We start from the raw sequence: 144,179 nt of genomic DNA on the forward strand, positions 1-144,179 counted from the left end.
CCCTGTGGTCCCAAAGGATCTCAGTCTTTCTGCTTGTCTGCAAGGCTTCCCAAATCAGCAGATATGACCTCAGATCGCCACCTTGGGCAGCAGCAGCCTAAGGAAACTAGTGAAAGACTTTTTTTCCACCAAAGACCACAGTTTCTGAAACCACTTCCTCTCCTCTTTCTCCTCCTTGACCTCTCTTCAGCCTTAGGTCCTATTAACCACTGGGTGTTAAGAGCCAAGACTTTGGCACCCACAGACCTGAATTTGAATGGCCGTCTCACACTTTCTAATTGCAAGACATGGGGGAAGTTGTCTAAAACCTCTGAGCCTCTGTTCCCACGTGGCTACAAGAATGAGTGCCCCTGCTTCCTAAGCGTTGCGATGAAGACCAAATCCGATGCTCATAAAGCGAAAGGGCCACATTTCCATGAGATGACAGTAGGCTGAACCTCCCAACTTCACAGCGTTGCCTCCTTTGATGGCTCCTGAAAATTAATTCTGCTCACGCTGTCTCAGCCCTCACCTGCCTCCTCCACTCTCTCTACGATTTGCAAACTCTCCCCCACCTCGCTTCCTCACGCCACCTGGGGGCCAGCAGACTAGGCTCCCTCCCTGTTGTCCACTCACAAAATGACCCTGGAAGAAATGACTTCACCTCGAGTCTTGAGTTGCATGTCTGTCGAGGAAGATGCTGGGTGGGCGAAAGGTCAGGCAAGGTTCCTAATTCTCCTCCCTAAATAAGTGAGGTCACTTCCCCTGCCTCTTCCCCAGCCCTTCCCAGGTCCCCTCCTCCTTCTTGCCTTCCTCCCCACCCTCATTTCTGAAGCGTGGAATAGAATTTGGATGGTCGACCCGATGGCGATAGTCTAGGTTGGAAAATGTTCATATAAGATTCTGTCTCGGAGTTCCTGTTGTGGCACAGCAGAAACGAATCCAACTAGGAACCATGAGGTTGTGGGTTCGATCCCTGGCCTCACTCAGTGGGTGAAGGATCTGGCGTTGCCGTGAGCTGTGGTGTGGGTTGCAGACGTGGCTCCGATCTGGCGTTGCTGTGGCTGTGGCGTAGGCAGTCACCTGAAACTCCGATTCGACCCCTAGCCTGGGAACCTCCACATGCTGCAAGTACGGCCCTAAAAAGACAAAAGACAAAAAAAGAGAGAAAGAGAGAGATTCTGTCTCTCACTTCCCATTTCCTAGCACAGCTGTGGCTTTGGAGATGTAGACTCACTTGGATGCTTCTGATAGAAACGGTTCTGAGAACTTTAAGATATTTCGTTGATGGAGTTCCCTGGTGGCTCAGCAGGTTAAGGATCCAGCATTGTCACTGTTATGGCTCTGGTTACTGCTGTGGCACGGGTTCAGTCCCTGGCCTGGGAACATCTGCATGCCATGGGCATGGCCAGAAACAAAAAACGAAAAACCATTTAGTTCAGCTTGGTGAAGGGCATAAAATTCCTGAGGATATTGAAGTACTTCTTCCTTCATTAAGCTGAGCTCCATATGTTAATAAATTATTCTCCTGTGAGAGAGCTTTGTGCAGCCATTCTGGAGTGCAGTTTGGCACCACTTAAGCAAACTGTCTGCTTAATTACACTCTACTACCCAGCATGTCCCCAGTGGGTACAAGAGTCCTAAGGGAAGCTACATAAGAATGGTCACCACAGGAAGTTCCCATTGTGGCTCAGTGGTAATGAGCCTGACTGGTATCCGTGAGGACACAGGTTTGATCCCTGGCCTCGCTCAGTGGGTTAAGGATCTGGCATTGCTGTGAGCTGTGATATAAGTTTCAGACGTGGCTCAGATCCCACGTGGCTGTGACTGTGGTGTAGGCCAGCAGCTACAGCTCCGATTTAACCCCTAGCCTGGGGAATTTCCATATGGCACAAATGCAGCCCTAAAAAGCAAAAAAGAAAAAAAAAGTCACCACGGAAATTTGGAAGCAGTCTTGGTGTCCACTGGGTGGACAGATAGATGAAATATCTGACTCATACACTTCAATAATCAACAAGCAGAAGCTAAGAACTAAGTGTACCTACTAATATATACACATACTGATACATCAACTTGGCAAATAAAAAGAAAGAATCAAGCATTTATTCTGGCTTCCCTCCATGAATTTTCCCATGGATAACTAGATAGTATATCAGGGGAAGTGTCTCATGATAGAAGTGCTCCAGGAGTTCCCGCTGTAACTCAGTGGGTTAGGAACCCAACACAGTATCCATGAGGACTCAGGTTTAATCCCTGGCCTCCTCAGTGGGTTAAGGATCTGGCATTGCTGCAAGCTGCAGTGTAGGCTGCAGATGTGGCTCAGATCCGATGTTGCTGTGGCAGTGGCGTAGGATGGCAGCTGCAGCTGTGATTCGACTCCTAGCCCAGGAACTTCCATGTGCCGCAGGCACAGCCACAGCAACTCGAAATCCGAGCTGCATCCATGAACTACACCACAGCTCAGGGCAACGCAGATCTCTGACCCACTGAGCGAGGCCAGGAATCCACGCCGAATCCTCATAGATACTAGCCAGATTCACTTCTGCTGAGCCACAATGGGAACTCCAACTTGCTTGCTCTCTTGAGATTTGAAATAGCACAGGTAAACTAACTAGTAATGCCAGGCTCTGAACAGACCCTCCACCCTTCCCTCTGTCCTCTGTCCTGTGGAGGAGGAAGGGTTAGGGACTCACTTAGGCTGTGAATCCGTGCGGCTCCCTGTCTCTGCGAAACGCCCCCCCCAAAGTTGACGTCAGAATAAGGGCTATGGGTATACAATCCTGTGTCCCTTGTCCCCATACTTAGATGTTCCCTGCTTCAATGACCTTAGATTAATTCTTCAATCTATTCCTGGCATTTGCCCAACCCTCTGTGCCCACCTTCGGCCAGGCCTCCTGAGCAAAATGCTTCCCTTTCCAGTCCGTGGATGGAAAATCTACAAACATCATTTACAAGAGAGAGAGAAGGGAAAACTGGGGCGGGGGGTCCACAAGGGAAGCTTTTGGGGGGAGTCTCATCATGTTCTATTTCTTCACCTGGGTGGTGATTAGCCCCTGTGTTCCCTCTGTCATCATTCATCCAGCAGAACCTTTGTAGTTGGTGCCCCTTCCTATATGCATGCTGTACTGCAGTTATTTTAACGTGAATCCTTGAGGCAGCATCGACTCGACCTGTACCTGCTGACTATGATGGGGTCCTGGGCATCAAGCCTGAAACAGCCTCTCCCACCCCCTGAAACATTTCCTGGGGTGCTGGACTTGGAAAACCCTCCCTTCCTCTCAGCTCACCCTTCAGCAAGGCAAACTCCTGTTGATACACACCTGCAACCTACTCTGCAGCTTGCGGGAACACCAGATCCTTAACCCACTGAGCAAGGCTAGGGATTGAACCCACATCCTCTGGACATGATGTTAGGTTCTGAACCTGCGGAGCCACAACACAAACCCCTCTTTGTCTTCATTTATTCTTGGGCTTCTCAGCCTCAACATTATAGACAATTGGGACTGGATAATTATTTGTTGGGGGGGCTATTCTGTACCTCGTGGATATTGAGCGGCATCCATTGACTCAACCCACTTGATACCAGTATCGCCAACTCCCTCCTCCCCCACATTGTGACAAATGAAAATGTCTCCAGACATTATCCAACGACCCCTAGGATTCAAGACACTCTTGGTTTAGAACTGCTGATCCAGGAGTTCCCAGCATGGCTCAGCAGAAGCGAATCTGACTAGGATCCATGAGGACGCAGGTTCGATCCCTGGCCTTATTCACAGGGTTAAGGATCCAGCATTGCCGTGAGCTGTGGTGTAGGTCACAGACTCAGCTCTGATCCCATGCTGCTGTGGCTGTCATGTAGGCCGGCGGCTACAGCTCTGATTTGACCACTAGCCTGGGAATGTCCATATGCTGTGGGTACAGTCCTAAAGAGATCAAAAAAAAAAAAAGGAACCGCTGATCCATCGTGATGCTATCTTTTTCTCCACTTCCTGATTATTTTGTTCAAGTTTACAAATCTGGGGATTCCTTAAAGAAATGTGCTATGATAGCTATAGCTTGGGCCACTACTGTGGCATGGGTTCGATCCCTGACCTGTGAACTTCCGCAGGCTGTGGGCATGACCAAAAAAATAAAGGAAATTGGCAAGTTAAAAAAAAAGGGAGTTCCTGTCATGGCTCAGTGGTTAACGAATCCGACTAGGAACCATGAGGTTGTGGGTTCGATCCCTGGCCTCGCTCAGTGGGTGAAGGACCCAGCGTTGCTGTGAGCTATGGTGTAGGTCACAGAGGAGGCTCGGATCCTGGATCCTGCGCTGCTGTGGCTCTGGCGTAAGCCAGCAGCTACAACTCTGATTGAACCCCTAGCCTGGGAAACTCCATATGCTGTGGGTGCTGCCCTAGAAAAGACGGGGAAAAAAAAAGAAAAAAAAAAAAAAAAAAAAGAAATGTGCTTTGAATTCTGAGCATCAGAAGGGTAGCAGGAAATAAATCCAGATTTATTGGTGGAAGGGCAGCGAGTGCACCTCATAACATGATCTGGTAGAGATATTTTGTGAAATCTGTAAGAAGAATCATCGCTGCAGTAAGACAGGACCAAGGGAAAGGCTAAAAATGTCAGGCAGTGGTTTCTGCTGAGTCAGAAGCCCAGGCCCGTCTTCCCAAGACTTCACCTCCTGGTCGCTGGTCACTCGCTAGGATCAACATAGACGTGGAGTTTTTTCTATCTCCAGTAGGATTGACTATTTTAAATGAATTTGCGGTTCCGAGCCATTTCTTAGTGGACAAATCCCCACATCACAAAAACCACCAGGGGAATTGCCACTAATTAGCATGCTCGTTAACGACCTTAGGAAAGAAGGCGGCCCCTGGAAGAGCCAGGGCCCCAGAACTGTGGTCTTTCCTCCAAAGCTGGCCTGGCACCCTGGGGCTGAGGCTGGATGTGTGCAGACAGCACAGCCTCTCCTAAACCACCTCCTTCGGGGAGAACAATCTCGGGATTTCAGGATTATCGTCTGGACTTCATCAGCCAGAGCCAAAGACGCTCGCAGGTGTAAAATAAAACGATGGCAAGGAAGGTAATGGGGTCAGTCTTACCTGCTGAGAATCGGAAGGGAGGATGGGCTATGCTTAGTGGCCAAAAGCTGCCATCGAGTCAGATTGGTTCCAGCACCTCTATCGCCTGAGATCACGCAGTTTTCAAAGGCAGAAGGTGAAGGCTGAAACGAAGGCAGGCTACAGAGGGCTTCTCATACCAAAGAAGGACTTTGGATTATTTCTAAATTCACAACCTTTTTTTTTTTTTTTTTGTCTTTTTGGGCCATATTGGCGGCATATGGAGGTTCCCAGGCTAGGCGATCAAATCAGAACTGTAGCTGCCAGCCTACACCATGGCCACAGCAATGCCTGATCTGAGGGCATCTGCAACCTACATCACCGCTCACGGCAACACCAGATCCTTAACCCCCTGAGTAAGGCCCGGGATTGAACCCTCATCCTCATGGATCTTAATCCAGTTTGTTAACCATTGAGCCACGAAGAGAACTCCTGGATTCACCAACTTCTGATATTAAGAAGTCATTTTCTCTGGAGAAGCCATGAATACTATCGAAGATGCTTTCTTTTTCCAAACAAATGTGTAATTTGTTCTGTATCCACATGTTCGTGAGAAGTTAGAGCACAGGAAAATCCCTGTAATCCTGGTACTGTAAGAATTCCCAGCCATGCATATATTTAAATAACTATAACACGGAGTTCCCTGGTAGTCTAGCCGTTAGGACTCAGTGCTTTCACCGCTGTGGCCCAGGTTCAATCCCTGGCCTGGGAGCTGAGATCCCACCTCAAGCTGCTGCACGCTGCTGCCAAAAATAAGTAAATAGGAGTTCCTGTCTTGGTTCAGTGGTTAACGAACCCGACTAGTATCCATGAGGACATGGGTTCGATCCCTGGCCTCGCTCAGTGGGTTAAAGATCTGGCATTGCCTGAGTTGGGGTGTAGGTTGCAGACACGGCTTGTGGCATTGCTATGGCTATGATGTAGGCCTGCAGCTACAGCTCAGATTTGATTCCTAGCCTGGGAACCTCCATATGCCTTGGGTGCGGCCCTAAAAAGACAATCAGTCAATCAATCAATAAAGTTATAAATAAATGTAACAGAGACAATGAAATGGGCTGAGGAGAAAAGAGAAGCACGATACTCTCCATGTTTCTCTAGAAGCCCTTTTTTGCTGCAGAGCCCAACAGCAGATAGAGCAAGACTTTCCATTTCCACTTTCTGAATGACTCATGGCCCTGTTTGCCAATCCCAGATGTACCAAGGGTATCAGTGAGACCAAATCGTACCCACCCTGGGTCTGAACAGGAAGTCTGGTGTGTATTCTTACTGTGGCCCGTCACACCTGCTCCCTTTCTCTCAGCTCTCCCCTGGGTGACAGACGTACAACGCCTCCCGATTTGACTAAAGGGCACCCACCCATCTGGAGCTGCAGGGAATACCCACAGGCCACAGACTAAATATGTCCAGGGGAGTTTCACAGGGGTCCCCACAGCTTCCCTATTTCCTTTCAGCGAAGCAGCCCGATGCACGGGGTTCTGGCCTAGCCCAGGGTTCTCACAAGGTGCACACTGGGGCCTTGATCAATGCAAGGGGATTCGTTCATCTCTTTAGAAAAGGGTGGGGTTAGCTGCTATCAACACGAAGGCTCAACACACACCACCCCTTCGTCACGTGATCACTGGGGGCTTTGTCCTCTGCACTCTGTTTCCTGGCATGTTGAATTCCCCCTGGAGTTATTTCCCTGTTGTCCTCTTATCGAGCCAAAGAAGTCAATAAAAGAAGCCAATAAGGGCCCCTTGGCTTAGAACTTACTCGAACGGCCTGACCACTTTTGCACGAGGTTACAATACTTATAGCCCAGTCATTTTAATTGTTAACATACAACAGAAAAAATAAAAGGAACCCAAACTCTTTGAGATGCTGAGGACACATAATAACCTGAAAGTGCCTATAACGGGAAGGTGAGCTTTGTCCACCATCTAGATAAAGAGTGTTCGAGAACCCATTTTTCTCTCCCTTCTAAATACCCTGTGGGAGTTCCTGTTGTGGCGCAGTGGTTAATGGATCTGATTACGAACCATGGGGTTGTGGGTTCCATCCCTGGCCTTGCTCAGTGGGTTAAGGATCCGGTGTGGCCATGAGTTGTGGTGTAAGTTGCAGACATGGCTCAGATCTGGCGTGGCTGTGGTGTAGGCTGGCAGCTGTAGCTCTGATTGGACCCCTACCCTGGGAACCTCCATATGCTGCGAGGGCAGCCCTATAAAATAATAAAATAAAATAAAATAAAATAAAATAAAATAAAATAAAATAAAATAAAATAAAATAAAACAAAATACACTGTGTCTCACAAGCCCTTCAGCCAATGGGAAAATAGCAAGTGTGTAAAATTTAGAACATCTCTCATCATTAGGGTATAGCCTAAGTTGCCGTAACACAACTACCCCCAAACCCAGTGCCTCCAGCAGAAGGGAAGTATATTTCCCTTTAACAGATGAGTGCAGGAATTGTGGGCAGGTCAGGACTGAAAACTGACTCTGTTCCATGAGATGCTCCAGGACCCCGGGATCATCTTCTCCTCCTCCTCCTTCTGCTTCTTCCCCTCTTCTTCCTCTTGTTCTTCTCCTGCTTCTTCTTCTGTTTTTAAAATTAAGGTCCAATTTACATAAAATCCAATTTACTCTTTCAGCGTCCCCTTCTAACTTGTGGCTCCACTCTTCCCAGGATGTCCCATTCATTGCACCTTTCCCCATTCCACCGCATCATCAGCTTCTTTTAAAAGACAGCTCACATCCCATCGCCCAGAATGTCATCATATACCCAGCTTCAGGGGAGCCTTTGGAAATAGGCTCTGGGTCTGTGTACTCAACCAGAACTTGGGAAATTCTATTACTAAAAGAATGAAATGAAAAAATGAATACAATAAGGGGATCATGCCCCCGCATCCAGATCTTAACCAAACTTAAGACCTGGGTTATTTTCCAACATCTTTTAATAAACGAGGATAGAAGACTCGGACACAATTTGTAAACAATCAACATAGCAAAGATTTCATGCCGCAATCTCTCTCTGGCATCTGTTTGTTTTTATTCCTTCGTTCTGTTTTCTTTTCCAAAGATCTGAATCAAAAGGATGAAAATCTGTGTCAGACACAAGACGCTATTGCTACACAGTGTCTTTGCTTTCCTCCTGTAGCACGATCTGGAATTTACTTTCAATGACGCTGGCGATCATAAAAGCAAGAAATCTGTGGCGTAAGAACCCTTTCAGCCCATAGAAGTTCTGCAGAGTCTACAGTTCAGAGTTATCTGGCGACAGCGAGAAAGCAATCCTGGGCTGTCTTCTGAATCATGCATTTCCTCTGCTATAGGCTACGACTCTGATTGGATCTTCATTTCCCATGACAATTATGAAAATGCAAGAAGGATGAAGTCCTATAGCACATTAGTATTCATTTAGGTAGTTGTTGCTTTGATGAAACATGACTAATGGTTGGTAGAGAAAACTTCTGATTGAGCGAAGGGAAATAAAAGATGCTATCAGTGTGTTAATGAAGAGATTTTTATGGTGCGCCTGAAAAACAAATACACGATAATGTTGATTCCAAATTATCAAAACAGCAGTGGATATGATGTTTTCGCTGTTTAGAAAATATTAGTGCCTAAGAGCAGCATTGCGCTATAATCCATTGTCATGATGTGTTTTTCTGAATGGCACAGTGGAGGTAGGTATTCTTCCAGCCTCAATAACTATAAGAATAGTACAACAACATAGTAGCTATAATTCCTCAAGTTCTGCTAATTATTGGCCACTATGCTAAGTACCATTTATGTCATCTTTCTCACCTTTTTCATGGTGCTATTGCAAGGTAAATATAATGGGTATTATTCTCATTTTAGACTCAGAGAATAATGGCCGAAGCTCTTGCTGTGGTTGTGATGGTGGAGATACAAACTAACACACCTTGAGTGCTTTCTCCATGCCAGACCATGTCCTAAACACAGTGAAGCTGAATTCGAACCCATACCATGCGTTGCAGCATGGCACCTCACAAAATGAGACAGACACATTAACAGAGACAGAAGCCAGATTTGTCGCAAGCCGCAGGCTGCCTCCTGCTATATGCAGCCTCCCAAGTTGATTCTGAAATTGTAGGTTCTGAGCACCCTAACAAGTCTAGCAGTGATAAATTTGCTGGGAGTCTGGGGTTAATAGACGCAAACTATTGCATTCGAAGTGAATAAGCACGAGATTCTGCTATTTAGCACAAGGAGCAATATCTAGTCACTTGCGATGGAACATGATGGAGGATAATGTGAGAAAAAGAATATATATATATGTGTGTGTGTGTGTATATATATTTTTTTAACATGTGTATATGTGTGTGTGTGACTGGGTCACTTTACTGTACAATAAAAAATTGACAGGCGTTCCCATCGTGGCGCAGCAGAAACGAATCCGACTAGGAACCATGAGGTTTCGGGTTCAATCCCTGGCCTCGATCAGTGGGTTAAGGATCTGGCATTGCCATGAGCTGTGGTGTAGGTCACAGACATGGCTCAGATCTGGTGTTGCTGTGGCTATGGCGTAGGCTGGCAGCTGTAGCTCCAATTCGACCCCTAGCCTGGGAATCTCCATATGCCACAAGTGCGACCCTAAAAAGCAAAAAGCAAAAAAAAAAAAAAAATTTGACAGAACACTCTAAACCAACTATCATGGAAAGAATTAAAATTATTAAAAAATAAAAACACTAAAAACAAAATAAAATAAATCTGAGGAGTTTCCTGGTGGCCTAGAGCTTAAGATGTGGCATTGTCACTGCTTTGGTGGCGATTCAGTCCCTGGCCCAGAAACTTCCACATGCCACTGGCACAACAAAACAGAAGATAGGGTAAGATAAGATAAATCTGAACCATAGAGCATCTACCTTCTCCTGCAATAGATTACACACGTGGCTGAAGAGGGCAATGAAGACCGTAGCTGCATAAATGCTGGGATGGAATTGTGGCTATCAGCAGTTGTGTTTTCATTCAAACCCCACAAATTTGTCTGAAGCTAATAAATAAAATGTTGATCAGAACCACATACCCCACCTCCTCAAAATACTTGAAAATGAAACAACAAATATGAAGCAATATGAAAGGAATGAATGAATATGAATATGAAATAAGGAAGCAAATATGAACCCAGTGCCATGAGGAGAGACCCCTTGTTCTTTAATTCCTGTACTTAATATGGTACCTTTCCCACTGTTTATACTCAATAATTCTCAATAAATTGTCATGATTGGCTTCTGAAGGGGGAAAACCGCATGGACTAAGCAGGTTACTTAAGAGTCTTCTTGGATTTTACTTTACTTATTCATTTCTTTCTCAGCTGTGCCCCTGGTGTGCAGAAGTTCCTAGGCCAAGGATGGAACCTAGGCCACAGCAGTGACCATGCTGAAGCCTTAACAGCTAGGCCATCAGGGAACTCCAAGGGTATTCTTGGATTTTATTTTATTTTGTTATTTTTTATTTTTTTCTTTCTTTTCATAGCCATACCTGTGGCATATGGACGTTCCCCAGCTAGGGGTCAAATAAGAGCTACCATGGCCGGCCTACGGTACTGCCACAGCAACACCAGATCTGAGCCAAATCTGCAAACTACCCTGCAGCTTGCAGCAACACTGGACCCTTAACCCACAGAGCGAGGCCAGGGATGGAAACTGCATCCTCATGGAAACTATGTTGGGTTCTTAACTCGCTCAGCCACAATGGACATTCCTACCTATTTATTTTTTGCAGCCTTTCCCATGAGATGTGGAAGTTCCAAGGCCAGGGATCGAACCCGAGGCACAGCAGTGGCAACACTGGGACCCTTAACTGCTAGGCCTCCAGGGAACTGCAAGGGTCTTCCTGGATTTTAAGCAATTGGATTTATGACGAGTAATTTAACAAAGAGGTTTGGTTTATTGATGTAACAACTGAGGTGATGGTACCTAAAAGGCTAAATGGCAAACTGTTGTGATTTTCTTCCATCATATAGATAGAAATAAGAACCCTTTTGCTAACAAACTGTTTTTATTGCAACAGCCTGCATTCACTCATGATAAACTTCTGTCGGCAAACTATGTTTTAACAGTTTTTAGAAAGTTGACCGGCAGAGGTTACAAAGATATTCAAAAAGTGTAATTATTTTGATGTAACTAAATTCAAAATAAACTTGCCAAGTTTTTTCACTGCCATTATTACTATTAGTTATTTACTTGAATCCTACCACTCTGTATCTTTGTTCTAAAAATATTTTATTTTATTTTACTTTTAGGGCCACACATGGGGCAGAGGGAAGTTCCCAGGCTAAGGGTTGAATCGGAGCTATAGCTGCAGGTCACAACCGCAGCAATGCCAGATCGGAGTCTCGTATGCAACCTACACCATAGCTCATGGCAACTCCAGATCCTTAACCCACTGAGCAAGGCCAGGAATCGAATCTGCCTCCTCATGGATACTAGTCAAGTTCATTACTGCTGAGCCACAAGGGGAACTCCCTCAAAAAAATTTTTTTAACCCAGAGAAGTTTTTAGTTGTTGAGATGGCTCTTACACTTTTGTTTCCCTTCTACAGAGGTTTGTGATTATAATTGTTCAAATAATGGTGCCTCTGACAGTATCTGACTCTAAACTTAGGCTTCAACACATGTTTGTCATCCTATTACTATCTCCCCACCCCCTCAAGGAGATTTTGGAGGGTAAGGTCTCTGTCTTATAAGATGTTGTACTGAATCTACCCTATCACAGTCCCAATAAATTCCCACAAATCTTTCTAAAAAGAAAGACCACCTTAATTTGCAAATTCCTTAAAGGGAAGGATGTTATATTTTTTTCTTTTTCTTCAGCAGCGTCTGTTAAGCTTTTTCTTCACCTTGGATGTTTAATCATTAAGTTAGATTAAAAAAAAGAGAGATGGAGTTCTCCTCGTGGTGCAGTGGTTAACAAATCTGACTAGGAACGATGAAGTCGTGGGTTCGATCCCTGACCTCGCACAGTGGGTTAAGGATCCGGCATTGCCATGAGCTGTGGTGTAGGTTGCAGACACAGCTCAGATCCTGCGTTGCTGTGGCTCTGGTGTAGGCCGGTGGCTATAGCTCCGATTCAACCCCTAGCCTGGGAACCTCCATATGCTGCTGGAAGCAGCTCTAGAAAAGGAAAAAAAAGAGAGAGACAAAAAAAAGAAAGATAAAAAGAAAGAGAAACCAAAGTAAACAGTTAAGGAGTTTCCATGGTGGCACAGCAGAAACGAATCTAACTAGGAACCATGAGGTTTCGGGTTCGATCCCTGGCCTCGCTCACTGGGTTATGGATCTGGAGTTGCTGTGAGCTGTGGTGTAGGTCACAGACGTGACTTTGATCCCGAGTTGCTGTGGCTGTGCTATAGGCCCGCAGCCATAGCTCTGATTAGACCCCTAGCCTGGGAACCTCCACAGGCCACGGGTGTGGCCCTAAAAAGCAAAAACAACAACAACAAAGCAAAGTAAGTAGTCAGTCATCCCATCAATTGATAAGCAAACTGAAGATGAGGTGAAGCGATAAATACCAACAAGGCAAAGAGATATTTGACATTTTCAGTCACACAAAATTTTCAAGAACATGTCTACCAGGAGTTCCCGTTGTGGCTCAGTGGTTAACAAATCTGACTAGGAACCATGGGGTTGTGGGTTCGGTCCCTGGCCTTGCTCAGTGGGCTAAGGATCCGGTGTTGCCATGAGCTGTGGTGTAGGTTGCAGATGCGGCTCAGATCCCGCGTTGCTGTGGCTCTGGTGTAGGCCAGTGGCTACAGCTCTGATTCAATCCCTAGCCTGGGAACTTCCATATGCCATGGGAGTGGCCCAAGAAATGGCAAAAAGACAAAAAAAAAAAAAAAAAGAGAGAGAGAGAGAAAGAAGAATAAAAAAAGGACGTGTCTACCAAAGTGTGAGCTTAACCTGTGTACTCAAGATCTGTTGTTGCCTCGGAGACCACAACCACAGAAACACAGCTTATAAATTTGATGAAGTTCACACTGATTCTGTTCATATTTATTAAGCACCTACTACAACTCAGCACTACCTTGGGTGCCGTGAGAAATATTTAAAAAGCAATGATATTCTACAAAGAAGAGGTTACTCACAATTCAGGATTATTAACCCAAAAGTTAATGATGTATGTGACTTTGATTCTGGTGGTTTTCTAACTTTTGGGTCTTAGGATCTCTCTACACTCTTAAATATTATTGAGGACCCCAAAGAGCTTTATTTCTATGTATTAATATTTATTAAAATTAAAACTAAAAAAGTCTTTATTATGTGTTACTTCATTTAAAAATTTTTAAAAATGAGCAGCAGTATTCACAATAGCCAAGACATGGAAACAACCTAAATGTCCATCAATAGATGAATGCACTAAGAAGATGTGGTACATATACGCAATGGAATACTACTCAGCCATAAAAAAGGAATGAAATAATGTCATTTTCAACAACATGGATGTACCTAGAGATTCTCATACTAAGTGCAGTAAGTCAAAGAGAGAAAGACAGATACCATATGGTATCACTTACATGTGGAATCTAAAATATGGCACAGATGAACCTATCTACAGAACAGAGACTCACAGACCTGGAGAACAAACTTGTGGCTGCCATGGGTAGGGGGAGGGAGTGGGATGGACGGGGAGTTTGGGGTTAGTAGATGCAAACTATTACATTTAGAAGGGATAAGCAATGAAGTCCAACTGTATCGTGCAAGGAACAATATCCAAATTCTTGTGCTAGAACGTGATAGAAGATAATATGAGAAGAAGAATGTGTATCTTCTGTACAGCAGAAATTGACATAATGTTGTAAATCAACTATACTTTTATTTAAAAATTTTAAAAATATACAGTAGAAAAAATACGTATATAAATAAATGATAAAAAATAAAAATAAAATAAAATAAAAAATAAATAAAAATTTTAAAAATGACCCCACTACATATTAATAGAAATAATACGTTCTTAAGGAAAATATTTTTCAAGCAAAAAACATTGGTGATAAAAGTGTTGTTGTCTGAGTAGCTCCCTTGACCGGGAAAAAGCATCACACTTTGCTGAATAACTGGAAATAAATTTATCAGCAATACATGGGTTTTATATGGGGAAAAAATGCTAAGGCATAAAACATCAGTAACAGATATAATAAAAATATGAATAAATAAGAGAGCTATTGATAGATATAAGCAATCAAATATTGGAGTTTCTACCGTGGGACAATGGGTTAAGAATCTGACTGCAGGAGTTCCTGTCGTGGCTCAGTGGTTAACGCATCTGACCAGCATCCATGAGGACGCAGGTTCGATCTCTGGCCTCACTCAGTGGCTTAAGGATCTGGCATTGCTGTGAGCTGTGATGTAGGTTGCAGATGTGACTCGGATCCTGTGTTGCTGTGGCTGTGGTGTAGGCCAGCAGCTACAGCTTTGATTTGACCCCTAGCCTGGGAATCTCCATATGCCTCAGGTACAGCCCTAAAAAGAAAAAAAAAAAAAAAAAAGGATCTGACTGCAGTGGCTCAAGTGGCTGTGGAGGTGCAGGTTCAATCCCTGACCTGGTGCAGTGGGTTAAAGAATCCAGCATTGCTGCAGCATTGCAGCTGTGGCTCAGATTCAATACCTGGTCCTGGAACTTCCATATACCATGGGTGCAGCCATTAAAAAAAAAAAAAAAAAAGTCAATATCATGGAGGTATCAGTTCTCCTAAATTTGGTGCAATCCAAATCAAAATTACACAGTCAAAAAAGCTCCGAAGAAAAGAAGAATTGCTGGCAGGAAAACGTATTACAAGATCCAGTCTGAAAAATTAGAGAAATTGATGGTGAGGTTGGCAAAAGGGAGTCCTGCCTCATGATATTTAAAAATATATAACCATAGTAAATTCATAAATGAGTCAGTAGCGCAGGAATGGATCAACTGGTAAATAGAATAGAAGAAGAAACAACCTCATAAAAAGTCCAAATAGATATAGAAAATATAGATCACTTTTAAAATCAATAGAGAAAATATGGTATATTTAAGACACATATTGGAAAACTGAATAACTATTTGGAGTAAGGAGCAGAATACAGCAAGATCCCTGCCTCTCTCCTTATAGCAAAATAAATTCCAGCTCTCTCAAAGATTAGAAGATTTGAAAAATAAGATTATAGGAAGTACCATAAGATGATTTGGTGGATATTTCTATATGTGTGGAAAGAAAAGTAAGCATATTACAAAAAACATAAATAAAAAGATTGATAGATCTAAATGTATAAAATTTTAAACTTCTATTTTAGAGACACACCATAGTGAATGGTTGAAAAGAATATTAGCCTAGAGAAAAAATTCCTTTATTACATTCAAAAAACAACAGGGAATAGGAGGAGTTCCTGTTGCAGTGAAGCAGAAACAAATCTGACTAGTAACTCTGAGGTTTCGGGTTCAATCCCTAGCCTCACTCAGTGGGTTAAGGATTTGGCATTGCAGCGAGCTGTGCGGTAAATTGCAGACGTGGCTAGGATCCTGCATTGTTGTGGCTGTAGTGTAGGCCGGCAGCTGTAGCTCCAATTGGACCCCTAAACTGGGAACCTCCATATGCCACTGGTGCAGCCCTAAAAAGCAAAAAAAAACAAAAAAAAGGAATATGCACCCCCCATTAGGGTATGGAGAACAGGCACTCATGTATCACTGGTGGAATTATAAATTTAAATAATATATATCAAAGTATAAATTTGAATAATATGTATCAACATGTAAAATGAACAATCAACTAACTTCTTAGGAATTCACCCAATTTTCACCCAAGTGGAAAGGTATACACTCCAGGACGTTTTCTACAGCATTGCTTATTAGAGCCAATCAGGACGTTCCCATTGTGGCTCAACCGGTTAAGGACCTGAAGTTGTCTCTGCGAATGCAGGTTTGATCCCTGGCCTCCATCGGTGGGTTAAGGATCCAGCGTTGCCACAAGCTGCAACGTAAGCCACAGATGTGGCTCAGATCCCCTGGGGTGTTTTGGTGTTTTTGTTGTTGTTTGTTTGTTTTTTCTCTTTTGGGGGCTGCACGTGCAGCATAGGGAATTTCCCAGGTTAGGGGTCAATTCAGAGCTGCAGCTGCAGGCCTATGCCACAGCCACAGCAATGCCAGATCCAAGCCACATCTGCAACCTACACTGCAGCTTGCAGCAACGTTGGCTCCTTAATCCACCGAACAAGGCCAGGAATTGAACCTACATCTTCATGGATGCTCGTCAGGTTTGTTGTAAACGGCAATGGGAATTCCTCAGATCCAGTGTTGCCATGGCTGTGGCGTATGCCTGAAGCTGCAGCTCCAATTTGACCCCCAGCCCGGGAACTTCCACAGGCTGCAGGTGCGGCTGTAAAAAGAAAAAAATAATAATTACAGAGACTTAATTTTTAACAATAGAATTCTGTCGAAGATATATCATTGAGTAGCAATGCAAGCTGCATAATCCCATTTAGGCAAAATTATATACATATTCTCAAATTATATAAACACATAGAGAAATGTCTGGATAAATGTTTATCAGTTTGTGAAGAGCTGTTATCTCCGAAGATTTGGAAATCAAATTCCCCCTCTTTTCTGAATTAATTACATGTTTATGTTAAGCGTGTATAAGCTAAACTAATTTGTTTCATTTGGGACTTTTTTGAACAAGCCATTTCTTTACGCTCCACAGTAACCCCTCTCCAGGACACCCCCCTCGCAGTCACTTAAAAATGTTGCTGACTGTCGCACTTAAACTTGTTCCCATCTAGAGACACAGGATGGCTTCCTCCTCCAAACTTCTTCCTCGGATGAGCATTTTTTTCAAATTCCTCCCCCTTCCTTTTATTTCTTTTTAAGGGCGTACCTGCCGTATATGGAAGTTCCCAGGCTAGGAGGTGAATTGGAGTTGCAGCTACCAGCCAACACCACAGCCACAGCCACGTGGGATCTGAGCCACCTCTGTGACCCACACCATAAGTCACGGCAACACTGGATCCTCAATCCCACTGACCAAGGCCTGGGATCAAACCCGAGTCCTCATGGGTATTGGTTGGGCTGGTTGGGTTCGATTCCACTGTGCCGCAATGCGAACTCCCTCAGAATCACTTTTTCACATCTGATCTTATTCGTAATAAATGTTGGTCGGAGAACATTTTTTAATACAGAAAACCACCAAAAACCCTGGATAAGAATCACCTCCATTCAGTGGCTCAGTGCCTCATTGCAATGTGTCCTCTCGCTTTTCCCAATCATTTCTTCCCAGGTTTTATATTATAAAATTTGAGAAATCGATCCAGGAAATCTTATCAACCAGTTCAGCGGTGTCTTTAAGTCAGCAGGGACATCTGGACAGCTGCCTTGCCAGACCCACCTCTGGGTGGAAAATGCTACAGAAAGAACATTCCTAATATGAAACCTAACTACCTCTTTTGCAGCTTCATCTGGGGTCTGGATATCACGTGTAGGAAGGAAGTGGTGTCTATACTCCAAGTCCCTCTGTGACCAGGACACAGTTCCATTTGGACAACAGTTATGTCTCATTTGGAAGATGGAAGAACCAACCACAGAAAGGTTCCTTTCTGTTTCTGTAAACATTTTCATTAAGAAAGATGAGATCATGGAGCTCCCGTCGTGGCGCAGCGGAAACGAATCCAACTGGGAACCATGAGGTTGTCAGTTCGATCCCTGGCCTCGCTCAGTGGGTTAAGGGTCCAGCGTTGCAAAGAGCTGTGGTGTAGGTCACAGACACGGCTTAGATCTTCATTGCTGTATGTGGTGTAGGCCGGCAGCTGTAGCTCTGATTCATCCCCTAGCCTGGGAACCTCCATATGCCGTGAGTGCGGCCCTAAAAAAAGAAAAAGAAAGATGAGATGAGGAGTTCCCGTTGTGGCTCAGCAGCAATAAACCTGGCTAAGTGTCCATGAGAATGCAGGCCAGGACAGTGGGTCAAGGATCCAGCACCACCGTGAGCTGTGGTATAGGTCACAGACGCAGCTCAAATCTGGTGTTGCTGTGGCTGTGGTGTAGGCCGGCGGCTACAGCTCCGATTCAACCCCTAGCCTGCAAACCTCCATATATGCCACAGGTGCAGCCCTGAAAAGCAAAAAACCAAACCAAACCAAACAAAAAAACAGAGATGTGAAAGGTTCCATCTCTAAGGTGCGAAGAGAGTAAATTCATGTGATTTTTCAAAGCCACTAATGCAACATGGATATGCATTACATTTATTCAGCGTGTAACTTACCAACCCAAATACTTGAAAAAAGAAAGTTTTTTCCAACAAAACTTTGAGAGGAGGCCCTCAAATTTTCCTCCATGTTTCTAGATTTTCTAGAGCCTGAGCTATTTTTACTCCATGTGCATCTGCTGGTTCTCATCCTTTGGACAGGAATTGAGTGGGCTACTGCCTGCTCCCAACACTAAATCTTTCTGATAAAGCAGGAAATGACAGGCCTAAGGTTATTTCCATCGTGTCTTCTAGCTTTGTTCCCACATAGATTATATTTTTCAGTTCAACTCCTCAAATATTTACTGCATACCAACCCATAAGCAGGGCAAGGCACTAGCTCTTAAAATGCAAAGAATCAACAACCCAGTCCCTGCCTTTGTACACGTTTGCTAATGGCAAATAATAGCACACATAGCAAGTACTTTTCAGGCATTGTTCTAAAGGCTTTATATTCATTACTCGTTAATCACCACGACTTGAAAGATAAGTGCTATTGTTATCTGCCTTTGGCAGATAAGGTGAAGAAAATTACCTAAAATGAGTCAGGGACCAAGGGGCAGAGCCAGGATTCAAACCCAGGCAGTTCCACTCCAGAACCCTTGCTTCTCACCACTACAGAGAGAAAGCGATTGGGAGCTTGGGGTTCATAGATGCGAAGGATTGCCTTTGGAATGGATTAGCAATGGGATCCTGCTGTGTAGCCCTGGGAACTATGTCTAGTCACTTATAATGGAGCATGAGAATGGGAGAAAAAAAATGTATACGTGTATGTGTAACTGGGTCACCATGCTGTACAGTAGAAAAAAAATTGTATTGGGAAAACAACAATTTAAAAAAATTTTAAATAATAAACTAAAAAATAAAAATAATAAAAGAGAAAACGACAGGTAAGCAAATAGATTCCACCTGAGAGGGCTTCTCCATCCTGTGGGATTAGTAAAAACCCAGAAGACAGGGTCCCACTCCAAACCCCTGAATCGAAATCTCTAGCAAGAGAGTCCAGGCAGTGTTCTGTGTAAAAAGATGATTTGGGTCCAGTTGAAGAGCACCCCTGGGGAATTCCCGTCATGGCGCAGTGGAAAGGAATCCATCTAGGAACCATGAGGTTGTGGGTTCGATCCCTGGCCTCGCTCAGTGGGTTAGGAATCCAGGGGTGCCATGAGCTGTGGTGTAGGTCACAGATGAGGTTTGGATCTGGTGTAGCTGTGGCTGTGATATAGGCTGGCAGCTGTGGGTCTACAGTCTATAGCTCAGATTAGATCCCTAGCCTAGGAACCTCCGTATGACACAGAGGCGGCCCTAAAAAAAAAAAAAAAAAAAAAAAAAAAAAAAAAACAGGCAATTTGAAAAAACAAAAGAATTATCTTGATATAATGGAGTTATTTATACAATCTCCTGCCACAACAAGGAGCACATTTTTAGCTCACGAGACCCTTAAGTATTTTTATTACAACGTATTACATCATAAAGAAAGAAAAAATGGGAGTTCCTGCTGTGGCTCATTAGTAACAAAGCTGACTAGTATCCACGAGGACACGGGTTTGGTCCCTGGCCCTGCTCAGTGGGCTAAGGATCCCTCGTTGCAGTGACTGTGGTGTAGGCCGGCGGCTACATCTCCAATTTGACCCCTAGCCTGGGAACCTCCATATGCCGTTGGTACAGCCCTAAAAAAGACCCCCCAAAAAAAAGAAAGAAAAAAATGTATCTCCACACATCTCTCTTACACAAACATTTTTGAAACACCTACTATGCACAGCGTATTGTGCGGGGAGGGAGAGGGGCATTGGGACACACAGAGTTTATGAATAAAAATGAGGTGACATCTCTCCCTATCAAGAAATGTATAGTACAGATGATGTTTGGAAGACAGACATGTAGGTTCACAGGTTCAAAATCATCCTATTTCAACTCTGTCCTGGTGGCATGGCTGTGCTAGAAAGACCTTCAGATTCTAGAATACCACCCCCCACCCCACAACTTGACCTGTTGTGGGGAATGTTCTTCTTACACTATCAGTTTTGTTTGTTTGTTTTTGTCTTTTGTCTTTTTAGGGCTGCACCTGAGGCATACAGATGTTCCCAGGCTAGGGGTCTAATGGGAGCTAGAGCTGCCAGCCTACGCCACAGCCACAGCAACGCCAATGGGAGCCACATCTGCGACCTACACCACAGCTCATGGCAATGCCGGATCCTTAACCCACTGAGTGAGGCCGGGAATCAAACCCACAACCTCATGGTTCCTAGTCGGATTCGTTTCTGCTGTGCCACAACGGGAAATCCAGTCTTCTTTTTTTTTTAATTGAAGTATTGTTGATTTATAATATTGTGTTAATTTCAGGTGTACAGCAAAGTGATTGGTTATGTGCAGATTTATGCATATAATTCTTGTTGCTAGGCAGGTTTGGCACCTGGGATTCAGAATCAGAAAAGTGGGGTAAAACATAGATGAAACCCAGCTCCTGTCCTGTTTCTTATTTTTTATTTATTGCCACAGCATGCAGCGGCTTGATGTGGGATCTCAGTTCCCAGATCAGAGGCTGAATCTGCAGCAGTGAAAGTGAAATCCTAACCACAAGGCCGCCAGGAAGCTCAGGGAGAGACAGACACACAAGGAGTGGTGGAGAATATAGCCAACGGCGGGATCAGAACCCTTACCACCAGCCCCCAGTCCCAGTGAAAGTCTCACTGGTTCCCCAGGTGACAAGGACATAAGGGCAGCCCAGGCAGAGAGTCAGCCTGGAAACTGTGAGCTGGGAGGTGCTGGGGCCATTTCAGCACCTCTCCCCTCTGGCGCTCTTTAAAGAACCGCATCAAAGCCCTCCCCTCCCCTCCCCCTGCAACTTCCCTCCCTCCCCATCTTTCTTCTTTCCCATTTCCCTGGTAGCGGAACTAGGGAGGAGGGCATACAAATGATTACGATACCTTTTTTCCCCTCAATTCCATACATGACAATGAACCCAATGCCAAGGGCTCAGCCAGAGCGAGGGAGAGAGACAGGAAAAGCAGTTGCACCAGTGTTGTCAGCCCTCAAAGACCTCCTGACTGTCGTTTCATCTCCGGAAACTTTCATCTCACATTCTTACAGCACCTGCCTTCAAAGACCCAAGAGCCTCACAGATAACTCTCCCACTGCTCTGCTCGAACGCAGGCAGGGGCTCAGCCCTCAGATCTTCCATTCGCTGCTGAGAAAAGAGCCAAGGGGACCTCAGATCTCCTGCGCTCGTGGTTCACCGCGCGCTGCAGCATGTTCAGCCCCCAGAAAAAGGCTCTTCCCCCCACCCCCAACTCTGAGCAGAGCACCGGGCCCTGACTGATGGCAGAAGACACCTAAACTACAGCTTTGTTATTACAAGCCAGGCTCTGAAAATAATCAGCATTCCCCAAGCTCACGTCTGCCTTTTTTTTTTTTTTTTTTTTTTTTTTTTTTTTTGCTTTTTAGGGCTGAACCCGTGCCACAGGGAAGCTCCCAGACTAGGGGTAAAATCTGAGCTGCAGCTGCAGGCCTATGCCACAGCCACAGCTGTGACCTACACCACAGCTCACCTTAATGCTGGCACTCTAACCCACCAATCGAGGCCAGGGAACGAACCACATCCTCGTGGATACTAGTTGGGTTCTTAACCCACTGAGACATAACGGGAACTCCCCTGCCTTTTTTTTTTTTTTTTTTTTTTTTTTCTTTTCCTTGCATCCCCACCCTGCTGCTAGAAGGGAAGACAGAGGGAGAAACATCACCTCCTGTCCTCTGCCTCCAGAGGATTTATTTCCACGATGTCACATACATTAAAATTCTCAGAGTGTGGAAAATAAAAAAACAACTCTTGTATGATACAAATTGGACCCAATACCTCACCAGATATCTTTAGACCGTGAAGCGTATGTCTCCTTCATAAACCACGAATCAGGAAATCCACAAAGACCAAACTGACGTCACGGTTCCTTTCTGGCTAATAATGACTCCTTAACTAAACAGAAGTATAGGGCAGCCAGCTCCGGGTGCTCAGCCCAGGGGGCACACTCCCTGTCCGTCGGGAAGACACTGGGAGACTTTGCGGACTGGTCTGTAGATTGCTGACTTCTGGCACTGCATCAAGGGTGGAGCAGGCATCTGCTGTTAACTCCTGCCCTGGCCTTATGGGCTGGGTTCGCTGAGCGCGACTTGCTGATGCTAAGGCTGCCTTTGATCGGGGCAAGCACACGGGGCATCAGCCCATGATGGATAATCAGCCTCCAGGGACTGCATGGATTTCTATTATCCACGCATGCAAGTCTGGGAGTGACAAGGTACCTTGGCCGGGATTCAAGCCCAGTTCAGAAGCCCAACGGCGGAGGAGGGGACTCTGGCAGATCTCCCTTTGTGGACTGACTGGTGGCGTTTAGAAAATCACCATCCCGAAGTCATTGTGGTGATTTTATTCCCAATTTCAGTGGCTTCCTTGAACGGGTTATATTTGTCCCATGAGCAATCCAGAATGTGCTGCCATGTTTTCACCCCAGGCGTGGAATTAAATCATCCTACTCTTTCAATTGTCTATTTCCTAAGCTTATAAAGTTGGTTGTATCACATAGGATAAGCCTGGGGCTTCCAAGCAGTCTGTAACTCCTAAGCATTTGATCCCTACGCACTTGTAGTTTCCAAGGAAATATCTGAACCAGATAACGGGAGAATTTCTAAGAACATTGATGCTCTTTTGAAGCATCTTTTGCAAATATTCAATGTTTTCCAGGCTATGGCTTATAGTACACTTAGAAAGAAACAGTTAGGGAGTTCCCTTCGTGGCTCAGCAGTTAAGCAACCTGACTTGGATCCGTGAGGATGCAGCTTCCATCTGCGGCCTCACTCAGTGGGTTAAGGATCCAGCGTTGCTGTGAGCTGTGGTGCAGGCTGGCCGCTATAGCTGTAGCCGATTGGACCCCTAGCCTGGGAACTTCCATGTGCCTCGGATACAGCCCTAAAATAGCAAAAATAAGACAAACCAAGTGAATGTTACCTTCATTCATTCAAAAATATGTTCAAGCACTTTTTAATTTCTTTCTTTTTTTTTTTTTTTTTAGGGTCACATCTGGAACGTATGGAAGTTCCGGGACTAGGGATCAAATTGAAGAAGCCACTGCCAGCATACACCACAGCCACAGCCATGCCAGATCCGAGCTGCATCTGTGGCCTATGCAGCAGCTTGCAACACAGGATCCTTAACCAACTGAGTGAGGCCAGGGATCGAACCTCAATCTTCATGGACACACTGTGTTGGGTTCTTCACCCACTGAGCCACAACAGGAACGCCTGTTTTGAGCACTTATAATCAGCCAGGCCCCATTCTAGGTCCTGAAGAGACAAGAGGGAACAAAACAGACCAAAACCCCTTGCCCTGGAGATCTTATTTTTAATACTTTCCAAATCATCACCAACAGGACAGAGATAAAGTGCAGTAAGAGCACTGAGATCACAGACCCTGGGCTTCCTTTAGCCTCACAATGCTCCTTGGTCCTGGTGAGGAAAAGAGGGTACAGGGAATGGAACTTAGCAGGGAGGTAATTGATTTACTGGGGCCTGAAGTTATTGTCACCATTTACAAGGTTGCTGTAAAATAGATTATTGCTTCTGTGGCCTCATCCTCTTTCAAGGATCTCTGAATAATTTCTTTTTCTCTGCACAGTGCAAATAGAAAGTTTTTAAAATTTTATTTCAGGAGTTCCCTGGTGGCTGAGTGGGTTAAGGACCTGGTGGTGTCACTGCTATAGCCCAGCAACTTCCGTATGCTTTAGGCACAGCCAAAAAAATAAATAAAAATTTTAATCTTATTTCAAATAATATATAGTAGCATCGCTAGTTGTTTGACTGCAACTGGATTGGTCGAGTGAAAAAACCGTAGCTCAAAATATTTAGGGACAAAAGGGGAACTTGTTTGCCGGATGGGGGCAGCTAAGAGGGCACACTAGCCTTAAGCTCATTGGATCCCGGAAGTTCACAGGCTTATCTTCAGGATGCCTGCTCTTTTTTTTTTTTTTTTTTTTTTTTGCACAATCTCTCATCTCTGCCTTCTTCCCTCTTGGCTTCGTTTTTGGCAAGCTCACGCCACATGGTGGAAAAAGTAGCCTCTTCTGACCCCAGTTTTTTGTGATCCCTTATCCTTGTAATCTCAGGGATCAAAGTGGAGTCCACCAGGGACTCCAAAAATGTACCCAGGTCATTCTCTCTGGGTACCTGCCTCCTCCAGTATGAGCTCTGCTTCTCTCTGTATGTTAAACTTTTTTTTTTTCTGTCTTTTTTCCTTTTCTTGAGCTGCTCCCACAGCATATGGAGGTTCCCAGGCTAGGGGTCGAATCAGAGCTGTAGCCACCAGCCTACACCAGAGCCACAGCAACGCAGGATCCAAGCCAGGTCTGCAACCTACACCACCGATCACGGCAACGCCAGATCCTTAACCCACTGAGCAAGGCCAGGGATTGAACCCACAACTTCATGGTTCCTACTCAGATTCGTTAACCACTGCACCATGAGGGCAGTGGGAGAAGGGGAGCACAGGGTCACAGATTGTTCTCATCTTGCCCAACCCCCAGCTCAGCAGCTCTGAGGGAAAGTGAGAACTCGCCATCTCTGCATTCATATAAAAGCCCTGGAGGAGCCCCTGACGGCTCTGGCTTGGGTACTAGACCATCAGGCCAATTACCATGGCCTTGGGGACGGTGTACCATGATTAGCCAGGCCTGGGTCCTATGCCCATGACTGCAGCTGGGAGCAAGGGAAAGTTAAGCTCAGCTGGAAGCCCCATCAAATTCAATTGCATTCCTCTTGGAGTTCCCTCTGTGGCACAGTGGGTTAAGAATCCAACTGCAGTGGGTCACTGAAGAGGCTCAGGGTCAATCCCCTGTCCAGTGCAGTGGGTTAAAGGATCTGGTATTACCGCAGCTGTGGTATAGTTTGTAGCTGTGGCGTAGTTTGCAGCTGTGGCTTGGATTCAACCCCTTGCCCAGGAAATTCTTTATGCCATGGGTACAGCCATTGAAAAAAAAAAAAATGCATTCCTCTCCCCCACTCCCATTGCTTTTGCATTGCTTTTAGCCCAAATCACCAGGGAACGCCATCAGTGGCACTAACCCAAGTGAAACTTGCAAGTGCTCAGTAGGCACCTGGAGCTCTGGCTACCATATGGGGACAGTGCCGCTCTAGACCCCAGCCTCTCTTCTTTTACTCTTGGGAGCTCAAAGCATTTGCTTAAACCAGGAAAGCATTGGATTCATTTACTATCGCTGCTGTCCAAATTACAGTAAACTTAGTGCCTTCTTATAAACATCTTCTTTTCAGTTCTGGAGGCCAAAAGCCCAAAATGGGTTCCTCTGGGCAGAAATGGAAATGTGAAAGAGCCATGCTCCCTCAGGAGGCTCTAGAGGAGCATTCATTGCTTTGTCTTTTCCGGCTTCTCGTGTTGCCTTCCTTGGCAAGGGCATCTTCCTCCATCTTTCAAAACCAGATCGTAGCATCTTCAAATCCCTTCCGGCTTCCTTCATCACAGATTTGCCTTCTGTGTCACATCTCCCTCTGCTTCCTTCTAGTGATTCCATGTAGGGCTCATCCAGGATAATCTCTGCATTTGAGAATCCTTAACTGTATCTGCAAAACCCCTGATTCCATTTTAGATAACATTCATAGGTTGCAGAGATTTGCACCTGGGTCGTTCCGGGGGGCACAGTTCAACCTGCCACAGGGAAAGTGGAGCTCGAATAAGCTTTCCAAACAGAAGGAGCAGCCTAGGTGTTCTCACTGTGGGGCAACAGGATCAGTGGTATCTCTGGAGTGCTGGGACGCAGGTTCGATCCTGGTCGGGGACGGTGGGTTAAGGATCCAGTGTTGCTGCAGCTGCAGCATTTGCAGCTCAGATCTGATCCCTGGCCCGGGAACTCCATATGCCACAGGGTGGCCAAAGAAAGAAAGAAAGAGGGACAGCCTACATTAGGATCTTATTGTGGAATGGTAAGTCTTTAGAAGTACCAGGCCAGTGAGACTGAAGTATAGAGAGAGGGGAAGGTTGGGAGAGATGAGGCCAGAAGAAAGGGCCAGAGTCAGACCATTCAGAGCCTGTGCCATGACAAAGATGATAGTCTTTTTCCTAAGAACAATATAAACCCATTAGGGGTGAGGAAGACAAATGCATTTACACTTTTTTGTCTGTGCCCACAGCATGCAAAAAAAACAGAAAGAAAAAAAAAAAGAAATGACAGAGGGTTAGGAAGAAAATCTGACTCTTCGAGAACAAAATAAAATTGAATCGTTTCGAGCAGACTAATAGATTGTTGTCAAGCAAGTCAAGCAAAGGCCTTGGAAGCTAAACCAGAAGCTTAGGTACAGCAGGAATGCCACGTATTGTTTGTGAACAGACACCTTAACAAGACTCGATGATATTTAAGAAGTTAGTTTCTTGAAAGTTAAACCTAAATCATAGGCTTGGTAAATCCTATCTTTATAGATGGTAAAAACATAAGCTCCTCTCCACCCCTATCTGAACTGCAAATTCCAAGTGGAATTCAAATAAATTAATTTGGAAAGTCCCTTCAATTCTTTGGAAAGGAATTAGACCTGTGGGTCATTTTTCTGAGTCTTGTCCTGGCTGCTATCAACATTTTATCGTGACCCTTGCTTAAACAACTTGAACCAGGAGGGACACGTGTAATCAAAGACTGTTAACCAAGTCAGAAACAAACAGATCTGTCTAAAGATAGCATTTTTTAAAGTATATACTTGTCAGAAGACTAGATACAGTAAGGCCTGGTTTATCCCGCATTTTTTCAGCAGGAGGTGGTCTAGACAAGCGCATTTTCCAAACAGCTGGTTTCCCATGTAAATGACAACACTTGAAAAAATTATCTTGATGAAGATTTTTTTGTTGTTTTTTGCTTTTTTTTTTTACAGCCACACCCAGGCTAGGGGTCCCATCAGCACTACAGCTGCCGGCCAACGCCACCGCCATATGCATGCCAGATTCCATTTTAGATTCCGTTTAGAGCCACGTTGGCAACCTACACCCCACAGCTCACAGCTGGATCCTTAACCCACTGCGCAAGGCCAGGGATCAAACCTGCATCCTCATGGATCCTAGTCAGATTCGCTTCTGCTGAGCTACGATGGGAACTCCTTGATGGAGATAATTTTCCCAGATATTACATACTTCCTCACTGGCTTACTTGGGTTAATTGATTACGTCTTGGCTAGGACAACTCAAGATTCCCCAATATTAATAGTTACTGTGATAGCCGTGGTAAGATTTGTCCACAAGTTTGACTGGAGTGCCTAGGTTTTATCTGCAGAACCACCTGCTATTCTCTTCATCTTATGTGTCCCCGTCCACAGTTTGTCCTTTTTCACACAATCATCTGTATGCCCTCCTCCAACCGTCTTTTTCCCCATAAAGATATAAAAAGTAGAAAAGCATACTTTTAAAAAGTATGTCTTATTATTCCCTTTTTCCTATGAACTGTGAAACAACATATGTTCACTTTATAAACCCCAAAATACTCTGGATATATTTTTTTTTTCTTTTTTTGTCTTTTTGCCATTTCTTGGGCCGCTCTCGCTGCGTATGAAGGTTCCCAGGCTAGGGGTGGAATCAGAGCCACAGCAACGCAGGATCTGAGCCCGATCTGCAACCTACACCACAGCTCACAGCAACACCAGATCCTTAACCCACTGGGCAAGGCCAGGGATCGAACCTGCAACCCCATGGTTCCTAGTCAGGTTCATTAACCACTGAGCCACGACGGGAACTCCCTGGATATTTTTTAATTAATGGAAAAATTTTAAATATTTACCTATTCCTACACAGATATTTCTGGCTTGTCTCTTTTTAAACTCGAGGATTTGTTTCCAAGCAAGCAGGAAAGCAACAGATGCAGTAATAACCAAGAAAAATGTGTGTTCTGCTTTTGGGGCTTAATGTAACACTTCCTTTTTCCAAAGAAATATTTTAAGGGTAATCATATTCCATCAACAAATTTTTTTTTCAAAAGAAACGTTTTGGGGGTAATAATAGTCCATCAACAGAACTTTTTTTCACAAGGAACATCTTAAGGGTAATAATTTTCCATCGGCGAGATTTTCTTCACGAAAAATATTCCTCTGATACTTCCCACGTGGTAACTTCTGGTTTTCCACACCATCTGGAAGCCGAATGCAACACTGCACATCACATTCCATCCCCCAGAGAAAATCCAAATCCGCCTCGCAAAGCAGGAGTGAAAAATGGTAGAGTTTATGGAAAAACAGGGAAGAATTTGCTTCCTCATTTATAATCTGATAACATCCATCAAAAGGAAAATGTATTAAAATGATCATCAGAGCATCGTAAACCCAAAAACTTCAGGCTATCTTAATATTCCATTTGTAAGGGACTGGCTTTATATGTATATATATGAAATAAAATACGATGTTGTCACTTAAAGGAATTATATAAGTCCGTACTGCAGACATGGAATGATCGCTAAGGTGTGTTATAATCTGAAAATACAAGGTGCAAAACAACCCGTATATATTCCATATGTGTATGTCTATGGAATATGTGGTGTGTATACACACGCATGCACACATAATCCTGCAGATTCAGAGAGAGGAAGGCACATACACATATATGCTCTAGAAACACAGACTGATTCGGGAAAGACACATGAGAGACGTAACAGGGACCATCTCAGGCTAGGGAGGCATCGGGAGGTGTCTGGCTGGGAGTTTCGTTTACCGTTTAAACCGCCCCCCCCCCCAACCCCGGTACTAACAGAGGGTTGGGTTATGGTTGTTGCTTCACCATCTGTATGCATTACGCTTTCAGTTCTTTTAACTCCAATATGAATAATTCATTTCATTTTCAAAAACCGTAGTAATGACAGTGGAGACTTATCATTGACCCTGTGCCAGGCAGGAAGAGCCTTTACATGTATAATTTCATGTAATCCTCACAATAACCCTGAAAGCTACATACTATTATGATCGCCGTTCTACGGATAAAGAAAGTAAGAAACAGGGGAGTTGAATCATCTGCTCATCATTGCATCTCTGGGATGCAACAGAGCTGAGATTTAAACTCAGGAAGATGGGCCCCCACGCCTGCATTCTTAAGCCTAAAACATACCGGCCACATGGGAGTTCCCTGGTGGCTCAGTGGGTTAAGGACCTGGCATTGTCACACCCGTGACTCAGGTCACTGCTGTGGCATGGGTTCAATCCCTGGTCCTGGAACTTCCATATGCCACGGGCATGGCCAAAAAAAAAAAAGACCCCACCAAAAACAAACAAACAAAAACTACTGTAGAGGCTACAAGCACAAAACAAAAATAAAAGACGTAAAGCCATTTCTAAAGTCAAAACAGACTTAAACAACTAAAATCAATTATTCATTTTCGGGGGCAAAACAATCCACACCGGTACAAGGATTCTTACATACATATATTTTTTTCCCATCTTCTGAAAGGCTCCAAACTGGACGTGACAATGTATTGGTGAGTCATAGCTGCTTTCCCTCTGAAGAGAACTAGGTTGAATATTTTTAATGTGTGTATTAAGTGCTTTTTATATTGTTATGACCGGAGTCACTGGGAGAACCCTCCACTACGGAAGCCCTCACCAGTGTCCCTGCTATGGCTCTTCTCAGCCCCTTTCCCACGTCTCCCCACAGTAGTCATGACAACCCTACATGCTCACCTGTGCCCTGCTGTGCCCGAACCCCTATTTCAGCTATATACTCCTGCCAGTCATAGTCCTAGACATTTTTCAAGGTCATGACCACATTCAACCTCCTACAAGAAGGCTCTGTTGATCGTCTCCATCAAAGCTCACCTTTTCACCTTTCCCTCCTCTGGAGCTAGGCTTCTTTCTTTCTTTTCTTTTTTTTTTTTTTTTTTTTTTTTTTTTTTTTGTCTTCTTAGGGCCACACCCACAGCCTATGGAGGTTCCCAGGCTAGGGGTTGAATCGGAGCTGGAGCTGCCAGCCTATACCACAGCCACAGCCACACCAGATCTGAGCCATGTCTGTGACCTACACCACAGCTCACAGCAACCCTGGATCCTTAACCCATTGAGCAAGGGCAGGAATCGAACCTGCATCCTCAGGGATTCTAGTCAGATTCATTTCTGCCGAGCCATGACGGGAGCTCCTCTTTCTTTTCTTTTTTGGCCTCCCTGAGGCATATGGAGTTCCCTAGCCAGGAATCACACCTGAGCAGCAGCTTCGATCGACACCACAGCTGTGGCAGCGCCAGATCCTTGACCCACGGCTCTGGACCAGGATCAAACCCAGGTCCCTGCTGCTACAGAGCTATCATGGATCCTGTTGAGCCACAGTGGGAACTTCTCTCTGGAGTTTTCTTACCACTTCGTTCAATGGAAAGGCACATGCAGATCAACGATGGGAAGGAGATACAGATTTTGAACATGCCGATCCCCCAGCTCCCTCTTCCTCATGGGTCCCAGGAGAGCAAGAACAAAATATTGCCATTATTTGCACTACCTCCCTCACACTGTCTGGCACAATATTTGAATAGCGATTCAACGAAGGTTTGCAAGGAACAGCCTACGGGGAATGTCATGAGTCATTAAGAAAACCCGAGGCAAATGGAAAAACGCGGGAAGGATGTGAGCCATGGCCCCTGGGCTCTGGGAGGTGAATCATCTTTGCGCTGCGTGTCAAGGTGATGGAGGTGGCGTTCGCATGAGAAGTGGGGACGTGCGGCCAAAGGAAGCGCATGTTTTGAAAGAAATGGAGGTGACAGCCGTGTGCATCCTGTCTTAGGGGACTTATTTCACCCTGGCGCCAAAGCTAGATAGACCTGGAAGTCCCCAAGGCTCCTGGACAATTGCTAGTGGCGCAAGACGAGCTTCTGTCCCCCTGCACCCTCTCCACCTCACCCCCAGTTTGCCTGTTGTGCAAGGTCAGGGTAGGACGGTCTTAGCATAATTCACATCAACTTGACATTAACAAGAGGGGTTGTGGTGGTTGCTGTTGTTTTGTCTGATGGGTACATGGCTCTGAAGAACACGACAGAAAGGGTCCAGAGTTAATAGTGCTTGTTCACATCCAATCAAGAAGAGAAGCTGGAGAGTTCCCATCGTGGCGCAACAGAAACGAATCCGACTAGGAATCATGAGGTTTCGGGTTCGATCCCTGGCCTCACTCAGTGGGTTAAAGATCCGGCTTTGCCGTGAGCTGTGGTGTAGGTTGCAGACACGGCTCAGATCTGGTGTTGCTGTGGCTGTGGTGTGGGCGGGTAGCAACAGCTCTGATTCGACCCCTAGCCTGGGAACCTCCATTTGCTGCGGGTGCGGTCCTAAAAGGACAAAAAAGACAAAAAAAAAAAAAAAGAGAGAGAGAAGAAGTTGTCCTCACTGCAGGATGAAGCAGAGCCCTGAAGAGGAGAGATGGAAAGGGCAAAAGGTCAGGGGGAAATGGTGCTTCTGGGAGCCTGTGCAAGGTCAGCGTCCTTTGTCCAAAGAAAACCTGCACCACACTCTGCAGGTTTGGGAAGAAGAAGAAGAGTACCCCCCCCCCACCCCCGCCAAGAAACGCCTGCACCACACTCTGCCTCTGCATGTGCTTCTAACTGGCCATGAAGAAGAAGGAACTTTGATGATGGACCAAGTCAGCCCAGGAGCCTTGGCAACCACTGCAGCGTAGGATCCGAGAGCCAGGTCTCAGCCTTTAATGCTGGGCATTCTAGATGCTCTCTGGGAGTCTGGGAAGAAGACATGGGTTGCAAAACAGTATGGAGGTACCTCAGAAAACTAAATATAGATAGAACTACCATATGACCCAGCCATCCTACTCCTGGGCATAAAGCCAGACAAAACTTGCATTGAAAAACATCCATGCACCCCTATGTTCATTGCAGCACTATTCACAATAGCCAAGACATGAAAACAACCTACCTGTCCAATGACAGAGGAATGGATTAAGCAGAGGTGGTACATATACCCAATGGAATACTCCTCAGCCACAAAAGGACACAATCATGCCATTTGCAGCAACATGGATGCAACAAGAGACTCTCCTACTAAGTGAAGTAAGTCAGAAAGAGAAAGACAGATACCATATGATACCACTTACCTCTGGAATCTAACATATGGCACAATTGACCCTACAGAAAAGAAACAAACTCATGGACACGGAGAACAGACTTGTGGTTGCCAAGGGGGAGGGGGAGGGACAGGGAGTTTGGGGTTAGTAGATACAAACTGTTGCATTTGGAGCAGATCCGTGAGATCCTGCTGTATAGCACAGGGAACTATAGCTAATCACTTATGATGGAAGACGACGTGGGAAAAAGTATATACACATATGACGGGGTCACTTCACTCTACAGCAGAAATTGACAGAACATTGTAAATCAACTCTAAAAAAATTTTTAAAACCAATGCAAAAAAAGAAGAAGAAGAAATGGATGAGGGATTAGCGTGAAATCCCACTGAGACCTCCCAGATAAAAAGAACGAGGGAGGTGACTGCAAGGTCAGCGCTGGGTGGCGAGAAGCCCAGAGACGCCTCCTTGGGGAGCAGACAGGAAAGTACCTCCTCAGTGGGGGGTAGATCTGGAGAGGAACTGGCAAGACGTGCAGAGCAGCCTGAGGCCAGAAGAGAGGCCCCAGGAGAACCAGGCGAAGAGGCAGAACGCTCCTGTGCAGGGACCCAGGGTCGCCATGCCACAGGCAAGATGCCCAGCTCCCCCCAGCACTCTGTTCAATCCAGATAGATACCCAAAGATCTTTCTTCCTCATTCGTGTCTCCATCCATTTGACGCCAGCCTTCTTTTAATTCGGTCTCTTGGTTTATTTATTTATTTTGTCCTTTTTTTGGGGGGGGACACACCTGCAGCATATGGAGGTTCCCAGGCTAGGGGTCCAATCACAGCTGTAGCCGCTGGCCTACACCACAGTCACAGCAACGCCAGATTCGAGCCATGTCTGCGACCTACACCACAGCTCACGGCAACACTGGCTCCTTAACCTACCGAGCAAGGCCAGGGATCGAACCTGCATCCTCATGGATACTAATCAGATTTGTTTCTGCTGAGCCACAACAGGAACTCCTGGTGGCTTGGTTTATTAGCCTAGCTTCTCCAGGCAAATTATCACTATACCCTCTTAGGAATTTTATGAGTTTCAAGGAAGAAAAAAAAAAGCCCTTCAACCTCAGTTTCCTCAACCATAAAATGGGGTTGTTATATCTACATCATGAAGTCGCTGTGAAAACTGAGCTAGGTGAGAGGATTTTTGTCAAACTAGGCATCCTCCAACACACTCGAGTTACTTTATTGCTGCTGTTAACATTACTTTTATCATCATTATCACAGACCTAGAGTGGACACTGAGTAGTTGGAATTGCTGAATTGGAGCTGGAGTCAGTTGGCACACACTGGCATCAGATTATTTTCAATGTGGTTTTTGTCTTCCTTCCTTTCTTTTTTCTTTTTTTTTTTTTTTTTTTTTTGTCTTTTTAGGGCTGAACCCACAGCATATGGAGGTTCCCAGGCTAGGGGAATTGAAGCTACAGCCGCCAGCCTATGCCATAGCCACAGCAATGCGGGATCCAAGCCATGTCACCAGCCTACTCCAGAGCTCACAGCAACACCAGATCCTTAACCCACTGAGCGAGGCCAGGGATGGAACCTGAGTCCTCATGGATGCTCTTCAGGTTAGTTAACCACTGAGCTATGACAGGAACTCCTCTTTGTTTGTTTGTTTGTTTGTTCTTTCTTTCTTTCCTTCCTTCCTCCCTTTCTTCCTTCTTTCTTTCTCTTTCTTTCTTTCATTCATTCTGTTCTTAACAGCTTTATTCACAATAGCCCCAAACTGGAAACAATTCAGATATCTTTCACTTGGTGAAGGGTTGAACAATTAAGGGGCAGGCACCTCATGGAGCACTAGTCTGCAATGAAAAGGAACAAAGTATCGATAGACCCTTCAACGCAGGGGAATCACCAATGAATATCGCTAATTGAAAAACGCCAGTTCCAGCTCCTAAAGGTCACATCCTATGAGATTGCATTTATAGAATTTTATTTTTTTTCTTTGTTTTTCTAAAAAAAATTTTTTATTATATTTGATTTACAAGTTCTGTCAACTTCTGCTATATAGTAAAGTGACCCAGTGTACCTACGATGTGGTTTTCTTTTTTCTTCTTTCCTTTAGGAATGAAATGACAAAGTCCACCCAGGTGGCAGCCAGAGAATTAAAAATACAGCCCATCTGCAGTCTTGCTTCAAATGAGAAAAGTGAAAAAAAAAAAAAAGAGAGAGAGCCATCCTATTTCAAATGAATCTTTGCCGTAAACCCAAGCCCAGCCATAGATGGGGAAAAGCCCTGGGAGACAAAACACAACACCCCTGATCCCCAATACTAATGGTCAATAGAGGCTAAAGTGCTAAAAAATAAAGCAAAACTAACAAATACACAAAAAACTACGAGTGCTTCCAGAATGCTACAGAGTGTGCCAAGAATCATACGTGGAGGAAAGCTGCTGCTGAGGGCGAGGCCCGCCAGGGAAAGGGTACCTGAAGAAAGTTCTAACGCATCTTCTGAAGAATTGAGAGGATACATATACGGGGAGGATGGAGGGTGGGAGCAGGAGGAGTGTGACATGGGGTAGGGAGGAGGAAGAATAATCAAAATGGGGAAGAGAGGAGTTCCCGTCATGGCTCAGTGGTTAACGAACCCGACTAGGAACCATGAGGTTGCAGGTTCGATCCCTGGCCTCGCTTAAGGATCTGGCATTGCCGTGAGCTGTACTGTAGGTCGAGAACGTGGCTCGGATCCTGCGTTGCTGTGGCTGTGGTGGAGGCCGGCAGCTACAGCTCCGATTGGACCCCTAGCCTGGGAACCTCCATATGCCTCAGGGGCAGCCCTAAAAAGAGAAAAGACCAAAAAAAAAAAATGGGTAATAGGGATATACAAAATGGACAAGGCACAGAACCATAACTAGCAATTCCTGGCCATGAGAGCAGGCATACAGCAGCTTAAAAATGCCATCATGTCTAGGAGTGTATTTAATGTGTTGTTATCGCTAATTGGAAACACTAGCAGATGCCTTCCGATAAGGTAAACAGATGTTGAGCCATGGTGGAGGAGCCAGAGCCAATATGGGAACCAAGGAAGAGCCAAGCCAAGCCAAGCAGGAGCTGGTTGCCTTCCTGCTGGGGTGGTGCTGGGTACCACATTTTCATCATCACCGCTGGCCGTTCACCAAGAATCAGAAATGGGAACTGGATATACCTCCACGGATTCGGGGTGTTGCATGCACGTGTGTTGGTAACAGCTCTCAGGCTAATCCAGTTATCAAAGATCAGATGGCCGTTATCAAGGAAGATGCAAGCCATGCGTATGCTCTGTGGGTTTGTGTGAACACACACATAGAGACACTCTCTGTACCCTGTTTCCATGACCGTGACTTTCCCTGCATAAGCCCTCTGTGAGTGACACCCAGCCCAACCCCCCAACCAGCCCCCAGCTTTGCTGTTCATGGGTCTTCTCTGACTCCCTCTCAGGGAAGTTACCAGAACATCCCAAGGGAGCAGCAGGAATGGATGCCTCCAGATCCTCTTTGCTCGAGACCGAGCTGGCTCAGAACAGGGCTTGCCCTCACTCAGATGTGCCCGTGGCCCAGAAACCCTGCAACTCCCAGGCAAACACCTTCACGGATGATCTCAGGTGATCCCTAGTTGCTTGACTGCACTTGAATACCTGCCTCCTTGCATATGCCTTGGCTTTATGTGTATAGAATAAACTCAGAGAGCTTTTGAAGATCCAAATTACCCTGGAAGGTTTTTTATAACCGCTTTGTCTCACAGGCTTCTGTCAAAAGGTCATCTGAAAATGTTTAGCTTCAATGGCGGGAAATGATAAATCTTGAATTTGAGAGTGTGCTGGAGCCTGTTAAAAATGTCGATTCTTGCAACATCTCTTAGTGGCAGAAAGTCCCAGAAGCACACCCACAAAGCCACAACAATGGGGATATATCAGAGGGCTACCAGAGCCAACTTAAAAGAGTTCCCGATGGACCAAGTTGGAGTCATTTGATTAACAAACGAATATGAGATGATAACCCAGTATCTGTGGGTCCATACGGATATAAATAAATGATTGAATAGGTAAATGGGGCGAATAGACAAATTTCTCATGCAGAAGAATCCCAAACATCACTCCTCCCCACAGAGGTGGACTATATATAACTCCCCGCTCCTTAAGTGTGGGTTACCCACAATGACTCCCTTGCAAAAAAATACAGGAGGAAAAGGTGGAGAGAAAGGATACTTAGCCGTGGAGAAACCATCTAAGCCGGGCGGCCAAGGTGAACATCAAGAGTGAGTCACACTGATAGCACAGAGCCCGAGGGGCTGTGACGGGAAGGGCATTCACCTCTGTGGTCTTCCTTCCCCACCCATAACCCCAGTCTAGCCATGAGCAAAACATCAAACAGATCCCAACGGAGAGACAGTCTACAAAATACCCGCCTGTCCTCCTGCAAACTCTGAAAGGTCATAAGGAACAAAGAAAGCCTAAGAAGCTTGTCACAGCCAAGAGAAGCCAAAGGAGACATGTACCCAGCAACATAATACACATTGTAATATACATCGGAAAGGTAATGTGGATTCCACAAACATAAGCAAGAGCATGTGGTATTCGACTCTCTCTGTCTGGCTTCGTTTACCTAGTATGATCATCTCTCGGCCCATCCATGTGGCAGCAAATGGTACTAGTTCATTCTTTTTTTAATGGATGAATAATATTCCACTGGGGGAAACATATATATATATATCTGAACCACTTTGCTGTACCCCTGAAGCCAACGCAATGTTGTAAAACAATTATATTTCAGTTAAAAAACTTTTTAAATGCAATGTGCTGTCCTGAACAGGATCCTCTAATAGAAAAGGAGCATATTGTGAACAAAGGTAATAATAACTTCTCAACAAAGGAATTTACAAAACTGAAACAGATTGGAAGTCTTCCAAACCAAACCTATGGTTACCAAGGGAAAAACATGGGGAGAGGAGGGATAAATTAGGGGGTTGGGATTGATCTACACACACACACACACGCACACACACACAGATACTTCTGTATATAAAATAGACTGGTAGCAAGAACCTACTTTATAACACAGGGGAATCTACTCCACACTATGTAATAACCTATGTGGGAAAAGAATTCGAAAAGGAAGGGACATACGTATGTGCATAACTCATTTACTTTGCTGTACACCTGAAACTAACACAACTTTGTAAGTTAACTATATATACGTCAATATCATTTAAACAATAATAATAACCTCTCAACATTGGTTCATTCATTGTAACGTGTGTACCATAACTAGTGTAAGATGTTAATGAAGAAAACTGAGAGTGGTATGAATGGGAACTCGCTTACCATTTGCAACTTCTCATACTGAGTGAAGTGAGTCAGAAAGAGAAAGCCAAGTACCATATGATATCACTTATATCTGGAATCTAATATACGGCACACATAAACCTTTCCACAGAACAGAAACTCATGGACTTGGAGAACAGACTTATGGTTGCCAAGGGGGAGGGAGTGGGATGGATTGAGAATCTGGGATTGATAGATGCAAACAATTGCCTTTGGAATGGATAAGCCATGAGATCCTGCTGTATAGCCCTGGGAACTAGATCTAGTCACTTGTGATGGAGCCTGATGGAGGATAATGTGAGAAAAAGAATGTATATATGCATGTGTGATCGGATCACCTTGCTGTACAATAGAAAATCGACAGAACACTGTAGACCAGCTATAATGGAAAAAATAAAAATCATTTTTTAAAAATCTGCAACTTCTCCGTCAATCTAAAACTATTCTAAAATTAAAAGTTTATTTCAGGAAACTGGGATCCAGAGACTGTGATTCAGTAAGTCTGGTGTGAGGCGCATGAATGGGCAGGTGGAGGAAACCAACCAGGTGATTCCACTACCTAAGGCTGTGCCATCTTTTGAAAGGCGACAATCCAGATATATTTGTTTAAGTAGCAAAACCAGTGGCCACCGAAATAGCTACCTCACCTTACAGCTCCGAGGTTGAAAACAACTGCCCTACACTTACCTGGCCCGTGAGCAGCATTCTCAGGGCCCGGCCACTTGGAAAGTGTGGTCGTATTGTCACAGGGCCATTCACCAAAGGCCACATTTCTTCAGGTTTTGACAGTCCCCGGTAAAATCACGTTCACAAAGATTAGCTTTAGATTGTGATGATGATACAACACGGTCCTGTGGCCTCCAGCTCTGCATGCTGGCAAAATAAAGGCAATCGAAGGGGAAGCAAAAGTCATTGCTTCCAGCAGCCCTCCAGCTGAACATAATGCTCCACGGACAAAGCGCTTCCTTCACCAGGGAGGGAATATTCCATGTGCATCTTCAAAGCTTGAGCCACCAGTGTGTACATGGTCTAATCTCCAAACCCCTAGAATAGTTACTCTATATTTGGCCAATGAAAAGAAGTATAATTTGAACCCATGGGTGGTCAGTGATTTTAAATAGGACCCTTGGGACTATAAAAATGGTTTAGTTGAAGAGGAGACTCATATATGGCTGTGATAAATCTTACCTGTAGCATTAGAATCAGTGGCTCCATGTATGATGGAACGGCTGGATCGTATCCCTATAATTTCGTCCACGGATAGTGAATACCCCCTCGATCTCTTCATTTATATGGGCTGTTTTCTGCGGGGACCATGTTTTTCATCTCCTGTGACTGTGACATTTTCATACGGACAGGCTGGTCGGTTACGCCCAGCCCATGTGGTTTGTCTTAACTTACAGACTTTCTTGAAGCATCAGAAAAAAAGTAACCCGCGTGCGTGCGTGCGTGCGTGTGTGTGTACTGCGAGCAGGAGCAATGACTGTGAACACAGGCTGTCTTCCATTTCCAGGCCATCAGTCTTTTCTCACTGGTCCCATCCCAAGTCCCAGCAAGGGGGTCAGACGAACGAGCTTGTCCTAGGCACCAGCAACAATCTCCCCTGACAACGTTTTCGTGACTAATTTGCTTTCTCGCTCCCGGGAAGAAATCGGAACCCTCTCTGTTTTCGACAAAAATGCAATGAATTCTGAGCCTAACCAACCTCAGAGGAGAGCCAACGGTAATATCTGACAGGCCAGCAGTCTTTCAGAGGGCTCGTGAGTATGTTGGCTTTTGGAAAACAGCCTAGAGTTGGAGATTTAGGGTCTGAAATTGAGAGCCAATGGGAAAAAAAAAAAAATTCATTGAAGAAATTTAGTCCAAATCCACGTTGTCAACCTCAAATGATGAGTTTCCATATAGAAAACAAAAAGAAGGACAAGGACAAGATAAAGTTTATTCCCCAGACTCCTCTACTCTATGATTCATCCCAACCAAGTCACCAGGATATTTCCGTCCACAAGACCTCAAAATGGACTCAAATGGCATTGAAATCAATTGCATTTCCCCATTTTTAATGGCACAAAGTTCATTTCGGTTAAGTCAATGACATCATACAAGGTAAAAACAAAAACAAAAGCAACAAACCCAGCAACATTTAGCTGTGTCTAACCCTGGAGGACCCTTCCAAATACGGCCTTTTGATTTTTCTTTTTTTAATTTAATTTTTAATGATTTTCATTTTTTCCATTATAGCTGGTTTACAGTGTTCTGTTAATTTTCTACAGTACAGCAAAGAGACCCAGTCACACACCACACACACACACACACACACACACACACAATGTATATATATTCTTTTTTTCACATTATCCTCTATCATGCTCCATCATAAGTGACTAGATACAGTTTCCAGTGCTATACAGCAGGATCTCATGGCTTATCCATTCCAAAAGCAATCGTTTGCATTTATTAACCCCAGATTCCCAGTCCCTCCCACTCCCTCCCCCTCCCACTTGGCAACCACAAATCTGTTCTCCAAGTCCATGGGTTCCTTTTCTGTGGAAAGGTTCATTTATGCTGTATATTAGATTCCAGATATAAGTGATATCCTATGGCATTTGACTTTCCCTTTGTGACTTACTTCACTTAGTATGAGAATCTCTAGTTCCATCCACGTTGCTTCAAATGGCATTATTTTATTCTTTTTTATGGCTGAGTAGTGTCCCATTGTGTATATATACCACATCTTCTTAATCCATTCATCTGTTAATTTAGGTTTTTTTCATGTCTTGACTATTATGAATAGTACTGCAAGAGCACACAGAAGCATGTGTTTTTTTCATGGAGAGTTTTTGTCCAGATATATGCCCAAGAGTGGGACTGCTGGGTCATATGGTAGTTTGATATTTAGTTTGCTGAGGTGCCTCCATACTGTTTTCCATAGTGGTTGTACCAACTTACATTCCCACCAACAGGGTAAGCAAGTTCCCTTTTCTCCACACCGTCTCCAGCATTTGTAAATACAGCCTTTTGGACATTGACTAGCCATTGAACCACAAAAGATTCTGCAGATGCCAAAGTCAGCGTTGTAGCAAAGGAACTGATCAGAATCCCAAATCCTGTTCCCAGATAATTGTTTGTTTCTGACACAAATTCTTCCTGATATCTACGGACTACGTCTCATCAGAGTCACTACTTAATCCTCACAGTGTCAGCACCAACAAATGTGAACATTTTCTTCCTTATGCAGGCAGGATGAAGGCAACTACAGGGAATTCCATGATCATGGAGCAAACCAGGGCAGAACCAACATTTCAAACAAAGAGTGGGACTCCTGAATCTCAGCTCAAGCTACTTGTCTCTGCATTACTGAGAAATGGCCAGAGAGGTTAAGAAATAGGCCAAGCAGAAATCACCAGCTGGAAAGCTTCTCCATCCTTGGACTCAGACCTCTGAGGCTGCCTTTTGGTTTCTAAGCTTTTTGACATCTTTCTTTCCTAGAAACACTAACAGACTTTGTCCAGGATGGGTCAGGTAGGGCAACAAATATTGGCCAAAAGGGAAAAGACCCAGTTGTTGCCTCCTGTTTTCTGTTAGACCACAGTGTCTAGGTCCTTCTGGACACCTGTTCACGACAAATGTATTATTTCGTGGTGCCTTGTCAAAGCATCTTCCAGAGTCAGCAGCACTTATGCATGCTCAGCAAGCAGCCTCAGGTAAGCACCAGTCACCCTGGAAAGTGTTGAGGATATAAAGACCCACAGGACACCTTCTCTTATAGGAAATTCAGTACAGGAAGATGCAAGAAAGACTGACCTGTCTTAGAAACCTGTACCCGAATGTCACAGTCCACCACTTGGTGAACTCTCTGCCAATGAAATGACTGCTTCTTGGAGTTCCCATCATGGCTCTGTGGAACAAACCCGACTAGTATCCATGAGGATGCAGGTTCGATCCCTGGCCTTGCTCAGTGGGTTAAGGATATGGTGTTGCTGTGAGCTGTGGTGTGGCTCTCGGACTCGGCTCAGATCTGGCGTTACTGTGACTATGGCTTTGGCCAGCAGCTGCAGCTCTGATTCAATCCCTAGCCTGGAAATTTCCATGTGCTGTGGGTGTGGCCCTAAAAAGATGAGCGAAAGAAAAAAAGAAAGAGAGAGAGAGAGGAAGGAGGGAGGGAAGGAAGGAAGGAAAAGGAAGAAAGAAAGAACCCATTTCTATCCTCTGGTGATGCATTATAGCAGAACTGACCAACAGAAGCACAGTGTGGATCACAAATGCAGCCTTGTGTGTGGTTTAAGTTTTCTCGTAGTCACATTCTTTCAGTGTTGAAAAAAACAGGTGAAATACATTTGAATAATTTTAAAATTTCAATCAATATATCTGCCACAGTAGCACTTCAACATTTAATCAATAAGAATAAATGATTAACAAGATTTTTTTCATACTGCATCTTTGAAATCTAGGTATAGTCTACACTTAGTGCACAGCTGAATTTCGACCAGCCCCTTTCCAAGGGGCCGAGGGCTACCATGTTGCACAGCACAGCTCTAGACCCCTGGCCTGGCCTCTCTTCTTTTACTGTGGGAACCTCAGAGCATTTGTTCAAATAAACAGGAAATGTATTCGTTTCCTATTGCTGCTGTAACAAATGACCACGACCTGGCTTGAGGCAACACAAAGTTCTGTTCTCTCACAGTTTTGTAGACCAGAAGTCTGACTTGGGTCTCACGAGGCCAAAGTCAAAGTATCATCAGGGCTGCCTTTGTGAGAATGCGTGTCCTTGCCTCCTCCAGCTTCCAGAGGCCACCTGTACTCCTTGACCTTGGCCCTTTCCTCCGACTTGAACGCCAGCAATGTCACCTGGTTCTCTTCCTCTCTAATCACATCTTCCCCTAACTACAGCTGGGAAAAGGGTCTCCCGAATTATAAGACTAGATTGGGGAGTTCCCGTCATGGCGCAGTGGTTAACGAATCCGACTAGGAACCATGAGGTTGCGGGTTCGGTCCCTGCCCTTGCTCAGTGGGTTAACGATTCAGCGTTGCCGTGAGCTGTGGTGTAGGTTGCAGACGCGGCTCGGATCCCACGTTGCTGTGGCTCTGGCGTAGGCCAGTGGCTACAGCTCCGATTAGACCCCTAGCCTGGGAACCTCCATATGCTGCGGGAGCGGCCCAAGAAACAGCAAAAAGACAAAAAAAAAAAAAAAAAGACTAGATTGGACCCATCCAGATCATCCAAGATCGTGTCCCCATGTCAGCTTTATCACATCCACAAAGTCCCCTTTGCCATGAGAGGTTACAGATGCATCGGTTCCAGGGATAAGCAGAATAGAGACCTATTCTGCTGGCCACAGGTATCAAGTTTGCTTGGGTTTCTTTCTTTATTATAGAGAAGAGTAAACATTGAAATCTGACTTAGAAGAACCCATCCAGTTACAATGCAGAGGCCATGGCTTTGCCCTCCAGCTCACTTAGATTTCTGCCCATAGAAAAGAAAGAGAGAACTACTTTCCTGAAATTCTACCTATACCTCAGGATGCTTTTTTCTCTCCCGTGCCACTGGCCATTCATCCACAAAATATTTTAATGTTTTCTAGCTACCAGACACGTGTCAATTCTACAAAACAACCACAACCAAATAGCAAAAGGAAAATTATGGCATGGGGTGATCATTCGTTTCCAAAGGTAAGTTTTAAAATTATTATTATTATTTTTTTGAAACCTACTTGCCATGTTGGAAGCACCTTGGAAGAATGACATCTCTTTGAAAATAATGTCACTAAGTTTCCAAAATGAGGAACCTATAGGTGTATCTGCTATAGAATATTCTCAACTATTTATTTTTTATTTGTTTTATTATTTATTTTTTGGCTTTTGTCCTTTTTTTTTAGGGCCACACCCAAGGCATATGGAGGTTCCCAGGCTAGGGGTCTAATTGGAGCTATAGCCGCCAGCCAACACCACAGCCACAGCAATGCCAGATCCGAGCCTCGTCTGTAACCTACACCACAGCTCATGGCAATGCCAGATCCTTAACCCACTGAGCAAGGCCAGGGATCGAACCCGCAACCTCATGGTTCCTAGTTGGATTCGTTTCTGTTGTGCCACAATGGGAACGCCTTTCTCAACTATTTAAATTATCATAAATTACTAACGACAAGAAATAACCCAGGAAAATCTCAAATGAACAACAATAACTTCCTGAAAATCCCTTCATAAGGCAGAATAATCAGAATCATTACGACATGGAGCTAGAGGGCAAGATGGAAATATAAGCAAAGACCAATGCAGGTAAGGTTTTATTAGGAAAAACGTCTTTTTAAAGACTTAAACATTATAAAGCAATTGTAAATATTATAATATAAATATAATATTATAATATAAACATAAATAAATGGATCTTTCTTTCCTTTTTTTGCTTTTTAGGGCCACATCCACGGCATGTGGAGATTTCCAGGCTAGGGGTTGAATTGGAGCTGTAGCTGCTGGCCTACGCTAGACCACAGCCATAGCAACACAGGATCCGAGCTACATCTGTGACCTAAACCACAGCTCATGGCAACACCAGATCCTTAACCCACTGGGCAAGGCCAGGGATCAAACCTACATCCTTATGGATGCTGGTCAGATTCGTTAACTGCTGAGCCATGACAGGAACTCCAATAAATGTATCTTTCAATGCTAGGTTATCACTTGCAACAATTTTCTGCCAAAAACACATGTTGGCAACTGGCTTATGGCAGTGGCACCTCAGAGAAGCATAATCATAAAACCAAAAACTTTCATGGCAGGAAGGAACTCTGGATCATGAAGTCCAGCCCACTGGTTTTATAAATTAGGAACAGGCCACCACTTTGGAAGATCTTGAGACTTGCTTTAAGTCCACTACTGTCTCGTGGCACAACTGGAGCCAGAACCCTGGACGCCAAACTCCCAGGACACTGCTTTTCCCACGGGCCTTTTTGGAAGAGGCAAAACTCTATTTTCCATCTACCCATCCGTCCATCCACCCCTCCACCCAATCATTCAAAAAGCATTTGCCAGGAGTTCCCGCTGCAGTGCAACAGGATCAGTGCCGTCTTTGCAGCACCAGGATGCAGGTTCGATCCCCCGCCCAACACAGCTGGCTATCCAGTGTTGCTCATATCTGACCCCTGGCCCGGAAACTCCATGTGCCACGGACCGGCCAAAAAAGGAAAAAAAAAAATTTTCTCCAAAGTGCCCAATACATGCCAGACACTGTTCTAAGGCAGAGGATACAACAGAGAACAAAAGCAGCCAAGTCCCAGCTCGCAGGGAGCTTCCGCTCTAGGGGATGAAGAGATAACAGGTACATAATGATCTCAGGTGGAAAAGGGACAGAGAAGGAAGTGCTGGAAGGTACTTGCTGTTTCACACTTGTGATCCAGGGACAACCATATTGATAAGGTGACACTGAACAGAGACTGATTTTGGAGTAAAATTGAGAGTGTACTTAAAATAAAAGCTAATTATACATGGCAGGGACATGATGAGATGCTAATAGAAAATTCCCCAAAAAGGCCCCTGAGTGTGGAGAGGAGGCAGGTGGAAAATGGATCAAATGAGAAAGAAGGAGGTGGCTTGACCCTCCCGGAGGAATGCTGGTGGTGACACTGCCATCTGCTCCCCTGAGCAGGAAGTGACTGCAAGAGAAGCCCCTGGGATGTATGTCTCCTGCACGCCTGGCACTATCCAGGGGTGCCTGTGATGACAGGTCCCATGATCACAGGGCAGCGGTTCACCCCCCAAAAGTGAGGGGTGAACACCTGAGCAGAAGCGACCAAAGAATTGAGGAAATGATCCAAATTCTGACCTGGGATGGAAGCCGAGAGACCAGCACGAAAAGACCCTAAACATCTGGATTAGGAGCCAGTTTATTGGAAACAAGGAATGCTCTCAAGAGACGGAGCTGAGGTCCAAGCAAACAGGCTAGTGACCTCAGGAAGCATCTCGCAGTTTTTCTCAGGCTTTCTTTGAGCGGTAGACTGTGCTGCTGTACCACCTAGAGGCTCAAAGTAACACTGCAGCTTTAGGAGAGCAAAGTGGATCGGGTATATAGACTGGAGTCTGGGCTCCTGTGGTCCCTTCCCAAAGACTACCTCTTGTTGAAATAAAACGCTGTACACTCTGGGGGTTGGTTATCCACACCACCCTGTTGGGAACCCCCTGGGAGAGGATGCAGGGTATCTGCAGAAGGGCTGCAGCCCTACGACCAGTCCAGCCCCTCTGCGGGGGTGGCGTGGGTACCACTGTCCAGAGCAAGCCATCAAGCTTCTCCATTCCCGATTCTTCACATGGAATCACAAGGCCACTGCCCAGGAGATCAGCATCTCCTCCCTCCTGGCTGAGGACCACACTGGCCATGCTGCTGCTTTGCCTTTCTTTCACGTCTCCTGGCATTTACTCTTCTTGCTAGCGGTGCTGGCTCAGGCTTAGAGCTTCCTCCTTCTCCATCTCCTTCCCTCCTCTGCCCAATGCTCTCCATCCTCTCTCTCTGATCCTGTCCTTTTGCGGGGCAACAGGTACTTCTGGTTACAGCATCAGGGTAAGAGTGAATAACCCAGCATCCTTCAGGTGCTGGAGTTGGAGTCCAGACGTAGAAATACAGGCCAGGAGATTCAAGACAGACATAGAAGGGCAGTTCCCATCATGGCTCAGTGGTAACGAATCCGACTGGTACCCATGAGGATGCGGGTTCTATCCCTGGCTCTACTCAGTGGGTTAAAAGATCCAACATTGCCATGACCTGGGGTGTAGGTCACAGTTGAGGCACGGGTTCAGCATTGCTGCAGCTCTGATTCAACCCCTAGTCTGGGAACTTCCATATGCCAGCAGGTGCCAGCAGGCCCTAAAAAGTCAAAACAAACAAACAAACAAAAAGACAGACATGGGGAGAAGACATGCCATGGCAATTGCTGCTCTTCTGATGCTCTTGGTGGATAGCAGCCTCCTCCGTCACCCCACCCAGCCCATCTCTAAAAGTCTGACAAGCGAAAACCCAGGTAAGGTGCACCTTTTCCTGGGGACAATTCAGGAAACACAGAAGAGATTTCTGATTGGTGTTGTCCCTTCATCTTCAGTTGTGCTTAAACATCATTTTTCTTCCAAGTTACATTTCACATAACACCTCATATTCAAATACAGCCCCTCAACAGTAATCTGTTTTTGATAAATTGTATTCGGTGTGAAATTTTAAAGCGTTATATAAAGAATATGTATAATTTGAAGCAAAATAATAAATTGAACATCCTTGGAGTTCCCTGGAGATCTAGCATAGTTAAGAGATCAGCATTGTCACTACTGGGGCCTGGGTCGCTGCTGTGGCTTGGGTTGGATCCCTGGCCCGGAAACTTCTGCCTGCCATGGGTATGGCCAAATAAAGTTAATTTAAAAATAAAAATTGAGGAATTCCCGTCGTGGCGCAGCAGAAATCCAACTGGGAGCCGTGAGGTTGCGGGTTTGATCCCTGGCTTCGCTCAGTGGGTTAAGGATCTGGCGTTGCCGTGAGCTGTGGTGTAGGTCTCAGACGAGGCTTGGATCTGGCGTTGCTATGGCTGTGGCGTTGGCTGGCAGCTGCAGCTCTAAATAGACCCCTAGCCTGGGAACCTCCATATGCCAGGGTGGGCCCTCAAAAGACTAAAGTAAAATAAAAATAATAAAATAAATACAAAACAATACAATGCAATACAGCACAATAAAAATTGAATATACAGGGGCCTACCCCTCATAAAGAGAACATTACTGGTACCTTACAAGCCTCTATTGCATCCGCTCCCTCCTCCCCATCTCCATAGGTAACTCACTATTCTGAATTTTGTGTTAATTATTCCCTTGTATTTTTATACACACATAGCCTTATTTGACTATAAAGGGATGTGTATATATATATACATATGTGTGTGTATATATATATCACAACCACTAGAGTCATTGCAGGGGATTGATTCCAGGACCTCTGAGGATACCAAAATCTACAGATACTCAAGTCCATTATATAAATAGCATAGCATAGCATTTGCATACAGCCTGTGCACATCCTCCTGTATCGTTTAAATCATCTTTAGATTACTTGTACTATCTAATACAATGTCAATATTATGTAAATTGTTGTAAACAAATGCAAATGCTGTGTAAATAGCTATGGACGTGTGGTGAATTCTTATTTTACTTTTTGGAATTTTATGAAATTAAAACAAAATATTTTTAACCTAACAGTTTGAATTCAGTTGGTTGAATCTAGAGACACAGAACCCACAGATACGGAGGGTCAACTATTTTGCCTGTGCTTGAACTGTATGTAAATGGACATGTTCTTTGGTATTCTTCATTGACTTGCCTCTTTGGCTATGATGTTTTTCCAGTGCATTCATGGTGAGGTATATGGCCGTTTTCCTTATTCACTGCTGTATAATATTCCACTGGATACATATCACAATTTATACTGTTGATAATCCTTGTACATACCTCCTGGTCTTCCTGAGCAAGATTTTCTCTGGAGTTTAACAGGAAAATTATTGCATCATAGGACACACACAAGTCCAACTTAACTAGATAATAATCATTTTCCAAAGTGGTTGTATTAATTTTACAGATCAGATTGCCCTGGAAACAGACTAGGATATTCCTGTGAAGGAAGTTTATTGGGGTGGGGTGTTCTCAGGAACAACTGTAACGGATGAGGGAAGTAGGATTTAGATATGCTATCTTATTTTGTGCTTTTTATTTTTTGCCCCAATTCTGTTTCTTTTTCTATCCTTTCTTGGCTTCTTTTTTTTTTTTTCTCTCTCTACTAGTTTTAAATATGTACAACTTATTTATAGTCTCTTATTATCATCCTAGAAAAGTTATTTTAGTAATGCCACAAAGTAGACAAAAATGTGTCTAGCTGAAACTGAGCAGAGGACGGACGGGGCCAGCCCAGGACAGACCCCCCCCCCACCAAGTCCTCCACCTTCCTCTTTTTTTTTTTTTTTTTTTTTTGTCTTGTTGCCTTTTCTGGGGCTGCTCCCACGGCAAGTGTAGATTCCCAGGCTAGGGGTCGAATCGGAGCTGTAGCCACTGGCCTACGCCACAGCCACAGCCACATGGGATCCAAGCCACGTCTGCGACCTACACCACAACTCACAGCAACACTGGATCCTGAATGCACTGAGCAAGGCCAGGGATCGAACCTGCAACCTCATGGTTCCTAGTCGGATTCATTAACCACTGCGCCACGGTGGGAACTCCTCCACTTGCCTCTTGTCTGTAGAAAATCTTTGGCCTCCTAGGCCTTCCCCAAGTTACAAAGAGTAAATTTAATCAGAGAAGTGAGAAAATGCAGAAAGAAAGAAAATCAGTCAAGCAAAACAAAAGAATAATTTAGCCATTAAGCGAAGTCAAGGAGGAGTTCCTGGTGGCCTAGCAGTCAAGGATTTGGTGTTGTCATTGCTGTGGCTCAGGTTCAATCCCTGGCCTGGAAACTTCTGCATATTGCAGGCCAAAGTCAAGGACTTTTAGTTCCTCCTCATAGATAATATTCTGAGCCATATCCTTTGACCTGTTTTGCAGATACTGAAACCCCTACCTGGTAGAAAAAGTTAACTCTATGCTGCCCACAAGCAAGTAGACCCCAGACTGCTGGGAACCAGGAAGTTGATGATGTCAGCTCCCAATGACCTCACCATTAACCAATCAGAAGACTGTCCAAGAGCTGATCACGCACTCCACGACCACCCTCCCTCACCCTGTCTTCATTTTCTTTTCTTTTCCTTTTTTTTTTTTTTTTTTTTTTTTTTTTTTTTTTTTTTTTTATTTGGTTGGTTGGTTGTTAAAAACCATTTTAGGGCCACACCTGCAGCACATGGAAGTTCCCAGGCTAGGTGTCCAATTGGAGCTGTAGCTGCTGGCCTACACCACAGCCACAGCAACACCAGATCCAAGCTACACCAGAGCTCATGGTAATGTGGGATCCTGAACCCACTGAGCAAGGCCAGGGATCGAACCTGCGTCCTCATGGATGCTAGTCAGAATCGTTGCCGCTGAGCCACAGTGGGAACTCCAGGAGTGGAATTGTTGGACCACTTCATTTCACTTTTCGAGGAACTGTCAAACTTTCAAATTGACTGCCATCGTGTTAAACTCCCATCATCAGTGTATGCGGATCCCAATCTCATCACATCCTTGCCAACTCTTGTTATCATCCATCGTTTTCATCTTTCCGCTGGTTTCCACTATCATTTCTGCTGGTTCATGTTCTGGTTTTGTAATTTTCTTAGTAAGTTTTCATTTTTCTTAAAACTTGTTGGAGTTGGTGCTGTGGCTCAGTGGTTAACGAATCCGACTAGGAACCATGAGGTTTGTGGGTTTGATCCCTGGCCTCGCTCAGTGGGTTAAGGATCTGGTGTTGCCGTGAGCTGTGGTGTAGGTCACAGATGCACCTCAGATCCTGCGTTGCTGTGGCTCTGGCGTAGGCCGGCGGCTACAGCTCCGATTAGACCCCTAGCCTGGGAACCTCCATATGCCGTGGGTGCGGCCCTGAAAAGACAAAGACAAAAAAAAAAAAAAACTTGATCTTTGAGAAGAAGTGAAGCCTAGGAGGACACAGGCCTTTCGTTTTATTTGCCTGTGACCGGTGCTTAGGGACATTTATAGAAAAATCTTCAATTCTCAGCATGCAGGTTTTCAGATCCACCAGGCAGGATGCATGTGGACTGCAAAAATTCACATGAGAGTTAGCTTATCGATTCTCAGGGAAGATTTTTGTCCCCTTGAGTCCCTACCAAAGCTTTGGACAGAGAAGTTATCTTCCAATCCTCAGGCTGGGAGAGTTTTCCCCTAACCCCCACTTCACTTTTATACTGGGGTCCACTTTGGCCAGACCCCAAAGCTTAGTGTGACAGTGAATCTTATGCATCTACGTGGTTAGGCCACAGTACCAGATATTTGACCAAACACGTCTGGAATAAAGGTGTGTTTACAGGTAAAGGTATTTGTTAGAGGAAATGAACATTTAAATCACTGGACTTTTGAGTGAAGTGGATTATACTCCATCATGTAGGGGGGCTTCATCTGATTAGTTAAAGGTCTTAAGAGAAAACAGACTGAAGCCCCCCAAGAATGAAGGAATTCTTTCAGCAGACTGCCTTGGCAAGGAGCTATAAGATCAGCTCTTCCCTGCGTCTCTAAGCTGCTGCCTGCTCAGATTTTGGACCTGCCAGCCTTCAAAGCAACGTGAGTCGATTTTTTAAAATAAATACTTCTCAACAGATAGATAACATAGACATATATAAATGCAGTATATAGACATGCAAATGCTACTTGCTCTGCCTCTCCCTCCCTCTGCTCCACCTTCCCCCCAAGTTCTCTGGGTTCAGAAATGTCTTCGAACACAAACTTGACTTCAGGGCCTGCTCACAGCTCTACATGTCTGTCTTCCTTAGGTTACTGGCCTACATAGTCCTGGCCTTCATTCCAGCCTATCAGTGCAATTAACAAAATTTTTTTTTTTTGGCACATGCACCCATGGCATATGGAAGTTCCCAGGCTAGGCGCTGAATCAGAGCTACAGCTGCCAGCCTACACCACAGCCACAGCAATGCTGGATCCTTAACCCACTGAGCAAGGCCAGGGATCGAACCCAAATCCTCATGGGTCCTAGTCCAGTGCGTTAACCACCGATCCACAAAGGGAACTTCCCGATTACAAATTTTTAAATATTTAATCCAGGATGTTTTTAATGGATGAGTTGGTCATCTACCACACTGGCAAAAATGGAAGTCAATAAACTGATTTTTAAGTTAGAATAAGCTGATTTATTGCTTTTTTTTTTTTTTTTTTTTTTGTCTTTTGTTTTTTTAGGGCCACACCCACGGCATATGGAGGTTTCCAGGCTAGGGGTCTAATCAGAGCTGTAGCTGCCGGCCTACACCACAGCCACAGCAACGCCAGATCCAAGCTGCATCTACGACCTACACCACAGCTCATGGCAACGGCTTGATCCTTAACCCACTGGTTCCAAGTCGGATTCATTTCCACTGCGCCACGACGGGAACTCCTATTGAGCTTTTCTTTAACTTACCTTAGACAGTTTAATCATGAAACGCTGACTCATGTCCCAGTGACGCCTATCATCTGATATTAATGAGCCATCTTCCTTTTGCCAGACTCAGCAGATTGTGTCAAGCAAACAATAGCAGTAATGATTATAACCACACATACTTTTTTTTTTGGCTTTTTAAGGTCGCATCCACAGCATATGGAAGTTCCCAGGCTAGGGGTCGAATCGGAGCTACAGCTATACCACAGCCACAGCAACTCGGGATCTGAGCTGAGTCTGCCACCCACAGCACAGTCCATGGCAATGCTGGATCCCTAACCCCCTGAGCGAGGCCAGGGATCGAACCCACACCCTCATGGATGCTAGTTGGGTTCGTTAACTACTGAATCATGACGGGAACTCCTCCTAAACATCTTTTAACTTTTCGCTTTCTTTCCCCACAAACAGTGCAGGTTAGCTGGAGCAAGATGAATGAGCCCCATTTTAGACGTGCTGGATTAGAAACGACAAAAGGGCAAAGAAGAAACAGCCAGACAACTGAAAATGGAAACCCAAGCTTAGAAAGGTCATCTGTTCTTTTTGCAACTTCTTCTCACCATGTTCTGAGAGACACGGAAACCAGGCGTGAAATAGCCTCTGTTGCTGTCAGGCCTGATGGACAGAATAAGATGAGAAGAAGAAAATCAAACAGTCAAGCTGAGATACTTTTTGCCTGGTTTCTGGAAGCCAACCAGAGACTCGTTTTATATCCTGTCTTTGTCAAGAGATCTACTTGGGGAGTTCCCGTCCTGGCGCAGTGGAAATAAATCCAACTAGGAACCATGAGGTTGCGGGTTCGATCCCTGGCCTTGCTCAATGGGTTAAGGATCCGGTGTTGCCATGAGCTGTGGTGTAGGTTGCAGACACGGCTCGGATCTGGTGTTGCTGTGGCTGTGGTGTAGGCTGGCAGCTACAGCTCCGATTAGACCCCTAGCCTGGGAATCTCCATATGCCATGGGTGCGGCCCCAAAAAGCAAAAAAAAAAAAAAACTACTTGAAAACATGCATATTGTAAATACTGACAGCTGAACCAACTTTCGCTCAATGCAACACCGCATACAAGGAAAGCAAAGGAAAATACAACTTGAGTATCAGTCAGACCAAAGAGCTCTGGTCAAAATATTTCCAGCCAAGAGAGTGGCAAGATTTGTTGCCAACCAAATTGGAAAAGCCCAAAGGTGAGTGTGGGTAATGTTTTGACAAATATTTATGAAATAAGGGAAATCCCAACGTATAAAATCTATGTATGGGGGCTGGGGGGAAACAGAAGGAAATACACCCACATGGAAGTGGCTGTTGTCTCTACATATTATGACAGGTGACTTTGTCATTTTTTGTATTTTGGGTTTTAATTATGGTGACACAGTGGAGTGTAATGAGCAGAACTTGGGCTTTCGAGCCTGGCAGACCTGGGCATTTCCACTGTGTAAAAAACTTCAACTCTCTGAGCCTCGGTTTTCTCCCATGGAAACCAAGAGTAGTAACGACAAGCTTGATGTCTGGGTTCAGTGACCTGTATGTTTGCCGTAAATAGTAAATAGGATGATGAAATGAACACAAATTGCATTTAGGTCATTGATTCTTTTCTCTTTCACTTTCTACTTTGATTTTTTTTTTGGGGGGGGGCTGCATCTGTGGCACATGGAGGCTCCCAGGCTAGGGGTCCAATCGGGGCTGTAGCTGCCAGCCGACACCACAGCCACAGCCACGCGGGATTAGAGCCACGTCTTCGACCTACTCCACAGCTCATGGCAACGCCGGATCCTTAACCCACTGAGCAAGGCCAGGGATCGAACCCGCAACCTCATGGTTCCTAGTCGGATTTGTTTCTGTTGCATCGTGACAGGAACTGCAGTATTTTGATTTTTTTTTTTTTTTTAAACATTGCTTCTTCCCTGCTTCCTTGGAGCTCAATTTCCTTATGAAAGGAGTATCCACTTCCACCACTTTTCTTCTCAGCACTGTCAAGTGTACTCTTTCAGTCTGTTAGAAATTATCTTAATTTTATGTTCACTTCCAAAAAATAGTTTAGAAGGATATGGATGTCTAGATTTGACTATTTTTTAAGCAGCTCTTTGAAGTTATTCTCCTTTGGCTTCTAGCATAACCGTTGAGCAGACTGCTAATCAAACTCTTGTTTTGCATTTTCAAAAAGCCAGGAAGCCACAATTATTCGTTGCTTTCATCATATAAAATGCCTCATTTAAACAGATACTCTGTCTCTGGTATTCTAACATGCCCACAGTATAGTTCTACTGAAAAAGAAAATGTGGGGAGTTCCCGTTGTGGCGCAGCAGAAATTAATCCTACTAGTATCCAGGAGGACGGGAGTTCAATCCCTGGCCTCGCTCAGTGGGTTAAGGATCCGGTGTTAACCTACTGAGTGAGCAGTGAGCGGTGGTATGGGTCGCAGACGCGGCTCAGATCCCACGTTGCTGTGGTTAAGTTGTAAGCTGCAGCTGTAGCTCCAATTCCACCCCTAGCCTGGGAACTTTCATATGCCGTGGGCATGGCCCTAAAAAACCAAGGAAGGAAAAAAAGCAAAGGGAAATGTGAATTTGATAAAAATCTGCTCTTGGTACATCTACACTCATCTCCCCTTTCTTCTCTACATACTTAAAAAAACTAGGCTTTTAACAATTATGATTGGTTTTCTGCTCAGGAGCAATAAACTCACCAAGTCTGTAATTTCTGCTCTCCTTTCCCTCCTTGAGCAACCCTAGAGGAAGGAAGAGTTTGCCAGAATACTTGCTCAGGTTTTCTAAGCACATCAGTTACCTCATCTGCTTTAAGTCTGTTGCATCTCAACATCTCTAGGGCCCCAGCGGGCAACACGAATGGGCAACTGGAGCATGTCATGCCAGAGGCAAAAAAGAAACCTAAGCCTGGACTAAAGGAGCGATCACGGTTCAGCGCCTGCCACACTGTTGCCACTGGGAGTCCGACTGGTATTCCAGGGCATCTGATGATGTTTCAGGAGCTACAAAATTTATTTAAATGTGAGATCTCTTTATTTTTAAGTGGCATTTATTTTAAAAATCAGATTTCTTTCTATTTGTTTATCATATTCAAACTGGACCAAAGCATAAGCATATCAGTGGGTAGAACTCAGCTCAGGAGTCTAATTTTAACCTCTTGCTCTAAACTAAGAAATCTAGGTGTCTGTTTAAAAGAAGCACGGGGCGGGGCGGAGGGGGGGTAGAGAGGGGAAGGAAGAAGAACCTAAAAAGTCAAATTTGAGGCTCTAACCCTCTCTTGAAAATGTCTCTTTTTATCTCTTTCCAATTTCCAATATTACCCTTGTTGCCCCAGAGCATAAAAGTAAAATGAGAGTGAGGAGATGACAAAACCGCAAAGCATGGAGGAAAAAAATGCAACCCCCACCCCAAGGAGTTGCCTTCCTGAACTCTTCATTGCTCCTGCGATGCTGCCATAAGCTAAGAGGTTGTAATGACGTCCCCCTGTACAGCAAAGGGAACTAGAGCCAATCTCTGGGGACAGAACATGATGGGAGATAGGATCAGAAAACGAATGTGTGTGTGTGTGTGTGTGTGTGTGAGATTGGGTCACTGTGCTGTAGAGCAGAAACTGGTACAACACAGTATATCAACTACACTTAAAAAAAAAAAAAAAAAAGCTCAGACATGTGCACTCCTACCCTTTTGTGTAACAGCACCAAAAGTACATTCGTCCTTGGACCTGTGACGTTTTCCATCTTTCAGACTTTAAAAAGTGTGAGGTGGCTCCTAAAGCCTTGTCCCTTCACCCTCCTCCCCATCCCAGCTGAAAAGAGATGACAAATGATCCTAATCTGTCATGTGCAAAACTGTTCAAACGTCATTTTGTCACTACGTCCCATGCCTTTTGAAATCTTTTTCCTTGCTGGAATTACAGTCTAAGGAATCTTGCTTGGGTTTCTCAGCATTTTTTTTTTTAATTGTTTTCTTGGTGCCTGGAATGCACTCACACCCAAGCCGTTACAGGCCATCACTATGTGTGAGCAGTGTGCAACAGTCATGAAAAACTAGAAAATCATTCTCTAATTGCTCGGCTTAAAATCCTTACAACAGAGTCAAATGCCATCAAGAATGAACAACCAGCACCTAACTTTCAAGTGCCTGATGCGACACAGCATGACAGAGGTATAAACTCTGTATCCCATGGAAGGCGTGCTCAATCCAGGCCAGAAGAATTTCCTAACACACTCGAATTCAAGGCAATCACAATATGCCACTCTGCACTAAAATCCAAAACCGACTGGGCAAAGAGCCTCTCAGTCACTTCTGTCAGCCTTCAGAGGTACCTGAATCAGAAGATAGGATCCAGTGTCCAATTAAAAATATTCCTAGGAGTTCCCATAGTGGCTCAGAGGAAACAGATCTGACTAGCATCCACGAGGACGCAGGCTCGATGTCTGGCCTCGCTCAGTGGGTTAAGGATCCAGGGTTGCCATGAGGTGTAGGTGGTGTAGGTCAGTTGCAGAGACGGCTCAGATCCTGTGTTGCTGTGGCTGTGGTGGAGGCCAGCAGCTATAGCTCTGTTTCAACCCCTAGCCTGGGACCTTACATAGGCCACAGGTGCAGACAAAAAAAAAAAAAATTCCCAGCTTCTGTTCTTAAAGACCACGTTAGAGGCATCGAGGTTATTCAATGTATCTTCTACAACAGCAATTCCATTTCAGCACCTTTGTTTTAGTTCAGCACCGAGTTTGCTATCAAGGTATCACAGAAGGAAAACCAAGGCTGGGCACCTCAAGTTTATTGGGGAATTCTTGGCTGGGAGAGAAAGATTCCAAACCTAAACCACTGGAAAAAGATGAAAGAGAATTCACTGCAAATTATGACAGATGTAATTTCTGAAATGTTTATTTTGAGCCACTGCTAAAACAAAATTTTAGTGCATCCTAAAGTTCATATTTTGGTAAGTGAACATATTACTGAAAAGCAAAAAGAAAAAGTTAACTGTTGTACAATACGAGACCTTAAGGTCGTAATTCAGTACAGTCAAATAAACAGCTACAATTTTTCAAAGCGGCTTTTGCTAGAATATCTGGTATATTAAACAAGAGTGTGAATTACTTTTAACACTGCACAAGTAACCAAAGGGAGCAAATCCAGCAATATTAAAGCCCGATATTAAATAGTATTCAAACATCAAAACAAAAACAATGAACTTCAAGAACTACGATTCTACCCATGTGAAAGGAATGTACATGGATGGTAAAAAACAATAAATAAATAAAGTGACGAGCGTGGCGGACACCGAATCTGCATCTCTGGAGCAGGAGTACAGTGAGTGAGTAAATGTGCACAGGGTCTTCTGCTAAAAACGAGAAAAAACAATGCATTTCACTTTAGTACAACCTCATTCGTTCCCACGGAAGTGCTGATTCTCTTGTGCTGATGACAGGTGGACAGGGTTTGAAACAGAAAGTCTCTTCCCTACCCTCTGAATATGGATGCATTTTTTTTTTTTTAATTCTGTGGAAAGTGTCATTTGAAAAAACAAAATAGATGGGAAAATGATCATTTTCATTGTGGAAGAAGAGTATTTGCTAAATCATGAACTAAGAAGACATTTGCGTTCTAGACGGACAATGAGCCAAGGTTAAACGTCCCACGTGGGGACCGGGTCTTGACAGTCAAGGTCACGTGGGTAAACCATCTTTTACTCTCTACAACCCGGTGCATTTAATAAGCGATTACCTTCTCTTTTCAGCAAAATAATACCTTGATTTAGGCACAATGAAAGTATCATGAACAGAAATAATGCGCATCACATATCTGAAGGGGTAAGTGACACATTTTTCAAAATGTGAAGATGTTATCACATATATTCACTGAGTGAATATTCTCAAAGATTTCACTACTCCATTAAATCCTATCAAACCATCTGACAGATACTGTAATTTGCTTCCATGATTTATATACATAAATAATTCCTTTTGCATTAATATTTTTCAAAATCAAAATTAAAAATACCCCAAATAGAGTTGCAATTTAAACTGGGCTTGAGAAGAAGAAAAACATGCAAGAACTGCTCCCGTCTCAGTCTAAAAACCTGCCCTCAAGGCCGCCTTCGCTTTCTTTCCACAGATCCTCCCGTGGTTTTGAAACGGATCAACAGAGACTTCAACCCAAAGCACATCACAACTTTTAACAGTTCTGAAGGAGACACGGTGTTTCAAAAGGGCCAGAGTATGCAGAATGGCAGCGTTACGATGTCCTAATAAAATGAAGTCAAGTCGATTTTTAATAAAATAAGACAGAGCTGTCCTCAACCAACAGAGCCGTTCTGAAGTGTGAGCAACCAAACAGATCTACAACGTCTTTGGAAAAAAAATCACAAAGTGCCTTTAAACAACGGAAATTTAGACTGTTCTTGAACAAAAGACAGCGCTCCAAACTCAAAGGTCCTCTCTCTACGTAACAAGCTTAACTCACACTGTCCTTTCACATCTGCCAACACTTAGTATTTTTCCCTACACCCTGCCCTGAACTGATACGAGTGGGGAGGTCCTGGGATGAGAACCAGGCACGCTAGGATCTAAGGCTGGCCTGTCATTCCACAGCGCCTGAGGAAGGGGACTCTGCATCCAGCACGGCCTCCGCAAAAGCAAGCAACACAAAGGTGTGAGGAAAAGAGGAAAAGGTCACCGCAAAATGATTATTACCGTAAGAGGAACAAGCAAACATTTGCAAGCACACCAAGTTTTACGTAACTAATATACTGTCACTTCAGTTCAAAAGAAATTCAGAACTCAGTTTTGCGGTTAATCAAACCCAAACACACATCGAAGTTACTCGAAGTTACTCAACACGACTGGACAGGTATATACTTGTAAAAATCCAATCTAAACTGAATCATCCACTAACCTATTGAACAACGTGGTTCCTAACCTTTAAAAATCCAGTCCAGTGCTGCTGCATCGCACGTTCTGAGAAGCCAAAGACAGAATCGGTTCTGGTTCTCTAACATTTCCTGCATTTCTCCGTCTTAAAAAATACCTGCAGAAATTTTAGGAAAATTTCTTTTTAAGGCCTGGCTCTACCTCTTTATCTTAAGCTGAGAAAAACCAAAGCTTAGATAATGTAACCTCGATATATGATGTTGGCATTTTTCTTAAAAAGCAATAAAACAGTTTCTCTGCTATAATTATTAATTCAAACTAACGTAAGGGCTCTTACTCCTTGTCACCTGGCAGGTGCTATGTCTTCTAGACTTGGTGCGGCTTTCAGAACAGTCGGTGCTCAGGAAAAAAGACAGTGTAACAGAGCAAAACCAAAGCCTCCAACAAAAAGTGAATTCCTCTAGATTACAAAATGTGCTAATGGAAGAACCAAAAATCCACACACACATACCCTCACGTACAAAACGAGAAGACAATCCTGGCCCTCCGAGTCAACTTGTAGTTACTAAAGACAAGCAGAAGAAAATGCAGAGCCCAGAAACACCTTAGCAGAGGACTTTATAAAACAGTGCAGATACATTTTATTGAGGAAGGGGGGGGGTCCCATTTTTTTCCTAGAAAAAGCTAATCTTTGCTAAAGTAGAGGGTTTTTTTTTTTTCTCCAAAATCTCAACAATGAAAATCGTCACTGGGTTTTTCTAAATTCATTTCCAAATTAATATTAATTCTTAAAATGTCAATATTTTGCACCTTTATTTTCATTTATAGGATAAGTTGGGGACCTAAAATAGTCAAAAAGAAATAAAAATTCTTACTGCACAATCTTTATAGACATTTTATTTTAAAGCACCTTTTTAATATTAACAGTGGGTTTCTAACCAAGAAAAGAGTAAAAGAGGGCACCAGCCACTAGCAAGGTTAAAGTTCTCCTTTATACACACACACACACACACACACACACACACACACACACTCGCTTTCGTGCCAGAACAATTGGCAACATTAGCAAATAATGTCATTTGATGGAAAGATAGGGAAACTATCATTTACGGTATTTATAGAAACCCAAAATATGAATGTTTCTAAGAAATTAAATAACGTGGGGGACTCAAGAAGCTACCAATAGCTGAACTATGAAAATAAAATTAACCCTTAAAAATAGAGCAACAAACCAAAAAAATAACAGGAAAAAAATTAGCTCGAATGCTATTTTCTGATGTCAGATTAGTTATTAATAGGAAACCATTTGCTTGCAAAGGAGCAAAATTCTAACTCTTTATCCCTGGAACCCACCCTCAGCCACCTCAGTGCAATTTCTAGCAGCACTATTTGGATACAACAAGAATGCTGTCAGTCAATGTCCCTGAAAGACTCATGCTTAGAACTTCCTTCAAACACATGTTCTTAGGATCATAACATACTACACATGTGTAGAGAAGAAGAAAGGAAGGTGACATTTGATAGATTACAAAAGTATGAACTATATACACTGTATGATGACGCAATGCACTTCAAAAGCTGTATTTACTTTCCTCCTGATTCACTGTAAATGTTACTATTCACTATTCGAATTGTACCCTATGCGTCTTTATCTGTTCCTTCCTCTTCCAAGACAAAAAAAGAAAATAAGATATACTGGTTTGGAGTTTGTTCTATGCATTTTCTAAGAGCCAGTCAAACAGGGACTTGCATCTCTCCTCGCTGGATGACTTCTCCACCACTTCATAGTATTTAAGCACAGCCTGCAGGACGTCTCCCACTTTGCAGCCTTTTTCTTGTAATCGTTTTGAAAGCTAGGGAGAAAGACGGACAAGTCAAACATTAACCAAAAACAGTTTTCATAAAGGTTTTTTGTTTTTTTTGGTTTTGTTTTGTCTTTTTGCCATTTCTTGGGCCGCTCCCGCAGCATATGGAGGTTCCCACGCTAGGGGTCTAATCGGAGCTGTAGCCACCGGCCTACGCCACAGCCACAGCAACGCGGGATCCAAGCCGCGTCTGCGACCTACACCACAGCTCACGGCAACGCCGGATCGTTAACCCACTGAGCAAGGCCAGGGACCGAACCCGCAACCTCATGGTTCCTAGTCGGATTCGTTAACCACTGCGCCACGACGGGAACGCCAAAGTTTTTATTTTTAACATCAGATAAAACTAAGAATCCTGCTCTTGGTGGTAAAATACTCTCCCAGTTATAACAAAGTCTTCCTCCCTAAACCATCACACCCTTACACAAATTAAACATTTTTCCTGCCTGGCCTTTATAGATACACGCCTTCACAGAGTGACACTTTGGGATGGCTGGTGACAGAACTCCACAAACCTCACCTGGCAGAGTCTCTGTGGGCATATAAAGGCTACATTTCTCAGTAAATTCTTAACCTAACTAATTACATCTGCAGCACCTTCAATTAGGAACATAAAATAATAGACAATGTCAAGCTTAAGAAAAGGATGTGGATTTTCCTTCCACAACATGTCATGTTTTTTCCCCTGGAATAAGCACATTAGCCTCAATGGAAACATGACTTTCTAAGTTAAGAAATGTTAATGTGAGTTCCCATTGTGGTTCAGCGGGTTAGGAACTGGACTAGTATCCATGAGGACGTGGGTTTGATCCCTGGCCTTGCTCAGGGGTTAAGGATAGGGTGTTGACATGAGCTGTGGGGTAGGGAGCAGACTCTGCTCGGATCCTGCATTGCTGTGGTTGTGGTGTAGGCCGGCAGCTGCAGCTCTGTGTGGACCCCTAGCCTGGGAACCTCCATATGCTGTGGGTGCATTCCTAAAAAGCAGAAAATAAAATAAATGTTAATGTCCCCCCACCTCAAAAAAAAAACCCCAAAGTAAATAAATATTAAATATTGTGGCGATCATTTCACAATATTACAAATATCAGATCATTACACTGTACACATTAAACTAATACAATGTTATATGTCAGTTACACTTAACCTTTACATTTATTTATTTATTTAGTCTTTTTAGGGCCACACCCACGGCATATGGAAGTTCCCAGGCTAGGAGTCCAATTGGAGCTACAGCTACAGCTACAACTGCAGCTGCAGGCACACACCAGAGCAGAAGCAACGTGGGAGCCAAGCAGCGTCTGCCACCTACACCACACCTCACCACAGCAAGGCCGGATCCTTAACCTTGAGCAAGGCCAGAGATCGAACCCATGTCCGCATGGATACCAGTCAGGTTCATTATTATGAAGCCCCGGTGGGAGATCCCACCTCAATTTTTTTTTTTTTTAAAGTAAATGAATACAGGTTTAAATAAGCTGTCGTCACCAATCAGAACATCTTCAACTCGTATTATTTTCTAGTTAGCTCAGGAAAAACTAGTGTTTTGGTAACATCAATATGCTTAACCTTTTTAAAAAAGTTTTATTGCGATAGAATCAAACCCACGTCCTCATGGATACTAGTCCAGTTCCTAACCCGCTGAACCACAATGGGAACTCACCCACTTAAGGAATCCCAGTCAATGACTGTTAGCACATTCACAGAGTTGAATGCCACCATCACCATGATCAACATTAGGACTTTTTTTTAATGGCTGCATCCACAACAAATGGAAGTTCGTGGGCCAGGGGTTAAAGGCACACTGCAGCTGTGACCTACACCACAGCTGCGGCAAATGCCAGATCCTTTAAACTCACTGTGCCAGGCCAGGGATTGAATCCGTGCCTCTGCAGTGACCTGAGCTGCTGCAGTCAGAGTCTTAGTTCACTGTGCCACAATGGGAAGGCCAAAGAGATCTTTTTTTTTTTTTTTTTGGCCACACTCATGGCATGCAGAAGTTCCCAGGAAAGGGCTCAAACCCTCACCACAGCAGTGACAGCAGACCCTACCTGCTAGACCACCAGGGAACTCCTTAGGACATTTTTATCACACACACACACACAAAATCCCCACCTGTTAGTAATCGTTCCCCATTCTTCTCACCTCCCTTAACTCTAGGCAACTACTAATGTACTTTCTGTCTATAGATTTGCCTATTTGGGCCATTTCATATAAATGTAATCGTAAAATATATGGTCTTTTGTGACCGGCTTCTTTCACTTAACATGATGATTTCATGCTCCCCGGTGCAGCATGTCTCTACTTCGTTCCTTTTTACTGACAGATTAATATTCCACTGCATATGTATGCTCTTCATTCATCCACTGGGGATGTTTCCACTTTGGGCCCAGGACACTGCCATGGACAGAGGTTTTCATTCTCTTGGGTACACATCTAGGTGGACCGCTGCTGGGTTATAGGCTGTGTTTCACGCTTTGAGGAACTGCAAGAATGTTTCCTTAGGTTACATGGGGATGAGGTGCCCTCAGGCCAGCGCGTCACGTCTAAGGCGCGTCACGTCTCAGTTTATCCACGACAAATGCCTTAAAGATGTCGGCCTCCCTCAGGTCAGTTCTTAGTACTTTCTCTACCCATTCTATCTCCTAGATAATTTATTTCCTCAGAGTCCCTTTATTTTTTTCCTTCTGCCTCAAAACAGAAATCTATACTGGAAAAAAAAAAAAATCTAAATGAAAACAAACAACAAAATGCAAAAAAAATTCTGGGGGGTGGGGGGATGTGCCTGGGCTGTGGGATGGAAATCCTGTGAAATCAGATTGTTATGATCATTATACAACTACAGATGTGACAAATTCATTTGAGTAATTTAAAATAAATTTAAAAAAAAAGAAATCATGCTGGGATTTCATTAAAAAAAAAATTTTGCAAAAAAATTCTTCTTCTTTTTGTTTTGGCCGCACCCATGGCATAAGGAAGTTCCCAGACCAAGGATCAAATCTGAGCCACAGCTGTGGCAATGCCAGATCCTTAACCTGCACGACAGCAGGAACTCCTCCCCCCCAAATTTCTCTGCATGATAGCACATATTTCAACAACATCTTTGTAAATTCTGAACCAGGAATCAAGAGTAACATGACTATTCCTTTTTTATTATTGGTCATTTTACGTTGGTTATTCTTTGGCCTACTCTATAGTGAGACTAACCAAAGTTCTCACAGGGAAAATTCTTAGACAAAAAACTTAAGACTGTAAACGAAAAATCTTGACTAACATGGTACTTGTCACACAGTAAGTTCTCAAAAATACTCTGCTAGTGCATCAAACCTGAATGTTCCATTATTAGAACCCTTTTAAATACTCCAAGTGACCACTGTCCTTCTTCTCACATCCATAGGACAGATAAAGAGACTGGTTATCGCGCCCACGGTTACACTGGCTGGGAGGGGCAGGGCTGACATCCAAGCCCAACCACTGCATTCTACTACCCAAGCATCTACCCACTTCCTATCAGGGGGCATCGTATGAGATCAACCATGTGACAAAAACATCATACACTATATTCTCACAACCACCCTATAAGGCAGGTACTTACTCGTACAAACTCCTTCTTCGAAGAGTCGTGAAAATAAAGCTCTGCAACTTCTGCCTCGGAGGCAACGAGCCACTGAAGAATAACCCTCAGCTGGGGGTCCACTGTGCAGGGCTCCATGTCAATATTCGAGATTAGCAGAGTCTTTCCATCCTGCTCCAAATCTGGCATTTAAATTCAAACAATAAGAAGTGAAGCTCACCAATTCAATTCTCAATACTCTTGTTTCCAAAGACACATAAACGGTTTCCATTTCTTAAGATTCCAAAGAATTCTGGGAAAATTTTCACCTTTTTCTTTTTTTTGTGAGTGTGTGTCTTTTTGCCTTTTCTAGAGCTGCTCCTGCGGCATATGGAGATTCCCAGGCTAGGGGTCTAATTGGAGCTGTAGCCTCCAGCCTATGCCACAGCCACGCTGGATCCGAGCCGCATCTGCAACCTACACCACAGCGCACGGCAACGCCGGATCCTTCACCCACTGAGCAAGGCGGGGATCGAACCCGCAACCTCGTGGTTCCTAGTCAGATTCATTAACCACTGAGCCACTACAGGAACTCCGAGAAATTTCATCTTAAGTGCACCGTAACATCAACCAAAGGATTCCTTTCAAAGGGCAAAATAATGCTAAACCAAAGGAATAACTGATCATTTGCAACAGCACCAACGCAAAACTCTAGGCCAAGGTGCTGAATTCAAGCGGCAAATTCACAAATGCCGTCCTTTGTGTTAAAATATAATCCACAGATAAAACAAGAGAAAATGAAACCAAAAAGCTACAATCACAATCAAAACATAAATGAAACACAAATAAAAACCTCAAATAAATATATTAAATGGACTTTAAGAAAGCTTTCTGCACTAAGGGAGACAGCAGCAGCAGTGAACTCTTATACAGCACATGTTAAATCCTAACTGTTGTCCTAATTCTTTAGATACAAAAACTCCTTTAATCCTCACAACCACCTATGAGGTAGGAACTATTATCCTCACTTTGCAGGTGAGGGATCTGAGGCAGAGGGAGATCCAGGGCCTTACAGCTGGGAAGTGGCTGAGCCAGGGTAGAAACACAGGTGGGCTGACTCTGTGTTCTTAATCCCATCACTCTTTGGGCAAAAATATGGGTGGCGGGGAGGGTGGGGGGTGGGAGGAGTGGGGTTGAGTCATATGCAACCACTTACAGCCCAAAAGCCAAACCAGGCTTCCTGGGGCACCCCTATTATAAATAAGACATTGTGCTCAAGTGTATTTTTTCAAGGAACATTATGTTTTCAACATAAAAAAAGGATGAATCCCATTGACGACAAAACTAATGACATGTGAGCCGATACCATGGTTTACCACTGCCGCTTAGTGATGGCCGGGCAATCAGCAGTGCAGAGCTGGGCCCTCCCCACGGGAGGTGCGTGGCAGGGCATCCTGGCAGACACAGCCCCATCTGCCCCAGTCACGGACGTCTGTCGGAGAATGTTCCTGATTCTTTTTTACAGTTTTCAGGCCATTCTAGACCACTGTTAATCATTTTTAGGATTCGTACTGGCCCCTAATTTTTCATTTTAAAAGATGTGTCCACATTATAAGTGTGTTATAAATCCTCTCCTCTCTTCCCTCTGACTCTCAATCAAAAATGGGTCTGGGAGTTCCCATCATGGTTCAGTGGTTAGCAAATCTGACTAGCATCCAAGAGGACACGGGTTCGATCCCTGGCCTCACTCAGTGGGTTAAGGATCCATGTTGCCTGAGCTGTGGTGTAGATCACAGACTTGGCTCGGATCCCACACTGCCGTGGCTGTGCTGTAGGCCAGCGGCTACTGGCCTCACTCAGTGGGTTAAGGATCCATGTTGCCTGAGCTGTGGTGTAGATCACAGACTTGGCTCGGATCCCACACTGCCGTGGCTGTGCTGTAGGCCAGCGGCTACAGCTCTCATTCGACCCCTAGCCTGGGAACCTCTATATGCCACAGGTGTGGCCCTAAAAAGACAAAAAGACAAAAACAAACAAAAAAATTGGATCTGGTACATGATGGTACCAGACGTGGTCTCTGGGCATTCTGTAATCCTGCAGAGGTCATGGGATTGAAAGCTTCTCTCTACCAAGTGGGTTCCTGGTTGCCTGGCCCAAGAGTGACCTCTTTCTTTAGAGAGGTTACTCAAAACTAGTGAACAGAGAAGGAACTGACATCCTACAGCTACAAAAAAATACCCAAAAAAATGAAGTTGGCTGCCTTAGGAGTTCCATAATATTGAATTTTTCATAAATCCACACCAATCTCCTAGATTACCAATTTCTAATTTAACGAATTTGAAAGTCAGTTATAATTTTCTATATGAGGGATGACCATCGTCTCAAAGCTGAGTCATGATGTATCTACATAAAATTAACCTCCCAGTTACATCTACTTACCAAAATTAAAAAAAAAAAAATGCTGAACAGCCTGGCTCGTGCCAAAAGTAAAATTTTTTAATGAATTTTATTTTTATTATTAACTTGTATTTTCTTTTCTTGCAAATCATTCCTCAGACAAGTTAGGTAGGTAATAACTAGGTTTCTGCAAAAAAAATAACCACCACATGTATTTATACTGTGTCTACAGCCTTTGGGACAGCTGTGCTCACAGGTAACACTCAGGAAAAAGTACGCACCTCTTCTATACAAAGTCAAAACTTTTTCAATCAACAAAAAAAAGCAAATATTACCTAGCCTATTCATAACTCTAAAAACACTGCCCTACTCCTATTTCATATTATCTGATGTGAAAAAAAAAAAAAAAAAAACTTAATTCTAGAAGCCCTATTGTATGAAGAATGGCTACTCAGCAGAGGCATTGGAACTGATAAAAAAGGAATAATAAAAATAATAATCTTAGGTCTGAGCATTTTGGTTCAAAAATTGGTTCATGACATCCCTGAACAAACAAATAAAAAATATAACTGGTGATAAAACTGACTGGAGCTCAGGTGTCATTAAGTACATTTTAAGAAATTTGTTGTAGCAATTTTCTCAGTTTGCCTCTTCTTTTTTTTTTTTTTTTAACGGCTGAACCTGCAGCATACGGAGTTTCCTAGGCGAGGGGTCAAATCAGAGCTACAGCTGCCAGCCTACACTACAGGTATAGCAACCCCAGATCCAAGCCAAGTCTTCGACCTACACCACAGCTCACAGCAATGCCTGATCCTTTAACACACTGTGCAAGGGCAGGGATGGAACCCACGTGCTCATGGATACTAGCAGGGTTCTTAACCCACTGAGCCACAAAAGGAACTCCTCAGTTTGCTATTTCTAAAGAGATGATTCAAAAAAACAAAAACAAAAACCGAAAAAACTGGTTCAGAGTTCTTGCTGTGCTGCCATGGGATCAGTGGCATCTTAGGAGCACTGGGACACAGGTTTGATCCCTGACCCGGCACAGTGGATTAAGGATCCAGCATTGCCGAAGCTGCGGCTTAGGTCTCGTCTGTGGCTCAGATATGATCCCTGGCCCAGGAATTCCATATGCCATGGGGCAGCTAAAAAAAAAAAAAAAACAAAAAACAAAAAACCGCTAGTTCAAAAACAAATGTCTGAAGCAATACAAATGTTCTTATGTGCTATTGTATAGAAGACATTATTGGTATTTTCAGAATTAAGGAAAAATAAAATTTTTGCAAAAAATTCAATAACGATCCAAATACAATGAAAAAACATGAAAAGTTTCTCAGATTTGATCAAGATATTCTAATATATCTGAACTAAGAACACAAATCACAGCCCAGAACTCTGTGACCAAAGGTATCTAGCACTTAGATATTTGGAACTCTGTTCATTCAAGAAAGAAATGATTATTTTCTTCAAAAATGTGTGTGTGTTAAGACTGAAACTGAGGGAAGGAAGAAGTGATTTTAAGATTAACATCAGGGGAGTTCCTGTTGTGGTGCAGCAGAAACAAATCCGACTAGTATCTGCGAGGATGCAGGTCTGATTCCTGGCCTCGATGAGTCGGTTAAGGATCCTGCGTTGCCATGGCTGTGGTGTAGGTCAGCAGCTGCAGTCCGATTCAGCCCCCAGCCTGGGCACTTCCATATACCATGGGTGCGGCCCTAAAAACAAAAAACAAAAAACAAATTAACATCAAAAACAAACTCTAGTAATTACTGGCTTGGAAGGAAAAAAAAAACAAAAAACAAACCGACATACAACAATTAAAATACATTTTATCTTGTAAGTAAGAATTTTATATTTTGAAAAAGATAATTATACAGAACATCATAAATTTCTCTCTCAAATAACTGAATAATTCTTTTAAAGTAGTTCGTCTTTAAACTGATGAGTAACTCATTAGCTTGGCAATCAAATAATGCAAACTGGTCAATCAAGGATCGGACCGGATGGATCAGTCCAAGAATACCCTGACGTGAAATGTCAAAATCCTGATTTGTAATAACCTGGCACCTACCTGATGAAAATGCACAGATATAAACATTAAAGACTCTTCTAAAAGAACCTTATTACAAATACATTCAAACGTTTGGCAGAACAAACTGTCAGTTACCTTCTGCATCATCGTCACGCTCTTCATCTTTATCATCTGGCCCATCACTTTTCAAACGAAGAGCAGACGTGGGTTTTTTTTTTTGTTTTTTTTGTTTTAAAAAAAAAAAAAAAGCATTAATAAGTAACGGCATTGAAACCAATTCTTAAAATGTGGGAAAGAATGAATGTTACAACATGATATGTGACATTTTAAAAGGGCAGAAATGACGATTAAAAAAGGAGGCTTTGCTTCTCACACCATTTCATGTTAAAATCTCAATGACAAATGATGCTTAAAGGTAAGTTATCAATAACCGAGAAGTTCTACCTGATTGTGTTATGTATAGAGAGCACAAAGTTAATTATAAAATAAAATTGAATTTTAAATAATTTGAAGCCGAAATATTCTAATTTTGTAGCATTTGAATATCACAAAATGCCATGAATAATTATTTATTAATGCTTCTGCTAATGCGATTTAGATACATTTTTAACATAGCAAAAACACATTTTTCCTATACCTTTCTTATAAATGAAATCAAACTGTAGACAAAAACCAAAACCAAACCCAAACAACAGAAATCCTGTAGGAAGCAAGCTCTTTTTAATGAAACAGTAATTGGTAGAATGAAAAACAGCAAGCAGTGCAACACATGCATAAAAATGATATATTTTGTGATTAGATGTCAGTCATATCTTAGCATAGTTGAATTTTTTCATTAGATGTAAATTTGTCAAGCAGAATCATGTCAAATACAGGAGGCAAGCAGGTTGGATACATATTGGCACTGTCACCCACATTCTTTTAAGAACATGACGTCATGCATTAGTGGTGAAAGATTCGTCAGTGTTTAGGTTTCTGGACTGGACCAACCTGTCTGATGTTGGAAAGGATAAACTGTCCTCATACAAATCTCCTTCTAAACCAAGACTGCTCCAGCTACTGCTGTTACCATTACTGCCAGAGGAAGAAGAGAACAGAGCTGAACTAGAAAGCGAATGCTGAAGACGCCCCTGGTTTTCCTTGGAACAGTGTCCGGCGGGGGGGTAACTGCGGAGGTTCTGAGCCCCAGTGGGTGAAGCGTCTGCAGAGCCGCGGAGAGCGCATCGCCGCTACTGAACACGAGGCCTGACGGCTTCGGAGCTGTGGGCGTTTCCTGACTGGTCCTCAATAGTTTATGAAAAGTATTCCCAATTTCTATTTCTTTTACAGATAAGACAATGGAGTGACTTTCAGGACAGCAAATGAACCCATAGGGAAGAAGTCTGGCATTGAAATTCAATGTCTGTGGCAAAGCTTAGGTTGTGATGGGTAAAAAGCCAACTCCCTTCGGCTTGGAGAAAGTTTAAAAACAAAAAACCACAGGAGAACATTCTCCCGGGTCTTGAGATGTTCCAAAGAGCAGTGGGCCAGGGCTGGGGTGGAGGATGGGGAAAGGCATGGGATGGCAGCCACCAAGACTACAGTCCCAAATGGACCTGTTCTAACCAATGGGAGGAGAGATGTCTTCTGATGTTAAAAATACTCTTATGATGTCAGTTACCTTCATATCATACATTAAGTAGAATTCCGTAGGTGACAAATAATATACATTTTCTTCAGAATTCTGAATGACCAAGGTCTAACCAAGCGTTACACTTGTCCAATCAGCCAGTCACTAAGGCCACACAGATACCCTCGTACTCTACCTACTCCAAAGACATAATAAGCAACTAAGTTCTCCAAGTGCGGCAAAGCAATACAAAACAAAAAGCAACGGTGTTCAGAAACACAACTAAGTGCAGCTTTTCAGGTTAAAATCTAAACATGCAATTTTTAAAAATTCTAATCATTAAAATAATTAGTAAGCACATTAGTTTTCAGTGATAAGCAGCTGTATGTCCCCATATTAGACTAGACAATTAAAAATTAGTATTTATACAAAGCGAAATCTGGGTTCTAAAAAGTGAATTAACATAATACAATCATCTGTTGTGCATCAGGAAATACTGACAAGGTTATCAAAAAAGGGGATGATTATTTAAAGGTTCTAAATAGTTCCTGGACCCCAGGAACCCTAGCACTATCAAACTGTCACAATCCACAATGCATTAGTGAATAAATGTTAAAACTGATCAGTCTTTTCAACATTAAGTTCAAACAAATATAGCTCTATCATCAAACCATTACACCAACCAGAGTTTTGCCCATGTAGTCTATTGCCAGACAAACCAAAAATGAGAATATATGGAAATACCGAATGGACAGACAGCTGTGAGCCAAAGAGCAAGAGAAAATTAATCATCTTAAACACTATATTTACTTCTATTAATACAATGATTATCTAAGCAAAGAAAAAAATTACAAAATTACAAAAATTACAAAATATCGGAGTGTTTGCCTCACTGCTAAAGTAATGCTCGAGAGGAAGGACCAAGGACAGACCCTGGCAGGTGCCTCCCTCTTTTCTTCAAGTCAGTTAACATTCCATACCAAGCCGTCCAACGGGCTACAGTCCTCGTAATGCCACTAGCCTCGAACCCTAGTCTTCCTGCTTTTACCCCAGAATTCCGTAAGCATCAACCCTCAGGGAAATTCTAGAAGCCTGTTTCTCAGAGATGAATGAGAGAAGGATTTTGAGGGTGACTATTTCAACGTTATGGGAGGGGCCAAATGATGATCTGTGAAATAACACCCACTTCCTGCTCCCAGTTTTAAAGCCTGCCTTTTCTGGATTTAGAGTCTGTAAGATATTGGTGGTGTGTGTCACATTTTAAGAAACTATGACAAAGCAGTTAATACCTAACTGGTAAATCCAACGTCAAAACAAAATACGCTGAGATGATGTGTTCCAACAGCTGAAAGGCCATCTCCTTTCCTCAAGCTTTCTCACCCCCTCTTCCAAGAGTCCTCCGACCTCCCCCTCCTGGTAAGTCAATTCCAAGGGCTCTGCTCTACGGAAGCCTCACAGGGTCCTCTCCACATGGGTCCTAACCGGAAAGAGGCAGGCTGAGAAGCTCTTCCTCTCCCTAGGCTCAGTACTTGAGCCTAGGCTCAGTACTTACAGGCAGTACTTGTCATTTTCAATTATCAGGTAATGTGGATAAAGAGTTTGGGGCATTTTGTGGGTTGGTCAGGAAGGCCTTTACAGAGTTAAGAATGTAAGAGACGACTGTATCGTAATTACTAAGATATTCCAAAACGGTTTTTAGGAACAAAGTTCGCTAAGAAAATGATAGATGAAGTGCCTTCGGCTGTACAAAGCCCTGTTTTTGTAATGAGCTGAGGTATGTGCAGTCATTCAGGTATACACGCTCAGGTTACATTGTTTCCTGAATGGACAAGTAAGGAATCCTTCCCCAAAAGGATACCACTTTAGGGAGTTCCCATTGTGGCTCAGCGGAAGCGAATGTGACTCGCATCCATGAGGACGCAGGCTCGATCCCTGGCCTCACTCAGTGGGTTAAGGATCCGGCGTTGCCATGAGCTGTGGTGTAGGTCAAAGACCCGGCTCGGATCTGTGTGGCTGTGGCATAGGCCAGGGGCTACAGCTCCAATTCGACCCCTAGCCTGGGAACCTCCATATGAGGCAGGTGCAGCCCTAAAAAGACAAAAAAAAAAAAAACAAAAAACAAAAAACGAATACTACTTTAACTGATACCAAGAAAATTACAGGCCCATTTCGATGCCTCTTATAGATAACTGTCTTCTTCCTATCCTTTAAAGAAAAAAAAATGTACCCTCTTTAAAGTGAGCAGGAAAATTTTTTCCTCAAACATTTGTGAGATGTTCAGGTAAAGCTTAAAAGGTATAAAATCAACTGTATGAAATACTTTTCAAACCAACTCTTGGCACATTCATAGGAAATGAGCCCGGCTAATTATCAGATTTAATAAATGTCAGGACCGTTAGAAATACGGTGTGAAAAAAAAAACACGCTTTGAAAATAATAATAGGTTTTCAAATTCAGCATTTTAAAATCAAACTCCAATGTAAATGTACAGCTCACTTCTGAAGTGTGAGTACCTAAACCATGCAATTACACACAAAATCGCACTTACCTTTCACTTAGATGATGGAAACTGCTGCTTTCATCCTGGTGTTCATCCTCAAAACTTAAATTGGACCAGCTTCCCGTGCTGTCATCACCAATACTGAGGTTCATCTGCTGGCTACCAAAAGACTCCGCTGATTGCAAGTCTTCTATTTCTTTTGGACTAAAAAAGAAAAGAAAAGAAGGAAAAAATAAGCATCAGATTCTGAATGAAAAGACTATGCATTTGATGATAAAGATGACGAAAACAAGAAATGGTGTTCAGAGTTAGACTAGTGGTCCGTCTAACCCTTTGTGTCTGCCGATAAAGAGACTGTGCAGGAGGGCATATTCGTTTCAAAGTTCACTGAGTACGTAACCAGTTAACATCCCTAATTTACCTTGCTCATCGAGGATCCATCTCGAGTGCATCATTTTTATCTGAATTCTCTTAAGCAGTTCATATTTTCAACTGGCATCGCTGTGAAGGACAAGCGCCTAAGTCTGCCATTGGCTTTATAAGGGAGTATTTTTGCTTGCACCAAAAACTACCCCTTTTTTGACTTTCAGAACAACAGCAACAACGAAAACAGCTCAAGGAATTCTAGTACTGTAAGTCAAGCTTATAATCAAAAGGGCCAGATCTCTTCAAGATTTGGAGCTGGGGTCACAACCCTTCTCGTTTTTTTCTCAATGAAAAGACATTTCTATTTTCATTCTCATCTTCACAAGAAATGCCATTCACCGTTCAGTTCTTGCATTTGCCCCTTCGACAGTTTATCCCTGACCGATAGCTTAAGGTGAGAGAGAGGCAGTGCTTGTCATGGCTTTGACAAGAGCTGCTGAAAAATCCAGGGGTGTCATGTGGCTCCATGAAATTCCACCTCAACCTGAGGAATTTTCTTTCACTTGCTGAGAGACTAACAAAAATACTCCTACAAATTAATAGTGCGAGCTGGTCCTGGTTTTCCCCAGGGAGAAAGAAGGTAACGAAGGTGTTAGAGAATCACCGGGCAAACCTAAGACATGGTTACTGCAGAGCAGAACACTGCAGGACTATCGGAAAGAACTGTCCCCTTAGATGGTGGCGTGTCAAGAGGAGTGGTGCCAGGTGAAAGCTTTTGGAGAACTTTGGCTTTCTCCACAGCAGCGTGGTAAAATGATGCTCTTTGTAAGAAATCTCACCTTGGTGAAAAGAAATAAAACCCTAATCCCAGAGCAGTGTATTAACATGGTGATAACTCGATATGTGCCGTATACTATTCTTGGACTCCCCTTCACCCACATTAGTTCACAGCTTCGTGAACTGTGATGATCCACTCTCGCTTCCAGCTCAGGAAAGGGTTCACACCATCCTTGCTCAAAGGGCTGCTGTGGGATAAGGAGACGATGTCTATGAGAGGAACGGGTAGGACATAAGCCCATACGCCAACAGAACAGGGAACGGTTTTTGTCAATTTAGGAGGAAAAAAATAGTCTCTTTCGAACAGGACCTAAGGCACAAACGATCAAGTGAACTTGTCCCTTTGTCCTGAGACCCTAAGGGAGCGGGACACGTACCTGCTCACGGCATGTCCAGCACTGACCATGGCAGATGCCATGATCTCCGTGGTGAGGCTTTCGGCAAAGCTGACGCCATCCTGTCCGATGCCACTATCCGCCACCAGGCTGGTACCTCTCAGCTCTCTCTCGGCCTTTTCAATGGCTTCGGCGACTATCTTCTCGGCGAGCACGGTCTTCTTGTCAAGGGCCACGTGAATTTGAGGGACATCGAGATGAAAAACTCTCGACTTCTCATAGAGGCTGCTCAATTTTGAATCAGAAACTGCTTTACCACCAGCACGGGAAGGCTGTCTGGGAAAAGGCGGCGATGAACTCCCAGGGCAGTCATGGAGCTCTGTGTGGTCACAGTATCTGCAAGTCTGACCTCCCAGAGGGGACAGTTTTTCTGCGTGAGTGATCCGATCGGCCGCTTTCGGGGCCTCGGGTGCGTGCAAGACCGCAGACCCTAAACTCAGCTTGAGCGTGTCACCCACCACCTTCTGAGCATACTGCTCCACAGCGCGGGCGCCGTTCTCGCCAGGACCCCACCCGCGCACGCCGCCGGGGCTGCGGGAGGCTCCAGGATGCTGCGGGGAAGGCTGAAGAGACTGAGAAAATTCTGGCCGGACCCGAGACTCGGGATCTTTGTCACAGCCGTGCTTTTCATAAAGGCAAGAATCTGTAAGGGATTTCGGCAAGCCCGCGGGAGACGCCGTCAGCTCTTGGTGAACATCTCTTGCTATGCGGTGCGCCAGAGAGGCTGAGAAACTATACAGCTCTGAGCCCTCGTTCCTGCACGTGTCCCGTGTCCAGTCGCGAGGTTGGTTTGTGCAAAGGGAACCGCCCCGTCTTTGTCTTTGCTGATCTACCTCCTGCTGGTGTTCTCTGCTTAAGAACAGGAACAGGTCATCGTTGGGGGGCACTGGCGAGCTTGGCACGGGCAATGTTTTGGAGCGGCCCTTCGCCTGGGCTGTCTTAGCTGCTGCGTGTAAGCCTGACTTAATGGACCGATAAGCCAGTCGATTGGCATACTGGTCCATGATTAACTCACCGTTACCACCTTCCTGCTTTAGTATTTGGATAATGTGCCCTGCGTACTCATCTGTCACACTTTCGCAGCTGGGATACTTGGAGGTCAGACCGGACAGACGAGAACTTGGTGGCACGGAGAGAATAAATGCATCTCCTTCTCCCAGGTGAGCCTCGACATCCAGCTTCTCGTCTGATCTATAATCTTGGTCACCATCAACACAACAACAACTGTTCCGCTTTGGCCTGAAAAGCGCACAGCGTCTCCCTCTGGCTATTTTCCCAGCTTCTGTGATGACTTCTGCGGCCATGTCACCTGCAAAATTGCATAATGTTTGTAAGTTTTCATCGGAGCCATTGAGAACAGTAGGCGATACGCTTCTTGGACTGTGCACCTTTACCCAAGGGCTTTGACCGCTGGGCTCTTGAATGACTTTACTATCCAAGTGGGAAGCTGCCATTTCCGTTGCAAGAGAAAGGATGTGTGTGGCTAACGCGTCTGCGAACTGAACTTTCTTCCCCGAGGGCTCTGGCTTCACGTCCACTTCGGGCTGGTCCTCACCTTCGCTACTTTCAACTTCCTCCGAGAGAGAGCGCATGAGTTTCAACATGAACTCTTCCTTTTCTATGGTATTTTGTTCGCTTTCCGACAGACTGCCCACTGACGCGTTGTGAGGCGTGGAAGGAGGTGTGGCGGGTGCAAACTCTTTGGCTAATTCCCCCTTGAGCTTTTTGGTTAACTTCTTGATATCCCACTCCGAAGCGGCCTGGGACGGCACGAGAGGGGTGGATGGAGGAGTATCGGGTATCACATTTCCGTCTCTGCTTTTCCGTTTCTCTTCCGCGTGCAAACCGTCTGCGCACGTGAGCACCGTGGAGGAGAAAGCATGTGCCTGGGGAAAGGGGGTCTCCTGCCCCAAAGACAAGGGCTCAAGGGCTGCATTATTCAAATCAGGCTTTCTCATGGCTTTGTCCTTAGCCGTCTCCTTCAAATCAGGTTTCTGACCGGCCCCAGTTGGACAAGGTGGCGGTGACGCTAAAGAAAATCCTGGAGCCACTGATCCTTCACATTCCAGACGACGATCCTTTCCTGCTGCAAGTGAGGCGTGAGTGACACGATCTTCAGCTGCGAGAAATCGGGGGATCCTTTCCAAGGTCAACGGTGACTCTTTTCCAGGAACAGGCAAGGCTTCCCTGCGGAGTGCATGTTGATCGACCTGCGGGATCACTGGTTTGCCTCTGTCTATGGAATGTTTAATAATAGATTTAGATAACTGATCAGCCAACACGTCCTCGCCGCTGGCTTCGCTCGGCGGCGGAGTCGCTTGATCGCAGTGGAGAGGGGTTTTTCCCTGTGCTGTTTTCGTTACACAATCTGGATGTGCCTCCACAGTTTTTGTAACTTGGAAAGACGTCATTGATTCGAAAGTTTCATTTACTATCGTCTGGACCATCGCGGCAGAAAAGGTGCCAATCGCCACGGGCTCACTTGTTACTTTTGAAGAGCTTTTCGTTTCAGTATCATCCTTAGTTGGTTTAACAGCAGTCTGGTTGCCTGGACTGTGTTCTGAAGGCAAACAAATATTTCTGAGACAAGCTACCTCCTCTTTGTTTTTTGCGGCCACGCCTGCTTGGGGAGAACCACCACTCAAGTTACTCACATCAGATGATGGGGGAGACTTTGCCTGATGCCCCTGAGATGAACACGATAGGGGAGAAGGGCACTTCCCGCCAAGGGCACGGGTATAGAAGTAACGATCCCAGAGGTACAAAACAAGGCCTGCTGCACCGTGTATTCCTTTTTAGATTCTGCCACTGGTTTTGTCACCGCGGCTGTGGGACTGCTCAGAGCAGGGCAAAGTGTGGAAGCCTGCGTCGGCGGCGTGATGTTTTCTGCGCTCACGTGCGTGATGTTATCTGTAGAAACGCTGACGGCTGCCTTGGGTGTGAAGGTCACGTCGACTTGAGACAGCTCGATGAATGCTTCCTGTATTACAGATTCAGACAGATCTCTTGCATAGGACGTCACTACTTTGTCTTCATAGTCAAACGACCAGCCCTGTGGAGATGCAGGTGTTGGAGGATATGAAAACTGACACACCTCCATGATGCCCTCGAAAACCAGCTCTTCGGTAAGATCTGCGGCAAACCGGGCGACGGTGTTTGTAAAGATCTGCTTCTTCACGTACTGTAAGTCTTTGAAGGCATTTGAGAAAGCTTCGCTCACCAGAAAATGCGCCAGACCGCTAATGGCACGTTCTTTCAGCGAGAACGCACGCTGCCTTCTCAGTTCATTAAATGCCATCTGAAAAACGGATGATGTCAATCTGAGGGCTAACTGGCACAAGGCATTGGTACATGAAGAGACGCCTTTCTGCAAGTCTTTAAAGGCACTGCCCAGACTCTTCTCCACAAGATCTGCTGCAAATTTCTGAATGCTGTCCTTGATCACTGAGGATTTATTTTTAGATTTATCTTTTTGGTCAAGGCTTCCACGCCTAAGAGCTACAGTTTTATTTTCTCCCTTTTTAAAACTATTCATGTTTGAGGTTGCATGAGGGTGCTGACCCTGAAGAACGGAGCCCAGTACTTCACAGGAAAGGCTAGTCGCGTAATCTTCATAGGTGTAATAAACAGAATCGTGATTTTCATGAGTCCTATCTCCACCCATATCTGTTTGGCAAAAACATTCAGCAGGCGTACAGCCTCCGAGAGGACTGAAGGCAGAGGAGCGAATGGGGCTGAACAAGCCACTGTCCTCCCCGGAAGCCCTCACTGGGCGGGGAGAGTCTGGAGCTTCACGCAGGTTACTGTAAGGGGATTCTGGTTTACGAGGAGTTGGTTTCCTAACATTAGCTGGCAGAGCCGGACGATCAAACTTGAATTTTTGAGGATTCATTGTAGTGGTTACGGAGCACAGTTTTTCGTGTTTGTGCCCTTTCTTCTGCAGTGGCTTCCCGGAGGCAGGATCTTTGAGAGATGGACACGCAGACTCTAAAGTTTGCTCTAGTTCATCGAACTGATCAAAACTATCAAAAAATTCACTTACTTCTGAGTCTGAATCCTCAATATCATCTTTCATCACAGGAATTTTCGGTAACTCGAGTTTTGCTTTTAAACTTTTTTGATATCCCTCTTCATCCAAGAAAATAACCGGACTTGGACTCGAGCTCTCTGACTCAGACGAGTAGGTGGGAGAAGAAGGGAACAAGGTTTTCTGTGCGTCACTGCCTTTATCTGTCGCAGCAGATGACCTGTAGAAGCTCCTTTGGACCCAAGGCTCAGAAATTGATGTCGTGACTGAAGTTTTCACAGAAGGCAGTTCTTTATGCCCCAGAATATTTGCGAAAGAACTAGGCGGTTTAGCCAATGATTTCTGCCGCCCGGAGCCAACCAGAACTCTGAAATCACGGGTTTCTAAATGGTGACCAGAAGTCGTCTGAGAAGCAGCATCACAATGGCTCCTTAGTGCAGTAATGTTTCTTCCTACAGAAAAAGAATTAAGTGATGAAAGTATTCTTGAACAGAATTTTTTAATTACTTAAATCAATGGGAATAAATAAACTTGACACATGAAATACTTCTTGGTACCATAAGCATCTTCTTGTTTTAACAGATTCACCCCAAGTTGCACGTAAAAGCGAGTACAGGAGTTCCCATCGTGGTGCAGCGGAAATGAACCTGACTAGCATCCATGAGGACACAGGTTCAACCCCTAGCCTCACTCAGAGGGTTAAGGATCCGGCACTGCCGGGAGCTGGGGTATTGGTCACAGATGTGGCTTGGACCTGGCGTGGCCCTGGTGTAGGCCAGCGGCTACAGCTCCAATTTGACCCCTAGCCTGGGAACCTCCATATGCCACGGGTGCGGCCCTAAAAAGACCTCCCCCCCGCCCCCCAAAAAAGCAAATACACCTTTCACTACGCTATTTTCATTTTACCCCACATCCGGGAATCTGGTGTATGGAACACTTAGCATGCTGTCGCATGTGTTGAAAACACTAATTTTTAGGTGACTCTGCCAGCTAACTCTTCTCTAATTTGAACTCAGGCCATGTTCCAAACGCTTAGGGTCATGAGGGAAACAGTGCTTCAACAGCACTACCTAAATAAGAAGAGAAAGAGCAAAGCTAAAACCAGGTAACAATGACCTTCAAAATCACAAGAAAATTAATTCCTCCAACAGAAAAAAAGGGAGGGGGTTTAAATGCTTCGACTTGATCAAATTTCCAAAAGAAATTTCACCCCAACATGTCTGCCTTAAAACTTTTCAAACTCAACTTTAAACCTTAATCCTCTATTTCCGGAAGAAGTCTAGTAAAGGACAAACCATCATGATATGGCTGGGAGGTCTCTTCCTCCTCTAAGTGCTCAAAAGCAGTGACAAAGTCGTCTTCGATGGAAGACACCGACTGGTTAGTATCGTCATCATCTTCATTAGCGGCCTCCAGTTGGCGCTTCTGATGCAAATAGGTGTCCAGGGTGTATCTTATACCCGTAGCATATTTACTTAGGAGACTAAAGATGAAGTCGATTCTGAGTCTTGGTAAGGTAGGTGACACTCTCATGACACAAAGCATTCCAGAATGATGACTCTTGGGAAAGATAAAAGTCATTTTAATTTCAAAAGTATATATAAAAACACGACCTGGGAGTGAGGCCTAGAAATAACACAATCTCAGAAAGAAAAGAAAGAAAAAAAAAGCAGCACATGCATCATGAAAGGCTCCCTGATTTGGTAATGCTGAATTCTTTTCTTCATTCTGGCTCCACAACACTTCTCTTACTTTCCACTCTCTTTTTCTCCCCATCTTTCTCTTACTCAGATTTTCAAAGTCTTCCTATTCTCTCCCCTTAAATGTTACAGAAGTTACTATCCATTCTTTTGGCAATTATGTTTTCCTGGATTACTGTACAACCAGTACAATAATAAATTTCTTATTTAATCATGCACCAGGTTCACCAACTACACTGTGCACTGCCTCAGGGCAGGAACCAGGTCCCTGTCTTTCTGTATTCCATTGCAGCACGACACCACATCCTCTCTTAGCATAAAGGAACTGTCCGCTCCCTTTACCTAAATTCCCCTAGTGTTTCAATGTATAATAATGTTTATAGCTTTGATTAAAAGTAAAAGTCAGATTTTGCCCACACATACAATTTTTTAAAAAGCAAATATTGGCAAATGACCTAGTCAAAAAACTAGAAATTAGATAAAATAGCGAATTACCTCTTGTATCCTAGCAAATAAAGTAAATTAAATGAAGACAATTCAGGAAATGAAGAGAGCAGTTCTACTTTTACTTGTAAACCTCATAATGAACACAATAGTCTTTTATATTTGAAGGAACAAGTAATCCAAATTTTAAAACTACTAATTCAATATTTAGAAGGAAAAACACGCAAAGCATTTTTCTTTGATGTATTACTGACAATTCTTAGTAAAGAACTAAAATGTTCAATGTTGTAAAACTGATAATGTCTGAAATGGTGACATTTTCATTTATAAATAAAGAACACATCCTCAGATATCTATTTTACATGGAATTTTTTTTAACCACAAGATGAGTTAAAGTATGTTCTCTAAAATATACGGCACAATAATTACATAAATTTAGAATTGGCCATAAAAGGGAAAATTTCCTATGACTTATACACAGGTACAAGTTCAAGAAATCCAGAAATAATGAATCTTTAGGAAAAAAAATGTACTTGCATACCATTTATGGAGCTTCACACATAGAAAATCTAATTTACAGCTATGACCAAAATTATTTTATCCTTCAGTGATTTCAAAGCTCATGAGTTAGATGTCGTATGAACCATACTTCCTTGTGATAGCATCCTAGCATTTAAAAGTGTAACACTCTCAGAGTTCCCGTCATGGCTCAGCGGTTAGTGAACCTGACTAGCATCCATGAGGTTTCGGGTTCAATCCGTGGCCTCACTCAGTGCGTTAAGGATCTGGCATTGCCGTGACTGTGGTGTAGGCCGGCAGCTACAGCTCCAATTTGACCCCTAGCCTGGGAACATCCATATGCTACAGGGATGGCCCTAAAAAAAAGACAAAAGACCAAAAAATAATAATAATAATGTTTAACACTGTCAATCAAGCGTCACTGTAAACTTTGCCAAAAAGCTCATTAGAAATGATACATAAAAGTTACCTGATTTAGAGGGCCACTGTTTATATCTGATGATTTATTTATATCCTTCATACAAATCATTTCATTTTCATTTAGACTGCAGAAGTGCAATGAATTCAGAAGATCTGGAAGTTCCAAAGAAACTGCAGCCAAATCCTAATTTAAAGCAATGACACAGTAAATAACACTGCAGCATACCGCTTTTGTTCAAGTTCCTATAATGTGGCCCTATTAAAAAAAACATCATAAGGTCTACTAGTTAATGAATTTTCCAGTTCATAATAGTTAACATACATGGTTTATTAGCCACAATCAATTTTTTAAAAACTCAGAAATAAAATGTGCCAAAGTATTACTTCAATGGCTATTTCTATAGCTTTTAAACACAAAGATACCAAGCTGTAACAAAATTTTACACGGCACCTCACACAACCATGACCATTAGGCATCTAACAGTTTTTAGCTGCAAACGTCACCCTGCAGTCCCCAAGTTGAACCACCAAACTTTTCATATAGGATTCCTACCTACAGAATACACTTTTGGGGATCCTAAGTTACATATTTGTAGAATCCAAGTCTATTTGTCTGTCTGTCTTCTCTAAGGTGTTATATTAGACTCTAGGGAAAATTTTATGAAGATGTAAAGGAAAAGAAAACGCCTTTGTTTTTTCTTCTCATTCGCCTTTTTTATGCAACCATGTGGCCCAGTTTAAGAATTATCAACAGCTCTGACCCTTCATTGAGTACTTTTCTTTATCAACATGGTTTTCTCAGTACTGCTTAAATAGGAAGTAGAGTATGAGCTGGAAGACTCAGCATACTTCTCTTTTCAGCCTTACAGTCTCAGGCCCGTATTTTCTCTTGTGCCTTCTGTCTAAACCATTTCCTTCAGGCAAGGGCAGAGTTTTCCTTCACCCCCACCCAATGGGCACGATTTGTAACGAAGTGATCAGTGGTGCTTTTGCTGCTAGGAGACACTTGACTGCCACGAGAGGAAACAAGGCAATCACACATTTTCAGCAGCAGCACCAGGTGAAAAAAGAGTACGCCTCCCACATCTACCCGAGTGTCAACTCCTCTTCACATAGTTGTGCAGCTTTTCCTTTGCTGATTCTAATCTCAACTGTCAGTTATAAATATAATAAATAACCTGCCTCAAGCAAAAAGGCTAAAATTTTTTGCACTGGTTCATTGGGACATGTTACAAATATTATCTTTTAAGTTTAACTCTGTCTCAACTGAAAACACAAATAAGACTGTTGAAGACATTATTAAAATCATTCAGGAGTTCCCGTCGTGGCGCAGTGGTTAACGAATCCGACAAGGAACCATGAGGTTGCGGTTCGGTCCCTGGCCTTGCTCAGTGGGTTAACGATCCAGCGTTGCCCTGAGCTGTGGTGTAGGTTGCAGACGCGGCTCGGATCCCGCATTGCTGTGGCTCTGGCGTAGGCCGGTGGCTACAGCTCCAATTCGACCCCTAGCCTGGGAACCTCCATATGCCGAGGGAGCGGCCCAAGAAACAGCAACAACAACAACAACAACAACAAAAGACAAAAAGACAAAAAAAAAAAAAAAAAAATCATTCAAATAATAAGACACGTCTTCCATTCTACGGTCTGCAATCTTCTCAGATAAATGACTTCACGTGGTCTCCTAACCTAACCCTGCTTTCATAACAAGGATACTCAGTGAAAATACTGACAGTGAAAATGTCCAAGGCACACTCAAAAGCTGAGCTCAGGTGTCATCTTTCAGCTCTAAATAGAAATGGTAACTGGGAGTTCCCGTCGTGGCGCAGTGGTTAACGAATCCGACTAGGAACCATGAGGTTGCGGGTTCGGTCCCTGCCCTTGCTCAGTGGGTTAACGATCCGGCGTTGCTGTGAGCTGGGGTGTAGGTTGCAGACGAGGCTCGGATCCCGCGTTGCTGTGGCTGTGGTGTAGGCTGGTGGCTACAGCTCCGATTGGACCCCTAGCCTGGGAACCTCCATATGCCGCGGGTGCGGCCCAAGAAATAGCAACAACAACAACAAACAACAAACGACAAAAGACAAAAAAAAAAAAAAGAAAAGAAATGGTAACTGAAGAGTGGAATGTCAATTTGGGGCTAATTCGGCAAATTTTCCAGGCTCCCAAATAATCTCTCATAGGCCTTTCCAGTTCGATCAATGGACCATACCTGGATGTGAGCAGCATCTGTTTCTTCATTAAAACCTAGAAATGTGACCTGAATAAAAAAGGGACAAAGCTCCATTAGCGTTAAGTCCTGTCTCATTTAGACTGTTGACAGAGCAGAGAAACAGACAGAAAGCACATGAAGCGCTAAAATGCGGACGGCCGTGGACAGGATGATCCCTTTTTTCAAAGAGGATCACAGAGGGTTTTCCCCAAAGATCTGGCTCCGTAATCAGTTTCCTGCACGCCCGCCACAGCCCCTTCAGTAGCACCGTCCATCAATTCCAGTCCCCGAACGAACCTCACAGACACCCCCTTCCCGCCACTTCTCACCGGCACAACCTCGATCCTCTCTCCCACCTGCCCCCGGGGCTTATCCTGTCACCTCCCTGCCAAAAGCTTTTCCATGCAAAGTCCTAGTGGAAGCCCCGAGACTCTGGCTTGGCTGGTATCTTCGACTTTCCCCGGCTTCCATTCATTTACATGGGCCCCTTCTCTGGGTCAGAGCACTGCCCTGTCAACCTGGATCTCTAGACCCTGGATGTCTGCGGGCCTCGCTCCTCTTCCTCCAGGTTCCAACCTAAGCGCCGCCTCCGCAGACAGGCTTTCCCTGGGCACCTACAAGGCTACCTCCTGATTGACTCTCTGCGATAGTGTCATTTACTTCCTTCAGCGCCTTTACATAGAGATTTCCCTGCAGAAGTTTATATAAATTAAATTTCTAAAGAAAATCTAATGGCCCGAAGCAATGTCCATTATTAAGTAAAAAGGATAAGTTACAGAAAAATGACATAGAGTGGAAAACAGTACTGGGAGACAATATACCACGTTATAAGCAGTGATTAACTCTCCCTGGCACAATTATAAGTGGTCGTGTTTTTCTCTACTTTTGTTTCCCCTGTAGTTTTTTCTTCTCTAATTCACAGGATTAAGGACAGTCATTTTCTTTTTTAGGCCTACAATATTTCTTCTTTTTCGATATGGAATACATATAGCTTTATAACCTGAAAAAAGTATTGTTTTAAAAAGTTATATCCCCTTTATGTCGCTGGCATCATAAGAAGAAATCTTGTTGGAGTTCCTGTCGTGGCGCAGTGGTTAACGAATCCGACTGGGAACCATGAGGTTTCGGGTTCGATCCCTGGCCTCACTCAGTGGGTTAAGGATCCAGCGTTGCCGTGAGCTGTGGTGTAGGTTGCAGACGCGGCTCGGATCCTGCATGGCTGTGGCTCTGGCGTAGGCTGGTGGCTACAGCTCCGATTCGACCCCTAGCCTGGGAACCTCCATATGCCAAGGGAGCGGCCCTAGAAAAGGCAAAAAGACAAAAAAAAAAAAAAAAAAACAGGAAAGAAATCTTGTCCACTTGAAGACAGCCTAGTAAACTGTCTACTAAGCAAGTACTGTGACGAAAAACATGAAATACTTCAATAGTACCAACATGGATAATCAACTCTCAAGAATTAAAGGAAAAACAGCTTAGTCAAAATATAAAGAACATTCAAAATATGTTGGATCTCTTTCTGAGGATTCAAAAGCAAGTCAGAATCTTAGATTACTCCAGAATTTTTATTCTCAGTAATTATGGCCACTCCTTCACAGAAATGTTACTTAATGTCCCGGTGACCAGGTAGGTTATTAACCTGTGGGAGGAGTTAATAACTTCGGGCACCACAACCTTCTCCCCCACAGGTGTGAGGGTTAATCAGATAATGTGGAGGAAACTGCCTGGCACATCATAGGCACTCAATAGCAAAGAGCTAAAAAAGCAAAAAGCAAAAAAACAAAGAGACACTCAAATGACGAATTCCCTTCCTTTCTTCAAAAAGAGGTATATAAATCCTAAAGTGAGACAGAAATTCCTTCTATTCTTTCAAGTTTCCTTTTACTGAACACAAAGAGGAAATAAGCTGGCATGGGGTTTTGAAGGGGTCAGGAATTTTTTTATTTCCCATTGATCAAGGAATGTGGGCTTGGAGAGGCCCTGCGTGAGCAGCTGGAACACTGTTGGAGGGCAGAGGACACAGACTTGTCAGGCTTGGCAACAGCTGAGATTAGGAGTGGCTTGGCTTTACTAAAATAAAGTAAAAACGGATAACAAAGAGAAGAACAGCCAAGAGCCACAGCAGGGAGCTGCCCCAAAAGAGGGGCTCAGGTCAAGGTCATGACAGGCCTCAAAGGGGACCTCCCCACCCTATGGATCTACTTAAACATAGTTTCTCAAGGTCATGAAAGGAAAGTCATTCCTAAAAACAATAATCAAAGGGGTTTTTTTAGTTAGATCTTTGATTTCAAAAGAAATTTTTTTTTAATCAACGTACTTATCAATTTTGAGCTTCAATGACCCAAAACCAAAAAAATCTGGTAACATAAATGAATTGCTGGACCATGGTTATATTGTAAGAAGAAATTTTACTCCTTTTCATAGCGATCAATTCAAACAAAGACTGGAAATACTGAAGCAGCAGAGAAACAGGTGAGCAAACCTTATCCCTACGTGATAAATATCTTAATCTTAAAATAAATGCATGACTACTTTTTCATGTTGAATCAAAGCACTGAATTTAACTAAGAAAACAATAACTGGGAGTTCCACCGTGGCACAGAGGAAACAAATCCGACTAGTAACCACAAGGTTGCAGGTTCAATCCCTGGCCTTGCTCAGTATAGGTCGCAGATGCAGCTCAGATCTAATATTGCTGTGGCTGTAGTTCCAATTCGACCCCTCGCCTGGGAACCTCCCCATGCTGGGGGTGTGGCCCTAAAAAAAAAAAAAAAAGAAAACAATAACCCCCAAAATGAATATAAGAAATAAGTATATATTTTGTTTCAGAGTAGAAAATTCTAGTGTGAGAGTCCCAATTACTAAACACGGACGTCACCTAATACAGTGTGGCATGTCTGATGGGGGGTCAGTGACATCTGTGCACTCAACTGTTCGTTATACACTAAAATGATTATGTTAGGAGGTTTTAAAACTGGTACTTCTCTGGAGTTCCCATCGTGACACAGTGGAAACGAATCCAACTAGGAACCATGAGGTTGTGGGTTTGATCCCTGGCCTTGCTCAGTGGGTTAAGGATCCGGTATTGCCATGAGCTGTGGTGTAGGTCACAGACTCGGCTCAGATCCCATGTTGCTGTGGCTGTGGTGTAGGCAGGCAGCTGCAGCTACAGTTGGACCCCTAGCTTGGGAACCTCCCTATGCCGCAGGTACGGCCCCAGAAAGCAAAAAAATAAACAATAAATAATAAACAATAAAATAAAACTCGTACTTCTCACACGTGTGTTAATATGCAAAGATCTTAGGTGGTGCCACAAAGATGCATGAAAATACACTGTGCTGTATCAGAAAAGGGTACAGAAAGGAAAATGTCAAACCTCAGTCAAACCGGCATGTTCATCCTGCTTTAAACAGTCCTCTGCTGATACGCTGCATAGTTCCTTCTCGCTCTGCAATAAAGACTTTACAGACTGGAACACATCTTCACTGAAGCTCTGAAAATACAAGATATTCTTAATTTATTTAATTCTAAGACAAGGTAAAAGATCCTGGAGACGGGTTAGATGGAGTGTCACTAACTCTGCCATGAATGTTCACTGGACACCTTTCGATATAACAGAACTCACTTCAGCTGAGAGGAACTAAGAAAGGGGGAAAGGAGACATACACATGCTCAAAATGCAGACCACAGCCCAGGCATCCAACCCACTGGAAGACTCGGAGGCCCTCAGCCAGGTCCTCTTACTCTCACCCGGCACTAAAGCCTAACAGATGGCGTTATCTCATTTCCAAGTCACTGGCAAAACAGAAGCAACAATTTATATAAGTGGGGTAGCCGACAGCTACAGCTCCAACTGGACCCCTAGCCTGGGAACCTCATATGCCACAGGTGCGGCCCTTTAAAAAGACCAGAAAAAAAAAAAAAAAAGTCCATACTCCCCAATGTTTCCCTGTAGAAATCCTACTCATGCCAAGACCTGTGATTTTCCCCGCCCTTAGTCATAACAAATCTCTCCCAAAGTTCCTACTGTATTGTTCGCACATTAAGATCATTTAATTGATATTACAATTATCATAATTACTGTTTTCATATATTCGTCATTGCTAACCATTAAACCAAATTACTAAGGTCAAAGACAGTCTCTTAGGAGTTCCGCTGTGGCTCCAAGGAAACAATCTGACTAGTATCCATGAGGATGCAGGTTCAATCTCTGGCCTCACTCAGTGGGTTAAGGATCCAGCATTACCATGAGCTGTGGTGTAGGTCGCAGATGCAGCTCAGATCCCATGTTGCTGTGGCTGTGGTGTAGGCCGGCAGCTACAGCTCTGATTCGACCCCTAGTCTGGGAACTTCCATATGTCATAGGTACAGCCATAAAACAAAAGACAAAAAGACAAAAAAAAAAAAAAAAAGGTTGTCTTTTATTCAATTAATTTCCTCAAATTTCAGTACCTTACATGTAATATGTACACTTATGTATAATGTTTGCTAATCTTAATATATTAAAAATTAGTGGAAACCTTCAGTCTAAGAGAGGCACATAATGAAAATGTAATGTTACATTTGAACATTCAACATGAACTCAAGCTTCTTTACATGTATGAATTACATTTTTCCATTGATAGATCCTAGAAGCAATAATCCCTGGTAGCAATGAACATACCCAGCACCCAGATTCTGGTTTCTAAATTCCATTCACCAATTAAGAGAACTAGAACTCCTTGAGAGAATGGCTGATTCCAGCTCTGAGGCAGAAAAGTATGAAGTGCAGCTACAACATCTTACTGTGACAGAATGCAAGGAAGTGCCCAGAAACTGAGTTTTTCAAAAGAACACAAGCCAACCTGAAGGCATGCTCACTGGCCACATTTGGGATAATCTCGGCATCAAAAGAATAAAAATGGTAATGGAGTATAACAACCGAATTTAAAAAAAAAAAAAAAACTCCAACTCTGTCAAAAGAGACAGATAAGGAGTTCCTGCTGTGGTGCAGTGGGTTAAGAATCCAACTGTAGTGGCTCAGGTCTCTGTGGAGGCACAGGTCGGATCCGAGCCCACACCATGAGTTAAAGGATCCAGCATTGCTGCAGCTGTGGTGTAGGTTGCAGCTGCAGCCCGGATGCAGTCTCTGGCCTGAGAACCTGCATTTGCCATGGGTGCAGCCAAAAAATTGAAAAATTTAAAAAAGAGAGAGAGAGACAGACGAAAGGGTAGAAGCTGGAGAAGAGCGCTCCTTTACATTAGAATGCTGGCTAGCAAATACGGGCAGAATGACAAAATTAAAAAATTCCATTTGTAACTCCCAATGTAATTGCTGATGTAGGAAAAGATTATCAATGGATCATCATCCACTGGGTTAAATGCTACTGGGGAACAAGTCACGCTGTGGTGCAGCAGCATTCTACAGATAACTTAGTAACATGGTTAATTACAAAGGGACTATGTCTTTCTATTGGAGATATCCAGTGGGTACAACCTTAGCTGCCCGGTCAAGCCTGGCATTAACAATATGCACCTATGATGTGACAGAGGAGAAGGACCATGGCGTCACCCTGGAGGTGGTCCTTCTGAACCTAACCACAGGGAAAACAGAGGAACTCAAAATATGGGGCTATTCTATGAGATAACTGGTATAGATGCTTCCAAAGATCCGCCGTCACGAGAAAAGCATTTACATCAGTGAAATGGTCTAGACTGCGGGAGACCAAAGAGACACAACGCCCAAACACACACTGTCACCGTTGCTTGGATCCCAGATGAGAGACAGGGGAAGAGTAACAAGGATAGCTGGGACAATCGGAGAAACTGGGTCTGGACTGTACGTTAGACAGCGTTAGTGAACTAATGATCTTCTGAGGCCTGGAAATCACGCTGATGTTCGTGAGAGAAGCGTGATGTGACATTAAGAAGAGAAGTGAAATAACGTCTGTAGTCTCTGTCACTCGGTTTCAAAAGGGAAGTGTGTATGTACGCCCATACAATACATACAAGCGGGAGTTTGCAGGCTAAGACAGGAACATTGACTCAAAAAAGGACAAAAAATATGAAAGGAAAAAAGGTGAAACGTGAAATGGGACCATGAGCCATCAATATCAACTGTGACAGCAACAGGTACTGCTAGTACCCAGACCTTGATGTCTAAACACTATTCAGGGGTTCTCTGGAGAAACAGCCGATTCCTGGTCTGAGGACGATAAGGCAGGAAGTGAAACGGGGTCACTCTTAGACTAGAAAGCAAGGAAGCAATCAAAACATTGTGAGCCTGAGACAAAAAGACTCCAGCATCAGCCTGGAGAGGTACCCTGGGACCAAGTTTGGGACAATCGGAGCGAATGAAATAAATGAATAAATGACTACAAACAAATAAAAGGTTGGAAAATAGAAAATTTTTAAAATCCATGTGTCCAGAGCAATGCAAATGAAGGAAGGAAAGAAGGGAAAGAAACTCACTTGCTTCCATTGGCAGTAATGATTCCACCAAATCATTAACCTGAAAACTGGTCATCACCATCCTGCAACTTTCAGGAAATAACAGATTCAGAAAAGGGGCATCCAGGGATGCCAAAAACATTAGACGAAAGTTGGAAAAAAACAGCATTTGCACACAACCAAGTATTATCCCCTAGACTATCTGCTAACCAAAACACAGAGTATACACTTTTAAAACAGATAGCTCTCACACTTACTACATTAATCAAATGATCAATTTGTGTATCACTCATCACAAAAAACCTGAAATTCTGTCCTCCCATCATCCTTTAAAGTATTCTTGCTAAAAACATTTCACCTGAATCTAACTTAAGCCTTTACACCTAACTTTTAGTTTTTATGAAATACAGGGGAAAGAACAACAGATTAAAGAGCGCTGTAAGAAAAAAGCCAGACAAATCCAGAATGTGCAACACTGTTCAAGAAAATGGCCTGATCTATTCAACAAATCAGGCTTGAATTTTTTTTTTTTTTTTTAATGAGGAGAATCTCAGACCAAAAAAGTAGAAAGAAGTCACAACCATCTCATGCAACAGGAGCCTACATGGACTCCAAAATGGGAGGAAGCACTATAAGATAGATTTTAGCAGTATTAAGGAAATCTGAATAGGGCTAGGTAGTAGATATAAGGAGAGTACATTTGATTTTCTTGGATGCAATAATGGCATCATTGTTATACGGCAGCATGGTGTTATTCCTGGGAGAGACATGCTCAAGTAATCTGGGGTGAAAAGACATTAAGATGTAACTTCCCCAAGGATTTACTGTATAGCACAGAGAACTATTAGAAGTCAATACCTTGTAATAACCTATAAAGGAAAAGAATCTGAAGGTCTACACCTGAAACTAACATAACATTGTCAACCAACTATAGTTTTAAAAAAAAAAGTTCTTCTTGTGGCTCAGCAGAAACAAATCCGACTAGGAACCACGAGGTTGCTGGTTCAATCCCGGGCCTTGCTCAGTGGGTTAAGGATCCGGCGTTGCCGTGAGCTGTGGTGTACGCTGAAGATGCAGCTCAGATCCTGCATTGCTGTGGCCGTGGTGTAGGCCAGCAGCTGCAGCTCTGATTTGACCCCTAGCTTGGGAAACTCCATATGCCGTGATTGCGGCCCTAAAGGGCAAAAAAAAAAGAAAAAAAGGACCATGCACTTTTAAATGGTTCTGTCAAAAAATACACAGACACACACACAGAAATAAAACAAAGGAGTTCCCGTCGTGGCGCAGTGGTTAACGAATCCGACTAGGAACCATGAGGTTGCAGGTTCGGTCCCTGCCCTTGCTCAATGGGTTAACGATCCGGCGTTGCTGAGAGCTGTGGTGTAGGTTGCAGACACAGTTCGGATCCCGCGTTGCTGTGGCGTAGGCCGGTGGCTACAGCTCCAATTCTACCCCTAGCCTGGGAACCTCCATATGCCTCGGGAGCGGCCCAAGAAATAGCAAAAAAAAAAAAAAAAAAAGAAATAAAACAAAATACAAACTATCAACTTTTGAATCTGGATGGCTATCACGCAGGTTTATGTGTAAATGTACTATGGTTTTCATTTTTCTATATGCTTGAAATTTTTCGTAATAAAATATTAGAAAATATTAATGAAGTAAAAAGTATGGCTTTCTGATTTTCATAATACTTGATTCCCAATAAATATTTGATGTATCTTTTTAAAAAAATTCAAATATAGTTGACTGACAAAGTTGGGTTAATTTCAGGTGCACGGCAGAGTAAATCAGTTATACGTACATATATACATACACATTCCTATTCAGATTCTTTTCCCATAGAGGTTAATACACAGTACTGCGGAAATTTCCCTGTGCTATACAGTGGGGCCTAGTGACTCATCTATCTTACATATCGTAGTGTGTACATATATATCAATCCCAACCCCCTAATTTATCCCTCCCCTCCCACGTTTCCCCTTCGGTAAACATAAGAGTCCATCAACAGAGGAATGGATAAAGAATGTTGTACATTTATATAATGAACTATTACTCAGCCATAAAAAAGCATGAAGTAATGTCATTTGCAGCAACAGAGATGGACCCGAAGTTATCATACTAAGTGAGGTAAGCCAGGGAGAAAAAGACAAATTATCACAGGAGATCACTAATATATGGAATCAATGTATCTTTATATTTTATGCACAGTAAAGTGAAATCTAGAGAATTCAAGTCTATCTTTTCATTTCCACAATAGTCAATAGGGATTTTTTTTTTTTTTATCATTCAGCTATACCAAGTAAAGGCATCAAAAGTGGTATTAAGAGTCTGCATGACACACATACAAACAGTATGTAATATTTAGATTCACATATTTTTACCTAAAACCTTTTCCAAGTATTCAAGTGAATTCAAACCAAATCTTAACCATGGCCGAATATGGATAATGTGATTAACAAAGACATTAAATTAATAGTACAAAGTTTCAGTTGTGACACCCAATTCCTTATCTCAGGAATATATTGATAAATACAAGTCAAATAGGTATATAATTTAATGCTTGAAGAACAAGATCATGAGTTCATTACTATATTTTGTATATACGTACTTCTTAATTTTTAATAATCTTTATTAATTTAAAGCAATCCGTACAACTGAAGTATTAATTTGAAGCTATGGGTCCAATTGCTAACCAAAAAAAGTGTAATATACGACAGTTTCCAAAAAGTAAAAATATGGAGAAAATAGCTTTTATTGTGCTTTCTGTCAAATTGAAAAGCAGACCTATTACGTTTAAAGGTGCCTGAAAACACATGAGGCATATTACTTAGAAATGTAATTACCACACTATTAAAAACAAGCTTACTTTCTGTTTTCCAACTTTGCAAAAAGCACCTTTAGATTTGACAACCACTCTCCTGCAGTTAGCAGTCAAACCCAAACATCTCTTAGATCTTTGAAGAAATGAGTAAATGAAAAACCAGGCCTAGCAGCATACAAAAACACTAACAATTAGAAGCTAGAAGGAAGATGTGCAAATGAGACAGGAATTAGAGAAAAGAAAAGAAAAAAGCTGCAACGAAAGAAGTCAGAGGCCGTCTTAACGTGTAAGGACCTGTCAACAGTGTCATGTAATGAGAGGAGGAAGCAAGACAAAGGGTTCACGAAGGATCCTAACCATCCTCCGGGAGCATCCACTCTCCTTTCGTCCTTTAAGTAACACCCCAAAAAAATGACAAGAAATGAAAAGGTAACCAAATCATCTCAAGAGAAGAAAAGAGAGAGGGTTCCTCAGACTAGAAAGCAGAAAGGTCAGTAATCACATTTAATTATTTCACTATTGATTATCCATCCAATACCCAGCACAGAGCCTTGCATGTAAGCAGCACTCAGACTTATACTTGCTGAGTGAATGAATGAATACTGTGGGATAAAGCTGTACAGTCACACCTGATGCTGAAGTTGCTAGAGAAAAGACAGAAAACTATCTATTGAGAAGAAAAGGGGAGACGTGGTGATCTTTGGAAATAAAGGTCATTCTTTATGATTTCATATCACTATGTTCACATATGCCAATCTCTGCAGTATCTTGTTACTAATTTCAATAAGATTCATTTAGAAACAGGAATAACACAGCAGAGTTACTCAATAAGACTTTGACTTCAAAAACTGATGATCAACATTTTTATTAAAACTACCACTAAAAGGAATCTCATACAGTGAACTTACTTTTCTGACCGATGCTCTAGTTTTCAAGTGACTGTTTCTGAAAGTCGGGAAGGTCGCCATAACTATATTGCTGTTGTATGGAATCAATGAAGAGTTAATCCATAAAAGACCTAAAGAAAAAATATTAAAAAAAAACAAGTTATTCACCTAGTGATTTAGACTAGCATTTTGCCCTTAAGAAACTTTTTTTTTTTTTGGTCTTTTTGCCTTTTCTAGGGCCGCTCCCACGGCATATGGAGGTTCCCAGGCTAGGGGTCCAATTGTAGCTGCAGCTGCCGGCCTACACCACAGCCACAGCAATTCAGGATCTGAGCCTCGTCTGCGACCTACACCACAGCTCACGACAATGCCAGATCGTTAACCCACTGAGCAAGGCCAGGGATCGAACCCGCAACCCCATGGTTCCTAGTCAGATTCGTTAACCACTGAGCCACAACGGGAACTCCTAAAAAAACCTCTTTAAATTCAATCATTAAAAACAAAAATTCTCAGACATAAAAATTTATTAAGCAATCCAACATATTTGAAAAACATGAATATTGGCAACTTAATGAGATACCAAATTATTATAAAAATCTTTTTAGGTTCAAAATTATTATAACATAGTATACCCCCAGCAAGTCAATCTCACTGCCCTTTTTTTTTTTTTGTCTTCTCTTTTTGTTGTTGTTGCTATTTCTTGGGCCGCTCCTGCGGCATATGGAGGTTCCCAGGATAGGGGTCCAAGCGGAGCTGTAGACACCGGCCTACGCCAGAGCCACAGCAACTCGGGATCCGAGCCGCGTCTGCAACCTACACCACAGCTCACGGCAACGCTGAATCGTTAACCCACTGAGCAAGGGCAGGGACCGAACCCGCCACCTCATGGTTCCTAGTCGGATTCGTTAACCACTGCGCCACGACAGGAACTCCCCTCACTGCCCTTTTGTTATTAATAAGAAAATATTTGAAAGCCTCAATAAGAAATAAGGACACTCTTTTAAAAATCTGTAACAGAGAATTTCACAAAAAGAATCCCAGTCTTGTCTCCTGAAAGTCACTCTATCCCTACAGCAAATATGAATGCTCTAGATATTATTTCTTGGGCAGAAAGGTTAAATATTTAATATACAAATGAGACCATGAAATCTGTACATAGCAACTGAAGTCAGATAAAAACAAATCCCTTATACAGCAATCTTATCAGCATACCAATGACTAGAGTTCAAAAACATCCAAGTTAAATGATTAATACTGTAGTATTTAAAACATGCACACGTGTACACACAGGCAGACACACACACACACACAACCCTCCTTGCAAGAAACTCTAAAACTAAAGCTTAGCTTTTATCCATGCTCTAATGAAGTATCTTTGGGAGCTTAAATCAACTTAGGCATTAACCACCCAATATCCACAGTAACTTGTCTCTTCATTCAAAATACACTTGCATCAGATGCTATAGATACAGAAGAAAACAAGGTAAATATAGCCTGGACTTTCAATCAGAGCCCTAGAAGGAGAATGTTTCATTACAGTACAAGATTGGAATGAGAACTGAATTCTAAATTGCTACTAATTTTAAAATCTGAATCAATAAAGATTTAAGGATTTCCCGTCATGGTGCAGAGGAAACGAATCTAAGAACCGTGAGGAGGCAGGTTCGATCTCTGGCCTTGCAGAGTGGGTTAAGGATCTGGCTGTGGTGTAGATCAACAGCCACAGCTTGGATTAACCACTAGCCTGGGAACCTCCATATGCTGCGGGTGTGGTCCTAGAAAGACAAAAGACAAAAAATAAAATAAAAAATAAATAAAGATTTAAGAAATGCTTAGTTTCCATCAAACTGGTCTTATCAAGAATGACCCTAGTTGAGGAGTTCCCCGTCGTGGCTCAGCAGAAATGAATCTGACTACCAACCATGAGGACGCAGGTTCAATCCCTGGCCTCACTCAGTGGGTTAACAATCGGGTGCTGGGAGTTCCCGTCATGGCTCAGCGGTTAACAAACCCAACTAGGAACCATGAGGTTGCAGGTTTGATCCCTGACCTCACTCAGTGGGTTAAGGATCCAGCGTTGCCGTGAGCTGTGGTGTAGATTGCAGACGTGGCTTAGATCCCGAGTTGCTGTGGCTCTGGCCTAGGCCGGCAGCTACAGCTCCGATTAGACCCCTAGCCTGGGAACCTCCATGTGCTGCGGGAGCGGCCCTAGAAAAGACAAAAACAAAAACAAAAAAAGAATCTGGTGCTGCCATGGACTGTGGTGTAGGTTGCAGACGCAGCTCAGATCCCTGAGTTGCTGTGGCTGTGGTGTAGGCCAGGGCTACAGCTCTGATTCAACCCCTAGCCTGGGAACCTCCACATGCCACAGGTGTGGCCCTAAAAAAAAAAAAAAAAAACAAGAATGACCCAGTTGAGGCTTTCAAGACATTTGTTTCATATAAATTTATGAAGAGATTTACATGCAAAACTAAACTTCAACCTGGTCCCCAGGAGAACTGCAAAAAAAAAACCCTAAATTTTAGTTGAGTTCTCATTTTATGGTTTTTCACTGTAAAGATAAAACTGAGGTGTGCGTGTGTGCATGTCCTTTGGAGATTTCTAGATTCTAATTTTGACACAAAGAATTTAGACAAATAAATAATTCTATTTTATTTTGAATTGAGAGAAATCCTATTGGTCTCTTTAACAATAAAACTCGATTACCAACTGGAATTCAAGCAGGATTGCAAGGGAGGAGCCACCAGCACAAGATAAAGAGAGCTCCACTGGGATGCAGGAGGGGGAGGCTGTGTCCCACTCACTGGCTTTGTCTCCTCCAGGTAAACTGCACTATCTCTGCACCTGTGTCCCCCATGTATATTATCTGGGTATATAAGATGTATATTACCTTATTTACTGGATGAGTTTATTGTAAGAATCAAATGGAAAATAATTTATAAGAGGCACTTCAGAAACTGTAAAATGTAGGTAAAAGGAAAATTAAAATATTTACTCATGGACCAAGATTATCAAGAAGACCAAAATTCTCAAAAAAAAAAAAAAAAAAAAAGCTGTGCATACAAAGGTTTACGTGACCAAAGCAAGAAAAGAACCCTCTTCTTTGTCCCAGGCCAGCTCCCTCTCCTTTTAACCCGCAGAGTTCTCATCGACTGCCAGAAACCCTCGGAGGCAACTGGACTTGCCTCAAACTTCATATAAAACATAAAATAAAGAGGCCGACACAAGGGTTCCAGAAAAGCGCAACTCTCAAACTCAGCCCCCGAGTAAACCAGCACCACTTTTCCGGAAGGCGGTTTGGGAATGCACGTCAAGACCATAAAAATATTCCTATCCAATGACACACCAATTCTACTTCTGGGAATTCATCAAAGGAAACGCTGCTCTTGGAGCAGCCAGGCTTCTAAAGAGAGCTTATAAAGCAGCAGGTGCAATACACGAAGAGATTTCCGTGCATGTCTCGTTCAACCCTTAGGGCTGGCAGAGCAGCGCTCCAGTTTCACAGCTCCAGTTTCACAGGTGGGGCGAAGGGAAGGTGACAATTCCCCCAGCCCACAAAGGGCTGAGATGCAAATTCAAATCTTCCAACTCTAGCGCCCAGGCGCTTACCCTCCTCGCTACAGTACATAAAGGTTTGGAAAGCTATTCATCACGCTCTGTAATAGTGAGAAATAAGAGGCACTCTGGATGCCAGACACGACCTAACATGCCCTCCCACGATGACGCAGTGGCAGCCAGGACACACACACTTCGGGAAGTCACAGGAGCAGCGCGCAGGGCACCTTTACTCTCCCTGACCCCCAACCTTGCCTGAGAGGGCGGAGTTGAGAAAAGAGATGGGGGACAGCAGTTACCTTTGCAGTGCTGATGAAAAGTCAACACGCGCAAAGATTAAACACAAACTCACTGGAGGGGTCACCAGGGGAGACACCTCCCTGGAAGGTGGAGGTGCCCAAGCCCTCAGGGAAGAAAGTCACAAGGAGGGAGGGGAAGGCCCGGGGTGGGGGGGTTTCAGAAAACATCCCGGACGTGACACCTCAAGTTCATTACCTGCAATATTCTTGAACAGTGCTACCTACATAAACAGAACACCCTTTCCAAAGCTGAGTACTAAAGAATCCAGTATGACCCTATGAAGAATCATTTAAAAAAACAAACCAACCACATGAGAAATACACCAAAGGGGGAAAAAAAAAAAAATCCAGACAAATATAATCATGCCACCCAAAACTCACCTTACCTATTTTTAAAACAGTACCTCAGAATTTAAATAAAAAAGAAACTGAATTTAACTCCACACGCACACTCCGCTTCGCTCACTGAAGAAAAATACACATCCTGAATCCTACTCCATCACTCTGTGTTTAACTTTTTTTTTGCTTTTGCTTTTTAGGGCTGCACTCTCGGCACATGGAAGTTCCCAGGCTAGGGATCTAAGTGGAGCTCCAGCTGGCGGTCTACACCACAGCCACAACAACGCCAGATGTGAGCCGCATCTGCAACCTACACCACAGTTCATGGCAACGCCAGATCCCAGCTCACTGAGTGAGGCCAGGGATCGAAACCCCATCCTCATGAATACTAGTCGGATTCATTTCCACTGCACCACAATAGGAACCCCTGTGTTTACCTTAAAACCTAAGTAAAATATTGCCTCGCAAAGGAAAAAACAAAAGTATCACAGAATATCTGTGCAACAGTCCATAAAAGTGAATCTGACAGAAGACGGTATGACTCATACTTCTGATAAAGCAAATAAACAAAAATCATCTTTGGAAAATACAAAAAGACAGATGGAGGGATAAAGAGTAACAAAGCAGGGTTTCCTCACCATCTTTTATAATTAGTTTTAGACAGATTTCACAAAAGGAGCAGAAATACAGAGTTTTCCCCTGGAACATCTTTATCTTAGGAGAATAAACTTTTCCCTTAATCTTTCTTGTTTTGTGTCCTATTCCAGGTGAAAAAACAAGGGTCCCAAGCAAGGAGTAACCTCGTGTGCTTTGCTATAGTCGAATAAAGTGAACCTGGATCATTTTCACAAAAGCAGATCAGAGACAAGAAAAGCACCAGTGGAGAACGCAAACAACTGAAAACTAAGCTGCTAGAGCTCACAAAAGCCATAGGATATTTTTTAAAAACATCATAGGAGTTCTCGTTGTGGTGCAGCAGAAATGAATCCAACCAGGAGCCGTGAGGTTGTGGGTTCAATTCCTGGCCTCGTTCGGTGGTGCAGAATCCGACACTGCTGTGAGCTATGGTGTAGGTCAAAGACATGGCTCAGATTTGGCGTTGCTGTGGCTCTGCCGAAAGCCAGCAGCAACAGCTCCGATTAGACCCCTAGTCTGGGAACCTCCATATGCTGCAAGTGCAGCCCTAAAAAGACAAAAGAAGAAAATAAATAAATAAATAAAACTCCTTAAAAAAAAAAAACCTATACCATGAAATCTGCTGAGGAACAGCAAAAAAGCAGAATAGATGCTGCCAAAACACTGGAATAACCAAGAAAGTTTTAAGAAATACCACGGATTGTAAGAGAAAACAAATGAAAGCTAGCGAGACAATTATAAAGACTGCAGGACACAAATTACACTGATCCTTTGATCCTGCGATTTCACGTCTTGAAATTTATCCTAAAATTCACTCCTTAAAATTATATGTATTTGCACAAAATTCACAAAGATATGTGCTGAAAGAATGTTCGCGAAAACAAGAAAGGGTGAAAAGCTAAAAAAAATCTAGAAGCCCATCAAGTCAAATAAATTATAAGATGTTCTCATGCCTATTACCCAGCTGCTGGAAAGAGAGCAATAAATACCAAAGTGACCCTCATCCACGGTATACGAAGGGAAAAAGCAAGTAGAGAACAATGTAAATAGCATGCTCTCTACTTGTAATTAAAAAAAAAAATTATATATACCTACAACTCTGACACACATGTGTTGGTACACGCCTAGGAAATACTCTACACACCTCAGGTCAAGGACCTCCCTCCTTGAGGAAGACTTGGCGCATCTCTCTCCCTTCTTGCCCAAACAGCGGTCACCTCCTCCACGACAATGCTCCGAAAGTGGTCGGCCCTTTATTCCTTTGTTTGCATGTTTCTCTCCTTTTGCGAGTTTTGAAGACTAAAGTGTTTTATTGTATTTACAGTCTAACACAGTAAGCATTCAAACGTCTGCTACTAAATAAAAAGCAGTCCTTTCTTTTTAAAGCGCAAAGTAGACCTTTACATGCTGAAACGAACCCCTCTATCTTGAGTGAATTATTTGTGAAAGAAAATATAGTTAAAAGTTTCCAATCATTTCTAAGACTTGGGGACAGAGTTATAATACATGCTCCAAATACACGTTTTGGCCAAACCCCAAATGGCCAAGTGTTAAAAATATTCTGGTGTATACTTTACAGGGCAAAATATATGAAACATTAGCTGAGACATCAGATGGCAATGCAAGACTGGGAGAGAAGAGAATCACTTCCAGGTCACAGCACAAGGAGAGGCCAGCCAAGCAGTCTGGCAATCTCACAGAGTTGCAGAAACACAGGTTAGAGTTTGAGAAGGCCAAGGTGGCTAGAATCTACAGGGCAGAGTACCGGAGGAAGAGCTCAGAAAGAGTGGGATCTCTAGAGAGCTCCCTTAGGGTCCTTGACCGAATGCTGACCTGTGCCCAGTAACTAAGGCTTGGAAATAACTACCAGAGAGCAGTAGGCCCAACAATACCTGGAGCCAGAAAGGCCGGAATAGGCTGCACTCCCACCAACCAGAGTGGAAAAATGTCCTAATGTAGCAGGCCATGGAGAGACGCCTCAGAAGGAAGTCATGTTAGCTGGGGAACTATGCTGAAGGCTGTTCTGGACGCACCCTAACAAAGCTTAAAGGCAAGCCTCTGAACGACACACCAGATTCCAAATAACCTAACTGTGCATCCCAACGGAATCCAACCCTCTTAAGGAATGCAACACAACTAAGCGAGCAGCAGCATAAAAGTCAATGGCTGGCACACAGTCAAAAACCGCCAGGTACACAATGAAGGAGAAAAATGTGACCCATAGGCAGGAAGAAAAAAAAAATCACTAAGTACAGATCCAGAAATGACAGAGCTAATGGAATGAACAGAAAAGATGCTTAAACTGTATTACAAATGCGTTCCATATACTCAAGAAGAGACAGGACAAGGAGAGAAATACAAGATGGAAGAGACTCAAACTGAACTTTTAGAGATGAAAATAAAACACATACCAGATGCAATTAATAGCAGATTAGATACTGCAAGAGAAAAGTTCAGCAAATTTAAAGACATAGCAACAGAAACTATGCAAAATGCCACATGGAGAAAGTTACAAAGTCTTCACATAGTCCTCCTTCCCCAAAAAGTGTGGGAAAGGAGGCAATATTTGAAGACAAAATGGCTCAGAATTTCCCAAAGTTGATGGAAACTGTAAACTGATGATGCAAGGAAGATCAAAACACCCTAAGGGAAATAAACATGAAGAGAACCACACCAATACACACGTCATAACCAAAGTTCTGAAAACTAGTGATAAAGAGGAAAATCTGAAAAGCAACCAGAGAGAAAAGTACACATTACACACAAAGAAACAGACAGACTGCAAACGTCTTGTCAGAAACGATGCCAAACCATAAATGAGACAACAGAGCCACATATAAAAAAAAGGGTCAACCCAGATATCCATACCCAGTGAAAATATCTTCTGAACATTAAGGCAAAATAAATTTGAACTAAAAAAGCTATGAGATTTCATCAGCAGCCAACCATCACTAGAATCACTATTAAAAAAAAAAAAAAATTCTACGGGCAAAGAAAAAATAATACCAAGTGAAAACCTGGACCTAAACTAAAGGTAATACCTAAAAGAATCAATATGAGGGTCAATATAAATATATAAAAAATATTTTTGGAGTTCCCACATGGCGCAGCAGAAACAAATCTGACTAGGAAACATGAGGTTGAGGGTGCAATCCCTGGCCTCGCTCAGTGGGTTAAGGATCCGGTGTTGCCGTGAGCTGTGGTGTACGTCACAGGCACGGCTCGGATCTGGTGTTGCTGTGGCTCTGGTGTAGGCCGCGGCTACAGCTCCGATTAGACCCCTAGCCTGGGAACCTCCATATGCCACGGGTGCGGCCCTAAAAAAGGACTAAAGACCAAAAAAAAAAAAAAAAAAATTATACATTTTCTCCTTTTTTAATTCCTTAAAAGATAACTTTAAACTGAAAATAACAACAACATATTATGAGGTTTACAACATACATAAAGATAAAATGTATGACAAAATAACACATAGCATGTGGCGGGCTGGAGTTGAAAAAACACTCTTCCTACTGTTTTAAGAAGTGATGTTGATAAGCTTCAATTACCTTGTAAACCCTACAGCAATCATTAAAAACAAAACAGAATAACACCACATAGGCAGAGAGTGGTGTGAAGGGGGTTCCATCCCCTTTCTGCAGATAAGGAAGGAAGCCGAGGCTCATCTTCATCGATAGGATGGCTGTAAGAATGCAATCAAATAATGTTTAAAAACAGTACCTGTTATAAAAGGAACTGAAAGGTTAGCTTCTTCCTTGGGTACAGACCTGCTATTTGACTAACAAAATCTAAAAATACCACAGCTCTCAGTTACTCTGCTTTAGCTTTCAAAACAATCATCCCATAAAAAAGACCTGAGTATAAACTAACTGGTTATCCATTAAGATATTTGCTTCTCTACAGTTTCCTACATACCAACAATAAACGCAACTTAAAAAAAAAATCTTTTCCTAAAACATTAAGGCTGTGCTTTCAACATGAATATGCTTCCCAGAAGGTGAAGGATGTTCTTAACCTTAGGCATAATCCCCACCTACGAGATTATTTTTAACAAAAACTATGTTCAGAATTTTAGCCCAGGAACACATTTCTCTTTCTCAGTAACATCTGTGACGCCAGGATCTATGTTGCTGCAAAGCATTGAAGCAGCCCTTGCAAAGAGTCATGAGCCTCCACCCTAAGCAGCCAGCAGCAGGACGGAGGGAACGGATCTGTTTCACAGATGGTCCAGTGCTCGGCACAGAGGAGGCATTTCTAAAAGTCTATGCAGAACCTACTAACCAACACGATACGTGTGGCATTGAAAACAAGAAAGAGTGGGGAAGGCAATTTTAAGGTTTCAAAAGTGGAGCCTCTGCCAGTCACCAGGGTAACTGTAAGATAGTGTTTCATGTCAATATAACATCCAAAGGGCACCTAAAAAAATTCGTCAGGGTGGTCAGAGCTAGAGATGTTACTCCAGGAGTCGTCAGCCCATCCAGAGCTTGAAAGCTGATCCTAGAGACTGAGAAAACACAGAGGCTCCAAGAGAATCTAAGAGAACCCATGATGGTGATCAAAGAACCGAGGTAAGTGGCAGTCTGAAAAGCAGGGGAGGTAGAGATTGAGCAGAATTTAGGTGTCACCGAAGTCAGATACGGAGGGGTCAGCACAACTCTGAGGGCAAGAATATTCCTCCTTCTCTGAATGCTGCAGGGGTCCACCCCACAAGACCCGCCATGCAGCGAGCACCCAGTAATGGTCACAAAACATCTAACATTGGGTCAGGGAGGCACTGCTTCACTGCTGTTAAACACATTTTTCATAACGGATGTGGCTGTGAGTATACCCATTTTACATTTAAGGAAACCAGGGCACAAAACATTTCCATAATTTGCCCCCAGGCACTGGGAGAATTTGTCCTGAAAGAGACCCTGGCTGAGAGCAAGGTCAGGGCTGTACTAGGAGAAAATTTCAACCTGCAGGATGCTAAAGCGCAGCGGAAGTACCCAGCTTTTCCTCCCTGTTCCTGCCCCCTTTACTAGAGAACTTGTGGTACCCCGTCTGAAAAAGCACACACTGTCAGACGGACCTACATCTCTTCCCCCAGCCTCAGCCAACTGACTAGAACTAGATCCTTGACCAGCTAGATTTTCTCTCCAGCAATGCAGAATTAAGATATGCAGATACCTGGGGAGAAGCTCGCTGCAACATGTGGGGTACCCCACAGCAAACCAAAGTTGCATGCAAGCCAAGTACGGGGAAGCAGAAACCAAGTTAAAGAGAACCAATCTGAAAGAACTTGGAACGGGTATTACAGGGCAACAGAGACGTGAGGCCCTGTCATGTGTTCCCGGAGAAAAACTGGCAGAGCAACTGCCTGAAGATGTTCTGGGTCCCAGGACGCTGAGCTGGACGGCAGAGGCAGTCCTGGCAACTGCAGGCAAAATGCCCTTTTTAAGTAAGTTCATTCAAACGGCTTCTGTTCCTTGCAGGCAAATAACCTTTATGCCACGGAAAGAGGTCAAAGAAACACTGGTAAGCTCTGTGCTTCATGGTAACTTTGAGGTTTTTAACTCTTGTGACAGGGAGAAAGAAGGTCAGCAAAGTCAGTGAACGGATCTGCTGCTCTCCCAAACCCACTTTACACCGGACCTCATTTTCACTCAAAGTAACAGCCAGTCTGTCCTAAGCCACTGTGCCATGTATCTTATTTTTTCCCACCAAACATTCTCAGATTGACCCCAAACTGCTAACTCTTCTCTTGTTATCCTGTCCAGTCTCTAATCTGTACATTTCAAATGCCTTCATGCTAGTATATATTTCAAAATAAAATCGACTTTTACATATAAAGATGAGTAGCAGAATGAAGACCCTTGGATCTGTTTGGTCTGGTTTTTAAACTCATGAAGTATTTTTTCCTTCCTTTCCTTATTTTACCAGTAAACTCTTAACTCAAGCCCAGCTTAGATCTTTCTTGACCTGTTCCAGCCCTCATCTCCTCCAAGTGGGGTTGATTTTACTACTAAAATGCAGGCCACCTGACAAAGAACAAATCCAGCTTATCTAAATAATTATCCTACCCAAAACAAAATGACTTCAATTACTTTTCAAAGGCAAGATGAAACAAATATTTGCATCCTAAAAGCTTGAAACCCTTGCCAAAAGGTGAAAAAAAGACCAGCCAAAAAAATCTGTCTGCCAAGATGGAATAACAAGGAACTTTTAAAACCTATACAGGTCTCTTTTGTCCATTCCCAAGAAGACACTGCTGAAGTTTTTCCAGTTTCCCCAAGTACAGACAGAACTCCACTGCCTTTTTATAACTAGAAATTTCCCTAAGAATAACCTAAAATGTATCGTCTGATGTGGTTTGATTTACTTTTCCAACAGTTAAGTTCCTGGAATCTTTAAAAAACATTTTTATTTAAAAAAAGACAAAAAACAAAAACACCTTAAATGTATGATCCTTCTTCCAGCCTCAAAAGGCAAAGGAAGATTTCTTCAGCTTCAAGACTTATCCCAGGAGTTCAGAAGCGAGAGAATTTCTCACTGAGGTTCAGAGACTCCGGCAGGTCCCCTATTCTCAACAACTGGGAAATATCATTAGCCTAGAAGTAAACCACTAGGCCCTTATTAATAGTGCAGCTACGTGGGTACAAGACACGAATCACTGGTTACTAGTTCAGCTTGGGAATCCATGTTTGGACTGTCTTACATTCTCTGATCTCTCAAACTGCTGTTACAGCTACAACTCAAAGTGAAATTCACTATCTACACTTGGGTCAAGTCTGCCAGAAGGACCATAACAAAGTCTGAATAATCAGTACTACTTGAAAAACATAACGTGTGTTTGAAAAGATTCATTTCATGGCACTATTTTAACTGACACTGATTGTGCAAGGAACTGTGCTGCCATTTCTCGTAAATCATAAGATATTAAAATCATCTCTGCATGGCTGAGTACCCTATTCCTGTGTGCATTTTCTGACTATTCCCAGATATATCAAAAATAGTATCATTCAATATAACATCCCTAACAAGAAGCTAAGAAAAGCTTACAAGTTTTGCAAGGAACTGAGTAATTACAAAGCTGAAATGAGAACCAGAATTTTTAATTCCAGTCTGCACTAAGGCCATTAGATATGTGTTTCAGCAGTATTTCTCACCCTGAAATTTCCTTAGCATCTTAAGTTAAACCACCTCCAGTTTAATAAGGTTTTAGAGGAGAGGGTAAACAGGACTGTCACCATGTCACATCACGGAGATTTAGATTGTACTGCCATTGTCATTTTGCCAATGCTTTTAATTCTTTGGTCACATCCACATTTTTTTTTAATAAAGCAGGTTAGGTGCCTGGGATACAAGAATATACCAAATCCATTAGGAATATGGATGGCCAGTATTTAAGCCATCAAACAGCCAAGGAGAAAATTTGACAGCAAATCCAAGTATCAACACTCCAAGGAGCTGCTTGCGCTTTCCGCTCCCGTCACAAGATTTGGGTTGTGCCTGTTTCTAGGGCTCAAGGGTTCTGACAGTGAAGGATGCTGTTCGGGGACAAAGTGCAACGTCCTCCTCCTGCATATGCCCCCGTGCGCGCACCACGAACACAAACTAAGCACACGCACCAGCACGCACCGGCGGGACCCGGCTCTGCAGACCACCCTGGGGATAGAAACTGAGCTTGTCATTCAAGAGGGCTGAAGCTTCGCCGCCACACTCGGGCCCCAGGAAGACCCCCCCAACCTCGAGCCTGAGGACACCCCCCCCCCCGCCCCCGCCCCGGTGCCTATGGCTTCCTCCCTCCGCTTTGCTCTTCCCGCCCTCCTCCCACCACCCTGCGAAAGCGTAGCTCTGGGCAGCCCCCAAGTCAGACCAGGGACTGCGGGCAGCGGAGGAGCTGCAGAGCCCGAGTCGGGCCGCTCCATCCACAGCGGCCCCACACCCCGCCGCCACCCCAGCCAACGGCGCCGCTCACGTCGCGGGCGGATCCGCGCCCGGCTCACCTGGGGGCCGCAGCCTCCGCAGCTCACAGGCATGTCAGCGGCCCGCAACGACCAGCCGCGCGAGCTGCCGAGCAGGCGGGCGCCCCCTCCCGCAGCGGCCCCCAGCCCTCCCCCCTCCCGCCCCGCGGCCCGCCCCCGCCTGCCCACCCCCAGCTTCCGCCGCCGCCGCCGCAGCTCCAGCCCGCAACACCTCCTAGTCCTCACGCCTCCCACTCACTCTCGCGAGAGGGTGGCACACTTCTCGCGAGAAGAACTCCGCGACCGAGCCCGCGCAAAAGTGGGTGGGCTTTGAAAGAAGGAAAGAAGCAACAGGAAAAACCTTCCACGTGCTCCGGGGCAGCTAGCGGAACGGCCCCGCGAGTCACGTGACCGCGTCCAGCGGCCTCGCCATTGGTCAGAATCCGCTCGGCTAGGGGAGCTTTAAACTCGAGGCTGACCTACGAACCTGCGGCGGACGTCTTGCGCGCTTCCTGGCCCGTTACCTTGGCAACTGTTTAACCCTTTCCTCTGGCAAAATAGCCAAGTCTTGGCTTGCCCAGCAGTTTTGGTTTGAGGCTCTGATTCCTTTCCTTCGACCCCTGGGTCTTACCGCCTAGGGTCAGCTGGGCTCCTTCTTCTCCCCAGACTAGTTTTGCTTTCTTCTAATTCACGGGGTTCTTCTCATTCCGGCAGCCACCAGATCTGACGGCCCAAGAAAGGCGCATCTTTGGGTGGCTCCGCCCCTTCTCCCCAGCATCTCTAGGGAGGACCACTCACAGCACACCAGGCCTACAGCCCTTTCCTAACCTCAACAATTAGCATCAAGAGATTTCCGGGCCCTAGTGCTCACCCTGATGTCGTTACGTGATTTCAGAATCGGAGTGTAAAGCACTGGTCACAGAAAAACCAAGACCTAGATGAAAAGCTAGTATGTAAAATCACGGTAGAATCGGAAGGGCTAGTCCTCCGAAGTTGCAGTCTCCTCGAAGACATCTATTCCTCAAGGGTGGAAATACCTGAAAGATGAGAAAGACATTTTTAAGTGTATCCTCATGATGAGTTTTGCCCTGGTTGGGATAGACGGGCAGGGAAGAAAGGGTACAGTCATCTGTTCATTTCTTCATTTAACAAATTTTTGTTGAGAGCCTACATATATTGGGTATTATTCCAGGCACTCAGTTGAGCAGCCTCGAAGACAGATAAATTGAGGTTCTAGGGAGTTTATGGCGGGGAGGGGAGAGAAATAATCTGTTGGTTCCTCTATGCAGAGGAAACAGAGTGAATAACGTGCTGGCAATTGTTTTGACAAGGAGAGATATAAGCAGGGGTTTCATGACAGGCGTGCAAATATCAGAGGGAAGAGCATTCCAGGCAAAGGAAACTGCTAATTCAAAGGTCCTAAATTGGGTTTGAGGGGGGAGGTATGAGAAAGTAAGAGGAAATAAGCTCAGAGAAGTAAACAAGAATGGGTTACATCCTGGAGGGTTTTGTAACCAATAAAGGAATTAGGAGTTTATTCTGAGTGCGATGAAAAGTACTGGAGAGTTGTTTGTTTTGTTTGTTGTCTTTTTGTCTTTCTATGAAGAGTTTTAAATAGGGGTGAGATACTATGGTTTAAATTTTTTTTTTTTTAAGCTCTTCCCTGCAGAGAATGGATCTTAAGGAGACCACAGGGGAAGCAGGGAGTTTAGGAGACTTGTAATCTGTATAAGAGAGAATCTTGAAAATTTAATTTCCAGAGTTCCCGTTGTGGCTCAGCGGAAACAAATATGACTACGAACCATGAGGGTGAGGGTTCAATCCCTGGCCTCGCACAGTGGGTAAGGATCCAGCTGCAGCGGACATGGCTCGGATCTGGCGTTGCTGTGGCTGTGGTGTAGGCCAGTGGCTACAGCTCCGATTAGACCCCTAGCCTGGGAACCTCCATATGCCACAGGTGTGGCCCTAAAAAGACAAAAAAAGAAAAATTTAATTTCCAATGAACTTAATATTCCTATTCTTAAAATCCCTTAGCTTCGAGTCCTGGTTCTGTTTGCTGCCGTTTGTTAAAAACATCTTCATTTACTGCTGTTTAAGTATTATAGGAGAAATAAATGGGAAATTTTGTCACATGGGAGAATGAAGGACCCAAAGGGAAAGTCACCTTTGATATTGTTTTCCTCCCTTTACCACATCCAGATAACCACCTCTTCGGTCCAAAAGTCAGTTCTCAGAAAAACCAACATCAAATGATACTCAATGCAGATATTTATTCCTAATTTAAGTTTGGAAAAATAAGAGGTTGAGGGCTAAAAAAGGAAGATGTTTCACGAAAAGAAATAGAAATCGGAGACCTGCGTTCCAACTGAAGAACTCATTAGCTGATGACTCAACCAAATCAAGGTACCTTATCGTCCTTGAGTGTCAGCTTCCTCATACATAAAACAAGGCAATTGGACTAGCCTACATGCTGAGCAGTTAAGCCTGAATTACACTTTGGCATGCATACACCAGCAAGAGGGAAGCTGGAAAGGGAAATGAAATGAATTTTTATAAAAACCTAACAGAGTCAGCTGCACAAGCCAAACGAAATTGGAAGCATGTGTCACACACACACACACACACACACACACACACTCACACCCCACATGAGGAACTAGGCAGCCGATTAATGCAGATACAAGGAATGCCTCCCTGAGAAACCCTGGCCTTCTCAGAGTGTGAAAACGGAAGCATTGCCACCTGCTCAATCTCATATTCCCTTTCTCTGTAGCTATTTTGAACCTGCGTAGTATTTAATAAATAATGATTCACATGTTCCTAACCAAGAGTTCAGAAATAGAAAATAAATGTTTAAAAGATCCAGGGCATTGATCTTAACAAAAATAAGATTTCAAGAACCATCATAGGGTTACTCCTTGAAAGGAAAAAATGCTGAAGGAGACAAAGGTATTCTTTTAACAAATTAAGACCATCCTTTTCAAATGCTGAAAGACAGAGGTCCTGCCATGGCTCAGCAGTTAACGAACCTGACTAGTATCCATGAGGACTCTGGTTCGTCCCTGGCCTCACTCAGTGGGTTAAGGATCCAGAGTTGCCATGAGCTGTGGTGTAGGTGGCAGACACAGCTCGGATCCCCCATGGCTGTGGTGTAGGTGGGCAGCTACAGCTCCTATTGGACCCCTGGGAACCTTATATGCTGCGGGGGCCGCCCTAAAAAGCAAAAATACAATGCTGAAAGAATCGGGTACTCTTTTGAGTACTGTTTGCAATCATTACAATGATTAACTGAAACAGCTGCTGGTACTACTAATTTAGATGAACAATGGGCTCGACCATCCTAAGATGCATTAATGCAGCCATAAATCCTCCCAACTCACCCTGGTAAGACAGTCATTGTGGTCTCTCTTGCCAGCTACAATTAGATCGAGTCCAACACATACAAAGTGGGAAGAAATTAGGATTGAAATCCATTTCTACCAATATCTCTATTTCCTGGATCCATTTTTCTTTTTTTTTTTAAATAGCTTCATGGAGATACAATCCACATACAGTTCGCCCATTGAATTTGCCCAATTCTGTGTTTTTTGGTATAGTCCCAGAGTTGTACAATCATCACCAAATCTAACTTTAGAACAATTTCCCCCCTAAAGAAACCCCATGCCCAGAGTTCCCATTATGGCTCAGTGGAAATGCATCTGATGAGTATCCATGAGGACCCAGGTTCAATCCCTGGCCTTGCTCAGTGGGTTAGGGATCCGGCGTTGCCATGAGCTGTGGTGTAGGTTGCAGACCTGGCTGGGATCTGTTGTTGCTGAGGCTGTGGTGCAGGCCAGTGGCACAGCTATAATTGGAGCCCTCTCCTGGGAAACTCCATATGCCTCGGGTGAAGTCCTAAAAAGACAAAAAAAGAAAGAAACACCATACCCATTAGCAGTCAGTCCTGCACCGTCCCCAGCCCTAAGCAACCACTAATCTATTTTATGTGTCTGTAAACTTGTCTGGTTTAGACATTTCGTATGAACAAAATTACCCCATATGTAGTCATTTGTGTCTCACTTCATTTGCTTAATGTTTTCAAGAGTCATCCATGTTAGAGCATGAAATCAGTACTTGATTTCTTTTTATTGCCAGATAATGATTCCACTGTATGAATTTAGCACATTGCTTTATCAACTGATCAGTTAACGAACATTTGGGTTGTTTCCACTTTTTGGCTATTTGGATAGTGCTGCTTTGAACATTGTACACACGTTTTGCGTGGACGTCGCTCCCTCTTTTTCATACTTTATTTTTTGGCCACCCCCACAGCATGTGGAAGTTCCCAAGCCAGGGATCAAACCTATGCCACAGCAATGTCAATGCCAGGTCCTTAACCCACTGAGCCACCAGGGAACTCCCCCCTTTTTTAATAAAAAAATGGCATATCCAGCTCACAAAGTCTTTTTTTTTTTTTTTTTTTCCTGAGCGCAGTTACTTTGGTCCTAGCTTTGTCTTTTTTGCCTGCTGTTTGAAATACGTGCACTCCTTCCCCAGAGGGCTGGCATATCTCCTTGGATATTCACAGCTGACCATGGCACTCCTCTGCATAAAACCCTTTGGTGGCTTATTATAGTTCTCCCCATGATCCTCCCACTTTCTCCTCTGCTCTGATATCATTCTCCTCCTCCCACAGTCTTCCTTTCGGCTCCTCAAATTAGGGCCAGACCCTCCCTGCTTCAGAGCTTTCCCACAAGCTCTTCCTTCCGTCTTTCTTTTTTTTTTTTTTTAGGGCTGCACCCCGTGGCACGTGGACGTTCCCAGGCCAGGGGTCAATCAGAGCTGTAGCTGCCAGCCCATGCCACAGCCACAGCAACGCGGGATCCAAACCACGTCTGAGACCCACACCACAGCTCACGGCAACGCCAGATCCTTAGCCCACTAAGCGAGGCCAGGGATCGAACTTGCAACCTCATGGCTACTGGTAGGATTCGTTTCTGCTGTGCCACAGTGGGAGCTCCTGTTCTTCATCTTAAATGTTTTTTTCTCTCTCCACCCCCTTAGCCTCCGAATAGCCATGAATCGTTCAGCACCCTGCTCTGCTCTCATTTCTCGAGAACTCCTACCCTAACTCTCCAGACGAAGTAAGCACCCCCTTATCTAGGACTCTTTACTCTTTCTTCAAAGCATTCATCAACTAAAATGGTTGGTTGGTTGGTTGGTTTTTAGGGCAGCACCAAAGGCGTATAGAAATTCTCAGGCTAGGGATCGAATTGGAGCGGCAGCTGCTGGCCTACACCCCAGCCACAGAAATGCCAGATCTGAACTGCATGCATGACCTACACCACAGCTCACAGCAATGCTGGATCCTTAAGCTCCTGAGTGAGGCCAGGGATGGAACCCACATCCTCAGGGATACTAGTTGGGTTTGTAACCTGCTGAGCCACAACAGGAACTCCTAAATGGTTTGTATTTGAGTAATTATTTGCTTTAACGTCTGTCTCTTTTCTCTGCTAGACTACAGGATCCCTGAGTGGGAACTACATCTGTTTTACTGATACATGCCTGACACATAAGCAGGTGTTCACAGTTATTCAATAAAACTATTCAAGGGGAGGGAGGAGGAAGGAAGGAAAGAAAGAAAGAAGTATCCTATTTTTACCTCTTTTGCTAGAATTGAAATAAATTTTAGGCTCACCATGGAGCCACGGGGGCCCGGGATGCCACCTCAACAAACCAGAATTTGGAAAATTTTCACCACGCCTCACATCCGCCACGAGACCAGAAACACAGTCCATCCAGTCAGCCAGTCCCCAAATGCCAAGCCAACTCTGGGCTCTATTCTTATTTCCTTGTTCCTTCTCAACCCAAGCAAGTTTGACATTGTAGCCCTAGCCACTAAGATAGTTTCTGTTTTTCTTTTTCATATTCTTTATCCTATAAATGCTTCCTGTCTTCCAAAATGTCTTAACCTCTGAATGGTTAAGACTGTCTGCTTGGTGAAGAATTATTTCTTTTATATCACCTACGTTTTTGTTTTTTGTTTCTTTATGGTTTTTTTTGTTTGTTTTTGTCTTTTTAGGGCCACACCTGCAGTATATGGAGGTTCCCAAGCTAGGGGTCGAATCGGAGCTGTTGCCACTGGCCTATACCATAGCCACAGCAATGCCATATCTGAGCCACATCCACAACCTACACCACAGCTCACAGCAATGCTGGATCCTTAACCCACTGAGTGAGGCCAGGGATCAAACCTGCATCCTCATGGATGCTAATCAGATTTGTTTCCACTGAGCCATGATGGAATCCTAATTTGTTTTTTTAATCAGTTTTTAATACCCAGAATCTTCAGGAAAGTCTTTTTTTTTTTTTTTTTTTTTTTTTTTAGGCTATGCCTGTGGCATATGGAGGGTCCCAGGCTAGGGGTCGAATCGGAGCTACAGCCACCGGCCTAAACCACAGCCACAGCAACACCAGATCCAAGCCTCGTCTGTGACCTATACCACAGCTCACAGCATGCCCGATCCTTAACCCGCTGAGTGAGGCCAGGGATCGAACCCATATCCTCATGGATACTATTTAGGTTTGTTACTGCTAAGCCACAATGGGAACTCCAAAGTTGTGGGATTTTTTTTGTTTTGTTTTTGGCCATGCTGTGGTGTGCAGAAGTTCCTGGGCCGGGGATGGAACCCTCACCACAGCAGTGACCATGCCGGGTCCTTAACCACTAAGCTACCAGGGAACTAAGAAAGTCTTGAGAAATGTTATGAGCCCAATCTGTGCTGAGGTAAGGGGAATTCTTGGAAAGGCTGGTGCCACACCTAAGATGCTATAGCAGGTGACACACAGGTCTCCCACCCATGATCCCTGCAGAAGGGGGTGTGAGAGGGGGAGGCCAGTGTGTACAGTGAAGCCAGGCAGCGGTGACAAGTCAGAGCACACAGGCTGTGTCTAAGGGCACCTAACATTGTGCCAGGAAAGCCTCACATGTCCCCAAGATACGTCCTTGCAGGCAGATTGCTAGCAGTCAAGTTAGTGGCTGGTGGCGCCTCTTCCAAAGTCATTGCGCTATTTAATGGAAATGTTACTTTGATTTGTTTACATAGCCCAGTGGAGCCAAGATATGTGGGTTATAGGCACAGGAAAGAATGGCAGCCCGGCAGGGATGGAGGATTTGTTCTCAGTCACACAGGGCACTCAGTGTCAGAGTTCTGACTGGAATTAGCTGGTTCAGCCTGGTTCTACCTTTCCACGGAACTAGGTGTGCTTTGCCAAGCCAGCTCCTCGGTGTAATCCTCCTAATGACCTTTTGACTACAAAGGCAGGCATCATCTTTCCCCCAGGAGCTCTGGAGCTTTACACTAGCAAGTTCTGACAGCCAGGAGCAGATTCCATGGCGCTTCCTGTTTGAAAACTTGAATCTCCCTTTGGCCCACATGCTGAATTCCTCTTTCCTGCCTGAATGATGGCCCCAGCTGGCAGTTCACTTGTAAAAGAGAGATGTCCGTCCTTCTTTTTCACACTGCTCAGTTTGTGGATTTTTTTTTGGGGGGGGGGTCCTTTTTTGGGGGGGTGGGGCACACCCACAGCATACAGAAGTACCTAGGCTAGGTTGAATTGGAGCTGTAGGCACCAGACTACCCCAGAGCTGCAGCAACCCCCAGCTCTGAGCTACACCTGCCACCTACAACACAGCTCGCAGCAACGCTGGATCCTTAACCCACTGAGCAAGGCCAGGGATGGAACCTGCATCTTCATGGATACTAGTTAGCTTTGTTACCAGTGAGCCACAATGGGAACTCTTTTTTTTTTTTTTTTTTTTTTAATGGTAATAAATCAATACTCACTCATTTTGTAGAACATTTGGAAGAAGATACAAGAAGACGCCCTAGAGCACAGCACCTTTGTAGGGGTTGCTTTACATATGTTATTTAATAATACTTAATAAACCAATGTAAAGCATATAGAAAGTGAGCAAATAAGAAAATGATCATTTCATCAGCCATTTCAAAACATAGAAATGCTCTTTTTTTTTTTTTTTTTTGAAGATGCAGAAATTCCTGGGCCAGGTATCAAACCCCTGCCACAGCATCGACCCAAGCCTTTGCAGTGACAACTCCAGAGCCTTAGCCCATTGAGCCCATGGGAACTCCTATAAAAATGCTTTTTAAATTTAAAAGATGAAGTATCTCATTCGTGCCTGTTTTACTAGAATATATATTAACATCACAGTCGTGTATCATTTATAACTTACACACTTACCTCTTTTGTAATAATTGTCTCGAAGGAGAGAAATTCATCTTAACTATTCTTTTTTATTTTATTTTATTTTATTTTATTTTATTTTATTTTATTTTATTTTTTAGGGCCGCACCTGTGGCAACCTCATGGTTCCTAGTCAGATTCGTTTCTACTTTGCCACTTAACTATTCTTACAACATGATACCTAGTGATGTTTTCATATATCGTAGGTGTTCATTAAATGCTCAGTGACTGCTAAGATCATGACTGTAAGTACTAGTAAATAGTACATGGGAGTTCCTGTGGTTGCTTAGTGGTTAACAAATCTGACTAGGAAACGTGAGGTTGTGGGTTCGATCCCCAGCCTTGCTCAGTGGGTTAAGGATCCGGCAATGCCGTGAGCTGTGTAGGTCACAGACGCAGCTCGGATCCTGTGTTGCTGTGGCTGTGGCATAGGCCAGCGGCAACAGCTCCGATTGGACCCCTAGCCTGGGAACCTCCATATGCCACGGGAGTGGCCCTAGAAAAAGCAAAAAGCAAAAAAAAAAAAAAAAAAAAATAGTACAGATGATAATTCAGAAAGGCCACTCCAAGTAAAAGACATCTTGAATTAGCAAAAATAAACTTGAGTGCTATTACCTATCATACTCAGATATAGTAATTCTTATAACTTAAAACACCATTGTCATAGCTAAATCACTGACTTAACTTCCAGTATGTAAAAACAAATATACTCTCTTAAGAAAATTTAATGTATAATTGCTTGAAATTCAAAAACAAAAATCTTGTCTAAAGGTCATTCCTTCAAAGACCGTTTTGAAAATATCATCGCCCTGCTGATTTTCAGTGGTTGCTATAAAGTTACATAAAATAGAAGCACAAAGTTTTATAAAAAACATATTACAGACATTTCTAATTCAAAGAAGCACAAATGCAAACAAGCATTTCGAAGAATTTAGTATAAGTAAATGGAAAAATAATTTGCCAAAAATATGTATATACAACTTTTCAAAAATGTTTTTTGCAAAAGGTGAAACAGACTTCCTCTTTGTGTGAGCCAACAGCATACAAGTTTCATTACATAAAAAAAGATATTAGATGACTTACCTTAGATTGGGTATCTAAAGGGCAAGGGAAGTCCCGAGAATATTGTCATAACCTTGTGACAACATAAAACAAATAGTAGAACAGGTTGTTCCCGGAGCTATAATTGCTTGTCACTTGGCTGCTTTGCTTTGCAAATGAAACATTAATGTGCGATAAGAGCATCCTTATTCATTAGTCAACTCACAAGAAATTCAACCGAAAGAGCCTTATATGATCAGATCACTAAAAGTAGGTAATGCTCATGCATGCTAAACATGAACATTGCAGGCCTACTTCTGGCCCAAGAAGCATTAAACACTGTAGTAAAAATCTAGGCTGTAAAATAGCAGAACTTTTAATGTATCTTGAATGCTTCCTAGGCTTTACGAAACCCCGGTTCTTTTGGGGATTTTAAACTTGTGCTAGAGATGTCTGGTCTAACCCCATACTAGCTTTTGTTTATTTGTTTGTTTTAACTTTTTAGGGCCGTACCCGAGGCATATGGAAGTTCCCAGGCCAGGGGTCGAATCAGAGCTACAGCCGCTGGCCTATGCCACAGCCACAGTCACAGCAACAAGGGATCCAAGCCGTGTCTGTAACCTACAACACAGCTCACCGCAACACCAAATCCTTAACCCACTAAGTGAGGCCAGGGATTCAACCAGCATCCTCATGGATACTAGTCAGGTTCTTAACCTGCCGAGTCACAATGGGAATTCCGTGTTTTTACATCTTATTTTTTTCCCTTTTTGGGCTGAGTACCTCCTTGAGCTTCACTTCATCATGCTCATGCAAGTGATTAATTTTATTAGAGTATAGTTGATTTACAATATTGTGTCAGTTTCTGCTGTATTGCAAAGTGACCCAGTCATACATATATATACATTCTTCGATTATTTTTATTACATTTTTTGTATTCATAATTGTCAGAATGTTTATCAAACAGCGAAGACGTTAATTTATTTTTTATTTATAATGATTTTAAGAGATCCTTTTTAGAGCTCAAATTTATAAGGACTTGGTCTTTTATTTTGTCCTATCTTGCTCTTATCGCTCAATTGATTTCCAAATTCGTTTGTAAAGTGTGTCCTTATCTCGAATTTGATTATACAGGCCAGCTCTCCTTATCAGTTGCTGTAATAAGGTTCTTACAAAGATCTTGTTATCTTGAAACGTCATACCTGAGGGCAGGGCGTGATGGGTGTAATGAGATTCCTACAGAGCTCCTATTTAACAGCTTAACGGCTTATAATGCTGTCTCTTTGTTTCAGATGGTCAGTGGCTGCTCTGAGATTCCTGTTTAAACTGATGAAAATAAGGTGTGCCCTCAAATAAGATCAGATCAAAAGCCACTCGAACTTCTGTGTGTGGCTTCGGGAAATGTTGTTCTTTTATGGGAAAGAGAAGTCACCATTTTACAAGTATTGTTTGGGCTTTAGTGTCAAACTTTGTGCCCTGCCAACTTTAAATCATTATCACAAGCAGTTTTGGCTCACTTTCTGGCTTCTTTTGCTAAGAATTCAGCTAAGTTCCAGGAGGAACGAAAGTCCTCAGCTGGAGCCTGCTGAATTTTACATTATCGTATTTGATTCTTTTTTCTGTCTTCCCTTTTTTTTTTTTTAACTTTTTTAGGGCCGCACCCGAGGCCTATGGAAGTTCCCATGCTAGGAATGGGAATCAGAGCTACAGCTGCCGGCCTCCACCACAGCCACAGCAACACAGGATTAGAGTTGCATCTGCAACCTATATCCCAGCTCATGGCAACGTCAGATCCTTAACCCACTGAGTGAGGCCAGAAATCGAACCTGCATCCTCACGGATACTAGTCAGTTCATTACCCCTGAGCCCAACGGGAACGCCAACAATGGCATTTTGCGAACAGCTCTTTCTGCAGAAATAACCGATCCTCCGATACCATACGGAATCTGTATACCAATCCCTTAATGCCAGGACCTAGCAAATACCTCCTATCCTTGTTTTTAAATGATCTGATCCCCCACCTCTCTTGGGGATGCGATTTGGGGACACTGCCACGTTCCAGCCAGCTCTGCCCGCCCTCAGAAGTCTCTCTCAAGTCACCCACATGTCCAAGACGATGTCATGGATCCTGCCCTCTGTGTGTTCCCTTCAGCCCACTTAAGGTTCTCCTTTCCCTGACTTCTGCTAATTACAGGGCAAAAGTGAAAGTAATGGGAGGTAACGATGTACAAGATACACCCAAGAACAAACACTTGCCTGGAGAAGGCCAAGGTTCTCTGTGCCCCTGCCAAGCATTCAGCTTTACCGGGCCACCTTCATAACAGATTTCCTTTCTACGATCCCTGCCTCTCAGTGATCTAACACCCACTTCATGGCTGTTCCAGGAATGAGTGGCTCACTTCTTCTTCTTCTTCTTTTTTTTTTTTTTTTTTTTTGCCTTTTCTGGGCTGCTCCCGCGGCATATGGAGGTTCCCAGGCTAGGGGTCGAATCAGAGCTGCAGCCACCAGCCTATGCCAGAGCCACAACCACGTGGGAATCCGAGCCATGCCCGCAACCCATACCATAGCTCACGGCAACGCCAGATCCTTAACCCACTGAGCAAGGCCAGGGATCGAACCCACAACCTCATGGTTCCTCGTCAGCATCGTTAACCACTGCGCCACAACAGGAACTCCAACAAGTGGCTCACTTCTACCTCTGCCAGGAGCCGCTGAATTATCCATATCGGTCATCTTTTACCTCCACCAAGGCATCCACAGAATCACAAGAGTCCCCCTCCCCGCCCAACACTGGCATTTACATTCAGGGTCACTTTACATGCTGTTTTTGCTGGATACAATCACATACAATTCTGTATATACAATTGTATACAATCACATAGCATTCTGGTATAATGAAGGTTTTTGCCAGTTCTTAGTGCCTCTTTTCTTTCTAAAAAAAACACAAAACCTCACTTTGGGAGTTCCCATTGTGGCTTAGTAGGTTAAGAACCTGACATAGTGTCCACAAGGATACCGGTTTGATCCCTGGCCTTGGTCAGTTGGGTTAAGGGTCTGGCATCACCACAGGTTGCAGCATAGGTCACAGATGCGGCTCAGATCTGGCATTGCTGTGGCTGTGGTGTAGGCTGGCAGCTGCAGCTCCGATTTGACCCCTAGCCCGGGAACTTCCACATGCCTCAGGTGTGGCTGTAAAAAAGGAAGAAGAAAAAAAAAAAAACTCAGTTTGTAAAATAAATTAAAATGACATCCTAGTTATACCCTGCCTTAGACCCCTTCTTTACCTGACAGGTAAAGAAAGATACCACCCTGGACTGCTAGCCAGACAGAAACAACCAGCCAAACCCTAAAGTTTATATCTTCAGCTCCACCCTTCCCACACCAAGATAGCTAGTTGTTCATGATATTTACATAAACAAGTACTTGACTTGTTTATTTAAATATCATCCACTCTTAGAATATCAAATGCACATGAATGATATTTTCTTTTTAAGATTTTTATTTTTGATATTATGGTTGATTTACAGTAGTCTCTCACTTTCTGCTGTACAGCAAAGTGACCCAGTCATATATATATTTTTTTTTTCTCACATTATCCCCCATCATGTTCTGTCACAAGGGACTAGATATAGTTCCCAGTGCTATACAGCAGGATCTCACTGCTTATCTACTCCAAAGGCAATAGTTTGCATCTATTAACCTCAAACGTTTTGGACTTGAGTCTCTTGGTCAGTGTGTGTAGCTGTAGGATATGCTGAGAAACTCTAAGCCACAAAGGATAACTGACAAGCTTAAAGGGACCTTCGAATGACGTCAGCAGTGGTACCCAGGGAGAACCCTACTGGCATGCTGTTACTCGCCTCCATCACACTTTGGTCATTTCTCTCCTTATGACTTTTCACAAAGCTGCATGGCGCCTGTCTCATCTCAGCATTGAGCCTATCATGCCGGTGACCTCCAAGCACAGCTGCTAAGTGCTGTCCAATTCTCTGGCGCTCCCATCTATCATCTCCATCCTGCCGAGTTTCTCTCTTGCGCTTCACACTAATAAAAGATATTTAGGAATAGGTAGCTCATGTCACACCAGATTCTTGGATGCCCTGGCAAAAGCTCCAGTACTTCAAGAAATGGAATACGAGCAGAAGACCAAGGCTGAGAGCCTGCCATCTCATCTCTGCTTGCCACTTGGAGCCCTTAGCCCGTGCCCTACACAGAAGATGCCGAATCCCATAATGCTGAGAAGTTTACTGCCTCCTGATTGGAGGAAATGGCATCATCTCCTATTTCCAAGGGTCTGGTTGCCCCTGGAAATTCCTGAAAAGGCATTTGGCAAGAAACCTTCATGGGATAACTTTGCCTCCCCTCTGACTCTGCCTAGTTCCTGCTTCACCCATTGTCTTTGCTTCTATGCAACCTATTTAACAGCTATGCCACTTGAGAGCAGGCAGGGACTGTGTATTGTTTATCATTGATTTTTTTTCCCATGTCACAGAATTAGGCATTCTGTGATGCCTATCACTGGGGCTGCAGGCTCATTTCCGATGTTCCGTTTATCTTTTAGCTCTTTCTTTTTATAGGCTGGCCTTGACACTTGGTCTGAAAAAGCAGTGGAAATCTTGGAACAGAGTTAGTAGGCTTGAAGACAGTGGGGCTTCAGGTTGGGTGTGATCCAGTTGCTAATGTGTCTAAATCAGGTAGGAGCTGTTAGTCGTCGCTAAAAGGGCAATAAACAAAGGGGTCTTAGAAGAAGACAGAAGTCACCCTAGGTAGAGCCAGAAAGAAGTCTGCAGATAGGAGAAAGGCCACACTGTTCAAATGTCAAGCTATTCAGGAGACCTAAGGCAAAGGGTTGCTGACAGCTGTATTTCACAAGGCAAGTAGCTTGGAAGCATGCCATCCTGGGTGTACATTTAAAGGACTCATGAGGCCCCAGTCATCTCTTAAGACAGAAGTTTCTATTTCCCAGAAGTACTTGCGGTCTGAGGAGTGAGGGAGGGTTAAGAGAGACAACTGTGTCGTATTAAATGGATTTCTATTTTGAAGGCCTGGATCTCAAGAGCATTTAATTTGATCAGTCTGACACAGGTTAGGAAGGAAGTCTGAAAGCTTAGCAAGTGCTGAGAGCTGTAAATTTTCATCCCTAGTAGCTGGGCTATCTATTACACTCATCCACTAGATTGGGACAGGTTTCAGACAACAGAGCTGGGTGGAAATCCAGTCTGAAGCTCAGAGTTCCACATCCCCAAAATAGTTCCTGAATGCAGCAGGTGTCAAAGGATCTAACACCAAGTGTGAGAGGTAATCCAAAGAGCAGACAAATCCAGGCTCAGAGAACCTAGGCTCTAGAGACTCTCAGAAATCCAGGCTGACAACTGGCAGGCACTAAGAATATGTATCAACAAATAAAATAATCTCTATCTACATGGGTGCAGAAGTGAGACCAGGGGTGAGGAAGAGAAATGGCCAAACAAGGGAAGCTTCCATTCTTAGATCAACACCTTAGTTACCCAGGACCCTCAGGTTCAATGAAAAGAGAAGAATTGGTTCTATGCATCAGGTAACCAAGTTATTAAATGGAGACATAAGATCAAGGTCAACAGCAGGACATTTGTGGATCCCAAGGAAGTTTTGAAGTAGGATAAACCCTAGAGCCTGGTTCAGGTTGTCCTGCAGGGAGAAGATAAAGAGTCAGAAGATGGGAACTAGGTAAACTTTTAAATCATGAAACTTGCTTTTTTTTTTTTGTCTTTTTAGGGCCGCACCTGAGGCATATGGAGGTTCTGGGCTAGGGGTCGAATCAGAGCTGCAGCTGCCGGCCTACACCACAGCCACAGCAACACAAGATCCGAGCTGCGTCTGTGATCTATACCATAGCTCACGGTAACATTGGATCCTTAACCCACTGAGCAAGGCCAGGGATCAAACCCCACAACTTCACAGTTCCTAGTTGGATTAATTTCCACTTGGCCATGACGGGAACTCCATCGAGAAACATTTAAAATAAACTGAAGTAATGTAACAGATGTTTTTGGTAAGAAGTGAAATGTTCTAGGTACAGCTAAAGCTTTTTTTTTTTTTTGCCTTTTCAGGGCTGCAACCGTGGCATATGGAGGGTCCCAGGCTAGGGGTCTAATTGGAGCTACAGCTGCCAGCCTACACCACAGCCATAGCAACGCAGGATCTGAGCCATGTCTGCAGCCTACACCACAGCTCAGGACAACGCCGGATCCTTAACCCACTGAGGGAGGCCAGGGATTGAACCTACAACCCCATGGTTCCTAGTCAGATTCGTTTTTGCTGTGCCATGGCGGGAACTCTGGTACAGCTAAAGCTTTATTTCCCTAAGCTTTTCTTCTTCCTTTCTCACTACTACCTTGGAATCGATGCATATCATTAGCACAAATGTTTTTATATATTTACTATATGAATTCATAAACGATATATACTATTTGAGTGTTTAAAAGGTTACATAGGCGTTCCTGTCGTGGCTCAGTGGTTAACGAATCCAATTAGGAACCATGAGGTTGTGGGTTCCATCCCTGGCCTTGCTCAGTGGGTTAAGGATCCGGCATTGCCATGAGCTGTGGTGTGGGTTGCAGACGAAGCGGCTCAGATCCCGAGTTGCTGTGGCTCTGGCCTAGGCTGGTGGCTACAGCTCCAATTAGACCCCTAGCCTGGGAACCTCCATATGCCGCGGGAGTGGCCCTAAAAAGGCAAAAAAAAAAAAAAAAAAAAGTTACATAAATGTTACCATGTGGTGTATATATATTTGGCTACCTACTTATTCTTTTGTTCAGCCCTAAAAGATCCAAAATACTGATTTGATTGGTTCAGTTGTATTAATAGACCAGTTTAGGAGTTCCCACTGTGGCTTAGCAGAAGGGAACACAGCTAGTATCCACGAGATGTGGGTTTTATCCTTGGCCTCACTCAGTGGGTTAACCATCTGACATTGCCATGAGCTGTGGTATAAGTCACAGACACAGTTTGGATCCAGTGTTGCTGTGGCTGCTGTGGTGTAGGCCGGCAGCTGCAGCTCTGATTCAACCCCTAGCCTGGGAACTTTCCTATGCCAAGGGTGCGGCCCTAAAAGGAAAAAAAAAAAAAAAATTAAAAGAGAGAGAGAGAGATGGCGCTCACCTCCCACAAACAAAAAACAAATACCAAAAAAAAAAAAAAAAAAAAAATCTACAAACTTTCAATTTTTGCATTTGCCTATTTTAACTCATTTTATTGTTTCAATATATTGAAGTCCATATATTAAGGTAATTTCTATCTTGATGAAAATAAAGACTGAATTTTCCTCGTAAATTTAAAAATGACTTCTGGCCCCTCAAAAAGGTAAAACATATTTCTAGGATGCTATATCATCACCTTCAAATCAGCTGAAATGCTTTAATAATTTGATTTCCCCTTGAAATTGCATAGTACAGCAAATCATAATTAAGCTAATTAGAGTGTTACATATGAGTGTTTCTTGATGGCTGAAAAATTGTCATCATAGAGTAATGAGCTTTTAGACATTCATGCCTTTGGGCTGAACAACTTTATAGCAGCCTTGAGATGTTTAATGTTCTAATTGTCAGTTTAATAGGCATGGGCTTCTGTCCTTAATTGGTTGTCACTTTTGCTGAATATTTGCCAGGCTATATGTATTGAATAAATTATAAGAGATAAGTTTGATGCTCTGTTGTGAATTTCTTCTTCTTAATTTCCAACTTAAATGCACTGTGGTTAACAGTTCCCTCATTGGTATGACATGGGTTGACAATCTGTTTTGTTTTGTTTTGTTGTCTTTCTTATTTTTCTAAGGCCACTCCCGCAGCATATGGAGGTTCTCAGGCTAGGGGATCTAATCAGAGCTGTAGCCGCTGGCCTATGCCAGAGCCACAGCAACTCAGGATCCAAGCCACGTCTGTGACTTACACCACAGCTCATGGCAACGCTGGATCCTTAACCCACTGAGTGAGGCCAGGGATCGAACCCACATATATTCTCATGGATACTAGTCGTGTTTCTTACTGCTGAGCCACAACAGGAACTCCTTAAACTTTATTTTTTGTCTTTTTAGGGCTACATCTGCGGCATATGGAGGTTTCCAGGCTAGGGGTCGAATCGGAGCTGTAGCTGCCGGCCTACACCACAGCCACGGCAACATGGGATCTTAGTCGCATCTGTGACCTACACCACAGCTCATGGAAATGCTGGATCCTTAACCCGCTTAGCAAGGTCAGGGATGGAACCTGAGTCCTCCTGGATGCTAGTCAGATTTGTTTCTGCTGAGCCACAATGGGAACCCCAAACTTTTTTTTTAATCTCAAAAATAAAGACAAGAAATCGACATAACAATATTTTACAGTACACACTAACAACCAATATTTTGTATTAACTGTAAATGGAAAGTAAACTTTTAAAATTGTATTAAAAATTAAAGAAAAAGAACTAATGCAAGTATAACTCCTTGTGATGGTCCCTCAAATATTTGAATCCATTCTTCATCCAATCTCATTTCCTCCTACCTCTACCTCTTTCCCCAACGCTAAGTTCTCTGTTTTTTTCAAGCCAAGAATCTTCTGGTCTTTACTCTTCCCTCTGGGAGCAGCATCTTGCCCAACTTTTCACTGAATGTGACAAAGATTGCTGGTTTGTTTGTTCGTTTGTTGCTTTTTTAGGGCCACACCTGCAGCACATGGGGGTTCCCAGGCCAGGGGTCGAATCAGAGCTACAGCTGCCGGCCTACAGCACAGCCATAGCAACGCCAGATCAGAGCCGCTCATGGCAACACTGGATCCTTAACCCACTGAGCAAGGCCAGGGATCAAACCCACAACCTCATGGTTCCCAGTCGGATTTGTTTCCCCTGTGCTACGACGGGAACTCCAAAGACTGCTATTTTTAAAGAAGAGCGCCTTATTACACCAAGTGGCCACTTACAGAACTGTTACCTCCCAGCTCCCAGGATACACTTTCTGCTCTGTGATGCTGGGGTTTAGGCTTGGCCATAGCCATGCCATTGCTTCCCTGCCAGCTGGTTTCCTGCCCACTCTGCCGATGGGGGCACAAGAGAGAAACTGGAAGGCGGGAGGGGAAAAGACTTTCTTCCTTTTGTTCGCTGTTGCTGCCAGTGTCACCTGGGTACCAGTTCTCACCTTGGAAGGGCAGTGGGTCCCATTCTCCAGCCGAGAACAAGTTGCATCACACCCATCTCCCAGAGGCATCATCTGGACGGCACCCCTTCTCTGAGGTTGGAGCATCAGCTGTGGGGGGCCCTTTTCTGAGTCCCTGAGGATCTTTCAACACAACTCCATCTTCTCCAATAGGTTTGACCTCCCCGATGAGGCTCCCGGCTGTGTTTTTCCTTCCCATACCTCTCTCCAACATTGTCCTGTATCTCATGGACATCCTACATTCACCGTAAACCCAAGATGCCCGGTATGAATTTGACCGAGGTACTTTCCCTTTAAGTTGGTAGACACCTAGGATTCTTCTCTACAGGTTCACTCACCACTGGTCTCCAAGTGCAGACCGTTTTCGTCTCAGTATTTCTCAGATCTGTTCCCTCTTTCCATTTCTGCTAAAACTGCCCTGAAGAAGTCCCGCATCATCTATTGCGTAGATCTTGTCAACAGCCTCTAAGCTGAGCTCCCTGTCCTTGGTCCTCCGCTGGTCCATTCCACCCACGGAGGTCAAGGATGGCCCTGCTCTGCCCTCACCCACTCAAGCTCCATCTTTCGTCTCCTGCTGTCCTCCCTTTATGCTTCAGCAACACGGAGCTGGACCCACTGTGCTGTTTTGTGTCTTCTCTTGCACTGTCACCTCTGCATCACACACACTTTGCTTGGCTAACTGCTTTAAGTCTCAACTCAAGGTCATCAAACCAGGAAGCTGCCCCTAAACCCTCCTTCTTTCCTCTACTTCCTCATTTCTTTCATGCTCCCCAAATCTTTGATTGCTGATTTTTACCACTGCACATAACGCACTGTGTTACAGTAACCTTTCTTCCTCACTAGACAGGACTAGTCACAGATCGGTCCCACTGGAAACAACCCCTGTCACCTATTTGGTTCTTAGCAAGTGTTTATTGCTGAACTTCAAGGACTCATTACTATAAGGATAAACCCAGTGATGTTTTACCATGAAGAATAACCCCACCAGATGGAATATTATGCAGCACTGAAAACAAACTTTTTTTTTTCCCGTCTTTTTGCCATTTCTTGGGCCGCTCCTGCGGCATATGGAGGTTCCCAGGCTAGGGGTCTAATCGGAGCTGTAGCCACCGGCCTATGCCAGAGCCACAGCAACGCGGGATCCGAGCTGCGTCTGCAACCTACACCACAGCTCATGGCAACGCCGGATCGTCAACCCACTGAGCAAGGGCAGGGATTGAACCCGCCACCTCATGGTTCCTAGTCGGATTTGTTAACCCCTGCGCCACGACGGGAACTCCAAAACAAACTATTGATAACTATGGCTACATGCAACAAATTGGATGACTCTCAGAAAATTAGAGTGGAAAAAACTTACACACTGTATGACTTGGTGAATGTATTATTCTTGAAATGACAAGATTATGATAGTGGAGATAGATTAATGGTTGCCCAGGGTTAAGGAGCAGGTGGAGGTGGGAGGGAAGCCATGCAAGGGCAACAAGAGGGATCCCTCATTGTGGGAGAGGACCTTTCAGCATCTTGACTGTGTAGATGTCAATATCCTGGTTGCAATACTGTATATCTATAGGTTTGCAAGATATCATCACCTGGGGAAAATGGGTAAAGGCTACACAAGTTCTCTCTCTTTTTGTTATTTATTTACAATTGCCTGTGAATCTCCAACTCTCTCAAAACAAAAGGCTGAATTTAAAAAATGAGTTTCTGGGAGTTCGTGTCGTGGCTCGGCAGTACCGAACCCCACTAAGATCCATGAGGATTCGGGTTCGATCCCTGGCTTCGCTCAGTGGGTTAAGGATCTGGCATTGCTGTGAGCTGTGGTGTAGGTAGCAGATGTGGCTCAGATCCTGTGTTGCTAGGGTTGTGGTGTAGGCTGGCAGCTGTAGCTCCAAGTTGACCCCTAGCAGCTGGGGGAACCTCCATAGGCCACAGGCATGGCCCTAAAAAGCAAAAAAAAAAAAAAAAAAAAAAAAAGGTTTCCAACCAGAAAGAATGTACACTTCACACACTGTCCAAATGCATTCTTTTTATTTGAGAAGGACGATCTCAAGGTAGTGCCCCCTGGGAAAGGCATCTCTCATCATCACGTCCATCGAGATCAACCATTACTCTCGGCAAAGTACAAAAATACACGCATCCGTGACTTCCATACAATAAATACATAGTCATGCATCCCACAATAAAAGGCACGGAAAACTGGTCACTTAGTAGTCATAAAAATTAGTAGGTACATTAACAAAGCCACCCAAAGTATCGGTGTAAGGAACAGTAACAATATATTCCAAAGGTGAAAACACATAAAACATCTTTAAAATAGTATGCAATAAATATCTCAATTGTTGTATATATTTAAAAAATGATGCCATTGTAAACAGCATGTAAACAAACAAAAGTCACGGTTTCTTACCATTATTAAAAGTCAGTAGAGCCAAAGTTAGAACCTCTGCTCTGTCAGGTATATTTCACTGGCAAGTGTGTGCTAAGCAGTTTAAAAGTTTCACTCTTTTCTGCAGCAAACAGAGCCCACTGTGTAATAAATAGACATGATCTCCATCTTTAAGATACAAGTTTCAAAACAGACTACCAAAATGTAGCAAATTCTTAGCTATAAATAATATGGCAAAGGCTAGACTGAAGCTATATCTTCTGGGATGCCGGGGACAAAAGGAACTACACATTTAGGTTTTCAACATGAGGATAAATAGGAGGCAAATAATGACGGATTCTCTTTTAGTGAAAGGTAAGCTGACTATGCTGCATTTAAGGTTCAAGTGTCCAGCTTTCCGAGCCTCCTTCTTTGCGGACATTTCCCAACATCAAACACAGAGGAAAGCTGTATCAAACTAAGAATTTTCCTTTGCTAGAGAACATAGAGATGGTTGATACTTCATACTGATGGGAAACGGTGACTTCAAAATATGCCTATCAAAATGCAAATGTACACACAAGGAAGATTTTTTGCATGCAGACAGTAGTTTTTTCTGTCTTATAAAGGAACCCTATTGCCTAACCCTCAGGAAATACTCAGAGAATTTTTTATAACTCAAATATTTTTGGTTTTTTTCATCTATGTATCAGTGCATTGTGGCACCCCAAATACCAGTCGTATATTTACTATATGCTTAGAGACATATGCTCCTGTTAAATATCATGACTCTCTGCTCCCCATAAAAAATAATCGAAGTGGAAACACCAACTCCTAACTTCACATGGAGCCTTTGAAGTACACCAGAAAGCATTGTGTTAGAACGTATTCTCTTTGCTGAAGGTTCCCAAGGCATAGCTCATATGTTGGTGTAGGTGTCATTAGTAAGGATATATGCCATCCCATGGTGGACTGGAAATTTAACTTGTGTCTTACTAATTCATTAGTCACTTGGATTCCACATAGCACCTGTGGTTGTGGAAATGGAATTCTATAGGATTGATGAAAGATGGACTTGACATGTAGCACTCAGTATTTGTGGTTGACTGGAAAGTACAAAAACTGTGCCCATAAACATGGGATGACGTCTTTACGACACAGAATTCTGTTAGTGTTTTGAGTGGAAGGTGACCACGTCTTGAAAAAAAATCCTGAGAAATAATACTTGGTTTAAAAACATGTCTTCTCAGTTTCTTAAACAGACTGTAGGGAAATAACGATGAAAATGAACTTGAACTCTATCAGTCAAGAGCTATGTCTTATGTTGTTTGTATCCCCAGCACTAACTGAGTGCCAAGTGTAGAGCAGGTAGAAAAATGTCTATTAAGTGAGTGAAGTAAGAGGCCATTTAATTTCATTACCTGCCAATATTGAGCTTATTTTAAAATCATTACCTTTAAGGGGTTTTTTGTGTTGCCTTTTATCATGATTTGGAGACAGGGTAGAAAGGCTTTATAGATTCAGAAAAGAAAAACAGACACATAGGTAATACTTTTTATGTTCTATATGCAGTGATTAATAGTGACAAACATGCCATCTTACATTTGCATAATGAAAATGAAATCATCACTGACTATAAAATGACCTGAAACCACACAAAATCAGTCTCTGTCTCTGGTTGAAAAATATTTTCAGAAAATTTCACCTTCATAACTGTATTTTTTTAAAAACTCTTTCTCAAGTCCATCCCTGTGTGTTGGTAATGAGCCGGTGTTTATGTAGATGGTATACATTGGACTATCTGCCAAGGAGAAAGACCATTAGGGCATCTTGAGGGCATAGCCTAAAAAGAATTCAGCACTTATGTGAAAATTGTATTTATAAGCCTCGATTTTAAGAACAAGAATTCAGCTTTGGTAACCATTTCTGCTCAACAGCTAACAGATGCTTATCCTTCCCAAAGCAATGGCTCTTCCCTGCTGTTCTGTGTTATTGGTTCTCCCAGAGCGCCTGCGTGCTCCTTCCTAAACACACACATCCTTCGTGTGGGCTCTTGGGGAAGTCAAAAGCATTCACTTGTGATGGTTTAGAAATACAGAGAAGTCTGGGCTCTATATTCCCTTCTTTCATTCAAAAACATTTATGGAAGTCCTATTATGTGCTAGCTGAACACTGAGACTACAAAGAGAGAGAAATTCAGTTGTGGGGCAGTGGATACATAAATTGAACTATTGAAATGGGATGTTATTTTAGTAGAAGTTTCAAAAGACTACAGAGCAAGGATGAACTATTTAACACTGAGAAGTCAGAGTGCCACAGAAGGTAAAATGCAAGCTGAGTCTTGAGTGAGCTCATCTATGCCATATGATTATGCCAAAGCACCGAACTGTGACAAGTTCCAAATTCCTGGATTACAAAAGGCCTCTAGAGGAAATGGTGGGTAAGGATGCTAAAAATGGTGAGAAGAGAGGTTGCAGAGATCCTTCTCCATCATGCTAAGGAGTTGGGTTTGCTATATTGTAAAGAAGGGAGTCTAGTTAAGAATTTTGAGCAGAGGGATGACAAAACAAATTTGTGTTTTAAAAAGACCACTCTGGGAGTTCCCATGTGGCTCAGCAGTAATGAACCTGACTAGCATCTGTGAGGATGCAGGTTTGATCCTTGGCCCCACTCTGCTCTGGTTAAGGATCCACAGCTGGAGTTGCCATGAGCTGCAGTGTAGGTGGCAGATGCAGCTCGGATCCCGTGTTGCTGTGGCTGTGGCTGTGGCTGCGGCTGTGGTGTAGGCTGGCAGCTGCAGTTTCAATTAGACCTCTAGCCTAGGAACTTCCATATGCTGCGGGTATGGCCATAAAAAAAAAAAAAAAAAAAGACCATTCTGTCAATCATGCGCAAGATGGACTAGAGGTAGGGGAGAATGAATTAAGCAAACTCGTTGCCGAAAAACTATGGCGAAAGCATATGCGGGAGAAATGGTGAAGGTTTGTACTGATAAAGAAAGTAGGATTATGGCTTTGCTTCACTGCAACTAATTAGAAATAGAATATAAAATGCCGATTCGATTTCTGAGATGGACAAAAAAATGAAATATGCAACTTTGATATAGAAAATGCTTTGCCTTCCATAATCCAAAACCAAGATCAGGTTAGACATTTGTTTTGTTCCATATTTCAGCTATGAGTTTCTTGGCAGAAGAAGAGAATCACATAATGTTGCTATGAGAACTGTGTCATCTCTCAAAAGCCTTCTGAAAGCTTTTCAAGTAAAAGGAGGCGCAGAAACAAAAGAACCGCTCGAGTTTGCAGTTCTTTCATCCTCATCATAATGTATGTTAAAAAACTGCGGCACAATGGAATCTGTCAACAGGGCAGGTTCTTGTTAAAATTATAATTAATTTTAATTATACTACGGTCATCTGTATATCAGGTCATCGTGGCAAACGAACTGCCAGAAAAATAATTTCTCCTCGTCATGGTACCAAATCATGGTGGAATCAGCAGTCAGAGCCGGTTATTGTAAACACTTGAGTTGTGTCACTAAGACGGATCAAAACACATGTAAGTGAGTTCTGATTCAGCCTTTTCCCTTATGTCACGCAGCTTATATGCTCTTACACTTCCAGCATTTTTAGAGGAGGGGGATGCGGCAGGAGCTCCAGTTTATTGTATTATGTTAGAATAAAGACCAGATGTGGCAAGACATCTTTAAGTCAAGGGTCAGAGAGGGACGGAATTCAAACGTCTGGTAAAAATAAAGTCAATATTCATCTCCCCCTCATTTATATTTAATCCTTTTAGCTAGATTATTCTAATTTCTTTCTCTTCACTGTACTCTGATTTCCATTATGACAACCTCTAGCTAGGTTCTTTACAGGAATTTCTGCAGGTAGTCTTCATGAGAGTACCCCTCCATAACCAGAGACTGTAGGTAGCCACCCATGTTTCGGGTCAAACCAGTAATGAGACCATTCAGAATTCACTTGGTATAGAGAATAAGCGACATCACAGGATCAAACAAGGTAGAAGAGTCTGGTATTCCTTTTTTAAAAAACAGTGACTTAAAGACATTTTTCTCGCCGGGGAGCTAATCTAAGAAAAGTTGAGATGGTCTTAGTTTAAAAAACAATATATATAATATATATATAGCTTAAAAATAATATACTTATTATATATAATATATATATATTCCCTGCTATAAAATGGTCATCTGGGTAAAATATTCAAATAAAAATATTGAATTACTCTAAATTTTGGAAGATTTTGGAAATGAGTTTTTAGCCTATCCTAAAATAATTAAGAACTTGCAGTCCACAGATGCAAATACCCATAACCTACTCAGTGCAGATAATACTAATGTAACTTCACTGTCATTTTTAAAATGAATAGCGAGGGATATTCATTTGGACTTTGAATTTTCATGTGGTAGTCTGGGAAGTCTTGCTTCAGATCTAAAATGACAGTGGGAAAGGAAGTTGAAAATTTAGGTATGATTTACACTTAGAGTTCCTTTCATTAAAGAAAAATGACCAAGAATTTATAATTGATGAGACTGTGCTATTTCCAATGAGGGAAAGCAAGGCCCTAAAATGCGGAGCTTCTAGAAGGGCCTCAGGGAGCCGTTGCCCTCGTCTGCTGTGGAACCCAATACACCTAAAACCATATTCTCTCCAGAATCACCGAATTCAGCTATTTATAATACTTTAAATTTGAAGATTTTTTTGGTTGTTTCAAATCAAAGGACCAACCGTCCTTGCTACCAAACGTCAACGCTTAGAAGGTTCGTGAGAATGTTGACGCTGTATGGTCTGGTTTCACCTACTTTTACCAGAGTTCTTTTGTGGGGAAGTTGGTGAGGCCCTTCTGAGTTCTCCCTATAGCACCCACTGGAGTTGAGAAAACACGCCTCGTGTACTAAACACAAATGATCAGGATAGCCGAACTGTCTCCCTCACGGACTTCTAAATTTCAGCAGTAGGATGCGCTCCCTAAACTCACTGTTGTTGCTGGGTTTTTTTTTTTGTTTGTTTGTATTTGAATAGATACAGACACAATCCTAGACTTTCCCAGTGTGACACTTTTTTGTTTTTGTGATTGTGCCCACCACACATCTCACACACGTTTTGCATTTCCATAAGCGGAAAGATGCCTATGTGTAGACTCTTCATTTCCAATCTTTCCCAAATTCCCAAGCTCCTTTGTCCTTCAATTTCCATATAATGTTTCCCATATATTTTCTTTTTTCGTGTCTTCCGGAGTGGCTCGTGCAACAGTAAATTTAAGATGAAACCCATGTCTTTAATTTTTTGTTTTGTATTTTTTTTCTTTTTTGCCACACAGGCAGTCTGTGGGAATTCCTGGGCCAGGGACTGAACCTACGCTGCACAGCAGCAATCAGAGCCACAGCAGTGAGAACACAGGAGCCTCAACCTGCTAGGCCATCAGAGAACTCCCAAAACCTATGTCTTTACAATCACAGGGAATTAATTCTTAATTGACTACAGTTCTTAAGCGGTTTAGAATTCATCTACTGCTTACACTGAACAACAATAATATGGTTGAATGTAGGGCTGGTTAAAGTGATTTCTTTGGTACCCGATGGTAAGTCAGAACAGTTATTTGTCTTCCTTGAAAGCATATGACTTTATTCTGTGTGGTATGTTGGGCTATCATGTTTTCAATGTTCAGTTGTTAAAAAGTTGACTAGAGAAGAGTTTAAAACAGAAATATTTCCAAACCCAATTACAATCCTATTGAATTAATGGAGAAACAAAGCAGATAAACCACCATCCCTCCTGCGCACGCTGAAGCGAGCATCCCAGAGTCAAATGTGAAAAATATACACCTGGAAACAACCTAGAGCTAGAGGTATGTGAAATCTGGAGGGTTTGAGATTTTTTTTTTTTCTTTTTAGCCATGCCTGAGGCTTGCAGAAGTTCCCAGGTCAGGGGCTGAACATGAGCCATAGCAGTGATGACCCCGCATCCTGAACTGCTAGGTTACGGGGGAACTCCCTCAAAATTCTTAATGTTGATTTGAAGGTCATATTGGCAGTAAAATCACGGAGATCTCTTTTACAACAAAAATTGAAAATTTATCACAGAAAAGAAGTTCTGACTTGAAGATAAAACATACATTGGCAAAATATGGCATGACTTCCCTGACTACATTAAATTCTCAAGATGGGTTATTTCAATTTGGCTAGTATGCCTTTTTTCGGTATTTATTTTAACCATGAAAATTATGTTTTAACAAAGTCCTAATAAACTATTACTTTGCAGTTACCTCTGACAGTAAAGAATACCATTTTTTTACATGGAAAAAAACTGGGCATCTGTTTGACAGAAATGAGTACTTCAAGTACACAAGCAGAATCATGAACAGAGCTATTACACTCAAAGCAACAGCAGTAACAAAAAAAAGAGCTAGAATATGCATTTTGTAGAAAGGTTAAATTTCACGACATAATAAATAAATGCACTGATTTATACAACTTGTAAAAACCTTCTACTGATGATTGTAAGTAACACTGTCTTTTACTGACTTTGCTGATAAGAGCACTGCCTCATATAGAGATTCAAAGGTAAAATTCTTGCCCCCCAAGCCATAAAATATACAAAGCTGGTTTGTTATTAAATATTTTGCCTGCCAAAAGTCCTGCAAACTAAACTACATCGTGGCAGTTTGCGTCACCAGCATGATCGGGGTTTTGGTATAAAAAGATAAGAAACATTTTAATACGAACATTAATAAAACCAGTAAAAGGAGACACCTGTTGTATAAATAGCCATTTTAACCTAAAAGGGAGACTTTCATCTCACTTAAGAGGAAGAAAAAATTCAATACATCTTACTTGAAGATTTGAAAATAATTAGCATATTTTCCCAGCTCTAGATAAATATATTACTCCAATTTATTAGTCATCTTTCATATACAATATATAACTCACAACATGGGGAATGTTACAACACCAAAACCTTCCACAGCACTAGTTACCAGTTACCAGAACTGTAGGAAATCTTTAGCTACATATCAGCTTAATACTCAGAATATAGAAATATATATGGCTAAGCTGCAGTAAAGAATAGTGCAATGAAACAGTAAGGATCACAAAATATATTCGTTTTCCTTTTTAGCTTGTCTATCTAACTGCATTATCCCACTTCAATGACCTTATCAACTGAACATGAAATGTATTTTAATCCATTTAAAGAGTCATCCTACACTTCTTTAAATTTGGTTAATTTACTCCTGAAATGCAGTTCTATGAAATATCCAAATCCCTATACAATGAATAACTTGTAGCTACAATGAAACACTGTATGTGTTTTTCTAACTTTTAAGTAATAGCTTGGTTTCTATTTTTCCAACAAAACTTGGAAGTGCATAAAAAACGAAGAGAGAGGATATAAATATATGTAAATAGGATCTTAATTACATAAAAGGAATTAAGTCGTTCACCTATATTAGTAATACAGGGTTTTTCTTAAACATCATGACTGAGTTTAATGCAGCCTGGGTTACTCTGTGAAACTTCTTTTCCTGAAATAACAGAAAGAAGTATACAAATAGATACAGTCCAGCTGTCTTTTATCTCTCTGTTCTCTATAATGATAAACCGGTATAACTTTTTATTCTAACAGAAATGCCTCTCAACAAAACTTGGAGAAATAAAGAAAAAACAATAAATGCTTTGCATATGATAAAAACCAGTAACAACTGTCTCTTCAAAGTTTTGACTGTTTCTTTTTCTTTTTGTCTTTTTTGGTCTTTTTCTAGGGCCACACCTGTGGCATATGGAGGTTCCCAGGCTAGGAGTCCAATCGGAGCTGTAGCTGCCGGCCTACACCACAGCCACAGCAACACTGGATCCAAGCCGAGTCTGTGACCTACACCACAACTCACGGCAATGCCGGAGCCTTAACCCACTGAGCGAGGTGAGGGATCGAACCTGCAACCTCATGGTTCCTAGTTGGATTCGTTAACCACTGAGCCACGGTGGGAACTCCTTGACTGTTTCTTTAGGAAAGCATCCTATTGCAAAGGCAATACTTGACCCATCGGACACAGAGACTGCTGTACAAGACACTGGGGAGGTGCCATAGCACAGATAGGTCCCAGCCCCGTGGCACTTGGCATGGGGCAGTGAGAGGAAAAGCAGCCAAACTTAAAACCACTTGGGAAGCTTTGACCAATAGTTAGTATTGAGGACTCTTCATTCCTCACGCTTTTCAGCTGATTTAAAGAACTGCCACTTACATCATTAATCTCCAACCCCCCTGTTTTATCCAACTTGCATCTGAAAAATGTAAGATAAGCTCATTTCAGAAGAGGGAGCAGGAGAGATCCTAGATCTCGAGGTTGAGAGATGTCATGTTTTTACAGCTTAATGAAAAGAGCTATCATTGAAGAATTCACATCTGTACAACATAAAAGTCCACGGCGTTGTCAGCCCCGTTGGATAATTCACTCTAGAAATGATTAGAGAGGTTTTTATTCTAATTTTCTAAGTCATAGCTTTGCATGAATATTTCCTTCTTCAATTCCTGTTAAACATAACTTCTGGGGAGACTAAAGTACTGGCCTTTTTATTCATTAAAATTGGCTCACGAACCTCTAGGCAGTAATGTGTTGGTAAATTCTATCGCTATGTGAAAATTAAAGAAAGGATTATTGAGCATATGTCATTGGGAAAGCTCTAATTATGGAATTAAATAATTGGTGTTTTGAGAGTCAAGAATACATTATTTTTCAAGCACTATCTTAAGGAATTATTAACTATCTGAAAATCAGGCTAAGTTAGCATAATAAAAAGTGAGATTTTAGTTGATTAAAACATGCCTTCTTTGGGGGCTTTAATGAAACATTTGCTTTATTTGTAATCATTTTGAGTCTCTTTCTCTCTCATTTTTTTTCATGCCTAATGATTCATTTAATGTTTGTGTGCTGCTCTGTGTCCTCAAGCATAAACTAGGCCAATAGAATAATCAACTGATAAGAGGAAGTGAAAAGTGCAAGTTGTTGGCAACTGACCCGGTCTTTACCTAACTCAGGACACATTCTTCCGAAATGTTCCCTGTGACTTAAGTTGTGGACAAATGAGAATGTCACACGAGCCACAAACTGAGCAGATGCAGACTGTAAGTGACTTAGGTGTGTAGGGGGGGCTGGAGAGAGGCCAGCCGTGGTGGCCAATTTCCTGCGTTCCACGCCTTCCCTACCTAAATAGAACCAATATATATCCTGGGTAGGTGGAGCCCATCTAGAACCCGAATTAGGGATAAGGGCTGAGAAGAAAACTCAGCTGGGTGATGCATGAGTTTCAGGTCATTTCTAGGATGAGCTGGAGAAGGGACAGGAAACAGTGGGCTGGGGAATAGGCGATTTTGAGGATGCCTGAAGACTTTTGATCCCTCCCTACCTAGGACAGATAAAATGCATCTAGGCCAGTGCTAATCACTTGACGAAGCTTATGAAAAGGAAGATTTTGACTCAGGAGGTCAGCGGGGGAGTCTGCATGTGTCTAAGTTCCAAGGTGATACAGATGCTGCAGCTCCGTGGACCACACGCTGAGCAGCAATGATGCAGAGCAGTGCCATCCAGTACAATCTTGGCAATGATGGCACTAGTCAGCATGGTTAATGAGCACGTGAAATGTGGCTAGTGCAAACGAGAAATGAAATTTCTAATGAAATGAATGGAAACAGGCAGATGGAGCTAGTGGCTACAAGATAGGAAAGTGCAAATCTCAACATTCACGGGTCACCTCTTCTAAGCCAGAACAATACAAGACTCAGTCCCCTAATGATCTAATCCACCCATTCATTTAAATCAGCAAGGTTCCTTTTCTGATTGTCAACTGTGCAATCAATTTACTGAAACTGTTTTCCTTCTGAACACGTGGCCAGATGACCCCCAATGGGGGCCAAGGTGGGGTGGGAGAAAAGGAGTTATTTTGTGGTGGGACAGCTGAGGAGGAAAGGGTAGCACAGGGCAGTGAGAATGGGAGCAGCCATCCCTGCCGTGGGCATGAGGAAAACTGGGAAGCCAGGACATAAGAAAGAAACTCAGAACGTAAGGTGGAAAGACACACGGAAGAGAAAAATTGAGTACTGCGAACTTTCATTCCGGCCTGACCCTGACCCTTTCCTTCGTGAAAAGCAAGCTGTTCCTCGGAAAATGGGAAGCGATGGAACATGAAAGAAGGTGGACATGGGCTGGGATGGAAGGAAAGGCGCAAGTACAGCCGGGGAATCAGGACCAGGCTTGAGCTTCTCATCTCAGCCGAGGTGTGGACCAGGGCAGAGAAGCCTAGCACCCCCCAGAGGTGTGATCACACTGCAGAGGTGCGGTCAGGTCCCACGGAGAAGCTCTTCCTACTTCTATTGCAACCTCAAGCTGCTTCCTCTGTGAGCCTGGCAGGGGCCGCGGAGGTGCCGAGGCTACCCACGTGGTAAACAGGTCTGCGGGATGTCCTTGGGGTCCTACGCAGCCAAGCACAGCAATGCCCACGGGGAAGGTGCTCTATCTAACCGACAGGATATCTAAATTGTCATTGTAAAGGATTTCCCCCATCAAAAGCCCTTGCAGGAAAATGCTAGCTAAAGATTCCCTTCGCTGAGATTCATTGTATGTACCTAAGAGATGCTACGGAAGAGTGAAAGAGGCAACATCAACTAAAGAATCCAATCCTTTACATCTTCTTACATTCTGAACACGTGATAACGTGAGACTCTTTTCTATCTGCAAAGGGGAATCTGGGGGGAGGGAAAAAGCAATAAAGATTTTTGTAGTAATTCATTCTTTCCTAGGGTTCCTTGCCTCCTACCTCCACCCTTCCTTTTTTTTTAAAATTAATTTTATTTTTTTTTGCGGTGGAGCTGGACAGGGTTCTGTGATCTCAGGAGAGTTGTGAGAACCCAGGACCACCTACTGATTTTGATTTCACAGGGAAATGCTTGAAAGAGTGGGGGACATTTTGCAGGGGCGGGGACACTAAAAAGGGACTGGAAAAGAAGACTTTTGATGTCCCAAGGGGGGATAACATTAAAACAATTAAATGAGTAGCTCTTTGCTCTTTTAAGCTACTTGATGCAATTCGCTCTGGAAAATTCTCATTTATTCACAACTTTGGTAAAATATAGAGTCAGGCCACGCTTGGTCAGGAGCCCATGGACATTTATTTGTAAGATATCCAAATTTGTGATTTTGCTAGTAAATGCCCAAGTTATAAATAAGAATCAAGTGTCAAAGATTTAACCTCTGGATATAATTAAATTATGTGTCTGACGACAGCTCCTTTCAAGTGTTTTCCCATCAATATTTATCTTCCTTTGACAAATAAACGTCTAGAAAATATCAATGAGAGTATATTTCAGATTACATACATGCAAGTGTGAATGTAAATATGTGTTTATGTGTGTATTACACGTACATGTGTATATGTAAATATATGTGTGTGTGCATGGATATCTATTAAGCACCTATCTAGAAAGCTACTTTATGAAAATTGTCACCACTGGGTCAGTACCCTGTTTATTTCTCTCGTAGAGAAGGTTTTCAAATATCATAATTAATTTTTTTGGTATAGAATGCCTAAAGAAAGTTTATTAAAGGATATTTCTGTGACTTTTTGATATGTATGCCGTTGGCTTTTGAAGATTTTTTTTTTTTTTTTTTTTGTCTTTTGTCTTTTGAAGGCCACACCCTTGGCCCTGATGGATACTAGTTGGGTTTGTTAACCACTGAGCCACGACAGGAACTCCTCAAAGATTTTCATCATTGTAATTTTGACTTCTCATGAGCTACACTAAAGTAGAGGTTTAGAAAAGGGAAATAATATCCACCTGATAGGGAACAAGAATTAAGTCAGATAATAATGATAATAATGGAAAGCCCTTAAAAGGAAATAGTGAAATCTCAGTTTGGGAAAGTCCAGGTCAGGAGTCCCTTTAGCTGGTGGGTAAGCCTGGGTGACCAGTCAGTATACAAATCCCAGTTGAGACCTTGGGGAAATTCCTGGATGTCAAGAGTCTGCTGTATCATAGATGCAAACAGAGTATTAAATAATCGTTACATTGAAATGACAAATAAGAACAGATTTGGGGAATTTTGGTTTGGAAAGCTATAGTAAGTTTTGTGAGGCAACAGAACATGTGATTCCATGAAAATATCCAGAGAATTTTCATGTGCACACCTACGGTGTGTGGTAGGTTGGTATAAAATTGGCTTGATAAGCTATCTATCATTTGTTGATGAGGGCACAGACACATGTTCACAAATTCTTAGAGTGTTTATGCAAAACTCCACAACAAAGAACAGAAGAGTGACTTTAGCCAACCCAAAGGTTCTTAGGTAGTAATAAATTAAATTCCATTAAAGCTGACATTAAACTAAGTGTTACCGTATTAAATGTGACATGCAAGAAACAGAAAAGACAATTCAGGCAGGAACACCGTGCATTAAGATGTGCATTCATTCATAGTATTTGAGGGGTATTGACCAAACTCTCTGACCACTGAGTGCTAAGAATCTGAGGTGATGCCAATTCAAACCACAACTTAATTTACATCTTAAGTCTTCTAGCCAATGATTTGAAGAGAGAAGCCAATGCCTCCAGTAATTAAACCCAAGAAGTTTTAGTCTCATACTGTCATGTGGTTGCACAGTAAGAACATTCCATCTGACCAGGTTAAAAGAAAGTAAACATTTTGCAATTCCACCTTTTAGCCAAGTCAATGGTCTCAGCTCCCTGTTACCTTTGTACTCATATGAGCATATTTGAACATGTCAGGTTTGCACAATAAGAAAATGGCTTTGTGGAATATATTTTTTTGGCACAAAAAAATATTTTCCGATACCACAAATCAAAATGTTCACCTGCATCAAAATATCAAGCCATCGAGGTGCCTCAGTGGTGCTTACTTCTCTGGGCAGAAACTACCAGAACAGCCAGTGGCTCCCAAGGACTTTGTATTGAGTCGCAATCACTTCCCTTCCAAGGAATAGCACCAATATGATTACACCTCAGACTGGGGAGTGCTCCTTCCAAGCTCTTTAATTCCCTGGAGAATTCGCTTCACATGACCCACTTTCGGTATCCCCAGGTCCTATTAATAAAAATAAAAAAAAAAAAAGAAAGAAAGGTAGAGAAAGGAAAAAGAAAGAAAGAAGTTTATTGACAAGCAAAAACTGAGATAAAATACTTTAACAAATAACGTAGTTAGCACTCAGTTCATTCTTTTTGGCTTATAGTCAATGATTCGGGAAATGAAAGTTAGAAAAGTAAGTGTATTAAAAAAACGGACATTAAAAATTATTAATTAGTGAAAAAAATACTGTCTGAAACTCTTTTTTCTTGTCCTTTTTTTTTTTTTTTTTTTTATGGTCACACTCGAGGCATAAGGAGGTTCCCAGGCTAAGGGTCCAATGGGAGCTGTAGCTCCCAGCCTACACCGCAGCCATAAGCAATGGGGGATCTGAGCCGCATCTGTGACCTACACCACAGCTCACAGCAACGCTGGATCCTTAACCCACTGAGGGAGGCCAGGGATCGAACCTGCATCCTCAGGGATACTAGTTGAGTTCACTACCACTGAGCTACAACAGGAACTATAGCTCCCTATAGTTTTCTTAAGCATAAAGGGCACAATCAATTTGCCAATACAGGAAGTCAAATAACTTCTTCCCAAAACAGAGAGTGTGAAATATTTGAAAACTTGTAAAAAGGTAATTTCCAAAGCAGCCTGGAAAACAGGATTATAAGGTACCACAATATTATTTGTCTGAGAAAATAACACACACAAACACTCTCTCTCTCTCTTTCTCCCCACCCTGCCCCATATACTTTATGAGCTCTTTGATTCTATAGCAGAAATGCCACTGGTGGCTCCTGAATCCTTTTGGAAAATACTCCTTCCACAGCCAGTGCTCTTTTCAAACTTGGAATAATTTCAGGGAAACATTTTTACAATATGTAACTGACCCTGGAAAATATTTGTTCATATGACACCAGGTCATCCACAATTACATATTTCTTTTTTTTTTTTTTTTTGGTCTTTTTTTTTTCTTTGTCTTTTTAGGATCGCACCCACAGCATACGGAGGTTCTGAGGCTGGGGTCTAATCAGAACTACAGCCGCTGGCCTACACCACAGCCACAGCAACGCCAGATCCGAGCCACGTCTGTGACCTACACTGCAGCTCACAGCAACACTGGATCCTTAACCCACTGAGCGAAGCAAGGGATCGAACCTGCAACCTCATGGTTCCTAGTCAGATTCATTTCTGCTGTGCCATGATGGGAACTCCACAATTATACATTTCTTGAGTATGTGCTAAAACAGCAAACTTAGAAGCAAGGCCAAACCCTTGAGGAAGCTATGAATGTAAATGCTTTTATGGTGGCGTTTAGATTCTTTGATTTACGTGGACTATTTCAATATTCTTTATGCTTTGTGATAGCATAGTTACTGATTAAGAAATGTAATATTAATATTTAATTTAACATTTTATTTTAGGCCATATGTACATTGTATTCTCAAGAATAAAAAGTTCTTGGAGGAGTTCCTGCTGCGGTGCAATGGTTAAGGATCCCAGTTAATGCAACTCAGGTTGCTGTAGAGGGCCGGTTTGATCCCCAGCCCCTCGCAGTGGGTTAAAGATCTGATGTTGCCATAGCTATGGCATAGGTCACAGCTGGCCTGGGAACTTCCATGTGTCGCAGGGGTGGCAAAAAAAAAAAAAAAAAAAAAAAAAAAAAAAAAAAAAAAAAATAAGTTCTTTGAGAGACGTATACTCTACTCAGAGTTATTTTAGTGTCAAGAGATGAATGTTTTTCCTAGAGTTACACTAACATCTTAGCTGTATTTTCTTTAGTGTGAGTTCGATACTTGCAGTTAGGCTGTGATAAAGTCACGCCGTGACGTTTGTTCTGTTTCTTTATCTCTTTTTATCACATTCTTTTTTTTTGTTTGTTTGTTTTTTTTTTTTTTTTTTTTTTTTTTTTTTTGCATATGAGTTGCTTGTCGGCTGTACCCCTACCCAGCCTCATCCGCCGTCGCCCACCCGCTCACCCCGTCGTTCCATGACGGGACCGCCTCTGTTTGTATTCTTATCACTTATCACATTCTTTAATGTTGGTCTTTTCTTCCTTTGGACGCATAGGTTTAACTTTGCAGAGACAGGCTTTGCGGATATTGCTATCATTCTCCATGCAACGTGTACAACTTTCCAAGTGGAAAACATGAAAAACCAACCAACCAAAGACCCTGGGTCTTTACCATTTTCTTTGGTGTCCCTCACTTTTCCTACTGCCTTCCGGGGGTGGGGGTGGGGGTCAAATAATGCCATTGGTTTATTTTTCTGTTAAAGCACATGAGAACTATTTCCCTGTCCTACCTTTAGACGGTCACCCTGCTGCCTCTAGCTGTGTTGGTGAGAAGTAAGACCCGAGCCAGGATGTGAGCAGGAGTGACCTGGGTGGCACGCAGGGAGAAGCGTACCGTAGGAGGGTATGCTCCCAGGGTGAGAGGAGTTAGTATTTTTAAGCAAATGAAATAAGGCCGGGGTAGAAAGGGTACAGCCAGCAAGGGCCAGCGATCCCACAGCAGGCTGATTACAGAGGCAGAACCTGTAGGCATCCCACGGAGGTGGGTCCACTGATTTTATTCTAACTGAAATGGGAAGAAGGTACGGAAAGGTTCTCAGCAGACAAGTGACATACGGGATGCTGAAATATGGCTCTTGTTATGATGCGGGTAATGGACAGGAGAGGGCAAGAGGGCCACTGGAAGGGCCAGTGAGGAAGCTACTGAGTAAGGACAGTGGACAGGAGAAAGAGAAACGGATGGAGGTGAAAATCAGACTGGCTTGGTGATGGGTTTAATGAGTCAGGGGGGAAAGGATGAGGAAGAGGAAGGCATGGAACAGGACCTTGGGTTTCTCTGGTTCGGCTGCCTGAGTTACTAGGATGGAGAATCCTGGAGAAGGGGCAGAATGGGAGGAGGACAGGAGAGCAAAAGCTTGGTTTAGGACGTGTTAAGATTGACATCCTTGGGTGACAGCCAAGTAGCGAGAAAGGTTGGTGATACAATCCTAAGGTTTGCAGATATATGAGGTTGGGGCTGGAGACAGAACCTTGTGAACCACTGATGGATGCACAGCCAGTATCTGAAGCCAGAGAATGGATGAGATTGCCTAGGGGGTAGGTAACCCTTCCCCAATGCTTAGAGACTTGATTCTGAAGCATCTGCTCCCTCGTACAATTAACAACCGCAGAGAACAAGGACAGCTCGGTCTCGAGCTTGGCTTTGCTCTCCTGAAGCTCTTTCTGTAAAATTACCTTCTTTGCCACTGCCCCACAGCCTGTTTTAGAACCAAAAGAGTTAAAGCAGACTACGTCGGTACAAATTTCTGAAAGAAGTTTTAAGGGAAAGAATGGAATTTGCATTAAAAATAAAAACACTTTGATTTTTACGTGGGAGCTGCAGCTGCCAGCCTACACCACAGCCCCAGCCACACCATACAATATGTCTGGGACCTACACCACAGCTCATGGCAATGCCAGATCCGGAACCCACTGAGCGAGGCCAGGGATTGAACCGGCATCCTTATGGATCCTAGTTCCTAACCTGCTGAGCTACAATGGGAACTCCACTAAAGTAATTCATAATCATCTCCCTTTTACTCTCTTTTTCCTTCCATCCAGGTCCTATAGGTCTAATGTTTATGTGGGAGCTTTGGTTTTTCATTCTGCAAATATCTGCTTCACTCATTGTGCATATTCCTATGTTTAACTTTTAAATTTTTTTTTTTTTTTTTTTGTCTTTTTGCTATTTCTTGGGCCGCTCCTGCGGCATATGGAGGTTCCCAGGCTAGGGGTCCAATTGGAGCTGTAGCCACTGGCCTACGCCAGAGCCACAGTAACACGGGATCCGAGCCGCGTCTGCAACCTACACCACAGCTTAACGCCG

At 43.3% G+C, this 144,179-nt stretch overlaps 2 protein-coding genes and 1 non-coding gene across 3 annotated transcripts in view; 1 reads left to right on the plus strand and 2 right to left on the minus strand.

Annotated features, from left to right (window-relative positions):
• TRNAE-UUC lies at positions 5,731-5,802 on the plus strand. The gene has a single exon. It is a non-coding gene; the product is annotated as a tRNA-Glu (tRNA).
• AKAP11 (A-kinase anchoring protein 11) lies at positions 56,619-106,872 on the minus strand. The gene is given in 13 exon segments (XM_021065623.1): positions 56,619-60,472; positions 64,077-64,237; positions 68,599-68,645; positions 69,454-69,537; positions 72,621-72,776; positions 74,153-76,868; positions 76,871-78,649; positions 79,493-79,757; positions 81,330-81,464; positions 83,487-83,534; positions 86,860-86,976; positions 93,642-93,751; positions 106,655-106,872. Coding segments are annotated over 12 exon segments (5,709 nt in total). The 5' UTR covers positions 93,702-93,751; positions 106,655-106,872; the 3' UTR covers positions 56,619-60,331.
• Positions 126,858-144,179, minus strand: part of DGKH (diacylglycerol kinase eta) — a 198,533-nt gene continuing 181,211 nt past the window's right edge. The window contains 1 exon segment of the mRNA XM_021065624.1: positions 126,858-140,316. Coding sequence (XP_020921283.1) covers positions 140,227-140,316 — 90 coding nt within the window. The 3' untranslated portion in view covers positions 126,858-140,226.

This window comes from Sus scrofa, chromosome 11 (genome assembly GCF_000003025.6).
Source record: "Sus scrofa isolate TJ Tabasco breed Duroc chromosome 11, Sscrofa11.1, whole genome shotgun sequence".
Lineage (NCBI taxonomy): Eukaryota > Metazoa > Chordata > Mammalia > Artiodactyla > Suidae > Sus > Sus scrofa.